Consider the following 101,454-nt stretch of genomic DNA (forward strand, 5'->3'; position numbering starts at 1 on the left):
AAACGATTGTAACAGATATGCATTTGTAAATTGTACAAGGGACAAGCGAAATGTATTTGTGGAAAGATACCGGTTTTGTGGTGTACAGGTTGTTTGCGTTTCTGTTTCTCATCAAAAGCGAATTTAAAAAAAACTGTAAAAAGGCAGGCAAACGACAATCTTGAAATTGTATCATTTCTTCACTGTTTTTATTTCCATTCCTTTGTGTGCAGCTATTGTAAACAGTGCGTCTTCAGGACCACAGAGTGTTTTTGCCATAATCGGAGCATTCTTACTGGACTTTAGAATCGGTCGGGCTCTCGTTCTGGCTCACCGTTTACGCATTTTTATCTGATTTATATTTTTATTATTATTACTATTATTTTATATATTTTTTGTAGTGCAAGTAAGTGGTCTTTAAAAAATATTTTGTACAATAACTGTGTCAACAAGGGAGGTTATTCTACCTGCCTAAACATTCCAAACAAGGATGTCTACATATTTAGCAACTAACTTGGCCGGCATCATTTGACGGTATGTCCCGTACTGATCACGCACAAGACGGCGTCCCGGAACCATATGGTCATGGGAAAAAAAAACGCCGTTTATTCCCAGCTCTGCATGTGCGCCCCCTATGGGGCAACTACAGCACTCTCGATTCCTCCGACCGCTATCGCTAGTCAGCGGAGCCCCTTGACGCCAAAAGGCCCGTTGACACTGTCTGCAGATACGGTTTCTGTCGGCTTATTTACTAACCAACACAAAGTTGTAGGTGTCTGTTTTGGTCAGATGTGTAGCTCAGCAAAAACAAGATTTTTTTTTTCTTTAAAATTTTCTATCAGGGCGAAGTACTGCTACAGTTGAATCGAAATGGTCGCAGCCGGTGTTTAATTTTTTTTTTAATTTCTTGGTGCTTTAGGATCCTCTATTTCTGTTCAGGATTTTCCTCTATCTGCCAAAAGCTGATGGTCTTGGTTCGGTTTCTGTTTGTACTTTAATACCAATGTGAAAAAACTGTATTTTCTCCTCATTTGGACTCAGTGGAAGTGTGATGTTTACATGTACAGATTTTTTGCGATTAATTTTTTTTAATTGTCTTGCTTTGACCCCCATCCCAGCTTTAATTTAATCTAATACCTTGTACATGGAGGGAAAATGGAGCCGTGTCTAAATAAGGCTGAGGTCTTTTACGTTCAACGAAATCACGCGTAAAATGAGTCTACAATAGAGTTTTGGCTGCTGAGAATGTGTCCCATTAAGCCAATTTAATACGTAAAAAGCAAAGGGAAAAAACTTTGTTTTTACCGCTATCTGACACGCGAGAATTTCTCCTTCAGCGATTTTATAAGCCATTTACATCCCCTGAACAGGGTTTATTAGACTGATAGTATTTTTAAGAAAAAGATATGACAAATCTCAGGAAAAAAAGACTACACACTTTTTAAACGAGTTTTGTTGAAAAGGCCCATTTCCCTCTTTTATAACATTATATCAAATAATTCTTTTTATATTTATTGTGTTATATAACAGTGAATAATTTTGCAGTTCATGTGGCTAAATATTTTAATTCTTTAGAGAAGTGTTGATAAATATATGTGGAGCAATTTAAAGATAAAAAGTAAATGCGAAACAGCATGAGCAGTTGTCTTTGACTTTACATATCACTTTGATTAATGAAATACCAATGATTTGGAAAGAAGCTTTCTTCGGCGTGATGTCACCGCTACGGTAAAACGCTGTTTCCAACATGACATTGTCTAATGATTTATTCTACCCCGAGCTGTACGTCACAAGGCTAAATATACTAATAAAACAGTGTGCTATATATCAAACCGAACCAGAAAAGCTGTCCATGCATTTTATTGATTACCATGTCGCGAAATGATCGTTTGATACGCAGTGTGCTGTGCTATACAATTATGAGAGAAACTGGGACGGCAAGACTGCGTGTGTTCATTTATTACACGATGTTTGTCATTCATCCATTAGTTTGTTGGTTCATTCTTCTCAAAAACCAGTAATTCACATAAGAATAGCCGTGTAGTAAATATTATATGTCTTTTCTTCAGCAGAGATCGGTGCAAAACATCACTCGTAGAAATACGTTTTCAGACGTCTGTACATGTACAAATCTGGGTCGTTACAGAAGAAATTTGGGTTAAGCTTCCTTGGTTTTTACAGTGCAGTACAAACATTGGCATGTCCTCCTGGAATACAAGACCGGAGCATTATACCAAAAAACGTTTTCATATAAAAAATGTCGGGGGTTAAAAAGTGTGGAGTTTGGAGAGGAGACTACGGAAACACGTGAGTCATTTCAATAAGAAAATTTACTACCTTACGTTGGTTTTAGTAAAATGCGGAAAGAAGAATTGTTTTCAACGACCTGGTTAAAATTTGACCGTACCCAGCGAAATGGTTAAACAAAACCACCCACTGTAAGCGGCGTGCGGCCAGTGATCTTTATCTTCCATGACCATCCATGCGTCTCATAAGCATGGGCAGCAATTTCGCTCTGGATAAGTTGTTACCTTTAATTTTATATAGCCCATATATTATTTCCCCGGACGAGCAGTACTGTGTACTTCGGGTTTTTATCCACCAAGATTTCACATGGCACCACACGATTAACTTGCGAAGTGATACAGTGACGCGTGTGAGTAATCCTGGCGATTAATGTCAGGTGAAGTGCAGGAAGAGGCACGCCACTGCCGCCTTGTGGTTCGCGAGGACTCTACCCTTGAAAACCATACCAAAACAATTCATTAAAAAGCTTACTAGACTAAAAAAAATTAAATAGTGAAAATATTAGTTTAGCAAAACTAACAGCCGGTTATACAATGCAGTTTTGTAACTATTAATGTTATCATTCGATTTACAAATTAATGCAATAGGCTACTTATTGAATTTATATTTGATGCATCAGCGATTTAATGCATATTGATCACAGATGCCAGTAAAACGCTTGATTTCAAAACATTATAAATTTGCCGCACGAGTAGTTTAAACGACAGTATTTATGCTATACCTCATAGTTCATAGCGATGCTAACCTGACGATCGTAACCTTCGTTTTTAAAGCCTTATAATATGCAGGTAGCAGTGCCACGCTGGGCAGTAATAACTCGCCTTGAGGATACTATACAACTCATCATTATGCAAAGTATAAACCCACCAACTTTTGTCAGCCGGCTTCACAAATGAGACGTTAATCCATTATGTCGTTTCCGCATTCCCGGCGACCTCTCAGTTCAGTACCCAGGATAGGCTATATTCAACAGAAACCGGTTTCATCAGATTGTCAGTCTCTGTTTTAGTGTTTTAGGAACTGCCCTGCACTGCCTGCGAGATCGTACTCAGCAATAAGTGTTTCATAGGTAGGTGGAGAGAGCAGGACTGACATTGATATTGTCGCTTTGTTCTCCTGCAAAGAAAAAAAGAAAACATACAGTATTGCCGTCGGTTTGCGGAGATCGAGACGCTGGCTTGGGATGGAGGGCTGCTGTCGGACCTGCATGCCGTGTATGGGTAGGTTATGGAACTGGATTTGGCCCGAATCCACCGACCCGTCCTGCTCGGAAGCCGCAGAAATCCGCACCGTTTCGGGGGACATCCGGATCCCGGACCCACGGAAGAAGACGACGCAGCTTTACGCAGCTCTCTTCGACTTCGAAGCCAGGAGCGACGAGGAGCTGTCTGTGAAAGAAGGCGACAAACTGTCGATTATAGAAAAACGAGGGGAATACGTCCTGGCTAAGAAGCTCACCGGCTCGCTGGAGTCCGGCTTAGTCCCTGCGAATTATGTCACACTGCTGCAAGATGAATTTGCCAATTACAAGTGAGTGTTTCCTACTCCCCACTCTTCCCACGAATCCCCAAACGCAGATTAGCAAATTATGAAACTATTTGCTTCTGTTAAATGCTTGACACTCACATGGTCTTAGGTTTATAGCTACAGCTAGCTCTCAGTCCACGAGTGTGGTTTGGAAATCAAATACTAAAAGCCTAGCATAGCTGATTAAATATTTTGCTTTGTTTGGGGTTTTTATTTATTATTATTATTATTATTATTTGTAAATACATTTCAGTTCATGAAACCCAAAAGTTAAACAGAAACTAAGAAGTTGACCAGTACTGTAGTAAAATGACAGGTGGCTTTGTATGTAATACTAAATTGTCTGTACAATATGTGGACTGTTGGACCCTATTGTTCCATCAGATGCATATCTTTAGTAAATATAATGAGTTTTTGTTTCGGGAAGTGTGTTTTTGCGTATGCGCGAGAGAGTGGGACGCACGCTGGTTTTTGATGACAGCATTCGGAGCCTCGCAAACTAATTAACTCCCTTTGTTTTCAGACAAAGCTGATTAATCTCTATGGGCACACACAGACTGCTGACGAAGTGGCGTCCTCCACCCTATCCCCATAGCACTCTCCCTTTCCAATTATTTAAAAACGTTAATTTTGCGGGACACTGCCGCCCTCATTGACACCTCTACATACACCGCCCGTCCTGAATTAGCACTCTTAAAGAAATCCAATTAAAGTCATATTAATTAGTGAGCCGACACTCCCAGGCAGAGGAGTTTCTGTGAAACCTGTCTTTCGCGAAGCCGTGCCATGTGCGCACTGACGTGTCCGCCCTTGTGTACTTTACGCTTTACTGTGTATCTAATCTAACACGTCCCGCACTGGCGAAAGCGGCGTATTTCCCTGCTTTTGCCCCCCCGGTATAGCCTCGATTGCAAGCGTAAGTGTGTCCCACGATGATGGCTGCCGCTTTTGTGGTCATCTCAGATGTTTTTGACTGGTGCTCCGGAAAATTAATGACTATTTTTATGCTTTCTTGAAGCCTATAGCTCACCTAAGTTCATGTCGACAGCGTTCTTGATGCACATTATACGCTAATTGAAGTGATCGAATTATATAGATTGCCTAAAATTTCACGGTATATCCATGAACTTTCTCATGCCTGTAGGTAGGCCTATTCATTTTATTTGTATTATCTTTAATGTAATATTAATCTTAATGAATACTATGCCAATCTCCTCCATCCATCTTCCATACCATACGTCGGTGCGTAGAAATGTGGCTGATTTTGCATTTATCTGTGCTGTCACGCTAGGCACGTTATGCATGGACTGCGTCCTTGGTTTGTGCAGTTTGCACGCTCTATTAATTTCCCTTGGCTCCCAATACCGTGTGAATCTGTGCGGTGCACTGAGGTGACTGCCCTCCAGAGCGAATATCCCCTTCCTCGCTTCCAGGGGTAATATTTGGATTATCACGCTTTTTTTTTTGCATTGATTGGTATTAATCATAGGAAGCGCGTACCAGTATTTGGCATTTTATGTCGCAGACAATGTAGGACCGATTTTTTTTCCGTAAGAATCAGCACATTCCAAGGATGTTTTTTCCAGTGACCCTGTCGGATATCTTGATCTGTGTTTACAGTTGGTTCGCTTTAAGCAAAATGAAAGAGAACCGGTCCGACACAGTCACTTGCTTTTCTATATAGAACAAAGAGTGACGGTGCCCAATCCCCGTTATTAAAACTTTATAACGATGTAACAATTTGAGTAAATATGGGACTGAAGAGCTGACAGCCATCTATACACTCCTTTTCATTTACTGTCGAGGTGGTATTACGGCAATATCAACAGAGAAAAGGCAGAGAAGCTTCTTCTGGCGCCGCAGAATAAGAACGGCTCCTTCCTGGTGCGCATCAGTGAGAGCCACAGTGATGAGTACACAATTTCAGGTGAGCTCCGCCGCGTCTCAAAGCGTGCATGAAGGCACGTCCGGCCCGGCAAGCCATGCAAGAGAAAGACAATACGCACCCGGTGCCTGCAGGTGGCGCAAAAAAATCGATACTCCACGGCATTGAAACTATGAGGTATTGAAACGTCACCAGAGAAAAATGCATGTAACTTGAGGTCGTCTTTTGTTTAATGTTATGCAGTGTTTGACGTGTCCATCAGTGTCTATGCGTGCATGGCTATCGCTTTTAGTAACATGTTGCAGTGCATCTCAGAAACTGCAAATGACGAAAACGGTATATTGGAATAAAATTCTGGTATTAATTATTTTATTTAATACACATTTTATGAGTACACTGTCAGAAAAAAAAGAAGTACCAATGCTACAGAAATGTAACTCCGAGTCCGTTTCTATACCTTAAAAGTACATTTACCCACAGCTAAGGGTACAATTGGCAGACCCTTGAGGGTACAGCCCCAGTGACAAGCAAAGATACAAACTGGTACCTTTTTTTCTGACACTGTAGGTAAAAATATATTTGTTTATATTTGTATTTTCAGCAAAACCTACGATGTGAGAATTTTGACATTCGAATAGGCCTGTATGAAATAAACCTTTATACTCTTCTGCTAATGGAGGTTTTTACCTGAATGTCAGTCAGTTTGCACAGCCTAGTAAACCATGCAGCCATTGACGTGGCGGGTAAAGCTCCCTCTCCCCCCCCCTTGTTAAACAGCCAGGAATGAAGGCAAAGTCTTCCATTTCCGAATCCATCGCTCGACCATCGGAGCATACTATGTGTCTGATAAGATTTCATTCGCCACACTGGACGAGCTGGTGTGCTATTACCAGAACAACTCCAAGAGCCTCGGCGTGCCTCTGGTCCTGCCCTGCGCCCAGCAGGTGTGATACCGCTCCCGCACACATGATAAGTAGCCTGTCATCTGCCTAAATGTCATGTAATGTCATAACTGCACCTTCTGAAGTGTTACTCAGTTTGTGTTTGGAATTAACTTATAGGGGCTTACCTTACAGTGTTATTGTTGATTGTTACTATGATCTTCTCCTGCTGTGATAAACATTATCAGCTGCTAAAAATAATCTAGGCCTACTTCATAGCCTTTGTTTCGTCTTTCACACTTACCCATGATTACCACTGTTATTGACCCCAGGGTACTCTGGTACACACCAGGTGTGAAATCAGCAGATATACAAGATTACGACCAGGACGGTAGCCAGAAATGAATTTGTCATCAAATTTGTGACTCAAGTCCAAGTCAAATTGTGAGTCATGTAATTTGAGTCCCAACCTATGTCAGTTTTTTTTTGCCTCAAGTGATTAAAACTTGCTGCAGCGAAAACCCACCACAGTATGTTGTGTGTATAGGCAGAGAGAGGTTGGAAAGAGGGTATCCACTCTGCCATGACTGTCCTCTGGTTTTATATCTGTGTACATGCAGGAAGTGATGCGTCTTTCCAACAAACTATCTCAGGAGACCTTGCAGTCAGCCGATTGAAAATGGCTGAGAATTAACATTATGGCAGCCAGAGGGCGAGCTATAATCTGAAGTTATAGGGTCCGATTTGGGTCCATGTCCCAAGTCATTGCTCTCAAGTGCAAGTCGAGTCACAAGTCATCAATTTTGTCAAGTCATGAGTCAGTGACTCAAGTGTCCAGCTCTACTGATGGGTCCCTCTTCGTAGGGCAGAAGCAAATTTTGAAGGGTTGTTTAAACTATATAAAAGTATGCTACCCTGCTACCTGCCCGATCTGTAGTAAACAAATTTTTTTTTTTGGGGGGGGGGGGGGTCATTTTGCACATGGAACGCACTCTGCCAACTCGATTGATAACCGACGTACTTCTGTGTAATATCGGTGGTGAAACATGCCATTTTTTTCATTCTGTGGAAAGCAGAGGATCCATCTGTTGGCCAGATTTAATAATGAATTATAAACACGTTGTGGGCTGTATGGAGAAAGTGCAGTGTCCCATTTTTAACCAATACGAGATGCGATAACTAGGCCTGACTTATAACTAACCAAACGACTTGTTCATTCTCCATGATTTGGGCTGCACACTGACACGAACCGTTCAGAAACAGCAGCCGTCGTTCGGCTTATCCTGTGTAATGTCCACTCCTGTCTGAATCGTTTTTTCCTGAAAAAGTTAATCTGCGTTTCTCATACTTGTTCTCCTGCTGATCTATTTTGAAAGTCGAAATGGGCATTTGTATTTCTCGTCCGACTAAAACTAAATTAAAAATGGGTGTCTAACGCTGATATTTATGAAAACCGAGCTATTAATCAGCAGAATTAATAAGCTGCAGTGACAAAGGATTGTCATTTAACAGCCCCGCACCATGGAAGTCGCACATCAAGCTGTTTTCTTGCCATTGAAGTGCTTCTGTCTAGATTGCTTTCATCAGGAGAGTTTTCCGTGTCACTGGTCTGTCACTGGTTTTTGGTTGCTCTGGGATACGCAGGGAGAGTCTGCAAAATAAAACTCATCAATGGCAAGGATGACATTAATTATATTATTATACCTTGTTGCCATTAAGTCCTGTTCCGTTATTTTTACTCAAGGTTCCTCATTACCTTGAAGCACTGAGTGGCAGCTTAATTTGCGGGTTAAATGTTCATAGAATAAATTAGCATGGTAAATAATGTTGTCTATATTTTGAAACGCTAAATTAGCTTCATGGTGCTGTGCACAGATTATCAGAATAAATTTCTTTCGACGGCTTATCCTGGTCAGGGTCATAGGAAGGATTCTTAGATAAAGTTATCAAGTTCCATATTTACTGTGCTGGGAAACGGGTGCAGGCGGAAGGTTTTCCCTTTATTAGGGAGCAATTTAAAGTTCATGAAGGACTTTTAAGAAGCTTTGTCCTGTGCAGCCAATCCGAATTTGTCTCGCTGGGGAAGGCGGGTCAGGTGACCGCATGGGTCAGCTGATCAGTTCCCATCAATGGCCCTAACGCAGTGTGCATTTCCGCAGAGGGAGCTCTTCGACATGGAGCCCTGGGAGAGACCGCGGGAGGATTTCATGCTGCAGAGGAAGCTGGGGAAAGGGCACTTCGGAGAAGTCTGGGAAGCTCTCTGGACAACAGAGAATAAACGGGTCGCCGTTAAGATGTTGAGGCAAGGTGACTGCTGTGTGTTGATATACTGTAGTTATGAACTCTGGGACAGACTGAAAGCACCGTCTCCCACAATCCCAGAGCCCCTCCTCCATGGAGGACAGGCGCCACCTGCTGGGCAGTTTCATTTACGCAGATCTCTGCGGTTACTTAGCTAAAAACACCTACCACCTATATGAAATATGGTCCAGAAGCCTTTGGAATGGCTCTGCAAAGCACTTTCCCGTGATGGAGACCTGTGGTGCTCAGTTATTTTCCAGAAAAAAGCTGCAATTTTCAGTAATAATTGCAGACTTCGGGGATGACCCTCGCAGAGGTGAAAATGCAGAGCAGCGTGCAGTATAAATGAAAGAAAGTTTGATCGCGGTAGAATTGCAGATGACTGATTCATGAGGAGCGTCCCCTGATTGTGTCGCAGAGGGACGGGGCTGCCCGGGGAGCCTGATTTTTCTGTTCCGTCTGCGTCATTCGAATCTCAATTTTGAGGAAGTTTCTGACAGGTGCCATGCCTCAGCCGAACACTCCTTGTTCCCCTTGTAGACATCAGTCAGCTGCTGGCTTATACTGTTTCATCTAAACCCCCGCAAATGTTACAGACCTTTAAGCAATCCTGAAAAGTTCCTTGAGGACGATGCTTTTTACTGCTAATGAGTTTCTGAACTCGGGTCACAACAAGCACTGGCCCGGGCTGCATCCCCTACAGGTACCACCAGTGTAAACATTGGTTTTTAGACCTTTGCTGGTGAGATCTGGGCTGAGCTTTGCTGTAGTAGCTGGGGTTACTTGCCTGCTAATTGGTATAGTAAAATATCCAGCTGTTGTACTCGAGCAGACAGGAAGGGGGGATTGCAGTAAGTGACACGCTGGTAAGTCAGGCCTCCGTGTGACTGGCTGTGCTCTGTGCCCCCCACCCCGCAGAGGATACCAAGCAGGATGAGTTTGTGAAGGAGGTGCAAGCACTAAAGAGCCTTCATCACCCCAAGCTGATCCAGCTGCTGGCCCTGTGCTCCCGGGGCGAGCCCATCTACATCATCACTGAGCTCATGACGAAGGGCAGCCTGAAGACCTACCTGGGCTGTGAGTACCGGGGAGCCCAGAGCAACGCCGATCTGTCTGGGGATCAGGGACAGCCAGCGTCGGGAAAATGACACACGGAGATCCCAGATCAGCACATCATAGCAGTGAGCAGGGGCCCGATTGTGGTTTCTGGGGCTCTGCTCAAAAAGTCCCTCCCTTGTAGTGACTATTAGTGGCCTACAGGGGGCTCCCAAACATCCATGCGTGTGGGATAGATATTCCAATATTCATCCTCTCCCAATCTTTAAGTAGCATCACATTTAAATTCCTATATTCATCTGTAAACAATTGCAAATTATCCAATAAATACACTTTAGGCTGAGTTGCACCAACAGGGATTAAATTAATCCTGGTTTAGACTTAACGTAGGGTTAGTAAATCTAGATTAAATCAAAGTGTTTAATCAATCACAGAAATGTCTTAATTCTAACCCTGGGTTAGTTAAACCAGTTTAAACTATGATTAAAATAGGATTAATTTAGGTTCAGTGTCTGCCATGATTGATTCCAATGCAACGTAAACGAATTCAGAATGCATCTATGCTAAATATATATGGCCCTAAATATAATTAACGCAAAGCCGCTAGGAGCCGGAGAAGTGGAGGTACAGCAGAATTCCTCTCACTTCCATGCATGATGGCTGGTTCTACCATCCCACTGAGGCATATGACACTCTTTTGTAAATTGATACCGTAGGGAAAACTCACTATTGCTTTAAGAAAAAGCACAGTTGGGTTTAACCCATCTTGAATTTTCCTACATGTGACTCTTTCCTCTGATCCCACCCAGCAAAGAAATGCAGCCATGTTGTTAATAAAACTGAAACAGATTTAACCTAAACCTCCCCAAGGGATTTTTAAATATTTTAATAGTTTTAAATATGGCTGCTAATTCAGCTTTATACTAGGTTTAAATTTACTGGCGCAACAGACTTGAATTTAACCTAAATTTAAGTGGAAATTAAACTGAGATTACCGAAGTTTTAGATTTAATCAGGATTAATTGTGACCTAAATGTAAACTAATTTTTAAAGTTTGGTGCAACAGGATTAGAGGATAGATCATGATTTAATCCAGTTTAAAAATTAAACCATGTTGGTGCAACCCAGCTTTAGAGGCCACTTTATTAGAACCCATGGGCAACTAACTAGCAACTAACTAGTACCAGGTAGGGCCCACTTTATTATGGAGACCACCTAGTACCATGCAGGACCCACTATATTAGGAACTACTACCTAGTACCATGTAGCACCTACTTTAATAGGGACCCATAGCTAGTACCGGGTAGGACCCATTTTATTAAGGACACTCAGCTAATACCAGGTTGGACCCAATTTATTAGGGAAACATAGCTAGTACTGAGTAGGACACTTAGCTTGAGTAAAACTGGCCACTGAGTGTATATTTTTGAGTAGCAGTTCCTTTTTCATGTGAAGAAAAAACACCTGTGTTTATTATTTTTAAACATAGTTAATTACATACTTCTGCAATCACTGTGTAGTCCATCCATCCCCCATCTGGTTATCTGGGTTGGGGTCAGGGGGCGACCTGAAGCCAACCCAGGTAGCAGGGGGCACAGGGCTGGGACACACCCTGGACAAGATGCCATTCCATAACACTGTGTAACAAGGGGGTAAACAAGTCACCTAATGTCTGTTTCTTTCTTTTTCCAGCTGTTGAAGGGCAGTTACTGACCTCTGCCCACTTGATCTACATGGCCAGCCAGGTGGCTGAGGGCATGGCCTACCTGGAGGACCGCAGCATCGTCCACAGGGACCTGGCAGCCCGAAACATCCTGGTCGGAGAAGACCTGGTCTGCAAGGTCGCCGATTTCGGACTCGCTCGCATTATAAGGGTAAACTATATTACTGTTAAATTACTTTTTTTATGTTAAATTACTAGCATGTATTCATGTGTTTATGTTTACGTTGTGCTCATCTCAGTGTACAGAAAAATGTGCTGAAGTTGAGAAAGTGAATAAAAATTTCTATTTCTAAAAAGGGGGGGGGTGACTCCACAAATATAGACCATCATAAGGACACATTAAATATGTTTGTCAGTAATAAACTCATGCAATAGTTTTAACGCGTTCCTGATGCCCAGGAAATGTTTTGTTTGTTCACAGAATAACAGACCAATCTGTTTGCGTGTGTTGTTGATTTTTTTATTATTTTTTTAGTTTTCCATATAGATTTTTAACTAAACATGCTTCTCGATTATACAGTACAATTCATGAGCTTTCGTCTGAGGGAATACAGCAACGTAGCTTCACCTTAATTGTATACAGACACTGAAAGGTTAAGTCACGGTTCAAGTTTCGCCCCGGGTAATCTTTTATTATTTTATTACATACCCATGCTTGTCTCGACGAGCTGAAATGAGATACCGCTAATGCGTTACCCCTGCGTTCTGTCTCCCCCTACAGGACAGCGTGTATACTGCAAGCAGGACCACAAAGATCCCGGTTAGGTGGACGGCGCCAGAGGCGGCGCTGCAGCAGCGCTTCTCGGTCAAGTCCGACGTCTGGTCCTTTGGAGTTCTACTCTACGAGATGCTGACGAGGGGGAAGCTACCTTACGACGGTGGGCGTACGAACGACTAGCTGGGAAAACGAGCAAATAACATAATAAATCGGTCAGCGGGTAACGCTTCTCTTTGTCCCACAGGTAAGACTAACAAGGAGGTCATAGAGCTCTTGACCTCAGGGTACAGACTGCCTTGTCCGTCGCGATGCCCAGCCAACATTTACCACATCATGATGCAGTGCTGGAACCCCGAGAGCGCACAGCGACCCTCCTTCCATGCTCTGCACAGCCAGCTGGACAAAATGTACTCTAGGCTGTATTACAAGACCGTTGATGTGTAGGGACAGCCGAGGAGCATGCGCCGAGGGACGCGCGCGCGCCGCTGGATGGACGGACCACGTGTGCGCGCGCTTATATCCCTTTGCTCAATAATCATTCTGAGATGTTTATTTTTTTACATCGGCACTCGCCGGTTTTAAGATTATAGCGAATGCAGGTTAGCGTTGTTTTTCACGCGAGGAAATGTGCAATACAGACCAGGAATTTAATCTCGTGAGGAGAGTAGGGGGAGGGGACTGTAAATTCGTTGTCGTGGACTTCTGAGGGTCGATTTGGATTTACTCTTACAAGGTGTAAGTTTGGTACACAAGAGAGTGCTTATGTTTACAGACTCATCCAATGCCAACTGTACAAAAAAAAAATATTTGTTTTTTTTTTGGGGGGGGTGAACAGGGAAATTTTGACCAGTGCAATGCGGCTCTGGTATATTAAAACATTGTAGCTTTTCTGGAGCTAAGAAATGAAAGTATGAAATAAATGGTATTTAAATACTTTATGGTATTTAACAAATAAAAATATCAAAATATCAGTTTCCTCTCAATTTTACTTTGATGTGATGGCAACGGCTTTTAGGCGCTAAAGTGTCGTAATGCAAAATTTGCCGAGGTTATGAAGCTGCACCCCCAAATGTACTTTTTAGCTACGACCCTGGTTAAGATACAATCTCTTAAGGTCAATCACGAAGTACGACTTTATTGTTATTGTTATGAAGATGCCACTGATAAGGAACCCTTCATAAACCCTGCCATTCAGGTGATTTCGTCTTGCTAGCAGCATTTAAGCACGCCGGCTAGGCGTGGTGGTGACAAGGAAGTGGATTAGTCTTAACAGCTGGCTTCATGCGAGAGATGAGCATTGATCGAGCGACTGACTGCAGTAGAGGTGGATAAGCCGTGCTCCCCGGGCGCCCTCATGGTTCAAGCGCTGAGTAATGTCCGCTCCTTCCTGCGATCTGTCTGGGAAAGGTTATGCTGCAGGTCGAAAGACAGGGCTGGGGATGACCCTGACAACGTGAGCCATCAAATAGACGGGCAACGCGATCCCACCCTGAATGTCGACAAGTCCCTGGACAATGGGGACTCAGAACCGCGCTATTTTGTCCGACCCGTAGAAATTGCGAATTACAGGGCGCTATGGCCGTTTGAAGCCCGGGACAAGGAAGAACTGTCCTTCCAGGAGGGGGATCTCTTCAGAGTAGTCTTGCGGGACGGAGACTGGTGGATGGCCAACAAAGTGGACGTGATGGGACGCGTCGTGGGCAAAGGATACGTGCCTTATAATTACCTGGCATCTGGTCAGACGGTCGAGGGAGAGCCGTAAGTATCCCGCAGCTTTATTCTGAGATTGACTATGAAAAGCAGTAACGTTTTTCATAAAGTGTCATTTATCACACCTGTGTCACTTATTATACCGATGGATCTTAAGGCAGCGGTAGTTTTTGATTCGTATTTGTTTATTGCTCCTGTTGAACTAATTATACTCAACTGAGCTGTCATCTGATGTCCGACTGTGACTCCATCTATTTGTCTCTAACTCATCGTTACTTAATGCTTCGTTATAATAAACCGATGTGCCTCTTATTTTCCGTTAAAATGCTAAAACCGTGGCCAGTAATAAAATGACTGCTGCGGATATAAGCTATGTTTAGACATTTTAGGAAACCGAAAGACTGGTTAACTAATGTTGCTGTGTTTTGAGATGCACAAACCAATTAAATTGAAATGGAAACCAGCATACCAGACACAGCCGGATTTAGGTACAGGTGAGTTCAGCAAAAGTGGGACATTAAAGCTTTGCCTTATGCTACTTAAAAAAAAAATCAACAACCAATTAAAACAAACAGCGCTAAAATCATGCTACAATAGAGTTTGGTCCTCAACAGCTGTTTTCATTGGTTTGACGTGTTTACGATACTTGTGCTCAGAAATTCAAGACACGCAGTGTAGCGCAACCGCACTGCAAGTGGACCGACAAACGAAGTAACTTTTTCGAAAGATAAAGCTGCTATAGAAGCGTATAATATGGTGTTTTGTTTAAGATGTTGTGTTTTAGTAAAAGAGGGTTGGGGATTCTTTTAAAAATAAAGCACATTTTTAAAAAAATACGTAAGTTTTTTTTGCCTGCTTTTGGCTTTAGTGCTGTCCCATTTTTGTTGAAGGTGCAGTAAAAGCGGGGCAGTACTTTTCCTGTAAAATGGGACGCATTTTTGCATGAAAATAATGTACATCGGGGGTGCCGAACTCGCCGATCACGATACGATGAAATGATAATACTTTATTTCATTGGTGGCGAACCGGTCAATTCGAACCGATCGGCCGAAAACACGAAGGGAAAGGTCAGCAGAGTGTACCAATTAAGGGATGTTTCATTCAGATTTAAACACACGCATGAAGTGAAAAAGAAAACAATTACTTATTTGAAGTAGTCGGATCTTGTGAATAAAATATTTCAATGAATTTATTTATGATTTGTTTTCTTAGTCAATAAAATATTGCTTTGTGCAATTAAAGTATATGTTGCCTCAATAAAAAACAAAAGCACTGTCCCACTTTACCTGAACAAGCTCATCAAAAAATAAGAGGTGCTTCTCTATATTTTATCCCATTTAACTCTTATATATTACATTTAAGCCTAGCTTGTTTAAATGTCCACACAACGCTTTTTAAGGAGTTATGCAGCTAATAGAAAAAAATATTAGTTTGAGCAAATGTCTTTCATGAGATTTTTCTAAATCATTTACCAAAAAGTAACCCCCCCCCCCCACACACACACACACACACACACACACACACAAAAAACAAAAAACGGTATTCCATGGCACAATTTGCACATCACGTCAATGACAGCATGTCATCGTGTGGGTCAACTACCGCTCAGGAGTAGGAGGGGGACGGGGGCGGCTTGACCTCAGGTCCAGGGGTAGGTGGAGCGGGGAGATCTATCAGATAACGCACAGTATTTGTTGCACAGTATTAAAGCAATTAGTAAAATGTTTTAAATTTATCATTATTTATTTGCAAATTTCGTAATAAAAATGACCGTTCGAATAGTGTTTTTGTGATATGGAGGGTGGGGTGGGAGATAAACACATTTTTTGTTGACAGGGGGGTTCACCCAGACCGTCATACAAGCTAGAACCACCAGTTTCACTCCTTTGAAACGAAGCAAATTCTTTGGATACTTTGGGTTTACATCTGTTTATTAAAATGTCTAACCATAATTTGACACGACTGGATCATTACGGGTAACAGCTGCTGATGATATGGACTGAACCATTAATAAGGATCGGTGTGACATCCGTTACAGGTGGTATTTCGGGAAACTGAACCGCTTTGAGGCCGTGAAGCACTTGCAGGCCCCGGAGAATAGGAACGGCGCTTTCATGCTGAGACTCAGCGAGAAGGAGAACGTGGGCTACGTCCTGTCAGGTGGGTTTGCGTGGAATAATGCTCAGGTCTGGTTACAGCAGCAGCACCTTTCAATTTAGGGAATCCTACCGTTTATCCTGAGCAGCGTCGCGGGGAGGTTTTGAGATATGCGAACTAACCAATTCAATGGAAATAACATGGATTAAAAGCGGTGTTATTTGGCAAATGCGGAATCTTAGTAGAATCTTGTACCCGCTCGTAAAATCGCATGCATGCTTTCCCCACTTTATCAGGATTTGCCGTTCATCCTCGCTAATCTGTGCCGGTAAACTTCCTCTTTAACGTGGCAACCAAATCATTCTTCCCTTTTTAAAGCTGAAATCTTTCTGTTGTCAATCTGTGTTCGCACGTTCTTACTTCACTGGCAAAAGTATCGCGCTCTGCGCAGGTGCTAAATTAGCGGAATTAAACCGGCCCATGCAACCACAGATTTACAGGATGCCTTGCTGCAGGGTTTCCTGTGGCTTACTACTTACGTGTTCGTGTCCATCGTTTGTTTCCACGACTAATTAGAAATTTTGGATGGTCAGCATGTCACACAATGGACTATGTTAAAGTGCAATAGTGGTTTGTGACCACAGAAATAGTTGGGACGCATGGACATTTTCATATTTTACGTTTTGACGGGGTACAAATATTTAGTAATAACTCCGTTACAACTGAAGAACAAATCATGAACAAATATACTTGCAACTTGAGAAAAAATGCGTCACGATTCATTAATGAACAAACATGAGATCAGTATTTCACTCGTGTTATTCATAACTTGTTCCTTCAGTAGTTCACAAAGGTTTACAGAATTAACAAGTGTAGTAACAAATATAGTAACTGCTTGCGATGAAAGACGTATCATGATTCATTAATTATGAACAAATATGAGATAAGTATCTCTCACTTGTATTATTCATGACAGTACCTTCAGCAGTCTAGTTCCTCCCAAGGTTTCTTCCTTCTAGGGAGTATTTCCTCATCTCGGGCTTGCTCACTGGCGGCGTCGGGCAGGATAATGTAAAGCACTTTGAGACAATGTAATGTTCTGAAAATGCGCTATACAAAAAATTTAAATGAATCGTGAGCTACCTAGCGAACAGTAATGTTAGCTAGCAAGCTCACTATCTAGGAGTTATCTAAACCACTACTAGCAAAGATCCTTATTCTACGCAACATTACGGCAAACTACAGCAACAAAAGATACATTTTAACAAGGAGCTTTAATAAGAATAAGGTAACAATCCTCGATTCACAGACGACTGCAAATGCTCCACAGAAGAATATTTCATAGGACGATTGAAATAAACATGATTGGCAGATTCAGATGCTATCCATCCATCCATTTTCCAAACCGCTTATCCTACTGGGGCGTGGGGGCTCCGGAGTCTATCCCAGAAGCAATGGGCACGAGGCAGGGAACAACCCAGGACAGGGGGCCAGCCCATCTCAGGGCACACTCAGACACCATTCACTCACTCATGCACTCATATGGGCAATTTATTAACTCCAATTAGCCTCAGCATGTCTTTGGACTGTAGGGGGAAACCGGAGTACCCGGAGGAAACCCCACGACGACATGGGGAGAACATGCAAACTCCACACACATGTGACCCAGGCGGAGACTTGAACCCAGGTCCCAGAGGTGTGAGGCAACAGTGCTAACCACTGCACCACCATGCCACCCCTTCCTTGCAGCTGGCTAAAGTTGACCAATTGGGTGGGCAGAGCAGAAATTTGGGTGGGCAATATTCCTGGCCCTGCCCACTTCTAGATCCAGCTGCGACAATCTGTCAGACTGATTATCTGCTAAACGGCTATGCTGGGGCAGATTGTCGTCACAGAGCCCTATGTAGACGAAATGTTTTGGGTCCCAACAAAATGCTACTTATTTATGTAAGCATATCATGTAGGAGACAGCCAGACAGTATACTATTATATGTACTATAGTATACTATTACTTTTACAGTATACTATTACTAACCTAGTAATGTGTTTGGTGGGCACACACACATACACACACACACACACACACACATATACATATATATATATATATATATATATATATATATATATATATATCTCATTTTCCCCCAGTATAGATTTTAATACTCACATTTAAATGGCTTTTCTCCTGAGTCTGGACTGAGTACAGTGATTTAACATAATTAAACAGTGGCCGCTAGCACAGAAAAATAGAAGAATATAGATGAATATAGATCCATATCATTATTCAAGGTGTGTGTGTGTGTGTGTGTGTGTGTGTGTGTGTTTGGGTATTTGACTCCAGTCACAACCGGCTGTGCTCATGCACAATATGGCCAAAAGTACGCAACCAGCAGCTAGCCCAACATCTCAGTCTGAATCTAAGGGCGTTAACCTGTCAAATGGTCCACCCTTTATGCTGCAATAGTCTCTCCTCTTCTGGGAAGGCCTTCCTTTAGATGTCGGGACGTCTGCTGCCCTTCAGGTTTGGTATCGATGTTGGGCGATCAGGGCTTGGGTTGCTGACCGCTTCTCGGCTGGACTCGCTCCTCGACGTTCCCCACTTCACAATCGCTTCACGTGTGTTTGACCAGGGCGGCTCTAGCAGGACAGAAATTTGATGAACTGAGCTGTTGTGAAGATGCCACCCTTTGGTCGCTTCTGTGCAGCCAGCCCTCCTGCGGCTAATGTTTGTTGCAGGATGTTGCATGACTGCGTGCTTAATCATATGTATATGTGACAAAAAAGGGTGTAGGCTAATTAAGCAATATCTCTAATTAACAGGGGCAACCACATACTTTTGGCCATAGGATACAAATAATTGTAGGTAACTATACCTCTCTGCAAGGAAGTCACACCTAGTTTTACGCAGTAGCAGGATCGGCGAGAAATGACCCGAAAAGGAAACTGTTCACCGAGTGAGAATATTTGGATTCAGTCTAACGCTGATAATAAGCTGATGAGAAATAAGGCCCCCCTTAGTGCATATGGCTGCCAGGGTAACCTACAGCACTGAGCTTTTTCCCACCCCTACAGTGAAGGACAACAACAAAGTCAAGCACTTCAAAATCTATGAGGTCGAGGGAAGGTTTCACGTGGACAACATTCAGAGCTTCTCCAGTCTTGCGGAGCTGGTTGAATACTACAAGTCACACCCTCTGGCTTCCGTCCAGGGGCTAAAGATTGTCTGTGCAAAGGTACGTTCTGGAAACCGGCGGGCTGCTTGTGCGACACGACATGAAAGGTCTTCAGGTGGAGATTCGCGAATTAATGCACGTTGGTACTGATGCCTTGTCCTTTCTGGAGTTGTAATCTCCACTTCTTAATATACACTCTCACCATCATTCCATCACCATCGATACTTAGGGGTATGGGGGCTGATACTTATTCAACCAATGAGGAACCTGCCGTTATTTAGAACTCATAACTCCAGGTGTGATCTGAGATAAGAGGACCTGGTTTGGCATTGCAACTGCGTGCTTAACAGCCTGAATATTTTAAGAGAAGACTTTATTTATCCCGAGAGAAATTCCCAATGCTACCTGACTCCTGTTGGGGCAAGCAGTTGGTGGACAAATCAGGGATACACATGTCATTTTGAGATTTGACTTTCTCCTAACAGATACAACCCCAACCTCAGGACCTCTCTCACTCCACGGTGGATGAATTTGAGCTCCCAAAAGAGGACTTCACTCTGGGAAAGCCGCTGGGAAGTGGGTATTTCGCAGACGTCTACAGGGGGAAGTGGAGGAATCACACCAACGTCGCCATCAAAGTGCTGAAAAACGGTAACGTGCAGAATGGGTGTAGATGCGCGTGGGACGAGCGCGCGTGGGACGAGCGCGCGTGGTGTTGCTCGGGAAACAGGGACGGTCACACGGGTAGCGTTGCTTGCTTGCGGAAAAGGGCTGGAGGAGTTTGCATTTCAGGTTTGGGAGGTTCTGGAGGAATGCTGAGAGGTTGCAAAAGTGTTCAGCTTAACCAAGATACCAGAACCCTGCCTCTACTGTCTGTAAGTGCATGATTTTATATAAAGGGAAAAATTCCTTGCACCTAGCAGCGTAAAAAGCTTATTGTCTGCAAATGATAGGCCTAATCAATGCTAATTTAATTAGATCAATGTTATAGGCGTCTTTATTTAATTGTTAAATTAAATTCCATTGTTTTGTAAAGGTATATTCCGGGTTCATTCTTCTTATCAACATGATAAGACGCTACCATGCTACTAACTTTTGCAATTTGATTTGCGGTTGCACTTCGCCCGCATCTGGTGCATGTGATTACTTCCTGTAAGAATCCCAGAATGCATTTTTCTAGTTACACTTGTATCACACTGTTTTTAAAACATGCTGGTGTTTCATGAATGGTTGTAATAAAAGAATGTGGTCTGTGTACATAATTATGATTGTGAAAGAATCCGGCTTGATTTACTGTAAGTTTTCCTTTGAGCACAATGGAAAAATGCCGCTTATCCCGTCCAGCCAGGCTACTGAATAACATGACAGACAGATACTAGAAGCCGCTGAAACCATGTCACTGATGTCATCGAAATTATGTCGTAAACCAAGCCGATTGCATTATAGCGTGTGCTTGTTAATTTGCAAAAGTATATACCTCATGTTTTATCTGAAATCGTGACGTTATCGGTGGTTCTTTGGGTCACTTTCAGGATAGTATTTGAGTTTCATGCATCTGAATTTGATTCATGACTATAGACCACATCATTATCGCTAAAGTCTTGTCTTTGAAGGTAGGGTTACCTGGATCATTTCCTGCTCAGATGGATGTCTCCTCTCTGTCTGAGAGTGTCATCTCCCCACCCCTCACTCAGATCACACCTAGCTTGCTTGTTAACAGAACATGCAGCTGATTCAGCATCTCCTAAATGAAGGAGTAGGACTAATTAATATTTAGCGTAGTGACTGTTTGTGACCAGCAGGGGGGGGGGGGAGCAAACATCAGCAGGCCCAAGGTAATGAGTGGCCTGAGAAGCTACATTAGACACTAAGAGCTGGAAGGCTGATCCCCAGTTACCATTAATGCTTCTTTTGGCCGCTATTGGCATCTCCGTCTTACAGCACACATGGCTCTGAATGTGTGTCCATTAGTGTTTAATTTGTATTTGATCGCGTTGTGTTCAGAGGGCCTGGATCAGCGGGAGGTCCAGAGGGAGATCCAGATGCTGAAGAAATACCGTCACAAGCACCTGATCATGCTGTTCGCAGTCTGCACCTCCACGCCGCCCTACTACATCATCACCGAGCTGATGGAGAAGGGCAACCTGCTGAGTTTCCTGCGAGGTCAGCCCCTGCTGCCCCCACCCTCCCGCCGAGCCCGGGACAGACCGTCGGTTACCGAAAGTGCTTTTCTATCCCAAATGCAACCAGTGTCCAATATCTTGATTTAGTTGCGCGCCATTTAATTTAGTTTTTGATGTTTTCCTTTGATTACTCTCAGGGTAATCATTAATAAAAGAGGATTTGCTTTATTGATAACTCCAGGGCAAAAGGTCACAGCAGAACTTGCACGTGGGATACGGAGCTTATGGTTCTCCACTGACTGTTCTGGACTATTCGTATGCATGTGGCCGGTACTGAAAAGCGGGAATGGTTCCCTTGGAGCTGTTAGCACACAATGTGGCATCTAAGGCTCCTTTCAGCTCTATACCTTAACTTACAGTATCCATGCAGCAGCCCTGACTTACATTTCAGTGTGACAATAGAATAGAATAGTGATACTTTATTCATCTTCTTAGGAAAATCCTCTTTTCATCTCCTCCGTCTTGGTCCCCATGAGACGCACTGATTTAGCACATTTTCCGATATCCATCATAACCAAACCAGCAACGACATAAAAATATTACAGGATTCAAAAAAATAAAATAAAATTGTGAAGTGCCGATTTGGAAAGTTCTGTAATATTACTGCAGTTCAGTTTCTCAATCTCAATGACTCCAGGCCAGGAGGGCAGAGTCCTGGACTCCAACATCCTCATAAACATGAGCATCCAGGTGGCTGACGGGATGGAGTTTCTGGAGTCGCAGCAGTGCGTCCATCGGGACCTGGCTGCCCGCAACGTCCTTGTTGGAGAGAACTACATCTGTAAAGTGGCGGACTTCGGACTGGCTCGCTTCATAAAGGTAACCAGGCCCTGCTGTTTGATCTCCAAACTAGGTTGTTTAGGGTCATCAATGCATATGTTATATTGAGTGTCGTTTTCCAGGCTTTTCCGGTTGTTACTTGAACAAGAAAATGTTTCCCAGCAAGCTGCGTTATTACAGATGAGCACCAAGTCATACGAATGTTCATGGGGGTCAGAGGTCGAGGGCCAGAGGTCAGGTGTCACTGGCAGGTAGATGAAAGGGGCATCTAATGGTCAACATGTGAAGAGATTTTATTTTTTTCCAGTGCAGACCAAACAGTGTTGATTGAAAGATTGTGTCAACAGTGCCACTGCAGTGGATTTACGTAACTGGCAGTTTAGGAGCGTTCGAGTCCTTATGCTTCTGTATTCAGCGGTCCCTGGGTCTGCTGTGACATATTATGCTACCTGTGAGGTATAAAGCTTAACGGGGATGAGTGAGGGCGCTGTTTGCCTTTGAAGGAACCCAGTGAGTGGGACACTGCCATCCATCCATCCATTTTCCAAACCGCTTATCCTACTGGGTCGCGGGGGGTCCGGAGCCTATCCCGGAAGCAATGGGCACGAGGCAGGGAACAACCCAGGATGGGGGGCCAGCCCATCGCAGGGCACACTCACACACCATTCACTCACACACTCCTATGGGCAATTTAGCAAGGTGGGACACTGCCAAGCATGGCAGAAACTTTTCCCAAGATAATTTCAGAATTAAGTGCTTCACCTAAAGGAGTTAAAGGCTTTGCTGTCTTGCTTTGCTTCTTACCATGCATATATGTAAGGACTTTGCACACTGACCCCTAGTGGGGAGACTAAAGCACTGCATTCGCTGCCACGTTACTGCAGGATCAAGTTTACGTTACTGATGACACGAGGATTCCCTACAAATGGTGCGCGCCCGAAGCCATCAGCCACGGATGCTATTCCATCAAGTCGGATGTGTGGTCTTATGGGGTCCTTCTCCACGAAATCTTTTCCTACGGAGGAATACCCTACCCTGGTATCCAGAAACCTCTCTCTTACCTCTGCTTTTATGTATTACAACTGCGCGTTCAAAACGTTCGGCTTTTCATTTCTGCATATAAATTTTTAAGTAAATTACCTGACAAAAGTGTTGTATTAAAAATATATATTCTGGTACATAGGCTATGGCAATGGTGAGATGTACAACCTCCTCATGAATGGATACAGGATGCCTGCTCCCCCTGACTGCCCAGATCGGATCTATAGCATCATGAATTTGTGCTGGAGTACCGCACCAGAAAGCCGGCCCAACTTCAAAGACCTGCACCGAGACCTGCTCCACGTAAACGACTATGACCTGGAGTAAAGTTGGACTGCTGTCTCAATACCGACCAGAAGGTGGCAGCAATGAGCTGTGCCAGGAAATCACAGACGCCTCCCAGTGTAGTCAGTGCTTTGTGTCCGTTTATTTCTCTTTCTTGCCTGCATTTTAAACTCGCTTTAATGGTTCCTGTTAAGAAGTACATCCAGCACCAGGTTACTAATGCTCTTTTTCCTTTACCTCATCGTAAGATGCTGTTGTTCAGCACAGTTTGTCATCAGTTGAGTCAAGCATTAATCTAAAGCCAACATCAGTTTTTCATGCTTCTTGAAAAAGTTCAGGTTCCGCATTTTGCTAGGATAGCTGGGCCCCTCCTGGGTCTCAAACCAGCGACCCAGGGTGTGACTCATCAGGTTAGGTTGCTGTGCGTGGAGTCGGAAGGCTGCTGGTTCAAACCTCAGGGTTAACAGTGATTTAATTGTTGGGTCAAAAAGCAGTGCCCTTAACCAACATTACTCTGGCTTTGCTTTCTAAAAGATGTTTTTAGATTATTGTCTGCTAAATAGATGTAATGTTTGGGTCCTCGTGCTTTAACTGATACACTGTATCTTGTAAAAAGGTAATTATTCTTGTAATCTGTGCTGTCGTTTACAGCCAACATGAATGAAGTTTACATTTAACGCGTCTGATATTAATAGGGGTTCCCATGATGGAAAATATCCGACCAATATTCTTAAGTACATTGATATTTTTTGACCTCTTCTGGATGAATCATGCAGTCAGGGCTGTGTACTTTAATTTTTTTTTTACCCAGCTCTTCATAATATAAATTTAAGTAAGATAGTGAATAATATGAATATTTATGAGAGCTGTGCATAAACCATACACCCCCGAACTGGTTTATTGTTGAGAAATCACTGTGTTTTATGCAAGACACAATGGATTAAACATTTCACTGGGTTCTGTCCTTAGTGCTGCAATAAGAATCCTTGCATTCTTTGAAAGGCACTTTTTTTTTTACAATTAATTATGTAATATGTATGGGAAAAGTGTTTTGATTTGTTTGTTAAAAAGACTTTATAATCCGTGTAAATTTCTATTTTTATGTTTAAGTAAAACCAACAAGTATTAAAATAAGCTAATACGTTTTTAATGGTGGATTGTTATTATGTAAATAAGTATGTAAATATTGCCATAAGTAAACCTTTCGTAGTATCTCAACTGAAACATCCGTGGAAAGTTATTAAGATAGATACAGAATAAACATATTAAAAGTGTAGTAAAGCATGCGTTGCGTTTTGTTGGTATTTTATATGGAGCCTGTAATGTTCAAAATGTCGTATGCCTTGTTGCTGCCACGAGGTGGCGTGTGTGAAGAATCAATCTTTGCGGAGTAAATGTTGACGGCGCTTGGTTATGTACTGTACTTATGCACCATTTGTGTGTATTTTACGGATCAATGCTCTTCGTATTCGGTCAGTACTATACCCGGTTAGTATTCATTTTCATTATGAAATGTAAGTTTAATGATGCGTCTGTTTAAATATATTAATAGGCTCCTGGCCAGGTGTCAGGTCTATCTACACCCCCCCCCCTACCCCCCCCCCCCCCCCGTCTGGGAGGGGCCGTAAGGTGGCGTGAGAGGATGTTGGAGGATATATATGGAGCTGACACTCTTTGTCCACGTGCATCGTGCCTGGACAGAGTGATGGAAAAAGAACAAGTGCTGCAATCTGTCACCCCCCCCCCCCCCGAAAATAAAACAAAAACAGGTCAATGGTACAAGACCACTAATCCAGCATAGCGACGACGGATTTCCCACGAAATAAAAAGATCGGACGACTCGTCCGTTCGAACCGTCTCTATTTGCGCTGCATCGTGCATGTGAGTCGCGCATGTGCCAGCGTTGAAAACCAAATACAAAATAACTAAAATTGAAAAGTAACTAAAAGCAAGCCAAATACAAAAAAACGTATGTCCAGATCCGGTGAGGGGTCAAAGTCAATACGGACAATTAAACGTAATCAGCCATTTTATGAAAATGTATGCTCTAGGCGTACATGAGATGGGCCTTAATTGTTTACAGTTGGTGAGAGTCTAGAGTCCTTTATTACTTAAATAGTTTAATACTTAAGTAGCTTTTTAGCGGTTAACTCAGATCGGCAGCGCATGCGCGACTCAGATCCACGGTTGACTCAGATGCGGTAGTAACTCGCACATACACAATGAAGGCGGGAATCGTACAAAAATGAGTCACGTATAATAAATGATAGCCACCCCAAAAATCCTCGCTAGTGCCTGAATGCGATTTTGTTCCATTTTGAGATGTGGGTTGGAGCTGGGAGGAGTTCATGAAAGTGACATTGAAAGGAGCGTTTTCGTGTCAAGTTTCCCGGCTGACTCAACTGGTTGCCAAATGGTGCGTGAGATGTCACGGGACATTAGCCGGTAGGCTACTCTGCACCGGGCTTTTACCCAAAGTGCCAAAATCTGCCCCTTCTTTACGTTTAGGGTGTTCATTCAAACTGGTTTCCATGTTGGTTTTGAAGGCGCCACAAAAGTAAAGTCCTTGATTAATCACCTTTATCTAAACTGTTATTCATTCACCTTTACAAACATGCACGTCAGGCGGCATCTGGCAGGTTCGCACATTTTACTGGACGGTACTAATATCTGTACCTTGGCTGACAGAAATAACCAACACGAAGCCAAACAGTTCCGAAACGGTATTGTGGAATAGGTGCGAGTCAGAGTCACTGGGTCAGGGCTGAGTGAGACGAAACTACAATCTCAGAGACGTCTCAGGCAAACAGGCTTAACCTTACAGGATCTGCTCACCTTTGTACAGAATAACCTTTCGCACAGTTTGCGGAATTAAAGACACACGGAGCATGCGCAAAATATTTCGCCTTTTTTCCATTTAGCGCACGCGACTTTCTTGCAGGCTTTTTTAGTCTTCACAAATGTGGGTCGGGTCAGAGCAGAAATGCACCACTTATGGAGATATTAAATTTTAGTGACAGTGCACTTGGATCTTTAGAATTAGCTGAAACGAAAGAAAACATAAGTACACTTTTAATTAGCATCCTGCAAGTCATCGTCGGACTCCTGGCTTCACAGAAGCAAATGGGTATTTCAGTCCCACTCCATTTGCTGCTGTCATCAGATCCAGTATCGTCGACCAGCTTGATTTATTTCATACCAGAGCCTATCTGGATAGATCCAGTTCCTTCTTGACCGTTACCATGACCCCCCCTCCCTAAACCCTAAGAGGCCATTCTTAGCCAATCAAAAACATTTATTTCTTGAATCTTATTACGATGCTAAACTTTCTTTTAGCTATAAAATGTTACCGATACAGAGGCATAGTAGACCCTGTGGTGGTGAATTGTGGGAAATGGGAGCGACTGTAAGGTAAGGTGTTTCTCACGTGGGGAGCATGACACCGTCACATGTAGGAAAGGGGAAATGAGTACGATCTAATTGAGCTTCGGCTTTCTGCTATATTAAGGACTGGCTGTGTCTGAACTGTGGTCTCCATGGCTGCCGCGAAACTAATTATCTACGGCAGTGTTTCACAACCGGGTCCTCATGGACCCCTAGATAGCCCATAATTTTGCTCCCTGTCAGATAGTCCGCATTTTTGCGGAGCAGGGAGGGAGCAAAAACATGGACTGCCTCTTATTAGCGGGTTAAAGTGACAAACTGGCACCTACTCAGTTCCCGGAGGTGTCCTGATATGCCTGAAGCGCGTAGGTAATACATTCAGTAACCTGCTTGATTCAAGATAAGTTCTGCGCTGTGGTGATAAACAAGAGGTCTCGTTGCGAAAGTCCCAGAAACAGAAAATGACACGTCAGGTTTTTCTCAGATTCTACCCAAGATCCTTTCTCCTCCCTTTGTTTTTGTGTAACATTCCTGTTTTCAATCATTAAAAAGGGGCTGACAGATCCATCCATCCAGAGTTGAAGGCGAAACAAACTTGTAAAACAAGGGGACCGTCTCCAAGCAACGGGTTACACTGCACAGCTTGGGGTTTCCTGTTGAACCAGTCAGATATCCGGACATCGTACCTTCTAACATTTTGCAAATTTCATGGTGTAGGCATAGTCTAGCTTTTTCAGTCATACCTATTTCTGTGTTCTTAAATAATTGTGGTATTATAATGTTATGGCCTTAATGCTAAGTACTTGAAAATTTCGAATATACAGAGAACTGTAGAATTTTATTAATGTGACTCAATAGCAAAGATCTGTTTGGATGAATATCAGTCCTGTTTAATGTTTCACGTTGATGATGTCAGAAGATTATGCTGGTGACTAGTCAGACCAGGTAGAACAGTAACTCACCCATTCCAGGTTGGTTTGCCCATCCTAGGAGTAAACTTAACTAGATGGGTTGACATCACCTCACTGCCCATTTTCTTTACGAGGGCCCAGTGAGGCACAGAACATCTCTACTGGCACTGCAAATAGTGTAAAGGACAGAACCAGATAAGCCGCTGTCTTTCCAAGAATTCTGTGGACATGTTTCTCCAGTGAACTGGACCATCAGCACCTGTGAGGATGAGCAGCGTCCATTCAGCAAAGGTACAGCCATCTCTCGCAAAATCTATTTTTAGAATTGTTTTGTTTGGTGAGTGGTTAACCAATAGATCTATAGGAAGTGGATTTGGCCTTTACAAGCACATCTCTGGTCCCAGGCAAACTGAAAAAAACACGAGTACAGAACAGCGTGTTTGCTCTGATAGGCTTCCCATATCTCCGAAAGGTTCATGTTAGCAAAGCAGACTGGAAAAACATTTAACTCCCATTTGTTTTATTGGCATCAGCCCTCCCGTGCAACTGAAAGCTGTCTGTGGTCTTTCTAGTGTTTGATTCCATTGTTTCTGCCTGAAGCAATGAACCAGACCAGAGGTGCTCGCTTTGGGAGGAAGGAATTTATTTCCAGATGGTGCAGTAGATGTTCTTACACGCTTGCCTTCTTTTCCAAACCTGTGTGTGATACCAGCCTTTTCACAGAGTCTAAGACAACAGACCATGTTTGATGACAGCCAGACAGGAGCCTCAAGATAAAAGGGCAGGAACCAGAAGATGCAAGGTGAAGAATCTTGAAGGACTCATCCTACCTTGTGGCAGCCTGATTGCTCAGTAATTGTTAGTTGATTTTCGTTGGATAGCAACTTGCGGTAACACTTTAATTAAAGCAGTCATCATAATGCATTATAGACACCTTCATAATGCATTATAATGTATTCATAAAGTATTATAGACACTGCTATGACTATTTCTAAAAAGTCATAACATTATAGCCATAGCATAATGCTCTATGAAGTCATTATAATGCATTATGAAGGCTTTATGAAGCTGTCATCTATAAGGCACTATACATACCTACATAGTGCATTATAATGGTCAGTATAAGATGTGTGTCCTGTGCTCCCAACTTAAAATGATAGCAGTGTACATTAGTGTTTAAATACAGTTGTCCCCCAGAGGGCTGGCGTCAGCACGACTTAAAAAATTACTGTACGCCACGTTTACTATCCTTGCACCTTGTCTGTTTTGCACTAATTGTAAGTCCGTCCGCTCTCTACATGCCGTGCTGATGTACACACAAGGAGATCCCATAGGGATCAGTAAAGTTTAGCTAATCTAAAAACGCCTCTTGTTTGTGTCAGAATTAAATGCTAATTCTCATCGAATGGGAACAATTAAATAACCCATCGGCACACGTGGCTCCATATTCCCAACCACCCTATACCCTCACTACTCTACCCAGCATGAGCCAGTTCAATTCAGACTCAGTTTAAAGGTTTAATTTGCCATTGTGTTACACACAAGACTGTGCTAGTGACGTCGAAAGCCGATGCAATCAAAATATGAAGTAAACGACTAGTGACAAATAATATATAAAAGAACTATTTATATATAAAACACAATACACATCGAGGTAGTCCATCTATCCATCCATTTTCCAAACCGCTAATCATTCTGGGTTGCGGGGGGTCCGGAGCCTATCCCGGAAGCTACAGGCACAAGGCGGGGAACAACCCAGCCCATCGCAGTCGAGGTAGTCCAGTCTGTCATATTAATGGTTTCCTATCGGCTATTTAAGTTTTAAGACTGGATTATAAATAAACTCATAAATGCTGGTTTTCAGTAACCTGTCATGTAAAGCAAACATCTCCACCAACAGGAAACCACTCCTGAAAGCCTAGCAGAGAGGCCGCCTCCCGTAAACACCAGTGCTGGGTGAGCACTTCTCTGTAAGTCTGGATGCTATGCTGCAAAGGAACAAAGGAAAAACAAAAAAAAGCTATTTTGCAAGACGGCAGTACTTCTAAACTTCCTCTCATGCTGTCAGCTGCAACCTTAACTGACCCGTCTTAATAATGTCCCAGTTCCTATGAACCTCCACAGAACAGTCCCCACCCTACTGAGTCAGATCCTGGTGTGGCTCAGGGGAGGGGTCTGTCCTGGGACTGAATGTTTTGTTTTTTTTTTTTAATTCCAGGCGTCCAATCATAGCTGAGGCAGCGCTACAGAGGTCCCCTCTATCCCCTCCTCAGGGCGTGTTGCTAGGCAGGAATAGCAGACACGGAATGGCAGTCCTTAAGAAGTGAAATGGAAAATGCCAGCAAAGCAGTCAGCGGGGAAAAGAACGCGATAACCTGTGAAACACCGTTTCGAGATGTTCTGTCTCAGTAGAGCACTGTTTTGTCCTTAAACATTACCATTACTGTTTTTTTATTAACATCAAGCTATTGAATATAACAACTTAAACTTACGACTCAGCCTGAGAAAACCCGAGTTGGTATTTGTGCTGTATTTACGCTGACGTTTCCTTTATACCAGAATACATTTACAAAACACTTACGCTTTAGCAATCAAAACAGGGATACTGGCGGTAATGATTGTAAACAAAGAACGTTTACAAATATACACTGGACGATTAAATAAGTAACAGTTGAATAAAGTGCTGTAATGTCTAAAAACTGGAACAATTTAGGCCACTAGTGCAAACCTGTAATGTAAAAGATGAGAGCTTTTTGTATGAGGTCTTACAAAAATCCGCGGTTGTGAGGAAGACAAGATCTAATCGCGAAAATGTCTCAGTTTGGCACAATATGGAGACGTCGCTGTCTGTGTGAAATTGCCAACCCCTGCGTCCTTCAGTTGTATAACGGCAGTGGATCGTACAAAGTTTACTGTGACTCGGATAAATACAGTTCAGTACGTCCAGCGACCGTGACCCGCGTAGCCTGGAAGATGAATGAGTTCTTTCCATCCAAAAGGCGCCAGAGTTTCATTTAAAGGAAAACAGCATTAGCTGTACACGTCGACAAATAAATACTATTCGGTTAAATTGTATTCTTCGACTTTTTATTCCATCGTAGTAAAGCTTGCTTTCGAAAGTGACTCATGACACACAAATGTTGAATTTCTCGTGGTACGTTCTCTTTTTATTTGATCTAACGGAAACATAACGTGCCAAGCACATAAAAAAACAAACATCACAGTACAGCAATACACTCCGCCATTTATAGCAAACAAAAAAAAAAATCAGTATAAACTTAAAGCCGGGATGTATAACAATTCATAAATCTCCCAGCCTATAAAAAAAATTTGATCAGAAAGAACCGGAACTTCTTTCCAGGCACTGTAGAGTCATCTGCCATTACGTAGTCCTAAAACAAGACTCCACACCAAAGGCAGGCTGAATTTGTTTATTCACATAAACGCAACACCCGGACGGTGAAAGGGAGATGATTAGATGTACTCAAAGCTGTTTGTCCTGTAGAATATGCAATACGTTTTTTTTTTGGTCACAGATATAAGATGATGTTGAGTTCTGTGGATAAGTACAGATGTACCACCGCCACCTAACCCCTGCCTCGAACCCGGTGTCACGAGGGGAGCGGACTCCCAGCCTCGGCCTTCCCGGGCTCCCCTGAGTCACTCTGCTGCCGCTTGGTCGCCATCTCCTTGGCGATACATGTCACCTGGCCATTGGTCACACTGAGCGTCCCCACCCTGCAAGTCAAGGGAATGGAAGAGAGACCTCCTCAGCTTGAGTCCATCGCATAGAAATCCTTCGGTTTTGCACAGATGTCCACGTTAGATTTTACGGACCACATTTTACCATTTAACGTTCTAGAACGTTCAGAACTAGATTATTTGGATGATCGCAGATTGGAACTCATCTCCTGATCCTTAAACATGCACCTCCAAAGCACACAAGGAGGATTCTGGGAGTTATAGGCAGAGCTGCAGTAAGCTTACAGACCATCCCATGGAGGTCGCGATACGGTGGGAATGCAACAACACGAGCAGTGAAACCCCCTGGGACATGTAGTCCAGTAGGCCACACTCACTTCTGCTGAGCTTCAGTCACAGTGGAAGTGCCTGGCTGGTTCTGCTTCCCAAAAAAGAAACTGGACCACCAGTGACCAGAGTCTTGCTTGGGCAGACCTACAAGCAGGGACAGTAGAACGACGGGGGTGCAAAAATATCACAACTGCATCTTAAACTTTAAGCACACAACTTTCAAACGCAAATCTGTCTACATGTGAACACCAGGCTGAAAAGGTGTGTTTGGACAGCGAGACCTCTGGCGTTTGCATCTCATGGTTAAATTTTTAAGTTGCCACACGGCCAATTTTATGACCAGTCTTACCTGGATGGTGAGGAATCACCTCGCCCATGTATTCTGAGCTCCCACATGAACTGTTGCTGGAAGTGGAGCCCAGGCGTCCTGGTGAAGAAAACAGCATGATTTACCACCAGTGTTGGTGATGTTACTCACAAACGTAATCTATTGCAGACAGCCAACGTCCAGAAAGTACAAATCCAGACCAACCAGTTGAGCCTAAGGAGTTAGGTCAGAACACTCAACTGATTGGTTGAAACAAAACCTTGGTCTGGATTTGTACTTTCTGGACGTGGTAATCTTTCATACAAGTAAGTTTATAGCGAGCGTCCCGATACTCACTTCTGTAGTAGTCATGGGTGGCAACTAAAGAGCCGCTTGATGGGATCGCAGCCATCCTTCAGGCGTGTGATTGACAGAAATCCTTGTAGGGAAACAGACAGAGTTACGGAAGTGGACGCAGTTTTGAAAAAGGATACAGGATATCAGGCATTACGCAACGGCTACTGCCTCAGCCATCACGTTTTTCACGTGCAAGCGAGTGAAATCGCGGTATAGTTCCGTATGCCCAGAGCGAAGACATTGTGTCCTTTCATGCGCTGTTTGGCACTATAACCATTTCTGTTGCCATATCTTTTAGAAAGCAGTTTCTAGCGAAAGTGTACAACTGTTAATCTGCTTATACAAAATAAAAAACTTAAACCAACATTCGTACTTGTTGGAGACAAGTAAGATAATCATCACGTGTTAATGTATCCGATTAGAAATATCTGTACACAGGGGTTGAAATATACAACTTGACAGCTGGAACTAAACGGCAATACCTTTGGATAACAACTATTAATATTAATTAATAATTATTAATAAACAATACTTTCAGCGTGTCTCCTTTGAGAAAAGTAAAAACACACCTATGTGAGGCTGAATAGTCAGCTATTAATAAGTCCGAAGTATTGTACAGAAGTACAATGTATTAAACACGCATACGAAGGACCACGGTCATTAAGTGTGACCATAAACTGCAACAAATGCACTCACCGGGTAGTAAGGAGATCTGCGCCCAAGTTGAGTCAAACTCCTAAACGGCAAAGCTCAGGGGGGCTAAACGTTAGGCGACGGGGGCCATTTAAACCGGGGGTGTCCCGTCTTCAGCACGTTCTGATGCGATCAGACCTTCTCAACTCCTGTTCTCTCCAGCGCTCAAGACAACCCTCATTTATAGACCAGGGTGACGCCACTCAGCCCAAGGCGGAGCTCCAATTAACCCAAACTAAAACCTATATATAGTAAATAAAAGATACTGTGTTGAAGAACACATAGAAAACCTTGCTTGTTTTCCCTGGTGGTCTAGTGGTTAGGATTCGGCGCTCTCACCGCCGCGGCCCGGGTTCGATTCCCGGTCAGGGAATGCAAGGTTTTTGCGTAGTTTTACAATATAGTTTCAAATACACGTGTATATATCAATACACGTACCTTACTTAGCATATCTGTATATTTAGCATATCTCTGTTTGTTTGCCCAAAGCGACGCAAAACTGTGTATTAGCGAGAAGGGTGAAAAAAGTCCAGACCACGTGTGTTTAACGTTTTGAATGTCTACGGACTGATGTTTGATTTTCAGCGCCATCTGATGGCCGTGTAGTTAATAATCTAAAAAGTTAACTGCGAGGTATCTTGACACCGGCGGAAACCGCACGAAAAGCGATCTTAAGTTACAATTTCTTTGCAAGTAGACTATTGTCTGCAAAGGGACTTACGTGCCGGAATAGCTCAGTTGGGAGAGCGTTAGACTGAAGATCTAAAGGTCCCTGGTTCGATCCCGGGTTCCGGCAGCGGGGAAATCGGATTGCAATGGCACCATGTTGTGGTTCGATTTCAGTGCTGGTTCCATGGTGTAATGGTTAGCACTCTGGACTCTGAATCCAGCGATCCGAGTTCAAATCTCGGTGGAACCTGCGTTTTTTCACACTCGGTATCAGCTGCTCCTCTCCAACAGAAACTACTCAACGGCTGATCAGTCTGTTAGAAAGGTGCAAAGTATCTGTACTACATTTTCATTCAATTTTGTCACTTAACTCTACAAATCACACTAGTTCTCAAGAATACTCATTACATAGAGTGTGTATTGTGTATTGTTGTACATTTGCGCATTTGATAAATTATGATTCGACTTACAAGACATTGGTGTCAACCCCACCTAGTGGTGCTCCTGGGTATTGCCTCCAGGTACACCGGAGTATCACAGGTTCTAATAGAAAATGGAGGGATGCAGGAATAGTGTCAGATGAACAAATATTCAGTGTTTCGTGACACGCTCACTCCTGCTGATATAATTACTGCTTCAGAACGAACACCACTTAGGAAGGAGAGCAGAGAGTATGAATAACAGTATTAATAATGTATGTAAGCGGCAATCTGGATTAAAGGTCAAACCTCATCCCAGGGAAGAAAAATAAGCCAAAAGGCGTCATGATTCAGCCTATTTTTAAATAATGAAGGATTTTAAAAAGCATTAAAAGCATCTCATACATAAAACTTGTCATTGAAAAAAAGAATTACACACATCACGTAGAGCTTAAACGAATGCTTTAATGATATTCTTATGAGTGATGGAAACGAGACAGCCACTTCACAATTCCAGTGCCGTTTCCTATCCCGAAGAAACATCTGAATGCCATTCATTCCTACAGCCACCATCAACCCATTGAAGCTCCCATTTCATTATTGCACCTACGTGGGCTAGTATATAAATCGTAATTTGGTACAGGTTCACTGTTAGCATAGTGTACTGTGTTTCACACCGTCATCACATTGGCAGCTCGATGCCAAGCAAGTTAAATGGGCGTCTTCTCTCGGTGGCACAGAAAAGCTCCCAAACATGCAAAAGTAAACGGATTACAAAATTATTGGCAGCAAGGTCATCCCCCCCAATATGGCCGCTTCATGCAAATCTCCCAAAAACAAAACAGAATGAAACAACTGAACTATACACCCACAAGAGACCAAGACATCAAAATCAGAACCTAAACTAGTGATGGCCAAACGAAGCTCCATGAGCCATTTTCTGAATTTTTTTTTGTCCTCACTGGACGCTGCTCTTGGTTTCCTTTGGGGCATGAATTGAGCCCTTTCTAAAAAAAGAGAGCACCACCTAGTGGTGTCAGAAAACAGCAATTGGTTCGCTTCAATTGGCCATCGCCAACCTTAACCAAAACCAGACATTACATTCAAAGTGAAGACAACACACTAGCAAGCAGAAGGAGCTCTGCACGCTTTCCATGAGAAGAAGCGTCAGTCGGCAAAGTTGGATCTGCCAGAACGCGAACTGCTTCCTCACAGCAGACGCACGAGCAGAACGGTTTAACTGTAACAGCTTCCTCCACCTTAAAGCTACCGATTAGCATACGGCACGAAGCTAGCGCCTACCCCTATAGTAGCATGCCTAAGCCATGCCCTCGGACTTTCTCCAGAAACTCTCAAAGCAGCCCTGCCCTCCTGAAGCAAAGTGGAACTGCGCAAGGTCGGTGGAGTGATGTCACTGTGCTTTGGCGGGCGGCAGATGGCTGTTTCACAAGGTAACCAGGGATGAACAAAAGAAAAATAAAGAAATAAAAACCACAAGATGAAGATGCAGATGTTTCAAGTTACAAAAATGGAGAGGAATTCCTATATTAATATTTCTAAATATATATATATATACTTTTAAGTTTCAATTTCTTCGGTAAATCTCAGCCCCTCAACCCCCAACGAACACCAGCCGGCAGAACTTTGTAAATAGTCATTTTATATATAGATCTACAGATAAAAGTTATGTAAAAACATTACGCAAAGCAGTGTAAAATAGTTCATATTACAAAACGGTCAAATATATCTCTGATTTATTTATTTTTTTTACAACCGGCGGAGATGTGACAGTGTACTCCTGTGTTTTACAGTGAGATGACATCTGCCTATGCTTTTAGTAAGTTGGTGCCGGGGGGGTTTGGGGTCCCACGGAGAGAGCCGCTTCAGAAGGGGGCACCGTCCTGCACGCCACTTGGCGCAGTTGGGGACTGTGCTCCCTCATCAGGGCCACGGTTGCCGACCATCTTGTACTGCACACAGACATAGACAAACAATGACCAATCCCACGTCGAGGTCTGGGCGCAATGTTAAACTCTCACAGCGTGTTACTCATGTGCCAAATCCTACCTTTATGTTGCCGACTTTGTCCTCAAATGTCTTGAAGGTTGGAGAGTTCCTAGGAATCATAAAACGGAAAAACCAAAAGGTCAAACACAAACACTCTATAAACGGAGGAACGAGACACAAAACGGACACCAGAAGAATTAGAGGTTGTGACATCACGGCATTACGGACGGAGCGACTGGACAGTGGTACTTTACCTCATAGCCGGCATACTTATCGAGTGGCGTATGGAGTAACCGCTACTCGGAAGGCATTAGGAGACAAAGAGCAACATTAAGCAGCCTGGCGACAAAGAGGAGCCTGAAGTAGCTGTGAGCTCAGGGCTAAAGCTAAACGTGTTGTAAGCATGCAAGTGTTCAGGGCCACGATGATAAAACAGGGACTGTCAACGGATTATTCAAACAAGACCAAAAAGCTGGCAGGAAGTGCAGTGCTTGTGTGATTAGCTTAACGTGACGTACCAGGGGAGGTGAATAAATAGAAATGTGCCATTTACTACAGACAGAGTGTCGTCTTACCTAAGCGAGTGTGAGAAAGGCAGGGCTCTGTGGGGCCAGCAGGCAGCAACAGAAAGGAGAAAGTGGGGGTGAGCAACACAAGGAGCAGCATCCGGGAAAGGGGAGGGGGAAAAGGCGTGGGGGGCGGGGTGTGCAGGGGTCGGCAGGTGCTCATGTGGATACTTATTTACACACTGACAGGCATCACAGACAAGACCCGAACAAATGGAGTAAAACCGTCAGCAGGACAGTGCACCGCTGTTGGTTAGTTCTCAGCAGTTGTTACCCTGTGATACCAGCAGGGGGCGCCCTGCCGTACAGAAGCAGCAGGCATTACCGTAAAGTGACAGAAATAGTTGTTTTACAGTCACTACAGAACCGCTGGGAAAACATTAGCAAATGGAGTTCATTCGGGAGAGTCACTGATCGCCTCTGTGGCCACGGGAGCATTTATGATGAATGATGATTTAAACAAAATCTCAAAAAGGCAGAGCAATACAAGAGTGGGAGGAGCTATGTGTGTTTCAACAGGAATCAAGGAACCGGGAGAAAGGGCACATGCCAGGAAGGAGCAGACACACACACACACACACACACCAGCATAGTGGTGCTGATACGGGGGGTGTGTGTCAGGAACTGAGTCATATCCTTGTCATTTGTCATCGAAAGGTCTCAATATTCATTTTCCAAAGGCACCATTAAATGGCGCCCAAAGGAGGATCCAGATGGTCTTGGATTATAGGTGCTTGACTTCTTTCAACAAAAACATCACTAAGGGTGCATAATTATACGACAGATGTACGATGCATCCTACAATCCCGGCATCTGCGTGAGCGCCCTCTTTCCGCGGAAAACATTCTGGACGGATACATCAGTGTACAGTAATTTGTGGGCGAGGCATGTAAGATACAGAAAACGCCATCATTTCCACAGAGGCCGGTGCTGATCACCGCTAACAAATGGCCCCGCTGAGGCAGAAGAGACTTCCGACACCCAGGGGGCGCCTTCAGTAAGCTGGGCCAGGCCACCCGGAGCGGGACTGAGCCCCAGTCGTACCTCATGTCGCCCAGTTTCCTGCTGATGGCGGTGCCCATGGTGGATAGGGCGGCGGAGGTCTTCTGGCCGGCCTGAGACAGAGTTTCCTGAGTCTTCTTGTACCTGGGGAGGGCACACGGGGGCATAGGCTTGAGTGTGGGAGGCCTTGAAGGACCACTGCCGCCGTCATAACGTGCAGCGAGGCCCCCGATGGCTAAAACTAAACCTATCTATTCTAACGCGTATTTTAAAAAAAAGCAAAACAAAATACAAACAGTGAAACAAGTAGGAAATGCTTCCCAGAGACACCAAACCCAAAAGGATGCAGTCAGCTGCGGGTGCAGTGTGCTTCACTCAGCTTAGGCGACATTAGCTCATTAGCTCTGAATGGCACAAGCTCAATCGATGCATCACATGCTTTATTCTGTTCAGAGAACCACGGGTCTGTGTCGACAAAAAAAGGGCCACACAAAAAAAGCAAAATCTCCTGCTTTCCAGCACATGGTATTACATGAGGCAAGGTCATTATACCACAGAGCCTCACCTTACTTACGCAACAAGAATCTGGGGAGGAGAAGGGAGGGAGAAAATAAAAAGCCGTCTGCCTGCTTGCGAACCAGCACTACTCCTCTGAGGGTGCAGCCTACATTATAATCAATTCAATAAAGACTAATGCAGCCTCATGCAGAGAAATTATACTTGTGCTGGTTCATTATAAAACATGGTCCCTTTGCCCAAGCATTTCCCCCCATTCATAACACTTAAAGTAATCCCTTTCATGCCTGAGTACTTAGGAAATATCATTAACCAGGAATATTTAATATGGTTTATTAAAAAAAAAAAAAAAAAAAATCAAAGTAATGGTTAACACTGAAATTCAGGTCGACAAGGAATGTGCCTGGTGTGATGTTTATGAACAGGCACCTCAACAGACACCCTAGAAACTGGTGGGCCTCTAGGACCAGGCTTGAAAAGCACAGGAATTTCAATGAACGCCAAAATGTGGACAAAAATATGAACCACTAAATAAAAGAATCCCACTGTAATAATGCTTAATTCATAACATATAGACTTTCTATAGTAATCTCCTGGTCAGATGATTGGGATCCAGCAGTCTGGGGGACACTGGATTGTTCCCGAGAGCCGTGAAGCAGTCTCTCCCTAAGGCTGTAACATTCATGCCGACGTGGGCAGGAGAGTAGGGGGGTGTCATTGTGCCAAACACGCCGCACCGGCACGTCCCATTCTTGTACGACCCGGGCAGCTCTAAGCCCCGCCCTTCCCCGTTCTTCTCCAGCAGATCCAAATTAACCTTCACGCGGCGTCACGGCTAGCAAACGCTCAGCTCGCCTGCTATCCATCAACCTTCGGGTCTGACCTGGCCATATCCACTTTAACGACACATTTTTGGAAGCACTGGAAGTACCCAAAAGTACTGACAGATATGAAGCTTGGCCACATTGGAACAAGTCAAAGAATTAAAAGCACCAGGGCCTGACCTCAGACCCAATAATCCCCCAAGAGAGAAAAGGACCGCTACGCAGGAACGGTTAATACGGAAACAACACCACCCACTGAAAGGCACCTGAAGGCAAAACCCAGAACAACAAAAAAATAACATAAAAAAAAAAATAAAAATAGAACCAAAAAACTCACGCTTCTGATTGGCTAATGTCCTCCAAAGTGGCCGACGCTGTGAGATATCTACAAACAAAGTATTAGACTGTAAAAGATTGTTCAAGGGAGGGAAAACATGCACATGAAATCACTGGGGGGGGGGGGGACACAGATTATAGTTCCAAAACATTACAAATGCAAAGGATTTAAACAAAAACAGCAATATCTATTCTAGCTAGGTACAGGCTGACACAGATGGGCTACAGTGAAAAGGCGACACTTAAGGTCCACATCCAGAAGTATGCGGAAACCACCAAGCCGGTCAGGGCTACAGCGACGCTGTGGAGAATCCAGCTGCCAGCCAGCCAGCCAGCTGTAATGTTTACAAGAGACACAGACTGACAGAATCAGCGCAAGCTTGGGCAAAACTGGCTGCGAGACAAAACCGCCGGGGGGGCCACAGGGCCCCATGGGAGATGGCCGGCTGACTGCGGAGGGAAAGCATCAGACCGGGAAACATCTGCAGTCCAGCAAAAATGAACAGAGGGGAGTCTGTGTGCCATAAAACCACGTTTACACGTTAGACTTGACAGCACGCTGCAGCTTGGCTAATAGATTATTCAGACATTAAAGCGGCGTTCAAGCCATTAGTGACGACCTGCCTCAAATGTACGTTGCTTTGGCCAAATGCATCTGCTAAAAAAAAAAAAAAAAAAAAAAAAAAAAAAAAAAAAAAAACATGCTTGCAACAGAACGTCGATTAGTGTACAGAAACTAAAAACCTTTTGGGCTGAATTAAGACGGATGATTCAATTTAAACGTCATGGGACTAAGTGTCATGTGACAAAGACAGGCCAATGGAAGGAATATTCATTATTATCCCCTCAGGCAGGCTAGATGGCCACCAGCAGACTGAATTGAGGAGGATGTACAAGAAGAAGCTGGTGTCATCAATTAGCAAAAAACCTGTCAGACCAGCTGGCTCAGACAGCCAACAGCATTTGAGTGTAAAACATGACATCCTTTTGGAGTAAAGTTACATACAGATTAATTTAAAGCTTTACTTAACTGCACTTTATAAATACATTGTATTACATTACACTCCAATGAAGAATGTTTAGAATTTTAAAAAAAGTCTAACAAAAACAAAGAGACAAATAAAAAGATAAGTAAATAAATAAATGGTAGAGAACTGAATACCACCTGAAGGAAGGAATGAGACAGGGACAGGAAGAAGGACAAGGATGGACAAAGACCTCTTCCATTCGCAGCACCTGGGCAGAGGACAATTCCCAATTCCTTTTAATTCCTAAGGAATATCTCATAATGCAAAAAAAACCAAAACCCAGCAGCGAATGTTAGTGGTTAGGCAGCGTTATCACCTCTGCCAAGGTGTGACGGTGGGAGCCGACTCCCGCGGATACAGCTGGGAGATGTAATCTCCCAAAAAGAGCCTGAATGGGACCAAAGGGACGTAGATCACACGCAATACGATGCACACTCTGAGGCTGCTAGTGTGAAATCTTGCTGGTTCTGCCAAGCCCACAACTGGTTGTTGTTCCACTGAGGGAACTTTCCAGCTTCAGAGAAACGTGGACAGAGACTGGAAGTTTAAAAATAATAATTTAAAACAGGCGTGGGCTACTGTCACGGGCAGCAAGCGCGATCATTAGTTAGCGTCGTTAACGGCAGCAGCGAAAGCAGAAAGGCTATCGGGATGGACATCCAGTCCGGTCTCACCGCGGGTCCCAGCCTCCCGCGGCCCCGAATCAAAAGGAAGGCGCATGGAGAGGAGGGCGGAGCCAGACCACGACGGCAGCGCGGCGCTAAGCGACAAACTCACAAGTGGGAGCCGGTAAACGCCTCGTTCCACTCGGCAAGTTTCTGTGCGGTTTTCACATAGCTAGAAAGAAAGATGTGGTTAAAGACAAAGGACACCCTCCACACCCACCACTGAGGGGTTCGCTGGCGGAACCAGGCAGCCTGAATGACGCAGCTCTGACACAGTGACACTTTACGCCTTGTCCCTTCTCCCAGACAGCATGGCTCGAGGCAACAAGTTCGTACCGTCGTAATATATATCATGGGTATTTCTGGAAGCTTTTGCAAGTCATTTGGACACGAAAGGGCCTCGGGCAAAGATGGCACAGACGCTTGATGGCATTTTCAAACGTGTGTTCTCAAACCAAGCCTTGAAAATCTCAGCTGCCTGGCGTGACAGATGATCGCCGGGAACCCGAGGAACACGCCGACCTCGAGCCCCACGCCTGCCGGATCAAATGTTTATTTTTAAGAGTGCAGGGCTTTTCCCTCGGTGGACACTTACGCGTTGGAGGCCTGGACGTCCTGCCAGCTCTTGCTGAGGTTCTGCTTGAGCTCATTGAGTGGATTCAGGCCCAGTTTCCGCTTCAGGTCGGCCGCGTGCCTCTCCTTGGCGGACAGCACTTGCCGTAAGGTGTGAATCTCCTCCTCCACCTGGGAAGAGAGAGTGCCAAATTCGTTCGACCCCTAAAGAGTCTCTGCTGTGTCTTTAAACCCACACTGCAGATAAAATGAGGGGCAGAGCTGCTTAAATGGTGACCGGACAAACAAAGCGCTTGCCCTTCACAGGCCCCTCAAACGTTTCTGTGCTTGTTTGAGTGCTATGCGGAGGGCAGCCAGCAGGTGGCGCAGTACCTTCGCAAGCTCAGTCCTCAGTTCCTGTGCCTCTTCTTCTGTCAGGCCCGGTGGCAGAGTGCTGGTGGCGTTACTGGAGGCAATACCGGCAGCTCCCTGAGCTGGAAGGTCCGACCCCAGGCCTTTGTTGGGAGAGTTGAGGTTAATGTCTGCACCATTACCAGGACACAAGCAGAAAGACGAGAGAAAGTGGTAATGAATTATAAAACACCCAAGGTGGTGGTGGTGGTGGTGGTGGGGGGGGGCTGCTTATATCGGTCTATTTGGGAACATGCGCACCGGCTGCTGACTTCTCAGCCTACTGCTTTTTAATCAAACCCCCATTTGAGTAATTGACTCAATAAGGATGCCACCCCAGATTATACACCACAACTTACAAACAAAAAATATGCAAGATGCAAAATAACTTACTGCGGTTTTACATGAGTAAAGCAATCGATCGAGGAATACAAAGATTTATCCGATTACTTCATGCGACAGTTCCATTTTTACAATCGGCCTAAGCAAAAGTACGCTTTAACAGCTAAACAGAAACAGCTGAAGCTGTGACACTTTTGTTACTGAAAGCGACACTCCGCGAGGCAAGTAAACAAAAGCAAGAGATAAGCAAACATGAATGTGCGCCGCGCCCTCCCTTAGATAGAGGCAGGAGGGACACGGCGACAGGCACGGGGTGGTTGAGCTGCTGAAACTGTACCGGGGGGTCCAAGGAAAACAGGGTCAACGAGCCGACGTTGCGAGACGCACTGTACTGACAGTCAGGGTTAAATCATTGTATATTACGTAAATATATTAACATCCCGTCTGGCTCCGTAAATATACATAATCAGCTGCTAATGCCACTGCCACACAAGCAGGTGTCGTCGGCTAAAAACGCGACAACATCTTAAACTTTCAGTTAATTAAAGCGCGTTAAGTAAAGGCATTTCCAGCAGTTCACGTGGAATCACCTTCAACGGAACTTAACCTGACAGCAAGTTTCTCTTTAGCCAACGACCTCCCGGACGCGACGGGATTTACATGCCAGCAGAGGCGCTTGGCCAGCCTCGCCGACTGCTAGGGAGCAAACGGAGGCCCTCGGGCGGCGGCCACGCAGAGCTGCGAGGCGCCTTCCAACGCCAGAGCGGTTGCCTAACCTCCCCGCCGCGACATTTACCTTGACTAGTGGAGTCCATGGTGTCGTGAGTGCAGACAAGCGCCCGCTCCCTAATGCCGTGGTTCGGTGGCTACGAGAGTACGTGAGTTTCTGCGCCCGATGAGAAGAAGTCGAGCGGCCACCAGCAGAACATCGGCCTCCGTAGAGACGGATCCAGAGAAACAACCAGCGCGCGCAGGTACCCGAGTCAGAGACGGGCCAGCTCGGCTACTTCCGCATATCTCTCTGACGCCACTTCCTGCGAATATGACACGTCACCCGCGTGCTGTCGAGTACCAGTGTGAATGAAAGTGAATATACCGTTTTATAATTTGGATAAAAATACACCGTGTCACTTTCGAAATAACCATGCTTTATGTAATCACGTAATATGAAACAATAAAACATGACGGCACGCCTAGACTACAACCACGTTATTTTAATCTTTTGATCTAATCTGATTTTTATCTAACAATCTAAGCTACCGAAAACAAGAAAGGAAATCGGAGTGACGTTTTCCGTTAAGCCCACAGCCTTTCGTTGCACCTGCTGTGTACAATGACAATAAATGCACTCTGTTGTGATTCTAAATAGATCTGTGGCCTAAACAACAAATAAGGCGATACATTCAAGGCATATCTATCTATCTATCTATCTATCTATCTATCTATCTATCTATCTATCTATCTATCTATCTATCTATCTAGTCTGTCTGTCTATCTATCTATGTTTCTGTCTGCTGGTTTGTTTCTTGTCAAATGAAACTTCGAAACACACAAAATAACAAAAAGTCATAGTTTGTATTTGTCTTACAAAAGTTTATTGAAATAGATGTACCAGCGGGGGTCTATTGTTCCAGTGAAACAGCAGTGGATTTCTACGTATAAATATTTCATTATGCTTGGGTTTCACATCAGATTGATTTTCTGAGGAGCTTTAACCCTCCCAGTCTTAAATCGTTTTCTTCCCACTATGGGGTTATGTTCACATTCTTTGTGAAGCAGTTGGTTTACTGTGATTTTTCTTTTAAATGTACATTAAGTTGTTTTGAAGACGTTACCATAACCATATTTAGACTAGTGCTGGTATAACAAGTTTTTAATCTTGCCAAGACACCCGACTTATTGAAACTATGAGTAATGAGGAAGCTGTCGCAGATTATGGGAAAACTTAAAAATGCCAATCTTGAACATCAACAGAGTGGTTTTAAACTTACACTAACCCTAAGCAGGAGTTGTGACGCAGCGTGTAGGAGGAGGAACAGAATGAAATGACCAACCTAAAGTAAATAATCCCTGGGATGTGGCTGAGCGAAATCTCCTGGGGGACCATGAGGAACTCAGACACCAAAAAGGTCAAATATCTCAGCTATTGGAACTGCTTCTTCTCCATTGCTTTGTTGGGAAAAGCAAACAAAGAGATATCAGCCAAAGGAGAGAGTTTTATTCGAGAACTCCAGGCATCATTCGCCTCATGTCTAAGTGCTGTTTTCTATGTGCTATTTTATCTAAAAATGTCATTGCATTGTTATCCTCCAAAAGCCTGGAACAAATGGGAAAATACTTCATAATAAGCAAGTTAATATTTTATTGGTATAGAATCTACTGGCGTATTTGCTTATTTCATTTAGACTTAGACGAAATACTGCCACCTCATGGTCGTGAAGCTCTTCAGCCCGAGTGCTGAATCCATTTCTCTAAAGTCTATGGAGAGTCAGTATGAGCTTGTTTCTTGGCAGACGGGGTAGGATACATCCTGCTAAACACTTTTGTGGAACATATTTTATTTTTATATATAATCATCCCATTATAGATCATTGTAATTTGTGACATATGGTTTAGATATATTTTGAGTAATCTCAGGAAAATTCCTGTGCCCTATTTGACACATCTGCACATAAGATTGCAACGGATACACTTTTAACTATGCAGGTGAAACAAGAACTGATCTGAGCACATACAATCGACAGGCAATTCTGTGGTTACCACCCACATCGTCCATATAATCTCAACATGATCAAGTACATATATATATTACTAAGTAAAAACAAATCTATAATATACACTACCAAGAAATTAAACATCCAGGCCATTTAAGACATGCAAATTGATAGGTGGTTTGCCTTGATTTACATTAACAAAACAATCAAATGTCTATCCATCTATTCATCCATTTTCCTGACACTCCAGATCTTGTTTAGGGTCAGCGTGGACAGAAATAGCATTTAGTTAAATGTCTGCTTAGTTTTTCTGTTCAGTCATATCCTCGAAATGTTCTGTATTTCCTGTATTTAACATTTTTTTATCGAGAAACACATTTTGACACCACGATACACATTACAGGCAGCTGGAAACTGTGCTGATGTTCTGACAAACTCTCATAAACAGGGTAAAAAGTGGCATGGCAATGACGATCTCCGAGTATCCACTGCGGCCAGAGATCCACATCTTCCTGTTAAGAAGAGCCAGCTTGTCTTTACTTCTATTTGGATAGAGCATTCAACCAGGAGAAGGAGAAGATAAGGCGTGGAGTTCGGCGGGTGGGGAGCGGGCCGGTGTCCATCTGCGAGGTGGCAGTTCCGTTCTGGAGGAACACGGACAGAGTGGCATGTTTGAATATCCTGTCATTTGCAACATAAGCGTTGTCGTCACCTGTATAATGGAGCGCTGGACGGCTTCTTCCCCCAGGCCACCGCCCTCCTGCATAAACATCCATGCGGAGCACATGACACTAAAGGGACCTTTCGTACCTAATCACACACTGTATGGATTTCACACTCTTAGTGACTTCATAAGCTTATTAGTACATAACCCAGCAGCTACATCTGGGTGTCTATCCTTTATTTATTTGTCTACATATTTATTAATAATCGTCTATTTTTATCTCTATTATGTTTTTGTACTTGTGTTTTTTTTTTTAATATATTTTAATTGTATACATGCCACTACCAGCACTGAAAAAAATTCTTCGTACTGTTTTTACTTTGCGAATAAAATGATCCTGATTATGAAAGCGCGGTGGCATTAAATGACACGTGACGGCACACGTGTACACCGACAAGGAGGCGTGTGAGATCTCGCGTCTCCTGGCATGAAATGACTCAAAGAGTCATTTTGGGGCACCCTGCCCTCCTTAGAGTAATGGCTGATTGTGGCCAACAGGGGGCTCCCAAACCTCGGGGGACTCCACACAAATACAGCTGCATTAGAAATAGGGCTACGGACAAAGACACAGTAGACAAGTACTGTGCGCAGCCCCTGTCACTACCTGCCTGTTTCTCCTATATGTCCGGCCACAAGAGGGCAGTAGGGATGAGCTCAAAGGGTGTGTCAATGCTCTGCTCCGTCACTCTCCCGTCCTGGGTTCCCACTGCAGGGACAAGACCCTAGAAAAGGAGGGAGGGAACAGGTATTGAGAACCGAGCTGCACGTGTATCACGTGCCATGTGTTCTAGCCCTGCACCTGGGATTAGCCATTTTCCCAGCATGCCCCGCTTCACCTGCATTTTTCCTGAGTACAGTATCGTTTACCTTTGACTTATATGGGATTCTATTTTCTGGATCTCTTTGATCGAAGAATACATGTAGCTACTGTGCTACTGGCTCGATCCATTGAGACATGCACCAAAGGCTACTATATACTCATACATAATCTATTAAATAAAATTATCAGTAGTATGTAATAATCACACTATATGAGGAAATTTGATGCACTAGACAGAAAAAAATGAAATTCCTAGCAAGACTGAGTTTATTATCAGCATGTAGAGCATGCTGATAGGTTGAAGGTTGAAGTTGACTTCTGTATTTATTTATAACATGTGGAAGTGAATTTTAGCTCTATATTCCAAAGCAGGAACCTGCTGCGAATTTTTCAGATCCTCAAATAAGTTATTAACATTTGAATTATAATTTTAATGCAATAAAGATTACCGCCACAAGATAACTTGCTGGTATTGCCTCTGGTATAACATGAATGGGTGTAAGATTAGGAAAAGGAAGTGATTTTATTAAAGTATTATTTTATTAACTGCAGAAAAGTGGTGATCTGTAACCTACTCAGCTTGACTAAGTACAACAATACCTGCATTCAGGGCTGCTCCGTCCAGCCGGCCTGGCTATGGACAAGTGATGCAGCAAATGTAACCCCAGACCCGCTGAAGGATGATCACCAGCGCCAGGATGTAAAAGACGAGGGAGATGGCCTATGGAGACATGGAAGCGATGGTACGATGCGCAGCAGAGCATTATGGGAACATGGAATGGAGAAGGACCCCCTCACACTCAGTACCAAGGCTGGCTTACTCATGTACTGTGACCCTGGACTGGATCAGTGACTATAAATCATAAACATTCGCACCATCATTTGGTGTTGCTGGGTAGCGTTTCGTTGTGTGTTAATCTACTGTACAGTAAATATTTTATCCATTATCCACATGCTATTCTTTTTTGAGAAAGGAGGATCAGACATTGGAGAGACTGGGGGTTAAGGGTCTTGCTGAGAGACCCAATGGTGAAATCAGGGATATGAACCGGCAACCTTCCAATCACAGGCACAGGGTCATAACCTGCTGAGCAACACACTACCCTCAAAATAACCATTTTTTTTTTTTTTTTATAATAAACACCATGAGAATACAGGGAGGTCCCTCTCCAGAGGGAAACGATAGAGGATGGCTGGCAGGACAGCAGAGGTGAGCAGAGGAAGCTGTGTTGTAGGCGTGACTGGATGGGCAGGGATGGTGGAGGATATGGGGGCTGGATCATGACTTGGCTGTTCTACAGACCTGCACGGATAGGGATGTCGATTGGCCCTGGCCTGCAGAGATCTCCCCTTGCTCAAAGTCCTCCTCAGAGTCAAACAACGCAGGGAGTCGCTGGGTGGGATCCGGGGAGCTCTGTGCTAACTGTCCGTCTGGGTCCACTGGGCATGTGGGGGCGCCGTCGGCACCCGCCGAAGTGGAGGGGAGCTGTGGCTCGCTGACTACGAGGGACGGGGGATCAGCACTTTCCCAAGACTCACTCCACACGGGCGAGCTGGGGTTCTCAGGCTGCCAGCCACTTGACTTGTACCAATCTTCGCTAGCCTCCGCCAATGACCCCTGGATCCTCGACTCACCTCCCCTGAGCTCCTCATGCCACGACTCGGGCTCATCCTTACAGTGACAAGAACACTTTCAAAGGACGATAGGGGAGAAGGACTAGAGACCCCCAAACTTTCTGAATCTTTACATTGTGCGCACAAACGTGAGAAGGAACACTAGAGGTTCGTGTTCCACAGAAGGTCACTGCGATCATAATAATCGAATAACGAAGGACAAAATGGACAGTTTAGACTTGTGTAGAGAGGTTGACTTCAGTTATGTGAGTATGTGGTACACTGGCATGTGTCAGTGATGTGTACTGAGAAGATTCAAGGATCTGAATGTCAACAGTGAATGCTCTGTACCTGATGAGTATTCAGACTCTTGTGGTCATTTGGGAATTCTTTATTGGGGTCGGTACCGGTCTCTCCCTGCACCCCAATCTCTTCAGCTTGTCCAATCTTGGCCCCTGGGTTGACATCCTTCAGTTCTATTATGGGCTCAGACTCTAGGACCAGATCTGGTCCAAGGTCTGGTTCTGGTCTTATTTTGGGTTGTGATTCTAGCTTGTCTGGGACTTCCTGGACTTCATCCTCAGCTGGGGAGGTAAACAGCATCTGGACTATAAACAGTGTTGGCGGACTCTTCCTGCAGTATCATGCATCATTTGATGGTTAGTGGCCCACAAGCTGCTGAAGTATCTTGGCCTCCAGTTCAGTCCTACGCCTGTCATCTTGGAATTCATGCACTTCGTCACACGTTGCTTACGTTTGATGAAGTCCAGCAGGTGCAATGATCTCTCCTCCTCATCGAAGTCCACCCTGTAGTGGTCCATGTTCTCAAAGCCTGGTTCCAGGGTCTCCACAGTGCAGACCTTGGCGGCCTCAGTCACCCTAAAAGGTGGGTGGAAGAAACAGACACAGATATTAAGGGAAGGAGACACAGAAGACGAGGGAACTAGTGGTGAAGGGAAGATGGCAAGAATACTGAGAATGGGAAGCAGGAACACATCTACAGTACCGATCACAGGTGGGCCTGTAACATAAATATGCAGCACAGCACTGAAACAAGTATATAATGTAGTCTTTACTCTTAAATCTGGCGCCTTCCTAAACTTCATCGTGTTGGTCATCAACCTCATTATGAAAACACAGCGTCTGCTCCCATGAAAACCAGAACTACTCAAGGAAACGGGGAAAGGTAACGTATGTAGTTTAGCTCAACGCTTTACGATATCAAGAGACAAGGCAGCCAACGTAGGGAATTCCTCGTGGATAGACAGTTCAGGAAGGCTGCAGAAAAATCGATGGACTCTTCATCAGTCTCACCATGAAGATTTAGCTCGTATCTCATAAATTTCTTTCATTTGACTCTACTTTGAATATTGTTTTGCAGCATTACAACATACTGTATGTAAAGACACATAGTCTACCCGAGTATACCCACAAAGGATATTGAGGTCCTATATTTGGGTGTTTTGTGAGCCGGGTCATAAGCGTTTTACTCCAGAGGTTAAATTAGGTACAATCCAGTGCCATGTTTGTTGGATAAGAGAGACTGCTGTACATATACACACCGGAGGTAGAAATTTCAGGTCCAGAAAGTAAAAATCAGAACCTAAAAACCAACCAGTTGGTTGAATCAAATTCTTGGTCTGGATTTGTACTTTCTGGACCTGAACTTTCCACCTCTGATATACACTATGCAGATGTCAGCTGTATGTAAACCAATGAAACAATCAACCAATTTCTATGGGGTAATCAGAGTTCTACAAAGGTGTGATGAATGTACTAAAAAAAAAAGGAGATTTTCACTTACTTTTCAATGAGGGATCTTGAGCTCTACAGGAAGAAGAAGTTTAGGAAATGTTACCTTGTTATCATTGTTAGCGTAAGGATGAGCTTAATAAAATTAACCTCGATTCTTCCAGAGCCAGCTGGTAGTATCCCACCAAGCTACCAAGTGTACCTGCAGGAAGGTGGCCATGTCGGGTTCTTCGATGGTGTGCAGGGCCGTCTCCACCAGCTTGGAGTTGGCCTCCAAGTGCTCCTTGTAGGTCTGCGTCAGGGAATGGGTGTGCCCCATCTTCTCCTCCTGCTCAGTGGTGATCATATGCAGCATGAAGTTCCGGCGCTCCTCTAAGACGCTGAACATTCGATCAAACTTCTCGCAAACCATCTGCTTCTGGTTCTGGCAGTTCTCCTGGGGCAGGGGGAGGGGGGGGGGTACATCTATCTCATATGGTAGACTTGCATTTTTGATGATGAATATTGCATTTGAATAGGTCTATTTTCCTCGTAATGTTCGGGGGTCAATCAGTGCGGGCAGTGGCAAGTCTACTTCTCATCAAGTAGGTCAGGTGTCACCCCTGTACTCCTACACCCGATTCCTTGAAAACTTACCCATCTCGATGCGTGAAACACACCTCAATGTTTTTACAGGTATCCTCCAGCTCAGTAATGAAGGCTTGGACGTGGTCATTAGCAGCAACAAGAGTCCCAATCCCACCGCTGAGCTCAGTCTGTCAAGAAATCGCTGACTGGTTGACTAGTCTCTCAATAGATGACAAGCCAAAATAGGGAAGGAAATCAGGCCAAGTAGTGTAAAGCTTTAATTAGCATTGGTATGCTCCTACAGCACAGTTTGTGGTTTATGATATTATACTGTTGACCCGTGCAACATTCCCTCAAAGGTGGCTAAAACTCGAAATCAACATCAAATTTCATCACATGACCTTCAGCAGTAATGGTCCACTGACCTTCTGCTGCTCGTAGACTTCTGGCATCGCAGCCACCTGGCAGGCCTTGTGGGCACCAAACACTTTGCAGAGAGAGCAGGTGGGTACCTGGCAGCTCAGGCAGTAGATATTAACCTTCTTATCTTCATGCTCCTCACACATGGGATGACCAGCAGTCTTCAGGGACGGCCCAGAGCTAAAGTCACAGGAATCACCGGAAGCTGTGAGAGTCGACACCGAGTTCCCTTGAAGGTCTTAGATGGGAATGCCTTTGGATTCCCATATGAAAGGTACAAAGATGCTTTGGACTAATGTCTATATCTGGAATGGGTTTTTTTCCGGTTTTATTAAACTATCAAGCCGGAAAACAGCAGTGTCTGGAATCTTTACCTCTCTGTTGTCTGTGAATGTACTCAGAGACATACCTGGAGGATTGCTGCTTGTAGACGTCAATGATGTTCTCAACTAGCAAGTTGCGCTGCAGCCCGTAGATGCCATGGCGGTCGAGGACCACCTCATGCTGACAGGACGGGCAGCGGAAGTGCCCCCCAGCCCCCACCATCGTGCCCCGACCCTGCAAAAGAGATGGCTACAATTTTCACTTGTCGAGCGGTCCTTTCTCACCGAGACAACCAGCAGCAGCCGCCAGTCGCCATGGTTACCGGAATCGTCTCCGGGTGAAAGCGAGAGACAGCTGACGGCTCTGTTTCAGGTTCAGCTTTTGGTAAACAAGTGGGGCGGCTTGCTGGAGGAGATGGACCAACTGGCCACAGTTGCTCCTGTGTCCGTCTCAGGGGAAGTTAAAGATGGGGGCTGGATGGGAGGACTGAAATAGCTTTACTTTAACAGGCTCTGCCTCTTTCTCCAGATGGGGAACTTAATGCCCCCCTAGTGCCGCCTTACAGCTAAGGGAAAGTATCTGACTGTCAAGCCATAGACACTAATTTCTGGCCAAAACTTTCTGTCTGGCCCTCCATGGTCTGAGGCAGCAATCTGGATTGAATGAATGTCACAGATGTTTGGTCTCTTTGTCAAAAGTCACCCTGTACCCCCCCCCCCCCACCCCACCCCACCCCACCCCACCCCCCCCCCACCCCACATTCTGATTCTGCTTTTGCAGGCCAATACTTTCAGAAGAATTCTTCAGGGAGGGAATCACAGAAACGGCACTAGTGGGAATACATATTGCAAGTAAAGGCATTTAAAATCTTCCTTCCGCTATTCTGAAGGCAGCAATGGCTGAAGAATCTTCACTAGGTCCAGCACTACATTTTTTGGCCGGGATTTCGAGTACGAGATCCCAAATGAACCACAGAAGCCTGGAATCGCAAAGGAATTCTCGGAGAATCTGATCAACTTGTGCAGCCTCTGTTGGATCCTCAGGAGCTTGAACCTGGCGTCCTTTTGTATTTCATGCAATGGTGATAGAGAAGGGGAGATAAAAATCATGATGTCAGAAGGGCTCGTGTGTATTTCTGGAAAGCTAGTTGAGCCATTGTAACCCACACCTGTTTTGGATCAGCCCTTGGTGTTGTTTGGACACCTCACCCTCACGCTCTCCTGGAGCTCAGTGTCTGATCCACCATGTGATTCCAATATATAAATAATCTTTTTCCCTTCATTGTTATGACAAGCAGAAGTGGCTCACAACACACACCAACCAATTCAACTCCGATACACGCTATCGGATATGAAATGTCACCTAGCGGCGTCTTAACTAGCGCTTATTTGAGAAGCGACTAATTGTCATAACAGGAAAGAGTCTTAAAAACCGAAATCGTGTTGTCCATTGAAACGGCTAAAGAAAAACATGCTAATCCAACAGAGCAGAGCAGGTGGCACTTGATACAAAGCAGACAGGGGGTGTCTAACCTGAAAGAGGTCGTTGGCGCATTTCCGGCAGAGGTTGTGCTGGCAGGGTAAGATGACGACGGGCTTGGTGAACAGCTCCAGGCAGATGGGGCAGACGAGCTGACTTTCCAGGCTACTCACGTTCGGCTCCCGGTGGTAAGACCCCAGCTCCAAAGGCATGGTCATAATGTCCAGATAGTCCAAAGAAATCGGGAGGGGGGGGGCAGGTGAGTTCCGGTGCGGGGGGAAATAAATTGGAGAACAGCGAAGGGGGGTCGGTAGGACTGAAAGGATGATCTCGAACAAGCGTCCGGGTCAGCGAGACTGGAGTCACCGCTGCAGGTGAAACGCGGTGCACTGATAGGTCAGACAGCGCCATTAAAAGAACAGCTGGCGTCGGGTTTCTGGCAGAGGCGCGGGGGCTGCCCCACTCTCGCCATATTAAGAATCCGCTGGAATGCCACGACACAGCCGGCTGGCTGGCTCGGGTTACCCGCCCTTTTTATCACTTGTCCTTAGAGAACAGCAACCGCAAAACCACCCCCCCCCACCGGTTTACAGATCATTGACGCAACCAAGTAATAACTCACACGAGATCGGGATGACGCGATCATGTATTAGAAAAAAAGTGGACATTTTAAAAATACTTCCTAAGAACCAAGACTCCATATTAGTTTTAAAATTTGCCCGTACATCAAAGAGCAAGGCAAAGGCAGGACAACAGAGAAATGACCGCAGATGAGACCAGGTATATAAAGCTTATGAGGAAAAAAAAACACACAGGAGAAAAAGACGATTAAGCGTCAGAAACATTTATTGTACAACAGCAAATCAGATAATCACCCATGTTTGTTTTCTTTTGAACACACAGTAAATAAACATGCTAAAACATAAAACTGGTATTATACTCAATATATTCACATATAATGTATGTACAAGAGACCATAACCATTAATTCTTGTATTACACCTTGTTTAATGGCCACATCTAATGACATACCATTTAAACTAGTCTTTTATTAAAAACATAAAAGTTAAATAAATAAATGCATCATATAACCGTTTCACTATGCACTATATGCTTGTTTGAAGGTTCTAACAGAACGTTTTTTTTTTGTTTAATCGATCCGTTTTGAGATATACTCTTGAATACACATTGCATTCACTAGAACAGTTAGCAGTTCCCATCTCAAAGAAGCCACAGCAATTGGGATTCTGGGATATTTATTCCGTAGTGAGTTACTACAGATAGAAACACAACCGACCAGGCCGCAGGAAAGCAAGAGCATAGGGGGTTTGATTCTAGTGTGATTAAGATGATTGAACCCCTGGTATTAAGACATATTCAGGAAAAAAATGCACAAACCATAAAAGGTAAATGATTGGTGTTACAGGGTGTGAAATTTACATCATTTCATTCCCCTCATATGTTGCTATATTTATTTTAAAATTAACCTCTGGATTTAGGTTTTACCATAAAGTAGAAACAGCAGCTTCTCTATAACAGTTTCATTGCTGGCCCACATTGGACCACAACTATTACGCCTGCACAATAAAATGACTGCTGCGAGCGGACCTGTAACGATTTAGTGAGGTTACTACAGGTCATTGGCCGGATGAACGTCACCGGAATCGACGGGCTATGGTACCACTCGGGATAAACTAATTTTGCGCATCACACTTAAAAACCAAAACAGTAATAGTCAAAGTTCGAAAAACCATCTATCTATCCATCGTGTAACTGCTTATCCTGGCCAGGTTAAGCGAGCCAACTTGTTAATTAATGAGGAATCAGGCTTGTCAAACAATACTTAACCGTGATAAAGACATCATCGCAACGAGAATTACTATCTATTTCATTAAAATGATCAAACGTTTCTTCAGAGCAAGAATCATCAAAACAGCTTAATTAGTATAACACTTGTACCCGTTTTCAAAAAAGTCGAACAATATTTTTATTTTATTTTGCAATGCCTGTTCCACTTTAAATGCACATTCAAAGATGTTATATTCCAACGACGTGCAAACTTGCCCTGACAAAAACCTTTTATAAAATACAAGCCGAATATATTAATTTCTATTTCTCCTATAATTATTCTAATCAATTTGATTTGTGGCGCATGCGGGGATATGTCCGATGCAAAAGCACCAGCCGAGTCGTCCTACAGGAAATAAAACGATTTGAAACACGTCCCTGGTTACAGCTCAGACCCGGTAGAGATTGTAGCATAATGATTAAAACAAACAAATACAATAATCAGTGCCAAGTCACGGGTGTTCAGTCATAACATGGCGTAGAATGTTTACGGGAATATGATCCTGTACCTATGTAGATATACATTCGCTGTTGTCCAACGCGGACATTTCAGGTTCAGAATATGGAGGAAAAACGGTTCCTTGCGAGTCAGATTAAAAGTGCTGCAGAAATCCAGTTTGATAAAACTGCAGCTCGAATATTTCATTAAAGAAAATCTTATGCATCAAATAAAAAAATGTAAGGACAGGCTTTTACATGAAATCTAAGTATTTTTCTTCCCTCTGTTTTGCTGGCCATTTCTATACACTCTCGCTGTCACTTAAGCAAAGGACACAGTGTCTTAAACACGACTCGAACCCAGGCCCGCCACCGCTGTCCAGCTCTATCACCGACGGCACAGGTGCTAGTGGGGGTGTCAGTCCGCGGGGGGGGGGGGGGGGGGGGGGGGGGAGGCATGATCAGAACTGAAACAGGATAAACACATACACACACACACACACACACACACACACATAGGCCAGCTGGGCTCAGTGCCTGATCTTTAATCCAGTGTTTCACAGTTTGCTCAGCCTTACAGACTCAGGAAGCTACAGTACTTAAGTCTCTCAGAAAAGGGAAGTTGGATAATATGCCAGTTTTCTCTTTTTAAAAAAAAAGTCAGGATTAGTCCCACCAAATTAGCAATAGGAGAGGTCCAACCAATGGCCGCTTGGCTCTGCTAACCACCCTTCCAGAACTGCAGTCTTGCTCAGGGTGACAGTAAGAGTTCTAAAAGCTCACCTCACCTCCGAGAGTGACCAGATAATCCATGTCAGGGAGGAAACTTTAGGCTGGGACCGGATATGTAAACTCCCAGTTCAATTGAAAGCACAGAGTTCTTGCTCCGTGCTGATTGGTCAGTCTCCTATAATCATGCGCGTGTCACTAATGTTAATGTGAAACAGCTGGATGAGTCTTTCAATCAAGGAAATAGACCAGTTAGAGTGCAATAAAAAGTGACATTCAGTCAAAGCACAGGAGCCTTTCAGTTTTAAGGTAGTTTGTAAATCCGGAAGCTCAGAGTGTCCTATCTGGTCTCCCTAATCACTGTACTGTCCCGCCCATCCTCTAAACCAGTGTTACTTAACCTGGTCCTTGGGGACCCCCAGACAGTCCATGTTTTTGCTCCCTCCCAGCTCCTCGCAGCAAAAATGTGGACTGTCTAAGGTCCCCAAGGACTGGGTTGGGAAATATCGCTGTAATCGATTTGAGCTTACTAATAATTCCTATTATACGAGATATGAGAGTCTTAGCCTGCTTTCCAGGTATAGCCACCCAGGTTTCACTTCAGCATTAGTGCAGCAAGCTGGTTCAGTACCTTCAGGACCCTGTCTTGCCTCCACACCCCACCCCAACGGCCTTTACAGACCCTGAACGCACAGCTGTGGTGAAGCAGACTTCGGAGATAAAACGAGGACTACGGACAGACTGGTAAACAGCAGGGGTACACCACAAAATGACCATCCTCTTCCGACATCATCGTAAAGACTGCGAACGCAGACAGTCAGTTTTGGTGCCTGCAAACTCTGGGCTCAAGACAACAAGAAAACTCTGAACAGAGGAGATGCTAAATTAATGCTTCATTAATGGTCACAATTCCTCTCCACACCAAAAAGGAGACTAAACCAATAGAGGCTTTACCATCAGTAAGCATCCTCCAGGGGAAAAAATTAATATCAGTAATATATGATGGTAATCTGACCTTACTTAAGTTCTACAAATGGTATAGTCCACAGAATTCAGTCTCGAACGGAATGAACCAAAAACTCTTACGGGGGGTGAAACACTGCAGATTTTGCATAGATAAAAACCAAACTAGCCACTCTCCACCACGACTCATGGTAACTTGGGCTTTCTGCCCACGCCACTCAGGGAGATTCTTCAGTATTGTGTTATTCAATTTTTAGGTAATGAGCTTCACGGGACTGGGCAAGAACTGGATGCAATGCTAACTGGGGGGGGGGGGGACGACAGGGGTGCGAGAGCGACAGGTGTGGGAGAAGCCCTCTGGGCACCATAAGGAGATGATATGACTTACAGTTTTCCTTCATGGGGGTGGGCATTGCATCCTAAATTGTATGAGCACACTTACGTCAAGAATATAAGAACATATGACCATGTGAGATTATGCCTTAAACCAGGGGGGAGTAGAAAAATAAACAGAGTGTCGATCTTGAAACACTGCAGAAAACGAGAAGGGGGGAGGGGCTTGCAGCATGGATGGGGGTGGAGCTCTGGAGAAGTGGATGGGAGGGGGAGGCAAAATGGTCCTCTGTAGAAATGTTGATGCCCGCAAGTTTGGTGGTGGAAGGAGGTGTCTGAAAAAGGTCAGTTTGTTCCGAATCAGCCTCTTCATCACGCTCATCTTCCTCGGCATGGTGACCATCCGGGATGGAAATGGCATCTCTGTGTCTTGTATTCCGCTGCCTGGGTTTTCGGATTGAGGAAGGGAAGGGGGCGGGAATGAGGTGGGGATGCAGCAGGCCTAGGGGACATGGGGACGGAGGAGTGGGGGTTGGTGATCTAGTTGAAGCCTGTGTCCGTCCTGTAGCTGGTGTGGCTGTCTGTCGTCAGCTGGGTCGTCTCTGTGGCTGAGGATGGCTGCATCACGATGGGATCCACACCCTCTGTGGGAGAGACGCACGTGTGAGAACACGCATGCGCACAGACGCGTGCATGTGTGAGGAAGGCACTCGCCTCGGGCCAACATGCACCTGTATCACTCTCATTTTCAACAACTGATATGTTGTCAGCAGAGTGTTATGGTCTAGACGCTTAGCAGACACTTTTATCCAAGGCAACATACATCAGCCAGTCCCTGGAGCAACTGGGGGTTAAGAGCCTCGCTCAAGGGTCCAACAGTGAACTCACTGGGATTTAAGCTGGTGACCTTTTGATCACAGACACAGGTGTCCCGACAACCTACAGCTCTGGGCCTGATGGCAAATGTGTGAGGTTAGCACGTCTCTTCGCGGGTCAAACTGGGTTTTAGCGCTCGATTAAAGGGTCTAATCATGACCCAGCCCCTCTCCCAGCAGGACCACTTCAGGTCAACAACTCAAGCTCAAAACAGACAGTGAGAAAGAGAGAGAGACAGACATACCATGTGGTGAAAAAAGACAGGTGTTTAATTACAAAGGAGAGGACTTTAAATTTGGCATGACTGGGGGCAACTGAAGAACTATACGACGAAATATGGATATATAGAAGGGAGGACCTATGCTAAGCTCACCCTTAGCATGATTACTTACTAGCTTAAATCATTATCAAGAAACGCGAAACCAATAAATGCAGCTAGAATGTTGCAATGGCCAATCACACGCAAGAACAAAAAAAAAGGCGGTATGTCAGCAAACAGACAAATGAAATACAAGAGATGGGAGAGCAAACTGTATATAAAATGCATTTCACCCTGCCTCTGGCCCCACCCCCAACCCCACCCACAGCCCCACCCAGCCTCTGGCCCCAACCCCACCCACAGCCCCACCCAGCCTCTGGCCCCACCCCCAACCCCACCCAGCCTCTGGCCCCGCCCCACCCAGCCTCTGGCCCTGCCCCACCCAGCCTCTGGCCCCGCCCCACCCAGCCTCTGGCCCCGCCCCACCCAGCCTCTGGCCCCGCCCCCTCCGTACCTCTCTCGTCAGACTGCAGTTGAGCCTCCAGGTCCTCAGGAGACATGTAGAAATCTGGCTCCCTGTCCGGTGGGGGCCGCGGTTTGCATTTCCCGCAGCAGCAGTTGCAGCAGCAGCACAGGCAGCAGCAGAAATAGCAGCCCGTCGCCAGGCCGCAGAAGATGAACAGAGCCTGCAAGGGGGTATAAGAGAGGAGGAGCCGTGAGAAAGGAAGTGCAGAGGGACTTAGAATGCAGCTAGAGCCAATCCCAAACCGGCCCCTACACACTCCGCCCCACCACTTAGCCTTCGACTGCACATTCCTGACACCCGTTGCCATATTGAATCGTCTCCCAAAGCAACAAGGGCTAAGCCCTCATGAAGCCGGTCAGCTTTATAAAACCATGTAACCGCTGTGTTCTCGCAGCGGATAAAGTTTTTGGTTAACAGCTCATACAACTCATCTTATTAAATAAATGACAATTCGGCTTCTTGAGGAAGCCATTCCGTCACCTAATAACGCATTTTCGCTTTCCCATAAAGACGACTGAACAAGGCGGGGCGACGGCGAGTGTCTCAAATGTTTCTCGCGAAATTCTTTCACTTTAAGTGCACAGGGCGTTGTTGTGAGGGCAACTCGGTGCAAGTGTAACTAATAATGAGGGCGAAGTGTCGAGGGTATAGTTTGGGATTGGGCCCTACTCTGCAGTTTGAGTCTGTCTATCGCTGCTGAGGGAGGGCCAATAGCCAATGGGAAGCAAGGGCCAATAACCAATGGGAAGCCAAGTGACTGAGCACATGGCATTTGTCCGGCTCACCTTGGCCCACCAGCTGGACAGGACAAAGTAGGTGTTGACATTTTCCTCGCCAAACTGCTCGGCCACGTAGAGACCCAGGGAGCCATATTTGTCGTAAATGTTGCGCTTGGTGGGGTCCGCTAGTGTGGAATGTGCGTTGTTGATCTCCTTGAACTTGTCCGCCGCTTCGGGGTTGTCTGGGTTCTTGTCGGGATGGTACTTAAGTGCCAGTTTTCTGATGAGAAAGCGAGAGAGACGGGAGGGATATTGGCGTCAAACATCTAAAGCCTCACTGTCACCCCCTGGGGGAGCCGATGCAGTGTCAGAGAATAGCAGCACTGCCTTGCCAGTGACAGTTGGTTCATACTGGTTAGACCGCTCTGCGTACGGGGAAACGGTCGTAGTTCTCCTGTCCCGGTACTTTACACATGCGCACAATACGTTGTATTTATATTTTTTATTTTAAAAAATAAAATTATTATTCTGATATTCCCTGCACACGTACCACAGCAGACAGCTCTGTGTCCATTTCTCTACGTTTCACAAACTTTACTCAGCTGGCTGGAGTGAGGTTTGCAATTCAACACGAGTCCGCACACGCATTTACGTTATAACAGTATAACAGTTTACCTTGTAATAAAGCGGACACATCGGCTACTATTTTAGAATCTTGTGATTGTTGACGCACCACAGCACATAATAATGAAATGCGTCCTCTGCATTTAACCCATATGTGACATCATGACACAGCAGAGGGCAGCTAATTCAGCGCCTGGGGAGCAGTGCTTGGGGGCGGGGCCTTGCTCAGGGTACCTCAGTGGTGTCTTGTTGGACAGGGATTCGAACCTGCAACCTTTCAATTACAAGTGTGCTTCCCTAACCATTAAGCCACCACTGCACCACCCTATGCGTACGGAGAAGTATGAACCAGGCCTCATATTTCAGAGACAAACACGTCACACCAGCACACAGCGTTTTATAACCCCGACATCACTAGCTAACTGCTGTATGCGAAAGACCCCCCTCATAAAGCACAGAATAAGCTGCTAATTGTCTGTTCAGGTTTAATTTGAGTGAACTTGTGTGAAACGGCAGTAATTTTTCCAGGATACAAGGGGAATAGTGTTTTACAAATGTTCTGCAAACAAATTAGGCTTGATAACCCGGGATGGGTGTGCATTTTCAGAGAGATTATCCGTAAAATCTGATTATGTGATATGATAAAATTCACTATTTTATGAGGATGTGTCCTGCAGGGGACACTGTAGAACCTGGGATAGGCTCCATGCTCACTGTAACACCAAAATGATTAAATGAAGAGAAAATGAATGCATGACATAAATTATTATAACTCTCTAGTCAGCATAAAATATGACTGGTATCAGCAGCCTCTCAGTGTCCTGTCAGGACCACCGGGGGGCGCCCCAGCTAGCCCACCTGTAGGACTTCTTGATGTCATCTGGCGTGGCGTTCTTGTCAACCCCCAGCACGTGGTAGAGGGTTTCCCCCGACGTGGAGAGTGAGCGCTGCCTCTGGTGTTCGGTCATGGTGATTCGCGTCCAGGTGGATCTGCGGGAAAGTGGCTGGTCGTGACCGGGGGGGGCTAGGCGGGGGTGCACGGGCACTCCACACGCACGCGCACACACAGACACTGGGAAAGGAGGGAGAGGGATGGAACGGGCCTTGATATAGCCAAGCGGAAGAGGGGTAGAGGTGGTCTGTGACTGCACGCTGTGGCCATAATAATGTGCTTTTATCCTTCATATGATTAATGCTATTTAATCACCTTCCCTATTCTTTGATCCAAAGTGATGTTCCAGCTACAGACAGCCCTCTTGAAACTACACCTCACAAACTGGGGACGTCGTAAACCAGGATTCCTGTAAGGTGCGGATTTGGCAAGGCGGGAAGCTGGTGGTTATGGGGTATGTCTGTGCATGTGTGTGAGAGAGAGAAATCTCAGGGATTCCCGCCTGGCCCCCACGTGGGATACTTAGGATGGGCCCAAAGGGGAGCCCTAGAACCAAGGACTGATCCATTTCAAGTGTCGGGGGGTGTTATTTACCTTATTGTAAGAAACAGGAAATGTAGACATACAAAAAAAAAAAAAAGCAATGGCTCACAGCTTTAGCAGCACAGCGAAAACACTGCAAACCAGAAGTGCAAATAAAACCCGCTGGGAGGACTAAAATGCTGATCGAGTTCCTCCCCCCACCCACACCTGCCCCCATGTACCTACCCCCCACCGGGTGAGAGAGGGCAGCGCCATCCTTGAGACTAATCTGACAGCCTGTCAGAAAAAAACGAGCAGATCAGCATGGCGTCCAAATCAACGAGTGTGAGGACAGATAAATATCTTGCGCCAGAGAGATTAACAAAAAAATTAACAATAATAATAATAATAATAACAACAACAACCCTGAACTGAACCCTGAAGAAATAAATCAGCATGTAGCCTGGTGGCCAATCACAGCCCTGCCAAACCTAAAACATCAACCAGGACCACTTTCTGAACAGTTCACTGGACTGCTCACTGACCAATCAGAAGCCTGCACGGTAATTTATGCACGACCGTCAGCAAATCACATCAGCCAGAGATGACCGCAGAAAGCATATATGCATAAAATGATGGAAAGCCTTAACTCCAGAGGCTGCTGTTTGTTTTATGTAAAACATATTTTGAATATATTTAAATGTAAAAGAAACCTGGAAAGGTCACATTTTAAGAATTATATACTATATTCCCTCATCGTCTCTCTCCAGCTGCCCCTTAATCCACCTGGATTTTTTCCCCTCTCTGTGGTAACCAGGCTGGACCGGGTCCAGAGGCCCGTTAAGCCCTATTACTGATGGAGTTTCTCTGGAAACAAAGCCCCGCATTGCAGAACTGGCACCCCCCCCCCCCACACACTTGCTGCCATACCATATGGACTGACTAAATCTCCATCAGCCTTCTTTGCTACCCCCTCCTCCAAATAAACCAGTGATCTCACACCCCCACCCGCTTTGTGCTAAATATTGTAACCCAAAAAAAAAAAAACATGCATAGAATGTGCTGCAAAAATCTAATTCATCTACATCACACATAACCGGGACCAATTCCATCCATCACCACTAGGTGGCACAACTTTAACCATCATCCTGAAGCCACCCTGCTGAGAGTGCTAATAAGGGGCGGGACCGTGTCCAGGTGGTGTGCGACAGCTTGCAGCAACGAGTTCGACCTGAGCTGGGGGAGGGTTACACCGGGGTCGGCCTGATCCGGGCTTGGCGACACCTTGCATCGCAGGAGAACTGTCTGTGGCAGCAACATGGACAGTAGAAGGATATTTAACAAAAGCATCTCTTCGATAAACAAACACAGTAGGGTGGTTCAGGAGCTGGGGAAATCCCAGAGCGTTGTGTGCGGGGGGGGGGGGGGGGGGGGGGCTTTCCCTACATGGATGGAGGCTGGTCTGTAGCATCGTGCAGTACCAGACCCAATCAGAGGAAGCCAGAGAAAACAAACACTGAAGAGGGCGGGGTCTATCGCTGCTGGGAGGCGTTATCTGACTTCTGGCCTCTCTGACGCTGGTTAATGGTGTGTATCAGATGGAGGCAGGCGTTCATTACTTACGCCATTTTACAAACAAACACACACACACACACACACACACAGATTATATTTCCCACAGGCACAGGGCGCATCATCAGAACCTCGTGACCAGCGGCAGCCATCAGCGACGTCAGCGCAGTCGCAGCAGGGGATGGGATAATCTCTTCCCGGCGTAATGATCCGTCCGCCTCGGCTCTGACGATCCCGCCTCCCCCAAAGTGCTGGTTCTGTCTCGCACCCTGCCGCCTCCAACGGGACACTAAGCAGGACGTGACAAAACCGGCACAAAGTGCTTCACGACCCCCCTTTCTAGACAGACAGACATGGTTTTCCTGTGATTATTCAAACCATAAGCCTTTAAAACAGGGATTTTGGGTGGGCAGGTGGTGCGCATAAGCCCCACCCTCTCAAGCAGCTGATGGAGAGCACCCCCACCCCCCAAATTCACGTGTACACTTCCTCTATGCAGCATGATTAAACATTAATAACCCCCTCCCCCCAAACTAACTGTCAACAGCCCCTAATACTTGGTGATGAAATACATCAGAGAGCCTGTCAGGCGTGGGGGGGGGGGTTATAATGGACATCAATCAGCGTCCATCCGGGGTAGGGGCCAGAACAGGCAGAATGCATGCCAGCGAGCAGAGCCCCAGCCGCAAGGACGCATGGTCCAGGGCCATGTTTCTATCCAGCTACATCCGAACGTGATGCCTTAGCAACAAGCGTTACCAGGCAGGCTCCTTGGAGACCGTGGAGGAGGAGGCAGTGATGATCCCACAGGGCAGATGACATCACTTAGGCTCAATGTCACACGCGGTTCCTGTGCTGCCCATTAACGAGAAATTCGAACGGGTTTATTAAGCTTAGGCTTTAACCACAGACTGTCCGATATAAACGCCGACTTTCTGGGAAACTTGACTGCCCATCACTCATAGTGCAGTGAAATCAGCTCAATAATCGCTTTAAGAAATTACACTGCCTTGTATTGTACCCACCCATAAATGAAAACCCCAAGCATCAAGGCACATGTCAATCCATCCACCACACGCTTATTCATTACAGGGTGATAGGCTGGGCCTGGAATCTATTCCTGGACGATAGGGAAGGTGGCAGGGATTCGTCCTGGATGGGAGCCCAGTGTCAGATGCACAAACACGCACGGACGATTCAAAAGACATTTATTCTCTTAGCTGCACAACACTGGATTGTAGGAACAAACCCGAGTCCCTAAAGTAAAGCCAGAAGGACATGCAAGCTCCAAACACACCGCGTGTAGGCGGGATCCGAACCCACGACCCAGGAGGCTAACGCACTGCTCGCTGAACCGGGATCAGATGCAACCTTGTTTTTATATTGCACTCTTAAAAAAAACGGAACAAAACAAAACGACCCTGTATGGATGGTATTCAGGTATGCTGCAGAGCACTGACATCCCACCCAGGATGCCGCACACTCATGTTCCCAGTCCTGCCACAGCCCACCATCACCCAGACCAGGATAAATGGTTATAAGATGGGACAATGGATGACTGGATTATCAAATATGAAAAAGTAATTATCCCTCAAACTCATTAATTTAACCAGGCAAAGTAATATTTAAGGTCAGTCGTTTGATGGCTGAATTGTGACATAATTCCCAATTTAAAACTGACTAATTTTGTCATCATTACAGAGATGATATCAGAACACAGAATGCGGAAGGGATATCAGTCTGGCAAGGCTGTGAGAAAACAGCCATCAGTCTTGAAGGCGCTACAGTCCCGGTCATCAATACGGGGGGGGGGGGGGTCCACTGCACCAGGTGCCGGACGTCAGGTGCCAGTACCAAACCAGATGGGGGAACTTTTCCAGTACTTCAGGGTGAGATTTGATCGCTTCAGATTTGACAAGAAGAACAGACTCAATGAGAAATGGATGGCATGAAGAGAAAAAAAAATGTGTGTTATAATAATATAATATACTAGGGCTGGATGGTACTGGAAAATTTTCAGATATCACTGCAATTAATATTGAGAAATTATATAGCAAAAAATAAGTTAAAAATAAATAAATCTCACAGACGGAAAAGATGAAAATGATACAACCGGAGAGCAGTTACAGAGGTATAACTTCACACTGATTTATAAAAAACATACTAGATAATCTTAAAAAGGCACAATCAAATTAAAAATCTCATTTTGTTCCCTATGACAGAGTAAGAATGTTTTAGCAAAATTTAAACCCCCTCCATACTATACTGGACAGTAAGAGGGTATGGAAAAAACACCCCGATTTCAATCCAGCTATCATGGTCCTCATGCTGTGGGAACTGCGGGTGCATAACATGCGACGTCAATAACATCATACATCACCCAGCTGGATAATAGTTAAAAATTCCATTTTCGAATTCTGTAAAAAAAAATCCCCCCCCCCCATTACGATGATGTCATTGAGCTGGTACCAATTTTTAAGATAGAAGAAAACTAACATGAAATACTGTACTACCACCAGAGACCTAAGTACAGAACTCAACAAACATGAACGCTTACCACAAGCTCACTAAAGGCCACCTCTCCACATCCCACTGATGTTCAAGAACGTTCTACAGACACTGAAATGTGGAACATTCACAGGGCTTGTTATGCCTGAAAGCAGACAGTGCATTTCAGTGGAAAACCAGGAACCAGCTGTCAAGACATACAGCAACGTTCTGCTGTATCAGGACCTTGACTACACGACATAATTAAGAGCACGACTGCTTCTGCTCTGTCCTGGAGAATGTCTATTCTGATGCAAAGAACGTATCAGAACGGGAGAAGAACGATTACAGTCGACCACCCTGGCCAAATTCTGGACGTAAACATTACCAATAAATATCAAAAAGACCAAAATCAAGCAATTTGAGCTTTTAGAAACACAAATGTAAGGGTGATGTGGGTTAAAACTTGATCAGTCACTACAGGAGGGACTGTGGTCTCTGCTGCTGCAAGTGGTGTGAGGGTGTAATGCATGGTTTGTCTAATATTCAGGTTCAGTTCAAGACTGGATTCTATTTAGAAAAATCAGAGAGGAAGCCATCACATTTTTGCTCAGGGAAGTTTTACTTGCACAAAGGGTGGGTTCAAGCAACTAGAGGAGGCGGGACCAACCAATCAGATGTCCTGCCTCTGGTTGCTTGAACCCACCTCCCCTACAGTCTGATTGGATCAGAAATAACCAATCATTTTTCCTCCACCCCCACTGAACATACCTGCATAAGTAAAACTTCCACAAGCCATTTTTTCCCCATCAGTACTGTAGCTGTGATTGATTCTTCTACACAGATAAATACATCCAGCTGTATAAATAGGGAAAAAAAATCATATATTACAGGATAAGTACCCGGACCAAGGGGCCAACCACAGAAATGTAACCAGTACCAGTACCTGAGGCCCCTGTCCAAAACCAGGACCCTGCAATGGAAACAAACCAACGCACACATTACCCCTTTACATTTTTTAAGTATGTAACTGACTTTCATCTCATTTTAATATTGAGAGGAAAACTAAAACCTTTCCTAAGCAACAAAATAATTTTGCTGTCCTGCAATAAAAATCACAATGCAGTTAGAGTGGGGGGAGCAGTATCCACCCACCCATCCACCCATGTGCAGCCTTATCCCAGGCATCCTGGAAGGGATACCAATCTAAGATGCATTTTATGTCTAGCAGACATTTTCATTCAAAGTGACATACAGTTCAGAGAGCAGGGTCAGACAGACCCTGGAGTAACTTGATGTCAAGGGCCTCGCTCAGGGGCCCGACGCCGACATCATACTGCCAGCCACAGGATTTGAACCAGCAATGTCCCGATCACAGGCGCAGTGTTCTGAACTGCTGCCACACGCTGCACCCAGCAGAGGACATGATCACAGTCGACGGGCAATTCACAGACACCAATTAGCCTATAACTGCACATCTTTGGACTATGGAGAGGAAGCTGGAGTTCCAGGAGGAGGCGGAGCATAAAGCACGTGCAGATCACGTCCTTCCTCTGCTTCTCGCTTCCTTCAATTAATAGGCAGAAGGAAAAACATGGAATAAAATATGAATATTTTGTTGTTCGGCTTGCCCAGCTTCGGTGACCATGGCTGTGTGTATTATTCTGAGAGTAGGGTAAAGCACCATAGCTCGGCTCCAGATGACTTTAACACCTTCATCTGTAATACGCCCCCCCCCGAACGACGCCGCAAAGCACGCGGTCTCCGTTTACGAGGTGCGTCTCCTTGCGCTCGCCCGTGAACGAGGTGAGCCACGTCTGTCTGCAACCTCCACATAAACGCAAGATCCAGCAGCTTTGAGCTAACGGGCAGCCAGGTCCAGGTAGAAGATTCTCAGTCTCTTAAAAAGAAGTAACAAACTAAAGGGGAGGAGAGATTACGCCGGGCGATTTCACACTGATCGCTTCAGCTCTGTCTTCACTGCTCATGAATCCATGGCACCAACCACGCAAAGTGCCCAAGTCCCATCAGTAAGACAATTACGATGTAATAACAGCATAGGTGTTAAATATTCTGTCTCTCTCGTTGTCACAGACAAATCGTAACTATCACACAAGTCGTTTAAGAGCAGCTGGTAATCTTTAACTAGGTTACAACAGTATATAGCCCGAAGACAGATCAAATAGGCCTACGTAATCCTTCTGACAAATATTACCATTATGTTCACAACAACACTCGATTACAAATCCAGTTTTTATTAGATCAGACTGTTGCCGGCCTTATGGGAACAAAATGCGATTTTGAAAAGTTGAGGGCACGTTTGGAGCAAAATCCCGCAGAGGGGTTGACAGATGAACGCTGCTCCCTTGGGGCTGCTGGGGGGGGGCGCGCGATCGGACACAGCAGCCTGTGCGCGCCCCGGAATGCGCGCAATAGGGGGAGGTGAGAGTCATCTGCAAATTATTTAAATTTTGAGGTTTGAAAGAAAAAAAAAAAAGTCACTTAAAACCACTATGAGAATCGCTTGCAGGTAGGTACGCAGTCGACAAAACCATCAAGCCGAAATAACTCATTAGAAAGTCAACTATTAATACCCTGGGTGCAAATTGTGGGTGAAAAATAATAGGAGAGCCGTGGTTTTCCACTCGTTTGATATTAGTAGATAAATATGTCAGCATTTCGTCCCGCGGTTCAGGGCACGTAAGCATACAAGGGAAGGCGATAACTTAAAACCAGGCCATTAGACGGAAGACAAACCGGCGTCCGATTTTTGTGATGTCGCTGAGGTTCGTTGCCGCCACCATATCACGTTTCAAGCGGAAGATATTCCCAAAGAAAGGCTCCACAAAGACACAAGGGCCCAGACAAACACAGCTCACGACAAGAGCAGAAATACCCCATTAATCGCACTGATCCTTACTGCTCCTCTCAAAACAAGGAAAAGATGAAATCACAATTCACCAGGTGGATGATACTGGAAATTAGTATAGGCTAATTCATGCGCTTCAAATCGGTTTTGAACTGTATTGCTAAATTAAACAGACAACGTCATGCACTAACCACCACATAATCACGTTGTTTAACTTGGTGGACTTAATGGAACAGGGAGTAACAAACACATTAAATGACGTGACCTCATCTTATTACTTTACCAAATAACATCCAGTTCATTTCTGCAGCTCCATACGCTACAACCCAGCAGCTGGGTTGTTGAATGTGAACCTAACCTTCCATAACGTGCCTCTTCAGTGAGCGATTCCCAAACTATCTTGCTGAATACAAGTCTGCCAAGATCACCCCCGCAAGCACAGCCGTCATTAGCGACATCATTCCTAATTACGGGGGCGAGTTTCGATATCAATACGAAAGCTGCAACGGGTTTCACAGGCATCACGAGTGTAGCGAGAAGGCCAAGAATTTTCATTCCTTTTTTGTTTTCGTTAAATGGATTGAAAACGAGTACATTCTACAAGATCTTATTCAGAATTGCAACACACTTTTTTGGCCAGGTACATCTGCATGTACTACGGATTTTTTCGTCAGTATTGATGCTTACACTCACAGATAACAGAAGACCAAAGACAGCATAAATTAAAAGATAGATAGGCAGAAATAAAATAGAATAATGGTATAAAATAGTGCAGCGCAGACTGTGCAATATACTAACGATAATTAGAATTCTGTGATTGTCACTGTTGACACGCCACAGCACACAACAACGAAATGCGTCCTCTGCATTTAACCCATATGCGACAATGTGACACAGCAGGGGGCAGCTAATTCAGCACCCAGGGAGCAGTGCTTGGGGGCGGTACCTTGCTCAGGGTACCTCAGTGGTGCCTTGCTGGTCGGGGATTCGAACCTGCAACCTTTCAATTACAAGTGTGATTCCCTAACCATTAAGCTGCCCCTGCCCAATTATATCGACAGCCAATCACAGGCTCATAACAAAAACGCAATCAAACCCTACGCACGATTTACGGACACCACAGGAAACGCAGCGAGAACAAGCAAAATGGACACACAAGACGGAGGCAGAATTCAAACCCAGGAAGTGAGAGGCAACAGCGCCCCCCACTGACAAGACAGACACCCCAAGGCACTTATAAGGGCGTCAGACCAACACAACTGAAGAATTAATATGTACCAGGACACCACAGAGATGGAAACAAAGAGACAGAAAATAAGGAAATTAAGAGAAAACATTTGGGGGGGGGGGTGCATTTTGCTACCTCAGGCCCTGGACAGCTGTCTGATAGATTGGGAGTAACTTGGGGGGAAAAACCGCTGAAGAGGTACATTCGACATGAGCTGTAGTACCGCAATTCATTAGCTAATGGGACGTATTCTATTAGAACTCAGTTCGACACCGACTGCATTGGCTTTAACGGCAACTCAAAACACGCTGAAAGTCATACGTTTACGCTCCTCTTATGAGATGGATTATCCCGGGGAGGGTCTTGTACAGCTGACAAGTTTCATATCCCCAGTTTGACATTTATTAACGTAAACAGATTTCCAGAGGATCGTGACAGCCATTTTAAGAACCTGACACACTATGACCTCCCTAACCTACATAAGCTGTCCATAAAACTGAATTTAAAAGGGGACAACCATCTATGATATGATGCTTTGGGGGGGAGGGGCGTTGAAGAAGGAAATCTACGAATAATTACTAGAGAGACTATGAACAAAACGTTCACATGCAAGTCAGCGCCTTGAAACTATACAAGTGGTTGCATTTGATCCACAAGGCTGTAACTACGATGTCCCATACCCTCGAAACTGTCAGAAAGCTAAAGTGCATTCATTCAGGTCCTTTATCATTTTTTTCCCCGGAAAGAAATAAAAAAAATAAAATCAGAGGGAAAACCCCAGAATTTAACCATGGGCAGGATACCATTGTAAATACCTATAAAAAGCACGTGCTTTTATATTCCTTAAACAGAAGTACACTTCTAAAACTTACCACTTTTGTTTTGCGTGTCCCACTGTCATGAGAAAAACGTACTGATCACAAGGCGTACATGAATGTCACGAGAGGAGGATATTGCCTAAGTGTGAAAAGTACCTAAGGTTTTTTTTTTTTGCTTTAACGCCACGCAAGAGCGGGTACCACTGAAATGCGCATTTCCTCATATTAGCCCACAGAAACTCAGAGGATTGCATTCACTCGAACTCATGGACGTGTAATCCTCCATGTAAAGTAAAATGGGGGGTAGGGGGACACCGCGGGGTTTGGACAAGATGGCACATTACGGGAAGGGGCAGAAAATCACAGGGAATTAAAGTGATCACAATCAATTATTCTGTTTATGGTTTAATTTCGCTGTTACCTATAACTTGTTTGTTATAAAACGAAGAGGCAGACTGCACTGATTGTTAAGCTTAAAGTTACCATAATTACGCAGGGTTACTCTCTGGGGTGAGGGTTTCCTAGGAATACAAAGCTGTGTCCCGGAATGGCCCACGCACCGCTTTAAAGCCTATAATTTCGCCAACAGCAGAACACGTACCTGTTTTATAAAAGGTGCGTCGACTTTTAAATATCTCAAATCAGTTTTTTTCGCTCGTAATCTCAGACCGCAGAGGTCCTTCGCTAGCCCAGAAAATGCGGCGAAATGCGGCTTAATCCTACGTCCCCCCGGGCATCTCCGGGAAAACCCGCTTGGCGTGTTGCATTACAGTAAGGGCACGGCTTGTGCATGGCCACGGCGACCTAGCAATGCACGCCGGTGCCATCGGCCAACGCGACTGAACGCTGATTTTAGAAAATGTTATTTAACGGGAAAGTACATGGTGGACAAGCGAAGCGTCGGCCGAGCATCTAAGGCCACCATCCAGCGGTAAATCGCATTTAACAGACAGGTGCTGCGGAGAACCAGACATCAGCCGTTCTAGTTTAGCTGACATTACTACGCTGCAGTGGCTGAAATACCACACGGGCCCAAATTAATTCATTAATACAGAATTGTATGCGGTCTATGATTTTTTTTTCTGTTTAATTACGATGATTTTTTTTAATGAGCTTTCATCCGGTAAGAGTTGATCTGATAACAAACGAGCTGGTTTCAATGGACTGTGCTCGGGGCCGGACCGCAGCGTCCGGTCGGTAAGCAGGTTGCCTGCCTTTAAAGGAGCATATCGCCGGCGCCGGATCAAGCGCAGCGCCCGCAGCATCCATATTGGTTAGGCGGATAGTAGGCACGGCCGGTCAGCAGTAATCCAAGGACGGCGCAATTGCCAGCCCAGCTTAGAGAGGCTGGGGGGGAAGCAATTCGAGGATCGTTTCCGACCAAGCGGCTTCTTACCGTTCAGTCTTGCTCGGAGGTCAGCGTCCCGGGGGGGGAGTTCGGTTCCGTCAGCTACACTTAGATTAGTGCTAATGTTATTGTTATTATTATTGCATCCCAACTAAGCAGCACACAAGCGTAGCAAGCAAGCGAGCCACGGGCACCCACAGCGGCTCAGCCACGGCTCGTCCCCGAGAGAACGCCAGTCGACGTGCGCGCTCCCGAATGCCTTGGCCAGAATATCAGTAGCTCGTGAAGTGTGTGAAGGAAAGTAAAGGCAGGTTTGGGGTGGTAAATAAATGCAAAGCAATTTAAAATATGGATTTTTACATAACGTGTGAACTTGCTGAACTGTTACTGGTGCACACGTTGGCTTATTGCATAATATTTTATAGACTCATATCAAATAGAAAGAGAGAACTTGAAAAGAAAATGGGTCTACTTATTGACAAGGCGTCAAATGAATTACGTATGAGGAACTTACAGTAAATGCATTTATAAGAAAACTGATCTTGTGTGGAGTACGTTAGGAGTTTTATACGCAGTAGCATTGTGCCAATTTAGGTAGGCATGCACGTACCTAACCAATATTCTGTAAAATGTAACGTATAAATGAATAATTCATTCATTCCTGGCTACACGAATAAAATAACACGTCGTCAAACTTGCAGTTTGGGTAATCTGGCCACTGAGCTAGTTCCATCAGATCGCATCATCTTCCCCTTCCCCCATCCTTTATCATCCGTGTCTTCTACCGATAACGCTACACGTGACCAACGAGGTGTCCCCTCGAGAAATTCACGACGCACATCACAGTAAACGTGGTTAGCTGAACGTGTTTCAATGTATAATAGTGACATAAAGTTTAATGAACATTATTTGTATTTAATTATGTCCTATGAGTGGTTTTGAAGTGGTTCCTACTCACAAATTTGGATCCGTATTCATTTTTCAAATTTCAATATTTAGTAACACTCGCCATTAACGGGCTTGAATTGGGGGGTCGTAGGCATTACAGTACGTGACAATAAATAATTCAGGATAAGATGTCAGCTTTAAGCAGACACACAATGACCATTATGGCAATAATGCTTGATAGCAAAGAAAGCTTTCATATATCCAGAAAACGTACTTGTATTTCAGAGGTTTTAGTGAAATCTAGAAGTCCTACTAAAATTACTCCCTAATTATAAATCTCAAATTTATCCCATCCTATACTATTAAAGACTTTGCGACTTAACCTTACCCACATGACGCTGCTAAGTAATGACGTCGGCCCGCCGCGAAATCCCGTTCCGATTGCGGAAGACGCCGAAATATCGCGGTGTTTCGTCGCCGCGGCCTTCCGCTGGTCTTAGTTGTTCACAGTGTACAGCGCACTTGCAGGTACAGTTTTTACCCCTATATACTGAAAATACTGAACGCAAGTGTATTATACGAACGATTTACACATAAAAGACATCCTCGTCTCTTGCTAAAAAGCCGGGTCGAGCTTTTGGCCTCTTCGTCTAATAGTTGAGGCTGGCATCTGCTAATTCCGTTTCCGGCTATGAAGTAAAGACGCCGGATGATACCGGTGCACCCGGCTGCTACTGCTTTGGGTATCTGGTTAAAGTAGAAAGAAACGCCAGGTCATCTACGATGTAACGCTATCGTTGATTAAGTAATACTGCGATCTTAACTTGCTGATTCGTTTGTTATGGCGTCGCGGTTGCGGCCCGCATTGGCTGCGGCCCGTTATTCTTCCCCACCCCCGGCACTATGTGATGTGAACCACAACAAAGCATCATGACAGTTTTCAATACAGTTTGCACTAGGCGGCGCTGCTCGAAACACCAAGGTCCACACTTAATGATATTCTGTCTAGCAGACTTCATAATGAGTTATGCGGAAAAGCCGAAGGAAGTCACGCAAGAAGAATGGATGGAGCAACTCCATAACGTACAAATACAGAGAGCTGACATGAACCGGCTAATCATGAATTACTTGATTACAGGTAACTAAGGAGCAGGAAGTCATGCGATCAGAGAGTGCTTCTGATAATGTGTAACCCAAAGTTGGTGCCTTCGGTTCCTTAGAAGGGTTCAAGGAAGCTGCGGAGAAGTTCAGGATGGAGTCGGGAATCGTACCCAGCGTGGACCTGGACTCGCTGGATGAGAGAATAAAGATCCGAGAAATGATTCTGAACGGGCAGATTCGGGAGGCTGTTGCAGTGATTAATGGCCTTCACCCGGAGCTCCTAGACAGTAATCGCTATCTGTACTTTCACCTGCAGGTAATGTTATAGTTAAAGTAATAATAATGTTATAGTTAAATGTTATAGTTAAACCTGACATCCTGTAAATGGAAACGATATATTAAACACTCACTGACAGCCTCCTACCTACTGGATAACTTTTGCTTTGTTGATAGGGAAAGTGAGTGAGTTGAAGGAGAAAAAGTAAGGCTGCAAAAATCATGTTCCTCTGCCTGTTTACCTTCACTTCTTGCCTTATCGTGTTGTGATTATCTCTGCTTTATGCCTCCTGCTGGATACCACTCATATTTCCTCAGTCATTGGCTATAATCCAACCTCCTCATTTGCACATGCTTACTTGACCTTTTTTAACCCCGTTACTGTGATAGGAAGTACTGCTGGAGTGATTTGGGATAAATACCATGCACATGGCTTTTGCAATTGTGTTCGTCCTCGAACCAGCAACTCTGGGGTTAGTAGCCCGTGGTCTGAACCACTCTCATGTTGTCAATCCCTTCTCAGTATTGGCATTGTTGTATCTGAGATGCAACTTAAAAAGTCACGTTGGACCTTTCCAGATGATTAAAAACTAAACAACTAGCGAGTAGAGTGAAAAGACCACAGACATGTGATAGCAGAACATGCTGCTTCAGCATCTTATAAATGGGGAATTGGTTTATTTAATATTTAGTGTAGTGTAGACTGCTTGATGCCAACAGGGGGCGCTGTTTTGCCATTTTGTGTACATGCATGGTTTGAATGGTGGTAAACACTGCTCGCCTGTGCAGTGGTCCTAACGCTTCCCAGCCTCCCTCTGCACTCTGCAGCAGCAGCACCTCATCGAGCTGATCCGGCTGCGTGAGACAGAGTCTGCGCTAGAGTTTGCGCAGTTGCAGCTGGCAGAGCAGGGCGAGGAGAGCCGCGAGTGCCTGACGGAGATGGAGCACACCCTGGCCCTACTGGCTTTCGATGACCCGCAGAACTCACCCTTCGGGGACCTGCTCAACACGATTCGGCGGCAGAAGGTCAGCCGGCCGCCATGTTGTCTCTGACCTGTACACCCCTTTTATTTTAATGCCCAGTTTACACACTTTTTATACCTCAAAATAAGATATACAGTACCTTACACTCTATTTATTTCTCCGTTTATTCTGATGGAGTGGCACAGTGGTTAGCACTGTCGCCTCGCACCTCTGGGACCTGGGTTCGAGGGTTCCATGTGTGTGGAGTTTTGCATGTTCCCCCTCGTGTCATTGTGGGATTTCCTCTGGGTACTCCAGCTTACCTCCACAGTCCAAAAATATACCAAGGCTGATGGGAGTTACCAAATTGCCCATAGGTGTGAGTGTGCCCTGCGATGGGTTGGCACCCCATCCCGGGTTGTTCCCCGCCTCGCACCCGTAGCCTCTGGAATCGGCTCCAGACCCCTGTGACTCCGAGTAGGACATGAGGTTACAGAAGATGGATGGATGGATGTTTATTCTAGTAACGAATATTCTAGTTTTCTGTAATTTTTTAGTATTTAATAGTATTATTGCTTACATTCTCGTGTCACTTTGTATAAAAACTCCTGTGTCCACCTTCTGTCCCACACTGTCCCTGTGTTTTGCACTTTACATCCTGTGATGATCCTTCCCCTGTCACTCACTGTCTGCGTGTTGCATTGTGGTCCTGAGAGAGCTGATTCTTGCCCTTGTACATGGATGGTATGACAATAAAGCCCACTTGACTTGTCTAAGCGTACGTCAGTAACAAGGACGTCTTTTTGTTGAAACTGCGTTGTGGTTTCAATGCTTCTGGAACTGCAACCTCATTCTCATTGTGCTGATGTGTACAGTGATGACAATAAAGGGCTGAATTGAGTACGCGGATGTCGCTGCCCCAGGTCTGGAGTGAGGTAAACCAGGCCGTGCTGGATTACGAAAACAAGGAGTCGACACCCAGACTGGTCAAGCTGCTCAAACTGTTACTGTGGGCTCAGAATGAGCTGGACCAGAAGAAGATCAAGTATCCCAAGATGACCGATCTGAGCAAGGGGACAAGAGAGGAACCGAAATGAGTGTTGGGGCAGAGCATGCAGCTGCTCTGTGGGATGCCGAGGACTATGGAGATGTTGCTTGCTATTTACATCAGTCAGTGACTGAGCTGTGTATATAATTTATGTTTTGTACATGTGAACGTTTGATGGTTGAATCCTTAAACTCTACACCAACCCAAAGTCCCAATGTTTATATTGTTCAACAAAATGTTCAACACGATACCCTCAAAAACTATGTGCCTTGTTACTTTAAGCGCCTCTTTGTTAGGAATAACTTGGTTACAGTTTTAGAATCACATGGTATTACACAGGAAGGGCCTTTTCATACATATGAGTATTTTATATCCAAGTTTGGACTGTATTAGCATTTAGCTTTTGGCTGCTGATAAGTGTGGCTTGTTACCTATGAAAAGCTGATTTCTTTGGACACAGCCATGGCTGCAGGAGCAGGATTATTACTTGTTTACAGGAATCTTTCACACAATTTCTGATCAACAGAGGCATGTTCTGTTGTTTTTTCCTGATGAGGTGCATTCAATACCTTTTAAAGTTCTTCTAACTGCCCAATAATGTGATGGAAGTAAATATAAAATATGTTCGTTTTTTTTGTTGGGTACTGTTATTAAATAAATCATTCTTTTGGAAAAAACTGCATTTGATCATTTGATTTATAAGTTAGTGATGGTATTTAAGTTAACGAAATAGGATAGAAACCTTGATACAAAGTATCAGTCCGGCGGGGGAAGGGTCCATTTCTTCCGTATTCCTCCCGCACCTCGGGATTCGGTAACAGCTGCGTCTGTCGGTGTCGCATAAAACAAAAACCGGTGTCCGCCGTGAGGACCCCTCCATGTGACCGGCGGCGCGTCCGCAGTGCGCGCTCGGTTTGGGGGAGGAAAAACGGGAGCGAATACGGCAAGTGTGAGCGGCGTCATACCGGCTCCATGTCGGCGGCGCCACGGTGCGATGTGACGGGGGCGGGGATGGGGCGCGCTTTCCTTTTGCGTTTCGCAGGGCTGCTCACTGACGCACCTTTCCTTCATATCTGACCAATGTGTGCTTAATTCTTTATAACCACTTCTTCCTATTGTCCCATTTTTCCATTTCAGATAAATAAAGGCCCACGTCTGACAACTGCCCGCAAAAGGGGGGACCCCCCTCCCCCCACGTACCTTTGGGGCGTATTCGGCTTTTTGGCTGGGGGGGCGGCTCTCCTCACTTCCTGAGTTTCTCCTACCGTCTATGGGATGAACTGCAGTCTGCGTGGCTGAAGCGAGGGGCGGGTGGAGGAGGAACTGACACGTGGATTATTAACAGTCCCGGACCCAAGGAGGATCCAGCCCGGGAATATAGCTAGGCGTCGGTGCGATCTGACAATCAGCCCGCGTTTGTCTTACTGGGGCGTCCGGGGGTGTCCGGAGCTCCGAAGGACAAGAAAGAGACCATGATCGGACTGTGTAATTTTAACCCGATGCAGTTGCCCTGCTCCCCCAGCGGACCTCGCAAGTCCTAGGATTGCTAATTTTTTATTTTTTTGTTTGTTTTTTTTTTTTTTTTTTTTTTTTTTTAATAGATTTGCGGGTTTAAATCGGGAAGCCCCGCTCGTTGAATGGCAATTTTACAAAAGCATGGCAAGAGCTGCAATCCGGATTTACCCGACCTTAAAGATAATCCCCCGGACAGTTTCGGGGTCGCGGGGTCTCAGAGGAAGTGGGCGGATAACAACGCGAACTGGCCCAGGTAAGTGGGGAGGGGGGATGTTAATAAAGCACCGGCAGCCCCGGACCGGCTATTAAACAGGACACGTAGACATCAAGCGGTCAAGTCAACTATTAACGCTCAGTTATCTTACTGGGGGGTGACCATGACCTATTATCTGCCCGTTAACTACCGGGGATAATGACCTACAGCAAAGCAGCCAGAGTCACACTTTGTAGCTACAAATCTTATACTAAATTATTGTGTAGATACCTCCAGTGGCCAACTACCCAATAGTGGTGAATTTGACAGTATAGGCTAATGACATTGCGGCATTGATGTGTGGGCTGGTTCTTCAACTAGGGTTATACAGACTTTCAAAGTTTTTAGTTAATGGGTCGTGTCTTTGTAGCATAACGTGTATTAACCAAATATTAAAGCCGATTCAGTTTTTTTTTGCCTTTATTATTTAGACGTTAGCGTCTATAGTCTCATGAAGGTTATGACGGATTTTACGATGATTTTCCGGGACCCGTGAGCGCGCAATCATATGGCCTCCGGGTACGATTAAAGGTGATATGGATCTATGAGTTTGTCAAATTCCCATATTTCCTTCATTTCTTCCTTTCTGTCCTACCTTTCCCCTCTATTATGAAAGTATATGAAACGGTCCCCTAAATAATTTCACGATGCAATACCTATATTACTGTATTTTGTTTAAGACACGGAATGTTCAATAAAGATAACTTAAATAAAGTTACATGCTTAAGTTTTATCACTGGAGTGCGATTCATGGAAAATATCGCTAATTTACTAACTATAGCTAAGTGTTTGACTCCAACGCGGTGCACAGTGGGTATAATCAAAACATCAGTACAGCAGCTTATACTTACTTTCTGTTCATCGTTTGCTATGAGTCATTTGATTTGTCTGCTTTTAAACAATTAGCGTATTTATCGGAGTATAATGTTTGTGACTTAATCCCTCATCACAAATCTGGATTTCAGGAAGCATCTAGCCCGTTATCAGAGCTCTGTGTGTACCCCAGCGTGCTGATCCTGTCTTTTTAAGGGTACGATCTGGTTCCGTGTTATCTTTCCACAGGCCGATAGCACGCGTGTGGACAGTGGTTCTTCTTCTGGGAACATGCCTGCTGTACTGCGCTCGCGTGACCATGCCTATCTGTGCCGTCTCTATGGCGGAGCAGTTCAAGTGGAGCAAGAGGGAGTCCGGCATGGTACTCGGGAGCTTCTTCTGGGGGTACTGCTTCACCCAGGTCATCGGAGGCTACGTCAGCGACAGGTGGGGTCTGGGACGAATGTCAGCTTCTCCGTCGACCTCCCAGGGCCAAGTCCATGATAAGCAAAAGGAGGAATCCTTTGTCCAGATGGTGAACAGACGCATGTTGCTCTTTATTGATTTATTTTGTGTTGGTTTTTATTTACATTTTATTTATTTATCAGGTGGTTTTAGCAAGAGCGATGTATATTTTTTGAGAGAGCAGGATTAGACAGTCACTGGAGTAGTTGGGGTGGGGCTAAGAGCTTTGCTAAGGCCCCCAGCAGTGAAATTGCTCTGCCAGCTAGAGGATTTGAACTGACAACCTTCTGCTTGCAGCTTCCCAAATTGACACACTGAGCCACTAATAACTGTTAGTTTATTATTTTATGGATTTGCACGCAAACCAGGGCTTGCATGCTGGTTATGTTCTAATATGGCCACGCCCTCTTCCGTTTTGCATGTGCATGTCGACATCGCTTCCCCTTTCTCAGTATCAGGCAGCCCCACGCGGCTTGTGGTTTTATACTGTTTGCATTGTTATATCTTCAGATCTCGATGGCAGCAAGATGCAAATCCAGCTGATTCTAAGTACTGGTTTCGCGCTGGAAGTCATGGTGAACGGCAGGTTTAGCTGGTTTGGGTTTGGCTCCTGTGTCAGCAATTCCAACACAATAAATAACATTAATGGTACCGCCTTTGTTTGGTTTTAAATTTTATTTTTTTTTTTCCACTGTTGTTTGTTGCGCATGTGTCTGATTAGTAAGCCTGGTGCAGAACGCGGTACAGAAGTTCACTGGCTCATAGAATCACTGTGTCGCTTCTGTGTTTTTTTAATCTTGCCCACTTATTTCAAGAAGGTGAATTTCTAGGAATAAAAAGTTTATGATGCAAAATTAAAGCACGGGGTGGCCGCCGAAACGGAAGGGACGCTGGCTCCGTCGTCGCCCTGCTGTGGCGGCGTGCAGTCTGTCTCTGAGGAACCGCAGACAGAAGTCTGAGCTGTCAGAGATACCCAGTACACACTGAAGCCAGCAAACAGCGGCTAGATCTGCATGACACGAGAGCACAGAGCTGGTTTTGGACTCAGACCCACAACCTTGTAGGGTTGAAGCAGGAAGGCTACACCCTGAGACACCCTGCGTGGAAAAAGTCGCGCTAGAGTAACGAGAACGGATATCACTGCAGCTTACAGTTATGCTCCGGAATGGCTTTTGTGGTCTATGACATCATCACTGCTGTTTTGTGACAGGGTGGGCGGTGAGAAGGTCCTCCTGTTGTCTGCAGCGGCCTGGGGCGCCATGACAGCCTTCACGCCCATCCTGGCTCACTTCTGCTCCCAGCCCATAATCTCCATGACGCTTTCCCGGTTCCTCATGGGGCTCCTGCAAGGTGAGGAGGGGGCACGGGGGGAGGGGCGAGGGTGGACACAGCCTGGATCGAGGGGTTTTGGGGGGGTGGGGTGAGAGAAACATCTAGAGAAGTTTCTGGCAGCAAAGACAAATCTGGTATACGGAAGCATGGACAGGGGCATTTCAGGTCCAGACACTACAAATCCAGACCAGGATTTTGTTTCAACCAACCAGTTCAGTATAAAGAGTCACAGTCACAGAGGACTCAACCGGTTGGTTGAAACAAAATCCTGGTCTGGATTTTTACATTCTGGACCTGAAATGTCTGCTTCTGGATGGGACATGCTAAGAGGTGCTCCCAGTTGGGGGACATTAAAAATCATTCTTTTTTTATCTGCGCCGTCAGGCTGGAGGATAGATCTGTCTAATTTCATTTTTATTATTCAGGAACTTTCTGGAGTGCCTGGCCGCTGTTAAGGTCAAAATGTTTTCAGGCAGAGAGCCGTCAGTCCGATGCCTGGCTCTCGCAGGGGACCCATGCCGTTTTACTTTGCCGTTCAGGCTGTATGAATAAAATTCTCGCATGGAGCTCCGAGAGGCTGGTTGCTAATCGGAATATCAGGCACACGTACGAGGCTCCAACTGCCACGTCGATGGTGATCCACCGATTACGGGGGAACCAGTAGCACAATCTGGACTTTTAGCCTAAAGATCCTGGGTTCAGGTTGATGTGGAGGGTCCAGCAATGGTTTGTTGTGTCCCCAAAAATCAATAAATCGATAAAGCGATTTCTGGAAAAGGTTCTCATATTAATATGTAACACGAGGCTACGTTTAGCATGTCTGGTGTCTGGTATTGATGATCTACAGCAGACCAGTCCTCAACCAGAGAATTGGAAGAACGCAAAAGCGTGGGCCGTCTGGGGATCCCCGAGGACCGATTTGAGAATCCGTGATCTACAGGTTTATGTCCCAAGTATTACCTGATAGATTTCTAAATGTAATTACACTCTTCTACGTTGTTATCGGACACATTGATCCAGCTTTCACTGAGAATTATGAGGAGATTTACGTTATACCACAAATTCATGGCATTTCCCTCATTCCTATTGACTTTTTCTGTACGTTTGAATCAGTCTCGCGTATATCTGGAGGTAACTTGGCTCCTTCCTCTTTACAGAGCTGCCTCTTCTCCTTGATATTTTTGTGCACGAGCATCCTTTTCCGGGTCACGGCACATCATGAATTTCGTTAAGGTTTGGACTTTGACTCCGTTCCAAAATGCAAAGCTGCTCCTCCGCGTTTGGGATTATCATCCTTCAGCACTTCTTTTTTTACGCTTCAAAAGACACGCTCCTGTGGAACGTGCCGGAACAATCTAGAAGGGGTTGTTCCCTCGGTGACGGCAGGTCCTTCGAATTCTGAAGCCGGAGGGGGGGGGGGGGTCTCGTACATGTACCATGTGTTTTCCTCAGGCGGAAAGCAGGATTGCAGGTTTCTTATTTTGATTTCTGCTCATCCGCTCAGTCCACGGAACTTTCTGGATTACCCATCTGGTCTTTGGCAACGATGAGGCTGCTGGTCGGGCTCTTTCTGTGTTTCTCATTACCGTCTAACCACACACACCTGAAACAATCAGCAGTTTCATTATTGTGGGCTTACTGGATAATGACATCGGTTAACAGAAAAAGGTCAGCAGACCCCCCCCCCCCCCCAGACATTCCTTGTTTTGCTCCCTCCCAGCTCCTAGCCGGACAGTCCACTGTTTTTCTGGGACATCTCTTACCGCAAGGCTGAAACGTGGACTGTTTAGGGGTCACCCAGGACCGGGTTGAGAAGCACTGCTGCAGACCGGTTAGTTTCTTGTGACATGAAGGATCGTTGTTTTGTTTTATTGGTTGTTTCGGGACGGCCTTTCCCTAGGAAGAGCAAAAGTATTTGGCAAATGAGGGAAAATTCAGCGCTGTCTGCTTGACTGGGGAACATTCGGTGACTGTTTCTGACGTCCTCCGAGAATGTTTTTGGCTCGCTTCTGCGGACTAAAGAAATAACATGTTCCACACGTCATGACCCTACTAACGACCAGTGAGCTCGTGAAGGGAAGGACTCTCACATCTACACCTGGTCTCATTTATCGGAACATTTGGTTCAAATTACCTTCTGAATCCAGTTCATTATCCTGGAAGTGCCAAAATACAACTGGGATACAGATAATTCTGAAGGTTTTCCTGAGCACTGCACACGAGCACTGCACACGAGCACTGCACAGTGTAATGGTGGATGTTACAGCTGACCTATTTTCATAGGCGTTCACTACCCCTCCTTGGCCAGCCTCTGCTCTCAGAAGGTGACAGAGAGCGAGAGAGGTTTCCTCATGAGCACGGTTGGCAGCGGATCCTACCTTGGGTGAGTTTACGAGCCACTCGGTCCCCTTGGGTGCGGAATGATGTCACTACAGGCCGCCGTCTCCGCTGTCCCCAGGACGCTGGTGATCGGAGCGGCAGGCTCACTGATGCTGGACCTGTATGGCTGGGAGAGCGTTTTCTACGTCACGGGCTTACTGTCTGTGCTCTGGGCTTACTGCATGTGGAAGTACCTGCTGAAAGGGGAAGGTAGGAGTGTATCGCTGGCTGCGTGAAAATAAAGTAGAGCGTTATTGATCCCTGTGAAGGGAAATATCTTTGTCTAGCTGCATATAAAGGGGTAATGGAAAAACACCAAAGAACAAATTAGGTAGAAATAAAGACAACAAAGGATGTAAACGTACACTAAATATGTAAGGAAAAAGATCAAATCTGTAATAAATGTAAGAAATAAATAGGAATTGTGCAAACTAAGTTTAATCTGCTAATAGCATTTTCATGGATTTTAATATGCAAGTGCTTGGATATGTGTAATGTTTTGAAATTGGTTGCTAATGCTGCCTGTTTGTGTTTTCAGGTCCGATCATCACACTGGAGTCCTTGGGTAGCGCGGGGACTCAGTCCAAACTGGCCAAGAGGCATTGGCTGCGCTTGTTAAAACAGCCAGCAGTGTGGTGAGGCACCGGGGCTCAATGACGGGGTCTGTGACGCATGTAGACTGCAGAGCCGAAGCAGGCCTGCTCTGAGGTTAACTGTCGTTACGCTGACTGGCCCCATTGAAGGCCTTGTTAGGGAGCACAGTGAAATATTACCTGGGGTCCGGTCGCCGTAAATATCTTTCTCTGAGATGTGGACAAAGACCTGGGAAATGTTGACGGTCCCTTGATTTGTTCATGGCTGTAGCTGTATGTGAAAAGCAGGCGTGTGCGTCTGAACTTAATCAGTGAGTTTATTGGTGCTGTAGCACATAGCTCTCCGCTGAACTACATGAACCACCGCCACACTTAAATTATTACTAATGTGGGCCGTTTAAGGAAAACTATAAAAATACAGACAGAAAATGGATGTTATAAAATGTGCTTTATATATGTGAAAACTCATTCGGTTTTTCTGCTGTATCTTGGAGGAATGTGCATCTTTCAGTTTCACCTTAAATAATGTGTTAAAGTTAATGTGGGAAGGGGTAATTAATTATTACACTTGTATCTTATGGTTAGGGGCTAATGTTTTGAACGTGTGCTAACAGCACAAGGTCATGGCGTCAAATCCCATGGCGCGCACACAAATCATAACCTTTCTGGGATTATCTCAGAGTAGGCCTGTTGTTCAAATGAGCTGAGCAGTCAAAGTCCGGGTTGGAGTTAATGACCCCCGTCGGCCATCCGTAGTGCTCGGAAGGTGATGCACGGTTCTCTGCCCCTCTTCTCCAGCGCGGTCATCGTCACGCACCTCTGCACTGCCAGCACCTTTTTCACACTGCTGTCCTGGCTGCCAACCTTCTTCAAAGACACCTTTCCTGATGCTAAGGTAACTTCCGGAAGCTCTCCGTTTTAAAGAGCTCTTTTTAGAAGCAAAGACATTTCTCGGCGAATTCAGCCGTCAGCTTTTCTGCCCGATGTTAAATGTGCTGTGGTGTTGCTGTTAGAGGCAGTGCTTGCAAGTGTCCACCAGATGGCGTAGCGGTAGAATTTACAGGATCTGGTGAAGAAATCCCAGGAGCGACTGCAGCGGGTCAGATCAGGTCACTGCGCCAGTCAGAGCACAGGGCCTTGAAAGTCTGTGGCTCAGCGAGTTGGCTCTCTGCGGTGGGTCGAATCCCTGAGTCATCAGACTGATGTCACCTTTGGGCCCTTCTGTGCAGCTGTTCTAAGAATGTTTCTTTGTAGTGATTCCTTATTTGCTCACTGTTTTATTTGCGTGATGCATAGAGTTGCCTGCCAGTCCGCATTTGAAGCTACACGCCCCTTGTTCTTGCCATCGGTGTGCCTGGCTACTAGGCACGGTCTCTATGGTAACCGGTCTTCCGAATGGGTGCGTGTCCCGTTCTCAGGGCTGGGTGTTCAACGTGATCCCGTGGTTCGTGGCCATCCCGTCCTCGCTCTTCAGCGGCTGTCTCTCGGACCACCTCATTGGGCAAGGTACTGGGGCCGCGGTTCTCGCCCCGGGGGGGTGGTAGGTTCCCGATCCGACCTGAGTCTCACGCGACTCCTCCCTGTGTTCCAGGATTCGACACCGCGGCCGTCAGGAAGCTAATGCAGGTGGGCGCAGCAGTAACCTCTGTTTAGCAAGAGGCGGCTCCCAGTTTTGCCAGCTAATTTTTAGGATCGTAGATTTTTAATTTGTCATTGTGCAGGTGCAGTATCTTCAGAACTATGGTTTTCATTGGTGCACATACAGTAAATTATAAATATACACAATCAAATGTAAATATAATAGAAATACAAATACAGTAATTGCACAACAAACCAGCATTTACACCTTATTTATATCAGAGGTTTAATAACGGCAGGAGTCAGAATATTACAACTAATGTAATGCAAAGTGCAGCAGATTACAACAAAGTACTGGAGAAAACAAGTAGTACTGGAAAGTGTGTACTAACTCTAATGTAGTACCTGTAATTTCTTAACTACAATTTGCTTTTCGTTTTAACACCTAATGGGCTCCACTATCCCGGTGGCTGTTTTTACATGAGAATTTAAGAATCCTTGCATCTCCTCCTGCTTAAAGAGCACTGCCCACCCCCCTCCACCCCGTGTGTGTCTGTAGTTCTTCTCCATGGGTGTGTCCAGCATCTTCACCCTCTTCCTGTGCGGCACCACCACCTTCCCCACGGCCGTGGCCTTCGTCTCGGCCACCATGGGCCTGACCACCTTCAGCCACAGGTACCTGCACGTCGACAGACTGATGCTGCTGTAGCACACAGCTTCCACTAGAGGGCAGCAGATAACAAAGCAGTTAACGAGTGGCACTTGTAAGCTGAATGATGAGGGTGCTTAATGATTCTTTATTTGCCGTTCATACAAGAACATAAGAATTTTTCATTTCTCACACATTTCCATCTTGCTCTACTATGAGTGAAAATCTTGTCAGCCATTTTTCTGGAACCCCTGAAGCAGTTTTCTGGGGTTAAAGGCCGTGCTCCGGGGCCCTGCTGGCCATGGGATCTAAACCAACAACCTTCCAGAATCCTAACCACTTGTTTCTTCGAATCCCTTAAGGAGTTGGGCTGTAGTAACTTTTTGACTAAACCTATATTGCTCAATAAAAATACATATTTAAGTACGTAATCCTTAGTGAAGAGGCCACATCTGAATCTGTATACATACTGTATACTCATGTGATCTGTCCGTGTACCTCCTGTTTGTGTGGGTGCTTAGCCGCATGCTACATGCTTTTGGATACATGTCAACACGCATAGCCCACGTGTGTACTGCATGCCTGATATGTACATACAGCTAACGCACTCTTCCTCACAGTGGGGTTTCAGTCAACGTCCAAGACCTGGCGCCATCTTGTGCTGGGGCACTTTTCGGTGAGTACTGACCCCACAGGCATGTGGTGAGGGGTTGTCATGTAAGGCTCATGCAAACAGGCACTTTCTCTAGAGAGATTCAAGATACTCTGATTCACGCCTCATATTAAAACTCCAAATCCCAATTTTATGATGTCTGCTTATGGTAATGATGGCTTCAGCAGAGCTATGAAGGCATGTACTCACATACTGGTACTCATACTCATGTACTTACTGGTACTCGCATACTTGTGTGCTAACATTCTCATGGACTTTTCCCTGCCTTGGTAGTAGATGATTATGGGGTTCCTGCTAGTTCAGTGAAAAGCTTTAAAATACTGTTTTTTTTTTTAAGAACTCCCTAAATACATGTTTTAGCTTTGATTACTTGCACTTTTATCAGTTCCTGTGCTGCTTTCGTTAATTGTCCTCTGACAAGTATCCTAATTTATGGGGTCCCTACGTTTTGACAATTGCTTGTAACGTACATTAGAGGAGATGACAGACTGTCTCTTTTTGTTACAGCCCCTCAGATTCTCTTAACTATTACTATACATCTATTCTATCCATCCATCCATCAATCCCCAAGCTATTTATTCTGTCAGCACTGTGGGCTTACTGCGCATTCAGATGCGAAACTGCTGTAATCATTTAAGAATGAATCTCATTATGCCAGCATCTGGGTAACAGATGTTGCTGTAGAAATATTATTTCTTATTAAGCTTTATGAGCGAGATGACGATGACTTCGCTCTTTCTGCTTCCGCTGCAGGCATCATGAACACGTGCGGAGCCTTCACAGGTGAGACCGACGCTCTGTGCAATTAAGCTTTTATTCCTGCTTCGTTTGGGGCGTGATCTGCTAAATATCGCAGGAGTGACCGTTTGGAGGATACCAGCTTTACGACGGGCTGTTTGCCCCCCGCCATGTCTCCTCTGCGCGTTAGCGAGCTCGTTAAATCGAGCTGAATTTTAATTTGCTAAATGGAAGTAATTAACGAATGAGATATGTGTGATTAATACCGGCACTGAGCACACGGATGAATAAGCCAGCTGGACAGGGTGTTAAACTCACTGTGAGCCTGACGCTGATCACAGAAGGATGGGCAGTCTGTAGTCTGTGGTCATGTCTCTGTGCTCCTACCTCTGCCGTCCTAGCCATGCGGTCCTGTGTCTGCGGTCCTGTATCTGAGGTCCTAGCCATGCGGTCCTGTATCTGTGGTCCTAGCCATGCAGTCCTGTATCTGAGGTCCTAGCCATGCGGTCCTGTGTCTGCGGTCCTGCGTCTGAGGTCCTAGCCATGCGGCCCTGTGTCTGCGGTCCTGTATCTGAGGTCCTAGCCCTGTGGTGATCAGATAACAACACCCCCGTGCGTTCTCCCCCCACAGGCGTGGTCATGGTGTACTTCTCCGGGTACCTGATAGAGGCCACCGGGTCCTGGGCGTCGGTGTTTGCCCTCATCTCCGTGGTGAACCTCCTGGGCCTGAGCACCTTCCTGACCTTCGCTGAGGCACGGCGGGTCGACATCGAGGGGACCAGGGTCAAGTACCACAACATCCACATCTGACAGCCTCACTGAACATGCAAACAGGATGGACATGGGCAGGGGGGGGGAAACGGCAATCAGGGAGGCTGCAGGCTTCTCCCAGCTGTGGAGTCAGATCGGTGTGGGACCAAACAAGCCTTTAAGTATGAATTATTCTGTTTTTTTTCTCTACTTCCTCCCTGTTTACTACAAAGGAGTAAGTAATTCTTATGTTTTCAACAATATGCGCACATCAGCTGACTAAACGTCAGTTATCATGATGCCAAAGTGGTCGGTTATACTGAAGAGAGAGGAAGGTGGGGGACGTGCCGCCCCATCATTAAATCACCTTTTAAGGTGCTTTGTTAATGGACTCCAGCTTTATGGTTCACAAGCGCAGCGGCCTGTGTTTGGGAGATCAAAAGAGGTCACATGATTGTGTGTGTGTGTGTGTGTGTGTGTGTGTGTGTGTGTGTGTGTGTGTGTGGTGGGGGGGTAAACAATTAGCCCCTTATCCTCCTTGTGTTCCTCAGTGCTTCCAAATCCAGCCCTTGGAAATCCACACACAGTCCATGATTTTGCTCCCTGGAAGGGAGCAAAAACGTGGACCGACCGTGGATCTACAAGGACCGGATTGAGAAGCACTGATCTAGCTGCAGGTGAGGTCACCACCCAAGCCTTGAGTGGATGTTGTTTTGTTCTGATTCAGTGTAAAAATCACCATCATCATCATCATCATCATCCACCTCACGATCTTCATCGAGTGCCTACAGCTATAGCTCAGCTGTAGGTCATCCAGCTCTTCCCAGTAGCACATTTGTTAAGCCAATTTAATTTTTGAAAAGCTTGATATGTGTGTGTGTGTGTGTGTGTGTGTGTGTTTGTGTTAAAAGACCAAAGCCTTTATTTCTGCGAATGTATGACTTATTTAAAATTGTCTGAATTTTTTTTTTTTTTTTGATTGTGTGCGATTTAGATTTTTCTCTATGGAAGAGAATGGCTTGTTAGAGCCACTTTGGAGTTTACTGTGAAAATGGGTCTATTAGCCGGAAGGCGGAGTTGTGGGCGGAGTCATTGGTGGAGTGTGTAAGCAGCATAAATACGGTTGGTGCCTTTCGTCAAGTAAAGTGTCCAAAACGCGTCTCACTGCGGCAAGGGGGCAGCCCTTGGGTTCTGTCCGCAGCATCGCATGGGGCTGGTTGCTTGAATACGAGGCCTTGACCTTGGTGTCAAAATTTGTTCGTTATTTGTTAGTCAGAAACGGCCTTTGTTCTCTGTGTCAGTGAAAACCATTGGCAGAGATGGGGAGTGATAGTCTCCGCCTCCGTGTGGAAGTCAATGGTTGATTGGACAGAATATGCTGACAATCACGTCAAAGACAACAGTTGATTATTGAACGTGGAGATTTTTTTTTTTGTTGGGGTTTGGGGGGGGGGGACAGACACTGTCTGGCAACTCAAATATCCTTGCAGAAGTGCAGTATGATACATAATATTTTTGATGAAAGAGATAATACTATTGGAGGTATTGGCTGTTCTCTCAAGAGATCAGTACCAGTGGAAATAATGTTCACCAGAATGATTCTGCAGATGATATGCAGTGGTGAAATATATGCAAGCGTGAGGAGACTTTACTGCAAGAGGGATTAAGTATTACAGAGGGCTCAGAGGTTCGCTCTTCTGTGTGGCTCCATTTGGGTGCCAGTCTGACTGGGACAGTCCTGCGTTCAAACACTAACCGGCTTTGGTCGATCTCTGTTTACCAAGAGCCTGAGGCTCCCTCATTGGCCTGACATTCTTTGGGGACGTACCACCCCATTTACGCTTTATACAACAGACAAGAGCCTCGTGTGTGGTAGGAAATCTTTGGTGACCAAATTATTTATTTCAAAGATATGTTTTATTTATTATTAATAGTGGCAGGTGTATTCATTATAATTATCATAATAGCTAGCATTTTTCATCATAAAATAAACATTTCCTACAGTTTACCTACAACATGCTTTAATTTCAGGATTCCTATAAATTGGGACTGGATGTGGTCTAATATGGTTTTCATATACTATGTAATAGGTATTTTTTTGTTAAGACAATTGCTAAACTTTCTTACATTTTAGCAAGATTAGTCTTTAAGAGTGTTTCTAGTAGTTTTGTAGTTGAAATAGGAAGCTGTGTAGTTTAAAACATTCACAAAACTGTAGGTCAGGGGTGTCGAACCCCAGTCCAGGGTGGCCGGAGCCCTGTGTAGCTTAGTTCTTTCCCTGTTCCACCATAAATGATTCAGCTTTATAGCTGTGTGGTAATTAGCACAAGGAGTTGAATCAGGTGTGTTAAATGAGGGGAAACCCAAAAATGTGCAGGGCTGCGGCCCCCCAGGACTGGAGTTTGACACCCTTACTGTAGGTTATTCGTGCGTCACTTTAAAATGAGTTAAAAATTCAGATTGTTTGTCGTTTGTTTTACCAAAGTTGAGGCTTGTGGTTTAGAATGTGCCCTTCTAGTCATTATGTGATCCTGGCCTGTACTGGATTTGGGGATTGGTGAGTAGGGGGTGCTGTAAGTGACCAAATGGATGTGATCATTTGTAACACTAGATGTTTTGCAGTGAGGTGGGACACCTCTTCATCCCGTCTGGATCCCGCGCGGCCGCCGAACGATGAGGTCTCACTGAATGCGCTTACCTAAGTCATCTGACCCGTCTGCTCCAATCCTGGTCCGGTGCCAGCGTGGTCACAGGTGTTACATCCCTGTGAAACACATGACAAATGTTACTCTCTGATTCAGTTGCGTTTGTTACGTTCGTCGCGCACGTTTATGTATCGATATGTACGTGTGATATTTATGGAACTGCATACATATGTGCATAAGGAAAAAATGCAGCTGTCAACATCAGCAGGCTACAGGGAATCTGGGGGGGGGGGGCTGAACTTTACTCCTCTCAATGCGAGCTGCCGGGACACAAACTTTAACTGGTTACCAATACAATAGGTTTTTGTATATCTTAAGTAGTTGGGTTTACGTTTTTATTTGTTTGACGTACGGCGTCGGTATGTTCATATTTACGTTTTAATTTTTCTGAGGCAGATTTTCGTATTGTTATTATTTTGATTTGGTCCAATCATGTATTGTTTAATATCATCTTATCTTTGATGTTTAAGGACTGAAGGTGTTCGGAAAGCAAAGATTTCTACCTGAATGGCAGACCACCAACTTGTATTAATGTCTGAGAACATAATACTGTAGCATATGTTAAATAAAGGCAACAAATTTATTTAAAATAATGCAGTATTGATTTTTGGTTTGGGGGAAAAAAAAAAGAATTTTTGTAAGCATATTTTGTTGAACTATAAATAAAATATATTTTAACAGCTGATAAAGATGTGCCGTTTTGCTCCATTCCTAGTAGTTCTCTCAAATAATTTATTATTAATAATATAATTCCATCTGAAATGATGAAAACGATTGTGTAATAGCGTTACGATTAGTTGTGGTTCAAGTTGGCCAGAAGAGGGCAGCAGAAAACAAGAGAGCTGGGTTGGTGCAGAAAGCGATCGCGAGAAGGGCTGCCTCGCACCTGCTGCACATTTATCCTATAAGGCTATATATAAACCGCACGCCGGTGGTGTGTGATGTAAACCCCGGAGGAGCAGCGCAGCTCCTGAGCAATGCACTGCCTTCTGTTTGCAGTTGTGATAATCTCACAATATGCATTGAGCCAGACCTTTCCGTTTGGATGCAGCCCCTACTGTCGGATTGCGTAACCCGAGGTATGATTACATTTCACTTTTCGGGAGATTTAAATAGCAACAGCTGGAAAGGGAGCCCGTCCTCCTGGCCGGCGAAGGAGCCTTTAAGGCGGCCTGATCGCCGGCCCGTGTGTTTCTCTCTCCCGCAATCTGTCAGAGCTTCGTGACTCTCTCCTCCCCCAGTCCTTCTGTACATTTTTGTATTTTTATCTCTGAACGCAAGTCCCGGTAAACAGACTCCGATCGCACTTAGCAAACATCCCCTCTTTGCTGCGATTTTTATTTTTATTATTTGTTTTAATAACAGGAGCGCAACCTATTCGTGTCGGCTGCCACCTGCGATCGCAGGATGAAACCTGCTGGTTGCGCGTAAAAGTGGCGGCCGCTAAATTTAAACCCGGAGCAGTAAAAGCCGCCGTCTTTCGGGCTGTAGCGCCGTCACCGCCGGCCCAGATCTGCTTGTCGGATCCCGGCTCCCCCCCCGCCCCGACTGGCCCAGCAAGCCGAGACGCGGAGACCCCGTGTGAGCGGACAGAGACGCGCAGGCTGGGCGCGCGCGGCGCGGCACCATATGGGCCGCCATGTAGGTATCTGGCAGCGCTTGGTGTGAATGGTCAGGCGTCAGTCACCCAGTTTCCCGCGACCGGCGTAGGTTACCATAGAGACAGATGGCGATGCCTGTCATTGAGATGGGGGGTTGGGGTGGGGGGTAACCATGAGCCACCTATATCTGCGACAGAAATTCAGCCTGGCTCACCTCCTGAAAAGCAACTGGCTGGAGAAGCGGCCGCGAGCCAGCGTGAACGCTTTTGCACTTGCACTATTCATCATCACCATCCTCATCAGTAATAAAAATAATCTATTGTTGCTTTGTTATATAAATACGTATATATATCATAGTCTTAATTGTAATATGCAAGGCCTTAGCATTGCTGTAGGTCCTCTGCACCAGTTAAGCGTAATAATATGGGGATATCGATTATGAAATATCCCCGGATCAGCGTCTCTTTGTGTCACTGAGCCAACGACGCCTTATGTACGTGCGCTTTCAGCCTGAGCAAACTGAAATTGCTAATTAATTAAAGCGGCGATCGAGATCGTGAATTGAATTACAGTATTCGTTAAGGCGGCATGCAAATTAATTGAAATTGACAGCGGAATGTGTTAATCAAATTACAAAATATTAAGCTTCGCAGGTCTTGGCTGGTGATTAAGCATCTTGAGATTTTGCACTGTGTGTATGTGTTGGGGAAATAACTTTGTGCATTTAAATACATTCCATGCATTCATCTATTAATTGCTTATCGTGGTCAGAGTTGCGGGTCTCAGTATAGCTTTTTAATTTAATGTAGTTTGATAAAGAAACAACAAACATCTCTTTCTGGATCTGGGTCATTTCAAAGAATGAAGACCAGTCAGATTATTTAATGACTTCCATGCGATTATTCTAAGTTAATATCTCACATACACCTGTTCTGTCTTAGGCAGGCATTTTTACCTGGTCAGTGAGTCAGATGGGCACTCTTGGGGGTGCGGGGGACATGTGTTCACATGACTCCATGTAAACAGAAGTCGGTGAGGGACCTCCGACAGCCCAGGAACGGATGACCTGCATGGGAAAGTTCCGGAAACTGTGCAGGCAGCCCAGGTCCCATCTGAAACTGGGCGGGGATTAACTCCCCATCCCTCATGGCTCCGCCCTGCCCTTCAGGGACCCAGGGTCCCTCCCGGAGCTCCGCCCCTCTCCCCACTGGCATCTGGTGCCGCCCAGTGAAAATGGAGGAGCAAAGCCATGGTGAATTCCTGAGGAACCGGTGAAGGATGCCCACCTCCAGCTAGGCCTACATCTGTGAGCCAGTCGGATTTGCTTTCTGGGGGGGTGACAACACACTGACTGTGCTCACCAAAGGAACCGAATAACATGATTAGCCTTGAGATCTGCCTCCATATCTCCAGAGGCAAGTTGGGAACCTTAAGCGGGCGTAAACGCGCTCCTAAAGATGGCCATTGGATGGAATGCGGCTTGGGGGGGGGGGGGATGTCTGGTCAGCTCAGCACCTTCCCACACCGACAACATGGTCCCATTCCCTGCTTCTGTGTTGCCCCCCCCGGCTCGGAGGCGGCGTGGATCGCACCACTGATTCCGAGTCAAGCTCCTTCTCACTGCGTCCCACGCGGCCCAGTTCTTGGGGACAGCAGCGCTGACGAACCAAGGAAGATGCGATGGGCTGCCTGTAGTGCAGAGAGCTTCCTGTCATGTGACCTTTCTGATGGAACTGCTCAGGTCAGGTATCTCACTCTAGGGTCCAACAGCAGCATCATTCCTGAGATGGGAACCAGCAATTTCTGGGTTATTCTGTGTTTGTCTTTCAATCAGGCAATTTGTTTATTAATCTGCATCCAAAGTATCCCTGATAGGATGCTGTATTACCTACGGCGCTTATGTCAGATGTACCGTTACGGTACAACAGGAGTACCACGGGGGTTAGCTCCTAAGTGCAGACATCTGTGATGTCAGGAGGCAGCTGAAGCCATCGTGGATTCTCGTGGGAGGCAAAGTGATGTCACTGTTGAGCTGCTGAGCAAAGCTCTCAGACCCCAGTCACTCTAAGGGTTAAAATTTACGGCTGGACTTACCGCGGCCCACAAGAAATGATCGCCGCTGGCGTTAAATCATTTTATTTTCCTGGCGATTTTTGACTGTAAAAAACAGCTGACCGCCGTCTAAAATTTACTGGGTGTCAGAACACGGATGGATCTTTCTCACACTATACAGCCGACGGCCCAAAGCGGGGCGACCGAGACCGCGAGCGAGAAGCGTCTCTCCTGGGTGCGGGGTGTCCAAGTGCTCTGTCAGTTAGAGAGCGCTGCATGTAAATGAAATAGCCCCGTTAATTAGTAATTAACATCGAGTTAATGACAATGTCACAGTGTCGCCCGTCTCAGTGATTGTCCTACCTCTGTGGTGGTGGGGTGGGGGGGCAGCTGGGGATCCACGAATGCTGATTAGCGGCCGTTAAGGTGCAGTGCTCTCCTATGAAGCGTCGCTTGTGTCTTAACAGAGGCACCCACCCCCAAAAAAATAAAAATAAAAAATAAGCCTTGAACCCAAGAGCGATGAAACAGCAAAGAACTATTATGAGTCGAGTCAGAGGAGGGGCGGGGGTAACAAACCGAGCCCTCCCATCGCCAACGCGACGGCGGTGGTGTCCGTGGCTTGGAGCCGCCCTCCCTGGGGTGAGCCCCCCCTAGTGGCCGGCAGCAAGCCCGCGATATGTTTATTTCTGTCAATTAAGCCCCGTCAGCTGTTTGCCTCCTGCTCAACATATGGTTACCGTTAAACATAAAGTGCAGTGGCCCAGCCGATGGCAGGGCGCGGGGGGGGGGGGGCGGGTACCATTTTAATGGCACCCTTCGGGACCCCACCTCCACACCTGCGCGCGAGGCATAAACCAGAGAGTGTAGCCACGGCCAGATGAGATCCATCCTCACTGGGATCCGTCATTAATGCTAATCCATGTCCCTCCCAGTGCCCCCCCACCCTCACTATAACCCTTTCCACACACTGTCAGCGTCTAGCTGCTCGGACATGTGACACTCAATTAGCGCGATTATGAGATGAGAGTTGTTCCTCGTTCCATGTTTTTTTACCCCTGACGTTTAACTAAACAAACGATCCTCATCGGATTCCCCCGGATATGGTTGATTGTCAGTATGATTCCTGACAGCGCGCTAAGTACCTGAAGCACCATACGTAAGATTACACACAGGATACAGGAGAACATATCAGCATATTCAGACTACGTGCATATTGCATGTAAGGTCCAAAGCGCCTCTTCGAAAATATAGTAACATGATATTTGACGCATGATAAAACTGTTAACTTGTTTCACAATTTACAAATTTATACCAATGTTCGATTCTGCGAGAAATATAGCATTTGGTCTTTTTGTAGTAGTTTTGAATTCTTAAAAATTAGGGCAAATATGAATGTAAGTAGATCCTGGTCAGGCTGTACCAACCCCCCCCCCCATAACTCAGGATGAGACGTTAGAAAATAGATGTAAGTACCGTAAGTGAAAATAGGACTTGAATGAAAAGTAAGGCTGTGATTCACCTTTAAAACCAGTGTGGAGGACAGGGCGGTTCAGGGTGGGTTCTGGAACCCTGACTTGACGTCAGGCCCATGTTAAAATACGAGTTTTATGACTACTTAGTAATGAAATTAGTTTAAAAAGTGAAGTTTATTAGTTATTTAGTTTATTAATACCTGTATCGTACCTAATCATTTAGGCGGTTTAATGAATCTTACACATTTACATTAAAAAGTCCTGCAGAAAGAAAGCCAGTTAAAACCTCATTCCAACCAGCAGGTGGTGTAGTAGTTAAAAATACCCGCAATGTCACAGGTTCACATCTCACAATGGGGTCAAATTGGCCTAAATCTTAATAATGGCTTTGAAAATCTCAGTATATTAATGTACATATTTTGATATGGCTTTGAACATCGTTAAACAAAAGGCTTTGTTACGTGTCTCAGATCTGAGCTGTACTTCTGGGTAATGGAGAGACATAAGTATTAACTTTTGTTTAAGAAAAGGCCTGGCATTTTCTCTGAGCCGGGGTGGGGGGGGGGGCACGTGGCCTGATTTCTGATCACGCCCCTTTGAAAGGAGACGTTCTCCAAACCGTGTTTCCACCCCAGAAGCAATTAGAGGTCTCCTCGTTCCCTCCTCCCGTACTGAATGACGGAAGCCCTTCTCTTTAAATAGTGCAAATTGCCTGAATCTCCTCAGGATGTCTCCCAGACTTCAGAGACAGTACGTATCACCAGAGCTTTGTCTTTCTGTAATATACCCCCCCCGCCCACCCCCCCATCATTCTAGGCAGACAGACGCAACTCTCACTTTTGTCGCCGGATTCATTTGTAGGGGGGGGAGGGCCTCAGCAAAGCCATATTCACACGCTCACACACACACACACACACACACACACACACACACACACCATACTTATTTTATTTTATTTCATTGCTCTGTTCATTAGTAATTTTCACTCCTCCACTGATAATGTTCTGGGGAGGGGGGGTGTTTGCATTGAATCATGCCACCTGTCCCTCTTGCATTGCTGCCGGAATGAATGTACGCGTCATGGTCAGCCTCGTCCCCCCACAAACCTCACAATTGCGCTCTTTGCTTTTCCTGGTTATCTGTCTGCGAGTCCCCCCATAGGAAACCCAAAATATTGCCCCCCAAATAAACCCCAACACTCCTGTGGCCCATCCTGCCGGGTTAGGAGAGAGGCAGGGGGGTAAAACCACGCAATACTCCCGCCCCCCAAACTTCACGCCTTTTGTGGCATGTTATAGCATTTCACGACGAGCGGCCCATTTTAACCATAATGCCAGCCTTCCGCTCCTGAGTAATGATGAGGTTAAAAAATGCTGCTCTATTTCATGCTCGCTGATGAAGAGGTTAAGGTACTCCCAGTTCTTTTGTCCTCACTCTCTTTACCCCCACTCCCCCCACCCCTAGCCGTTCCCTCCTGGTCACACAAAGTTAGCCTGTCAATCAGAGCTTGCCTTGGGCGATATTCAGTGATTAAAACACCCCCGAGATAAGGAGAATCTAAATCAAATTTCAATAAGTGCGTTGAATATTCATAACCGCGCACATCTGAAGGTAAAACGCTGTTTGATCTCAGCCCACAAATATCACTCGTGTGGGTTCCCAGGTCTTTACACTGGACTTCCAAGTGCCGTTTGCTGCTCGGCTCTGCCGTCTGTCCTGGGGGGGGACGTGGCGGAATAACAACAATGGCGGCACAGAAAGGAGCGGCTTGAATGCAGAGGGGGGGGGGGGGTTGGGGGGGGGTTGCCTTTGGTGAATATCCACACGCAGGCATTTAGCGGAGTCGCGGGTGGTGCCCAGGCTGGGGACCGGTGTTCCGGTCCGTGGGAGACGTTGGTGCTAAGTCACGACAGGACGCCCCCCCCCCCCCGGGCAGTTATACTTTTTTGTGATTTTTAACACGCCAGCAGAATCTGGTATGGGGGAGGGGGGTGTCCCAGTTGCCCTGGACTCGACTGATTTTAAGCCTGGAAAAACATTTTTAAAAAGTGAATATGGAGGAAGAGGTAAAATGCTTTTGTGGTTCCGTTCGTTTTCCGTTCCTCTTCTCTGCTCCCTGTTTTCATCATTTTTTTTACCTCTTCCAGGAACAACAAACTTCTGCAAGTGGCCTGTGAGACACAATGAACACAGACAAACCCCCCCCCCCCCCCACACACACACACACACACAAGTCATGGTCTCTCCCCCCAAGGCCCTCGCCTCCTTCCTTAGCCTGGAGGTCCACCGTCACTGAAACCTCGCATTTGTGTAGGGTCCCTGAGGTTTGGGGGCCCCCTGTTCGCCACAAATAGTCATTACACTAGGGGCCCCAAGTGAGTTTTCAGTGGGCCCCCAGAAACAACGTACAACCCCCCCCCCCCCCCCCCCACCGTTCCCCTTTGCTCTCCAAGCAGGTGGGTTCGCTGGACGGCGGCATTACGTGCCACTTTGTGTTTAACGCCAGGGCTGTTGCTCAGCCTCATGCCAAGGAATCCGTTTGGAAAATCAGGAGTGTAAAAAAAAAGTGCTACAGTTTTATAACGCTACATGTGGGAAGGTGAAAATAATGGCTTTGCTTTTCGATATTTTCTGCCCTTGGATCGTGGAAGGTTTTTTTTTTGGGGGTGGGGGGGGATGGCAGCTTTGGCAATACGAATGAAAAAATAAGCCACGCTATCTTCCTGCCTCTTTCATGTGCTCCCAGACGTTCCATCCCCCCCCAACCAGATGATGGTCACTCTGGTGCCAGGCAATCTGCTCGGTCGGAGTCGACAGCGTCATAGCAACCGCAACCCGGCGCTCCCACAGTCACATGGTGGAAGATCTTCCCTCTCTTGTTTAAGCCTGCAGTAATATCCCACCTACACCGCACCTGCAGACCTGCAGGGGGCAGTGTTGGGTGGGCAGATACACGCATATGTCAAAGTAAAATGCAGTAGGGAGGGGGGGCCTGGGGGCTACTGCTCAGTGCGTCGAGGTGTCAAGCCTGTGACCCCCTCCCAGCCAGAACATTGTGTCAGCTAACTTGAGGTTGGGGGGGGGGTGGGTTTGAATACCAATGCACCCACCCATATTCAGACATGTGCATTCAGTTGAACGGTAACTGCACGTACGTACAGATGAACTGGGAACAGGTCAGTACTGATGGAGAGCGTCAAACAAGCCACGACAGTGTGGTTTACGGTCGCCACGGTTATTCAGGTAACCATGGGGACACGTTACAGAGAGGTGACAGCGGGTCAAATAAAGCGTCGATTCGCTGACATCATGACTGACAAACAGGGTCAGGTGACAACATCTGTGGCTCCAAGTGCCTTGGGGGGGGGGGGGGGGTCAAGCCAGTCGCTACGGGGAAGAGTTCATCCCCCCGCCTCACAGGAGGCATGAGAAGCATGAGTCTGGCGAGTGTGGTTTGTGGTCTCACCACTGGGGGCAGCGTTTAAAGACAGCGCGATTCCCCAGGCACCATCTCTAGCAACGTCCCCTTGCTGTCCCAGTCCCCCCCCCCCCCCCCCCCCCCCCCCCCCCGTGAAGTGACCAAAATATCACAGCGGCACCATTCCTGATGGGTTTGGAGACAAGCTACCTGAGGGAGCTTATTGGCAACGTGGTGAAAAGAGCGTTAAACCTTCCCAATATCCGTGAACATACACACCAAACAAAGCCATCCTGCATTGTATGCTGGGTAAATAGATACCCCCACCCTTGTATAAAGAAAGCCTAGTCACAGATTACAAGCGATGAAATCTATACATGTGGTATACATGCATGTGTGTAATGCAGTAATATTAGCGCAAAGTTCGGGTCAGTCCAGCAGCGTTGAGCGTTAAACAATCTCAGTATGACTTCCACCGCTGCGGTTTTATATCTTTAATAAAACATGCTCATTGCCTATTCTTATTCATCAACTCTATTATCAATTATCTATTAAGCCACTAAGGGTTTCACTCGCTGAAATGATCGCTAACATGCTGCTGTTGTGACTCGTCAGCGTCGTCTTAATGGTTCGCGGCGCAGATTGAAACACGATGGGGCCGCGTGTGACGATCGGCAAAGTCTGAAGGATCGGCTTAAGAAAATTCCGAAGAATCCTGGGGAGGCCCGGCTTCTGTGAGAGAAACCACAGCTCCCAGTTTGGGCTGTTAACTGGGAAATTGAGAGGAAATGGGAGAGGCGTGGAGGGGGAGAAATTGGTGCACTAAGTTTGGGATCCAGCTCAGTGGGTAAAAGCCTCAGTGACAATGAGACTGAACCAACACAGCGGAGCGCGGAACAGGGAACGGAATGTCTGAGAACAATTCTGGAACCGGAACCTTTTAAGATCAAAGAAAAACACAGAGATCCTGGCCAGTCCTTTGTGGGGACTCTCCATCCTTTCTATAAGCATAATCCAAATCCCAACAATGGCTACCCAGCCCTTATCCTAACTGTAAGTAACCAAAGAAAGTACAATGGTATTTTTATTTTTTGGACTGCAGTGACAGATTTTCATAAAATGGAGTTTCCCCTTACAGGCACCAAAAAAATGTCAAAATAACAGGTTTTTAAGACATTGTGGAGACATTTGGTGCACACAGACACGCACAGGAGGCCCCCCTATTTTCACCCCACATCTCTGCAGCACCTCAACCCCCCCCCCAACCCCCCTCGCCCCCGCCCCGTTCCCGGTGCCCTAACGAGGAAGTCATCCAGTTCGACGAGTTAACAGCGAGGCAGCCTGAGTGGCGAACAGACACATCTGCCCCTCAGGATGGCGCTCCGAGGCCCTGGGGCCAATCCGGCACCCGGCGCCCCCGCTGTCCTGAATGCAGAGCGGACGACGCCTATTGATCTGCCGGAGCTGAGCGCCGATGCCGATTTCATCTCGGAAATATTTTAACCGAATTTAAAAAAAAAAAAATCTTTTTTTTTTGTAGCCAGATGTCCAAGTTGACATTACGCTTAAGGCGTTTGACTTGATAAAAACAGCCCCGGCTGCGAGCGCGGGGATTAGAACGAGGCCCGAGGCACTCTTGTTATATTGAAAACATCCTGGACTACTTTGTATGGAGATTTGCATACATTGAGCCGGTGCAGGGACCAGCCCCATCTGTTACAGCGCTCTGTCCCCCAACAACAAAGTGCGTTTAAATATTTCACATCTCCATCAATCAGCAAGAAGCGGAGAAGAAAGTCAGGCGGGCCGGGGGCTGGCGGCCTTTGAATTCGAGCCGACCCCCCCCAAGCGCACGCCGATCCTCGAGTAAACAGCGGCTTTGGGCCAGGTTTCCCAGAACAGGGAAAAGTAAATATTTTATTGCTAATCCGGACAGCGGCGAGAGCGTTATACTGGAGAGGAACAGAACGTGGGCACCATCAGCTGGCGGGAAGCCGCCCCCCCTTTCATGCTCCCCCCTCCCACTGGACATGTTACAGTCCTTTTGCAGGTGGT

The 101,454-nt window shown here is 45.5% G+C and overlaps 9 protein-coding genes, 2 long non-coding RNA genes and 3 other non-coding genes across 31 annotated transcripts in view; 8 read left to right on the forward strand and 6 right to left on the reverse strand.

Annotated features, from left to right (window-relative positions):
• Positions 1-3,397: 3,397 nt before the first annotated feature.
• On the forward strand, positions 3,398-13,348 carry srms (src-related kinase lacking C-terminal regulatory tyrosine and N-terminal myristylation sites). The gene is made up of 8 exons (XM_048983263.1): positions 3,398-3,816; positions 5,619-5,740; positions 6,476-6,642; positions 8,739-8,886; positions 9,799-9,957; positions 11,629-11,810; positions 12,381-12,537; positions 12,622-13,348. Exons 1-8 carry the CDS (start codon positions 3,470-3,472, stop codon positions 12,819-12,821), a joined length of 1,482 nt encoding a protein of 493 aa, XP_048839220.1. The 5' UTR covers positions 3,398-3,469; the 3' UTR covers positions 12,822-13,348.
• Positions 13,349-13,466: 118 nt separating this feature from the next.
• ptk6b (PTK6 protein tyrosine kinase 6b) lies at positions 13,467-24,930 on the forward strand. Its single transcript, XM_048983262.1, has 8 exons — positions 13,467-14,135; positions 16,126-16,247; positions 19,260-19,420; positions 19,846-20,011; positions 21,365-21,523; positions 22,181-22,362; positions 23,208-23,361; positions 23,507-24,930. The coding sequence occupies exons 1-8, from the start codon at positions 13,732-13,734 to the stop codon at positions 23,689-23,691; spliced, it is 1,533 nt and encodes a 510-aa protein (XP_048839219.1). The 5' UTR covers positions 13,467-13,731; the 3' UTR covers positions 23,692-24,930.
• Positions 24,931-26,026: 1,096 nt separating this feature from the next.
• On the forward strand, positions 26,027-31,019 carry LOC125712692 (uncharacterized). 6 transcript variants are annotated; one of them, XR_007383377.1, is made up of 5 exons: positions 26,036-27,060; positions 27,586-28,235; positions 28,657-28,746; positions 29,845-29,900; positions 30,163-31,019. It is a non-coding gene; the product is annotated as an uncharacterized LOC125712692 (long non-coding RNA). The 6 variants fall into 6 exon arrangements; XR_007383379.1 differs by having other exon boundaries at positions 26,027-28,235; positions 28,657-28,802; positions 29,845-29,914; XR_007383378.1 differs by having other exon boundaries at positions 26,028-28,235; positions 28,657-28,802.
• A 341-nt stretch (positions 31,020-31,360) lies between these two features.
• Positions 31,361-33,502, reverse strand: ppdpfb (pancreatic progenitor cell differentiation and proliferation factor b). Its single transcript, XM_048983018.1, has 5 exons — positions 33,337-33,502; positions 32,641-32,722; positions 32,326-32,403; positions 32,024-32,120; positions 31,361-31,682 (listed from the first exon to the last, which is right to left on the reverse strand). Exons 2-5 carry the CDS (start codon positions 32,693-32,695, stop codon positions 31,556-31,558), a joined length of 357 nt encoding a protein of 118 aa, XP_048838975.1. The 5' UTR covers positions 32,696-32,722; positions 33,337-33,502; the 3' UTR covers positions 31,361-31,555.
• Positions 33,503-33,634: 132 nt separating this feature from the next.
• trnae-cuc (transfer RNA glutamic acid (anticodon CUC)) lies at positions 33,635-33,706 on the forward strand. Its single transcript has one exon. It is a non-coding gene; the product is annotated as a tRNA-Glu (tRNA).
• A 350-nt stretch (positions 33,707-34,056) lies between these two features.
• On the forward strand, positions 34,057-34,129 carry trnaf-gaa (transfer RNA phenylalanine (anticodon GAA)). The gene has a single exon. It is a non-coding gene; the product is annotated as a tRNA-Phe (tRNA).
• A 51-nt stretch (positions 34,130-34,180) lies between these two features.
• trnaq-cug (transfer RNA glutamine (anticodon CUG)) lies at positions 34,181-34,252 on the forward strand. The gene has a single exon. It is a non-coding gene; the product is annotated as a tRNA-Gln (tRNA).
• Positions 34,253-34,866: 614 nt separating this feature from the next.
• tpd52l2b (tpd52 like 2b) lies at positions 34,867-43,697 on the reverse strand. 7 transcript variants are annotated; one of them, XM_048983011.1, is made up of 10 exons: positions 43,467-43,697; positions 42,311-42,459; positions 41,961-42,109; positions 41,478-41,537; positions 39,674-39,721; positions 38,039-38,140; positions 37,004-37,030; positions 36,683-36,724; positions 36,489-36,537; positions 34,867-36,391 (listed from the first exon to the last, which is right to left on the reverse strand). In XM_048983011.1, exons 1-10 carry the CDS (start codon positions 43,483-43,485, stop codon positions 36,305-36,307), a joined length of 732 nt encoding a protein of 243 aa, XP_048838968.1. In that variant the 5' UTR covers positions 43,486-43,697; the 3' UTR covers positions 34,867-36,304. The 7 variants fall into 7 exon arrangements, with proteins under 7 accessions (XP_048838968.1, XP_048838969.1, XP_048838970.1 ...); XM_048983012.1 differs by having other exon boundaries at positions 42,311-42,432; positions 43,467-43,694; XM_048983013.1 differs by lacking the exon at positions 41,478-41,537 and having other exon boundaries at positions 43,467-43,693.
• Positions 43,698-45,012: 1,315 nt separating this feature from the next.
• trim101 (tripartite motif containing 101) lies at positions 45,013-53,654 on the reverse strand. 6 transcript variants are annotated; one of them, XM_048982651.1, is made up of 12 exons: positions 53,138-53,654; positions 51,691-51,854; positions 51,287-51,461; positions 50,954-51,049; positions 50,497-50,730; positions 50,347-50,369; positions 49,297-49,421; positions 48,894-49,126; positions 48,232-48,600; positions 47,529-47,649; positions 46,713-46,830; positions 45,013-46,028 (listed from the first exon to the last, which is right to left on the reverse strand). In XM_048982651.1, the coding sequence occupies exons 1-10, from the start codon at positions 53,300-53,302 to the stop codon at positions 47,563-47,565; spliced, it is 1,671 nt and encodes a 556-aa protein (XP_048838608.1). In that variant the 5' UTR covers positions 53,303-53,654; the 3' UTR covers positions 45,013-46,028; positions 46,713-46,830; positions 47,529-47,562. The 6 variants fall into 6 exon arrangements, with proteins under 6 accessions (XP_048838608.1, XP_048838610.1, XP_048838611.1 ...); XM_048982653.1 differs by having other exon boundaries at positions 51,691-51,839; positions 53,138-53,652; XM_048982654.1 differs by lacking the exon at positions 53,138-53,654 and adding an exon at positions 51,928-52,065.
• A 258-nt stretch (positions 53,655-53,912) lies between these two features.
• LOC125712519 (dnaJ homolog subfamily C member 5-like) lies at positions 53,913-72,404 on the reverse strand. The gene is made up of 5 exons (XM_048982661.1): positions 72,183-72,404; positions 61,257-61,388; positions 59,841-60,054; positions 59,044-59,215; positions 53,913-58,038 (listed from the first exon to the last, which is right to left on the reverse strand). The coding sequence occupies exons 2-5, from the start codon at positions 61,364-61,366 to the stop codon at positions 57,935-57,937; spliced, it is 600 nt and encodes a 199-aa protein (XP_048838618.1). The 5' UTR covers positions 61,367-61,388; positions 72,183-72,404; the 3' UTR covers positions 53,913-57,934.
• A 1,009-nt stretch (positions 72,405-73,413) lies between these two features.
• On the forward strand, positions 73,414-77,087 carry LOC125712518 (glucose-induced degradation protein 8-B homolog). 2 transcript variants are annotated; one of them, XM_048982660.1, is made up of 5 exons: positions 73,414-73,550; positions 74,035-74,160; positions 74,243-74,439; positions 75,228-75,425; positions 76,286-77,087. In XM_048982660.1, the coding sequence occupies exons 2-5, from the start codon at positions 74,043-74,045 to the stop codon at positions 76,457-76,459; spliced, it is 687 nt and encodes a 228-aa protein (XP_048838617.1). In that variant the 5' UTR covers positions 73,414-73,550; positions 74,035-74,042; the 3' UTR covers positions 76,460-77,087. The 2 variants fall into 2 exon arrangements, with proteins under 2 accessions (XP_048838617.1, XP_048838615.1); XM_048982658.1 differs by lacking the exon at positions 73,414-73,550 and having other exon boundaries at positions 73,557-74,160.
• Positions 77,088-77,538: 451 nt separating this feature from the next.
• Positions 77,539-91,542, forward strand: slc17a9b (solute carrier family 17 member 9b). The gene is made up of 13 exons (XM_048982657.1): positions 77,539-78,178; positions 79,241-79,438; positions 80,667-80,806; positions 83,072-83,171; positions 83,247-83,377; positions 83,706-83,802; positions 84,559-84,655; positions 85,179-85,266; positions 85,352-85,386; positions 85,898-86,013; positions 86,608-86,663; positions 87,414-87,443; positions 88,030-91,542. The coding sequence occupies exons 1-13, from the start codon at positions 78,048-78,050 to the stop codon at positions 88,206-88,208; spliced, it is 1,398 nt and encodes a 465-aa protein (XP_048838614.1). The 5' UTR covers positions 77,539-78,047; the 3' UTR covers positions 88,209-91,542.
• On the reverse strand, positions 82,185-82,680 carry LOC125712520 (uncharacterized). The gene is made up of 2 exons (XR_007383334.1): positions 82,552-82,680; positions 82,185-82,391 (listed from the first exon to the last, which is right to left on the reverse strand). It is a non-coding gene; the product is annotated as an uncharacterized LOC125712520 (long non-coding RNA).
• A 9,804-nt stretch (positions 91,543-101,346) lies between the features above and the next one.
• Positions 101,347-101,454, reverse strand: part of LOC125713234 (kelch-like protein 10) — a 1,519-nt gene continuing 1,411 nt past the window's right edge. The window contains exon 3 of the mRNA XM_048984212.1: positions 101,347-101,351. Within this exon, the coding sequence (XP_048840169.1) occupies positions 101,347-101,351 (5 nt within the window). The remainder of the gene's footprint in view (positions 101,352-101,454) is intronic.

Source organism: Brienomyrus brachyistius, chromosome 18, assembly GCF_023856365.1.
Source record: "Brienomyrus brachyistius isolate T26 chromosome 18, BBRACH_0.4, whole genome shotgun sequence".
Taxonomy (NCBI): domain Eukaryota; kingdom Metazoa; phylum Chordata; class Actinopteri; order Osteoglossiformes; family Mormyridae; genus Brienomyrus; species Brienomyrus brachyistius.

Coding starts and splice junctions, on each gene's coding strand:
- srms (XM_048983263.1), top strand. CDS start 3,470: ATGGAGGGCTGCTGTCGGACCTGCATGCCGTGTATGGGTAGGTTATGG. Junction 6,643..8,738: donor TCCTGCCCTGCGCCCAGCAG/GTGTGATACCGC, acceptor GCATTTCCGCAG/AGGGAGCTCTTCGACATGGA. Junction 8,887..9,798: donor CGTTAAGATGTTGAGGCAAG/GTGACTGCTGTG, acceptor CCCACCCCGCAG/AGGATACCAAGCAGGATGAG.
- ptk6b (XM_048983262.1), top strand. CDS start 13,732: ATGGTTCAAGCGCTGAGTAATGTCCGCTCCTTCCTGCGATCTGTCTGG. Junction 19,421..19,845: donor TAAAGATTGTCTGTGCAAAG/GTACGTTCTGGA, acceptor TTCTCCTAACAG/ATACAACCCCAACCTCAGGA. Junction 21,524..22,180: donor CCTGCTGAGTTTCCTGCGAG/GTCAGCCCCTGC, acceptor CAATGACTCCAG/GCCAGGAGGGCAGAGTCCTG.
- ppdpfb (XM_048983018.1), bottom strand. CDS start 32,695: ATGGCTGCGATCCCATCAAGCGGCTCTTTAGTTGCCACCCATGACTAC. Junction 32,404..32,640: donor CACCCATGACTACTACAGAA/GTGAGTATCGGG, acceptor TTTCTTCACCAG/GACGCCTGGGCTCCACTTCC. Junction 32,121..32,325: donor GGTGATTCCTCACCATCCAG/GTAAGACTGGTC, acceptor CCCTGCTTGTAG/GTCTGCCCAAGCAAGACTCT.
- tpd52l2b (XM_048983011.1), bottom strand. Junction 39,722..41,477: donor GCGTTTACCGGCTCCCACTT/GTGAGTTTGTCG, acceptor CTTTGTTTGTAG/ATATCTCACAGCGTCGGCCA. Junction 38,141..39,673: donor GACATTAGCCAATCAGAAGC/GTGAGTTTTTTG, acceptor TGCCCTCCCCAG/GTACAAGAAGACTCAGGAAA.
- trim101 (XM_048982652.1), bottom strand. CDS start 53,302: ATGACCATGCCTTTGGAGCTGGGGTCTTACCACCGGGAGCCGAACGTG. Junction 50,370..50,496: donor ACATGGCCACCTTCCTGCAG/GTACACTTGGTA, acceptor TTCTTCCTGTAG/AGCTCAAGATCCCTCATTGA. Junction 48,601..48,893: donor AGAGTCTGAATACTCATCAG/GTACAGAGCATT, acceptor TGTCACTGTAAG/GATGAGCCCGAGTCGTGGCA.
- LOC125712519 (XM_048982661.1), bottom strand. CDS start 61,366: ATGACCGAACACCAGAGGCAGCGCTCACTCTCCACGTCGGGGGAAACC. Junction 60,055..61,256: donor GACATCAAGAAGTCCTACAG/GTGGGCTAGCTG, acceptor CTTTCTCATCAG/AAAACTGGCACTTAAGTACC. Junction 59,216..59,840: donor TGTCCAGCTGGTGGGCCAAG/GTGAGCCGGACA, acceptor ACCCCCTTGCAG/GCTCTGTTCATCTTCTGCGG.
- LOC125712518 (XM_048982658.1), top strand. CDS start 73,953: ATGACAGTTTTCAATACAGTTTGCACTAGGCGGCGCTGCTCGAAACAC. Junction 74,440..75,227: donor ATCTGTACTTTCACCTGCAG/GTAATGTTATAG, acceptor TGCACTCTGCAG/CAGCAGCACCTCATCGAGCT. Junction 75,426..76,285: donor ACACGATTCGGCGGCAGAAG/GTCAGCCGGCCG, acceptor TCGCTGCCCCAG/GTCTGGAGTGAGGTAAACCA.
- slc17a9b (XM_048982657.1), top strand. CDS start 78,048: ATGGCAATTTTACAAAAGCATGGCAAGAGCTGCAATCCGGATTTACCC. Junction 79,439..80,666: donor GGAGGCTACGTCAGCGACAG/GTGGGGTCTGGG, acceptor GTTTTGTGACAG/GGTGGGCGGTGAGAAGGTCC. Junction 86,664..87,413: donor TTGTGCTGGGGCACTTTTCG/GTGAGTACTGAC, acceptor CTTCCGCTGCAG/GCATCATGAACACGTGCGGA.